Below are 144,179 nucleotides of genomic sequence, written 5' to 3'. Positions count from 1 at the left end.
CTGCTGCAAAACTCGATCGCCAGCTAAATGATGATGATGCGTTACAATATTACAGAAAGCTTATAAAGTGTCTCTACAGTTTCTATTCTCAGGTGTGAGGTACCTACCCTGAGTGTCTGACTACGGCTTGCCATTATTTCCAGCCCATAAATTGAGTATAAGTCTGCAATTATTAGCGGGAACATTCTCTATAGTTCCACTAGCAGGGACCTTAGTAGATCCTGCTCATCACAAACATTGCTGCTACATGTCAAAGACTAGTGACCTGGATCCACTCCTCTCACTGAAAATGAATTCATCCTCCTAGACATGACGGTGCCCCTGCCACTGCTTCAAAGCCTGCGCCTGTTCTTGAAGAATCTCTTGCCACTGCTTCTCCTGCAGCCTCTTTACCTGTTGGTGGGTTGAATCTTTGTGCCCACCTATTCTGCCCGCTCCACTACTCCATGATGATGCATCAACAACCTCTCATTGTTACTGCAAAAGACACACAAATGATGGATGGAATGTGGAACATATCAAACATTCACCCCAGTCGAGAGATCAGGGTTAAATCCATTGTTCTTTTGCTCACCATGCCATCCCAGTTTAGACTGAGCCAGATACCCTGAAACCGGTGCCAAAATGCTTGTTTTCGGTTCAGGGAGGACCTGGCTTGGAAGTTCAGGCTGGATTGTTCCAATGGGGAGCAGGGTCAAAACTGATTTCCATGTGGATGCGTTTAAACTGTAATGGCACGGAAAGCAAAAAAATAATGGATTTAGGCCTCGATCTCTGTACTGGATTGAATGTTTAACATTGTTCAGCTTTCTTTCCATCAATTGTTCTTTTTAGGTCTCGCCTGAGACAGCGCTTTAGCGCTGCACTGGCGAGACTTATAGTAAGCGAGTTTTGGAAGTGCAAACAGTGGCTTTTCAGGCCTCCAAATACAGTGCATGTGCCCCAGGCGCGCGCACCATTTGGCAGCCTGAAAAGCACTGCCTGATCACTTGCTTTGATGTCCCCAGTGAGCAGCGCGGCCACTGAGTACATCAAAGTGCACACCATTTGCCACCCCCTTGTTTTTTCCTTTGATCCCTATCTTTCCCTTCCTCAATCTCACCCTCTCCCTGCCTTTTACAACTGCGGCCCGCCCCCACTCCCCCCTCCCACTCCCTCCTCGTTTAATGTCGCTGTCATTGTCATCGTATTTTGGAGTGAATTCACAGTTTGAGTCCGCTCGCGCTACGGTGGTTCAGCACATTAGATAGAGGCGAGCAGTTCTGGGCTGCCGGTAAATTGCGTTTGGCTCTAACTAACCAAAACCTTTAAAGTAAACATGTTGTTCCTGACTAGATTTCACATGCTTTACTTAATCTTGCATTACCTATGTGTTTGTTTTTTCAAGGATTTTGTTACTTATTTTTCACGCACCTATCACTCTTGTCTCCCCTCCCTTATAACCTATTTCCAGGTTCTCCAGCGCCACAACGTCATATAAATGGCAATAGCGCTATGCAAATATAATCACTCCTCTGCAAATGAACAGACTAAAGTAAAAAAACATTAGATTTCAATGCTAAAAACTCTAACTTTCACAAATGCGAGACTGCTGCACGCCGCACACTGCTGCACGCCGCACACTGCTGCACGCCACTGCACGCCACACACTGCTGCACGCCACACACTGCTGCACGCCGCACACTGCTGCATGCCACACACTGCTGCACGCCACTGCACGCCACACACTGCTGCACGCCACACACTGCTGCACGCCACACACTGCTGCACGCCGCACACTGCTAAACGCCTCACACTGCTGCACGCCTCACACTGCTGCACGCCGCACACTGCTGCACGCCGCACACTGCTGCACGCCGCACACTGCTGCACACCACACACTGCTGCACGCCACTGCACGCCACACACTGCTGCACGCCACACACTGCTGCACGCCACACACTGCTGCACGCCACACACTGCTGCACGCCACACACTGCTGCATGCCACACACTGCTGCACGCCGCACACTGCTGCACGCCTCACACTGCTGCACGCCTCACACTGCTGCACGCCGCACACTGCTGCACGCCGCACACTGCTGCATGCCGCACACTGCTGCACGCCACACACTGCTGCATGCCGCACACTGCTGCACGCCACTGCACGCCACACACTGCTGCACGCCTCACACTGCTGCACGCCGCACACTGCTGCACGCCGCACACTGCTGCACGCCGCACACTGCTGCACGCCACACACTGCTGCACGCCTCACACTGCTGCACGCCTCACACTGCTGCACGCCGCACACTGCTGCACGCCTCACACTGCTGCACGCCTCACACTGCTGCACGCCGCACACTGCTGCACGCCGCACACTGCTGCACGCCGCACACTGCTGCACGCCACTGCACGCCACACACTGCTGCACGTCACACACTGCTGCACGCCACACACTGCTGCACGCCGCACACTGCTGCACGCCACACACTGCTGCACGCCACACACTGCTGCACGCCGCAGACTGCTGCACGCCGCAGACTGCTGCACGCCTCACACTGCTGCACGCCGCACACTGCTGCACGCCTCACACTGCTGCACGCCGCACACTGCTGCACGCCGCACACTGCTGCACGCCACACACTGCTGCATGCCGCACACTGCTGCACGCCACTGCACGCCACACACTGCTGCACGCCACACACTGCTGCACGCCTCACACTGCTGCACGCCGCACACTGCTGCACGCCGCACACTGCTGCATGCCGCACACTGCTGCACGCCGCACACTGCTGCACGCCGCACACTGCTGCATGCCGCACACTGCTGCACGCTACACACTGCTGCACGCCACACACTGCTGCACGCCACACACTGCTGCACGCCTCACACTGCTGCACGCCTCACACTGCTGCACGCCGCACACTGCTGCACGCCACACACTGCTGCACGCCACACACTGCTGCACGCCACACACTGCTGCACGCCACTGCACGCCACACACTGCTGCACGCCACACACTGCTGCACGCCGCACACTGCTGCACGCCGCACACTGCTGCACGCCGCACACTGCTGCACGCCACACACTGCTGCACGCCACACACTGCTGCACGCCACACACTGCTGCACGCCTCACACTGCTGCACGCCGCACACTGCTGCACGCCGCACACCGCACACTGCTGCACGCCACACACTGCTGCACGCCACACACTGCTGCACGCCACACACTGCTGCATGCCGCACACTGCTGCACGCCACTGCACGCCACACACTGCTGCACGCCACACACTGCTGCACGCCGCACACTGCTGCCCGCCTCACACTGCTGCACGCCGCACACTGCTGCACGCCGCACACTGCTGCACGCAGCACACTGCTGCACGCCACACACTGCCGCACGCCACACACTGCTGCACGCCGCACACTGCTGCACGCCACACACTGCTGCACGCCACACACTGCTGCACGCCGCACACTGCTGCACGCCACACACTGCTGCACGCCGCACACTGCTGCATGCCGCACACTGCTGCACGCCACTGCACGCCACACACTGCTGCACGCCACACACTGCTGCACGCCTCACACTGCTGCACGCCGCACACTGCTGCACGCCACACACTGCTGCACGCCACACACTGCTGCACGCCACACACTGCTGCACGCCACTGCACGCCACACACTGCTGCACGCCACACACTGCTGCACGCCACACACTGCTGAACGCCGCACACTGCTGCACGCCACACACTGCTGCACGCCACACACTGCTGCACGCCGCACACTGCTGCACGCCACACACTGCTGCACGCCACACACTGCTGCACGCCGCACACTGCTGCACGCCACACACTGCTGCACGCCTCACACTGCTGCACGCCGCACACTGCTGCACGCCACACACTGCTGCACACCGCACACTGCTGCACGCCGCACACTGCTGCACGCCGCACACTGCTGCATGCCGCACACTGCTGCATGCCGCACACTGCTGCACGCCACTGCACGCCACACACTGCTGCACGCCACACACTGCTGCACGCCGCACACTGCTGCACGCCGCACACTGCTGCACGCCGCTGCACGCCACACACTGCTGCACGCCACACACTGCTGCACGCCACACACTGCTGCACGCCACACTGCTGCACGCCTCACACTGCTGCACGCCTCACACTGCTGCACGCCGCACACTGCTGCACGCCGCACACTGCTGCATGCCGCTGCATGCCGCACACTGCTGCACGCCACACACTGCTGCACACCACACACTGCTGCACGCCACACACTGCTGCATGCCGCTGCACGCCGCACACTGCTGCACGCCGCACACTGCTGCACGCCACACACTGCTGCACACCACACACTGCTGCACGCCACACACTGCTGAACGGCGCACATTGCTGCACGCCACACACTGCTGCATGCCGCACACTGTTGCATGCCGCACACTGCTGCATGCTGCTGCACGCCACACGCTGCTGCACGCCACACACTGCTGCACGCCACACACTGCTGCATGCCACACACTGCTGCACGCCGCACAGTGCTGCACGCCGCACACTGCTGCACGCCGCACACTGCTGCACGCCGCTGCATGCCACACACTGCTGCACGCCACACACTGCTGCACGCCACACACTGCTGCACGCCGCACACTGCTGCACGCCGCACACTGCTGCACGCCGCACACTGCTGAACGCCGCACACTGCTGCACGCCACACACTGCTGCACGCCACACACTGCTGCATGCCGCACACTGCTGCACGCCGCTGCACGCCACACACTGCTGCACGCCACACACTGCTGCACGCCACACACTGCTGCACGCCTAACACTGCTGCACGCCGCACACTGCTGCACGCCGCACACTGCTGCATGCCGCTGCACGCCGCACACTGCTGCACGCCGCACACTGCTGCATGCCACACACTGCTGCACGCCACACAGTGCTGCACGCCACACACTGCTGCATGCCGCTGCACGCCGCACACTGCTGCACGCCGCACACTGCTGCACGCCACACACTGCTGCACACCACACACTGCTGCACGCCACACACTGCTGAACGGCGCACAATGCTACATGAAACACTGCTGCACGCCACACACTGCTGCACTCCACACACTGCTGCACCCCGCACACTACCGCACGCCGCACAATGCTGCGCACACTGCTGCATTACACACTGCTGCTCGCCGCACACTGCTGCATGCCGCACACTGCTACACGAAACACTGCTGCATGCCACACACTGCTGCACGCCGCACACTGCTGCACGCCGCACACTGCTGCACGCCACACACTGCTACATGCCGCACACTGCTGCATGCCGCACACTGCTGCACGCCACACACTGCTGCATGCCTCACACTGCTGCATGCCTCACACTGCTGCATGCCACACACTGCTGCACGCCGCACACTGCTGCACGCCACACACTGCTGCATGCCGCTGCACGCCGCACACTGCTGCACGCCGCACACTGCTGCACGCCGCACACTGCTGCACGCCGCACACTGCTGCACGCCGCACAATGCTGCACGCCGCACAATGCTGCACGCCACACAATGCCGCACACTGCTGCACGCCACTCACTGCTGCACACTGCTGCATTACTCACTGCTGCATGCTGCACGACACTGCTGCACGCAGCACACTGCTGCATGCCGTACACTGCTGCATGCCGCACACCGCTGCAAGCCGCTGCACGCCACACGCTGCTGCACGCCACACGCTGCTGCACGCCACACGCTGCTGCACGCCACACGCTGCTGCACGCCGCACACTGCTGCACGCCGCACACTGCTGCACTCCACACACTGCTTTTATGCGAGTTTATGCTACTGACATTGTAAATGACAATGCCTTTTATTTGTTTTAAAACCAAAGCATAAATAAAATGCATTGTAATTTTACAATGCCAATAGCTCAAAATCTTATAAATGCGAGACCTATTGCATTGCAAATGCTTGTTTCTCGTTGTTACTGGCTCTGTCCACAGTAGGTCGCCTCCTCCTTCCAAATACTGTGGGTCTGGCCTGTTATCTTCCTCGCCGCTTTGAACATCTGGCTGATAGTGGAGTAGATCCTTGCTGCAGAATGGGGAATTATTTCAAGACCGAGTTGAGCTGAAATTTCCATGATAGGAAACTACCACTCAGTCTACAAGGGTAACTCCTATAAGTTATTGATGGAAAAGTACAGGCAGACCATTAACTCTTCCTTTTGCTGGATTTGCAACCACATGCCCCTCGGTGTAGGAGACAGTATCCCCTTGATCAGAGAGCCAAGCAGTTTTAAAAACACTTGCCTTAGCTTTTCTACTTCGGACATAGACAACTGGAATGAATTCCCATCTCCACTACTTCTTTTCCAGGCTTTGAAAAGTTCAACAATCCCTTTAACCGTAACATGCCAAATGTGACTCAACTCGCAATTATTGAGCAAGGAGTTATTTGCGAGCACTGGGGAGCACATGTCTCCAATATTATTGTTTGAGAAAACAAAAGCGATTTCCCTTTGAGTACCACCGGCCCCATAGACTGTTGTTTTTCAGATATCTAGAAGGTCATGCATATTTAAATTGCAGATCACAAACTTACCATTGGCTGCCTTCAGATAGGACTGAGACTTGCAACCCAGGGTGTATTGTTCTTGCTATAAGACACTATGATGAGCATCCTTTAGAACTAAAGAGGGGCAAGCGGGATGTTTCAACTACCTCTAGATTTTTTCTCTGCTCTAATTCCCATATATGGAAGGACTGTTACTTTATGGTTTAAATCTTTTATTATTTTTTAATAAGAAAAGTAACAAGACCCCCAGCTCCGTGGAGACAATGCAATATAGACAACAAGTGTCCCAAATAATGGGATTACCAAGGTAATATAAGCGGAGCAGGTCCACGGGAATACACAATAAATGGGAAGGACAAATCAAAACAAACTAGAACCCAAAAAATACCACCCCCCACCCCCACCCTTCCCCTCGTCCACCAGAAAAAAGGGAAGAAGAATTATCGGAAAGTCAACGTGGTCGTTTACGACGCCGGGAAGGATCAACTTGTGGGAGCGGTGTGTCCGATAGTCGGAGAAGTCTAAGATATCGAGGGCATGACGATTCTCGGAACTCAGATACTAGTAAAGCCAGGAAGGGCCGCCACATCTCCGGGAATTCAGACCCTCTGCCGGCCAGTATGACGGTTAGTTTCTCCATACCCAACACCATCCATAGTCGCTGCAGCCACCCGGATAGCGTTGGAAGCTGGGCGGTACGCCAGTGTATCAGGATGTTCTGCGTGGCCGCGCCTAATGCGATAGCAATCATGCGGCCCCTCCGGGATTTTAACGGATATGTTATGGGATTGGGTAAGCACAGGAGGATGTAAGCGGGAAATCTCAGGAGCTGCGTCTCAAAGTGGACATCTATTTCATCGATCACTTGGGACCAGTATGGTTCCCACCTCCCCACAACCCCGCCAACAAAGGGCACTCTGTCATGGGTCAAAGTGGTTTAATCTGTCCGGTGTGTAGTACCAACGTGTGGCTATCTTGGTCAATGTCTCCGTGAGTCCCGAATGGTATGCTGAATGCCAGGCCCTATAATATATGCCTTCCCATTCCTTGTGGCTAAGCGTCCTACCTAGGTCTCGTTCCCAGCGGGCCCGGCCAGTGTTGTACATAATGCTAGAGGATGTTAATAGCATTTTATATAGCTCAGAAATGATTTTTTTATCGGACGTGCGGGTGATGAGCCATTTCTCGTAAGGAGTCAGGAAACGCTGGGCCCCAGGTTTGATATGTGAATGAAGGGCCCAGTGTCGGAGCTGCAAATAGGGCAGGCGCTCCGACTCAGGGAGGCCATGATGTGACCTGAGCTGTGGGAATGGGAGGATCCCATCCAAGTCAAAGAGGTGACCCAGAGATCGACATGAAGAAGAGCGGCAAACAGAAAAGGCCTTAGTGTCCATGCTCGGTTGAAAGTCTGGGTTATCAAACAATGGCTTGAGAGGGATAGGTAGTTAGATTGTGGGTAGTATTGGTGCGATACCACGACTCCATTATCGTACCTGTGATATATGATGCATATAAATTGGGTGGTCTATGTGATTTGCGAAGAAAGGGGATGCCCTGTAAAGGCATGGCTGCCACTGCCTGGTCCTGGTACAGCCAGTTTTTCTCCGATTCCAGGCGGTGCCATTCCACCAAATATCAAAGTTGTGAAGCATGAAAATAAAGCTGAAGGTCAGGAACCCCTACACCTCCCTTCTCATGCAGAAAAATGGCGATCGCGTTTATGAACTGGGATTTGCGACCTTGCCATATGAAATGTGCGAGGTCCGATTGGGTCTGTTGAATCCAGCCCGGGAGAGGGCAAAGAGGGAGGGTCTGGAAAAGATTTAAGATCTGTGGGAGGATGGTCATCTTGATGGCAGCTATTCTGCCAAGCCAGGATAAGGTGTGGTGCTTCCACTGATTTAATTCCTTACGTATAAGTGCCCAGGGTATGGAGTAGTTGGTGTCGGCCGTAGCCTGTAAGGAGGAGGCTAGTTGTATTCCCAGATACGGGATCGAGGAAGCGGACCATTGTATGGGATGTTCGTCTTGTAGATGAGCCAAAGTGTGTGCGGAGAGGGAGATGTTAAGTGCTATGGACTTATCAAACAGTGGCTTGAGAGGGATAGGTAGTTAGATTGTGGGTAGTATTGGTGCGATACCACGACTCCATTATCGTACCTGTGATATATGATGCATATAAATTGGGTGGTCTATGTGATTTGCGAAGAAAGGGGATGCCCTGTAAAGGCATGGCTGCCACTGCCTGGTCCTGGTACAACCAGTTTTTCTCCGATTCCAGGCGGTGCCATTCCACCAAATATCAAAGTTGTGAAGCATGAAAATAAAGCTGAAGGTCAGGAACCCCTACACCTCCCTTCTCATGCAGAAAAATGGCGATCGCGTGTTTGAACTGGGATTTGCGACCTTGCCATATGAAATGTGCGAGGTCCGATTGGGTCTGTTGAATCCAGCCCGGGAGAGGGCAAAGAGGGAGGGTCTGGAAAAGATTTAAGATCTGTGGGAGGATGGTCATCTTGATGGCCGCTATTCTGCCAAGCCAGGATAAGGTGTGGTGCTTCCACTGATTTAATTCCTTAGGTATAAGCGCCAGTGCTTAATTTGTAAAATATGAAGTGCAGGGGCTCAAATTTTGGTAGGAGGCCACACCCACTTCCCTCGGCTCCACCCACTTGCACAAGTGGCTCCACCCACTTACTCTAGTTGTTCCAACCACTTCCTCAATTGACACTGCTGACTACTTGGGAGGTAATTTTCTTCTCTGGATTATTGCCTGGGAGGCCCAGGCTACTCACTGCACCTTTAATCTCCTGGTGACATTTGAAAGTGGGGAGGTGTAAATCAATCATCGTACTGCACTGTGGCGAGCGAGCAAGCCTGAACAATCTTCGGGGTGTTCGGGTTGGTGCACCCCCATGAAAATTTTGAAAAAAGAGTGGACAAATGGTGCATTTTCAAGCAAACGTTCTTGTTTTATTGGTTGGAGACCAGGGGTATCATGTGTAGTCCATACTATGGGATCAGTGCCTGCTGTGCTCAATTTGTGCCAGTGGTATATAACAATAACAACATAACTATCAAATGCGATTCCAAATACGAACTCGCAAGTGCCTTGAATACTAGTGTCAAGAGGCAATGTGAGTGCTACATAAAAACAATAATACGTAAATGACTACCAGAGGCAATTACAATGATTTTTAAATTCTGTCAGTATTTGGCGACCTCAACCACCTGTGATGCAAGCCCTATTCCGCAGACATATGTTAATGATCTAGAGTGCATGTGGAAATATCAAAAGACAGCCCATTGGAGGCAGTAAACAATCAGTGAAAGAAAGCACACGTTCCTCATGAAACTGACGCTGCCAATTTTGGCGATGCTTTCCCTTACTACTACCTATACCCAATTTATGTTAAGGGGAAGATACTATCTAGATGCTGCATTTTCTCTGCCAATCAAATTGAAAATGATCTCATAATCTGAGCACTGTAGACTTTATTGTTCTGAAGATTACCCGTAAGAGTGCACTAGCGACCAGAAACAATTGGAATTGAGCACCAAAAAAAGCTCATCTTCAAACACATAATGGTCATTTGAACTAAAGCGTGTGTTTTGACTCCAAATAATGTATAGCATCTTGTACATTCGTACTTAATGCACCACAGGAAGCACAACACACACAAGAATGTACATCCGTTCCAAAGTCCAAATAACAGAGACAAATGTACATTGTTCTCATAGCAGCACATTCACATAAGTCAACACAACATGTAATAAGTGAACAGACCGCAAAGGGCAACTTTCATTCTGCAGGGAGGCATATCAGACATGCAAAGTACTAAACAAACCGATGTGAAAGCAGCACAAGTCAAGAGCGACAACTGTGGGATGTATTACATAACCCTGCCTGCGAATTCACTGGCAATTAGTCTGCCCTGGGCACCTCTGCGCAGCCACTGCAGGTACTGGAGAGGGAGTGCGATGGAGGGTACGGGGGACGAGGGTGGACTCTTGGACGGGACAAAAAAGAAGGGCTGTGGGGCAGAGCTTGGCGGGCAGAAAGAAAGGGGATTAATCAGAGAGATGAAGCTAGCGGTTAAAGCAAGTTATAAGGTGCATTACCGAAGAGACTTGTGACTTTAGCCCGTAGCTCCAGACAGTGCCGTGGGAGGGAGGAGGGTGGGGAAGTAAAGGGGTCCTGTGTCATAGTTGGAAAGCAAGAGCTGTGGAGAGGAGCAGAGTGTCTGTCAAGCGCCTGCAATGCAATGAGAGTGTCTGTGGGTGTAGGGAAGGGCCGGGTCACACGGGCTAGGAGTTCATGTGATATATACCATGGGCAAATATGTGATATACTTAGCACTGGTGTCTTATTCATGGACAGAACAAGTAATCCGGCAAGCACTACAAAGGGTCAGAGCCTGCAGGTGCTAAAGTGTACACAAATTCATACTTGGTATATGACTCTGAGAATATTGGCGCTACCTTACTGTTGGAACAGTGCGTGTAAATTAAAATTTAAGTGACCGGTCGGTTGAACTCGGTTCGAGCCGGGGCTCGCGCACACACACACACACACTGACTCACTGCAGTGTAGTGCACAGCCTGCAGCCTTACTTAGGCTGCTGAGCAGTTTTATTTTAACTGATTAGGCCTGCTGCCAGGCCCTCCCTCACGAGGTGGCTGGAGCGGTTACTGGCGGCACTCACTGGCCAAAGCAGAGTCAGTAGTACTCACTGCTGGCATCGGCTACGCCAACAAGTCACCAAATGCATGGTCACACCGCATAACGTCGTCCGGCCTGGCCGTTCACGCTTGCTGCTGGGCTGGCTGACTTTAACTTAGACTTTTTCACTTTAGACTCTTCTTTGTGAACTGACGCTGCTGAACGGTACACCCCTGACCATGAATGGCCACGATGACTCGTCTCGGAGTCGGACGGTGCCGTGCTGGTGGAGAGCCTGAGGCAGAGCAGCGAATGCGCGTTCATTGCAATGCAAAAAAAATTAATATGCGCGCGCTGCTTACCGCGCACAGCCTCAAACCCCGCAGATTTGTTGAATCGTCCAAACCTGAACCCAGGCAGCCCGGCCGACAAACTAAGGGCCGTGGGCCCGCAGCCGCCAGCCACGCCATCATCATCAGACAGTTGAGTGGGACTGTAGGAGTCTGGGACATGACTGACTCACTTGGGGCTCTGACTGTCACTATTAGGCTGCTGGCCGCGCAGCTTCATGACATAAGGCCGCGGCGCAACTTAATTTTTTTAACTCATGATGATTAGGCCTTCCAGGCCATGCCTTACCTGGTGGGTGCTTAACTCGATCTACTGTCCAGTCCAGACCAGTCTACTTCACCGAGTCCACCTCAAATGCGGCCAACCACGTCGTCCAGGTCGCGCTACTTTGAACGATATTAGGTGCCGGTATGGTGGCGAGGTGCACCGTGCGGCTGTGCGGGTATGCTAGGGCGTGGCAAAAAAGCAGCTAAAGCGCGCGCATAGCAAGGCAATCTAAAAAAGTCTGCGCATGCTGCCTGCTGTTGCGCACAGCCCCAACCCGCGCAGAAGCCCTGCCCAACTCAGTGTCCCGCCCACTGGGCCGGCAAAACTGATCTGCGCTGCCGCGCCACAACTTAAACGTGAAGAAGACAGAATCGGAGTATCACAAAAGTAAAACAAGTTCTTCCAAGACTTCCGTCAGTCATCAAAAACAACCAAACACACTACCAGTACGTAACACTTAACTAGTAACACAGCAGCACTTACGGAAGAGCCACACATACTCTGTACCACTAATTATAAATCAATTACTGATGTGCACTAAATGCGTGTAGACCCGGCCCTGATAATTAAGTGCCGGTGCTCAGCACCGGCAAGCACCGGCACAAATTAAGCACTGATAAGCGCCCAGGGTATGGAGTAGTTGGTGTCGGCCGTAGCCTGTAAGGAGGAGGCTAGTTGTATTCCCAGATACGGGATCGAGGAAGCGGACCATTGTATGGGATGTTCGTCTTGTAGATGAGCCAAAGTGTGTGGGGAGAGGGAGATGTTAAGTGCTATGGACTTATCCACGTTAATCTTAAATCCCGAGGCTTGCGTAAAGCTGTGCATTTCAATGAAGAGGGCTCGCATCGCTGGGATCGGGTTGGAGAGGGAGAGTAAGGTGTAGTCTGCGTATAGGCTTATAGAGTGCACATCCCCTTCAAACTTGACCCCAGAGATAAATGTATTTATTCATTATTATTATTTTATTTTATTTATTTATTTATTTTAGGGATTTGTAAAGCGCAACTGTCACCATTGCAGGCATCCTGGTGCTGACAGAATCAGAGGAAGAGCGAGAAGTGGACCAGAGGGGAATAGGCTAACCAGGGAAAAGCCAAGTTTTAACCTTTTTTCTGAACGACAGGAGTTCATTGATGTGCCTAATCTCGATGGGGAGGGTGTTCCAAAGTCTGGCGGCTGCCACCTCGAAGGATCTGCCACCGGCTCTGACCTTCCTAAATTTGGGGATGACTACCAGTTTGGCATCAGAGGAGCGAAGATGTCTGGTAGGAACATACCACGCAAACTTAGATTGAAGAGGGGCTGGACCGGTACCATGGAGGGCTTTGAAAACAATACAGAGGGCCTTAAACTGGATCCTCTGTCTAAGAGGGAGCCAGTGCAATTTTGCCAAGCCAGATGATCCATGAGATCTTCTCGACAGCCCCAAGGCCAATTTTGCAGCCGCAGATTGGACCCTTTGGAGCCTATCCAGCAGAAACTTAGGGGACCCGAGCAGGAGGGCATTGCAATAGTCCAGCCTGCTCAGGATGGTACATCTAACCACTTGGGCACGGGCCAGGGTGGGTAGGAGGGGTAAGACTTTTCTTAGAGAGCGGAGGATGGCAAAGCAGCAGGCCGATGTTTTTTGAACATGGGTCTCCATGCTAAGCCTGTGGTTGAGCATGACCCCTAGGTTGCGGACAGAGTCCGCAGGCTGTACATTGGAGCCTGTTTCCGGGGGCCAGAAGTTGTTAGGGAACGGTCGGGGGATCCTCGAACCAGCGCTAAAGAGCACCTCAGTCTTCCCTGCATTGAACTGAAGTGAGTTATCCTTCAGCCACCTTGATGTATCCCGTAGACAATTATGTAGGACCTCCACAGAGATAGAATCCTCTCCTTCCAAGGAGAGGATCATCTGCGTGTCATCGGCGTAATTGACGGTTTTAATGCCGAAACTTTTGATAAGTAGAATTAACGGCCTGAGGTATACATTAAAAAGTATTGGGCTGATAGCAGAGCCCTGGGGGACTCCGTGCGTTACCGGGGAAAAGGCTGATTGGAAAGGTGGCAAAGATACTGCCTGCTGCCTGTCCTGCAAAAAAGAGTGAAACCATTGCAGCGCCGTGTCCGTCCCTCCTGCCTCCAACAGTCGCCTCAATAAGATCTTGTGATTCACCGTGTCAAAGGCGGCAGACATATCGAGCAGTATCAAGAACGATGCCTGTCTTCTGTCTGCCCGCCTTTGAAGTTCGTCCATAGCGGTGATGAGGGCTGTTTCGGTTCCATGGGCAGGCCGGAAACCAAATTGGTCCCCGTCAAGTAGTAGATGATGTTCCAGGTGGTTGGAGAGAGTATTACTGACCACCCGCTCCACTATCTTGGCAGGGAACGGCAGCAGTGAGATGGGCCTGTAATTTTTAGAGCAGTCAGGTTTTTTTAGCAAGGGGGAGACTAACGCTCGTTTCCAGTGGGCAGGGACTGTGCCAGTCATTAGAGATTGCTTACAGATTAGGTGGAGAGGGGGGAAAAAGTTCATCTTCAAATTCCTTCCAAACTTTGGGAGGCACCGGGTCCAGAGGAGACCCGGAAACAATCCCTCTTGCTATCTTAGAAAAAATATCGTATGTAAGCGGTGGAAACCTGAGAAGTGATTCGTCTGGAGTCCTAGCTGAGTCAGGTGATCGAACTTCCAGAGTGACAGGATTCAAGACTAGAGGAGCTTCAATACCAGGAGGGATGTCCAGGTCTTTAAGGATAAGTTCTATTTTCTCCTTGAAGAAAGTGGCCAGATTGTCGCAGAGGTCTTGGGACGGGACGATCAAATTTTTGCAAGATTCCGGGTTAGTGACGCTGTTAAGGATGTTAAAAATGCTCCTAGAATTGTTGGTGGTGTTACAGATCAGAGAGGAGTAGTGATCGGCTTTGGATATTTTAATGAGAGTTTTATAAGCATGGACCTTAGTTTTCCACGTTTCTTTAGACGTTTCCTTGTAGTCGCGTCTCCACCTTCTCTCTGCTTGTTTACATTCAAGTTTTAACAGTTTTAGATCTTCGTTGAACCATGGGGCAGAGTCTTTACCTCTGCAAGTCCGACTTTTAAGAGGGGCATGGATGTCGACAACCGTTGAGATACTGGTGATAAGAGAGTTATAATTTTCGCCTGTACTTTTGTTCACATCAAAGAGCTGTTGCAAATGGAACACTTCACCAGAAGGGTGTAAGCGTGAGAGAGCTCTCCAATCTCTGCATTTAATTTCCTTGGTCAGCACAGGGGCCTTATAAGGACCAGTCTTCTTGTGAAGAAAGAATTTAACCTAGGAGTGATCAGTCCAGTCCATCGGAAGGGTTTCCCCCATTACCACCAGATCTGGAGCCGCAAAGACCAGATCAAGTAGATGACCTGCTTTGTGGGAGGCCTTGGTGGCCAATTGAGAGAGACCAAAACTATCACAGGTAAGAAGTAGGTTCCTGAGAGCTGAGTCAAGGGTGCCATTATGCCAGAGATTGAAATCACCAAGTATAAATATCTTCTGGTGCGATAGAGCGATGTTAGTCAGGGTGGTGGTTAGCGCTTGTTGCTGCTGAAGGCTAAACGCCCCTGGTGGGCGATAGCAAACTATCCCTGTAACAGTAGTCCCAGCGTGGGTCTGGATTGAAAGCCCTAACATCTCGATGCCCAAAGTAAGGTCAAGAGTAAGGACCTTAAGGACCTTAATGCTGCAAGAGGCTCTGAAAATAGCTCCCACACTCCCGCCTCTACCAGTAGGCCTAGGGGAGTGGAGAAATTTAAACCCGGGTGGACAAGCAAATCCAGGGTTGACCAAGCAGTCTGGACACGTCCAAGATTCTGTCATGAACAGAATGTCTAGTTCGTGAGTGTCAATCAGAAGTTGGATCTCAGTGCAATGTTTAGGCAGGGACCTAACATTTAATAGCCTGCAATTCAAAACGTCTTCACATAGTACGTCGGCCCGGGGATGTGATGTAGGTACTAGAGTAAGTATTCCTTTATCTGCATGTTGCTTACCTATTTGGATGAGCTCCTCTCTAGAGTAGGGTGGCCCGGAAGGAAGCTGATCCTGATGTACAGGGTCTAAACCGGCAGCGTAAGTGGCCCATGGCACTACCTTGGCGCGGACGGGCGCAGACGGGCTTGCCTTAGGCGCGCCTCCGGCGCGCATTCGTCGCGCCGGAGGCGCTTCCGGGGGAAGCACATTTTTTATAAGACTGTAGTCAGCGTTCGGGGGGGGCGTGGCTGGCGAGCAGGCGGGGAAGTGGCGGCAAGATTTGATTAGGTGTTTTCCCGCGGCAGCGTTAATATCGGCTGCGCGGCGTGTCCAAGAGCAGGCTAGTGCCCTGAAGTGGTGAAGGAGGGGGAGAGGGTAAGTGGTTTAAAAACACCAAGTGATTCTGATAACAAATTAAAATATCAGCAGGTAGCGCTCCCGGCTTCCGCCTCAGGAGGTTTGTCTAGGATAATTACGGCGCTAGTAGTCAGCGCTTTAAATACTGGTTCGCGGTGGGCGTGGCCTCAGAAGGGGGCGTGGCCTCAGTGAACGAGCAGGAAATGGCGGCAAGATTCGATTAGGTGTTTTCCCGCGGCAGCGTTAATATAGGCTGCGCGGCGTGTCCAAGAGCAGGCTAGTGCCCTGAAGTGGTAAAGGAGGGGGAGAGGGTAAGTGGTTTAAAAACACCAAGTGATTCTGATAACAAATTAAAATATCAGCAGGTAGCGCTCCCGGCTTCCGCCTCAGGAGGTCTGTCTAGGATAATTACGGCGCTAGTAGTCAGCGCTTTAAATACTGGTTCGCGGTGGGCGTGGCCTCAGAAGGGGGCGTGGACTCAGTGAACGAGCAGGAAATGGCAGCAAGATTCGATTAGGTGTTTTCCCACGGCAGCGTTAATATCGGCTGCGCGGCGTGTCCAAGAGCAGGCTAGTGCCCTGAAGTGGTGAAGGAGGGGGAGAAGGTAAGTGGTTTAAAAACACCAAGTGATTCTGATAACAAATTAAAATATCAGCAGGTAGCGCTCCCGGCTTCCGCCTCAGGAGGTCTGTCTAGGATAATTACGGCGCTAGTAGTCAGCGCTTTAAATACTGGTTCGTGGTGGGCGTGGCCTCAGAAGGGGGCGTGGCCTCAGTGAACGAGCAGGAAATGGCGGCAAGATTCGATTAGGTGTTTTCCCGCGGCAGCGTTAATATCGGCTGCGCGGGGTGTCCAAGAGCAGGCTAGTGCCCTGAAGTGGTGAAGGAGGGGGAGAGGGTAAGTGGTTTAAAAACACCAAGTGATTCTGATAACAAATTAAAATATCAGCAGGTAGCGCACCCGGCTTCCGCCTCAGGAGGTCTGTCTAGGATAATTACGGCGCTAGTAGTCAGCGCTTTAAATACTGGTTCGCGGTGGGCGTGGTCTCAGAAGGGGGTGTGGCCTCAGTGAACGAGCAGGAAATGGCGGCAAGATTCGATTAGGTGTTTTCCCGCGGCAGCGTTAATATCGGCTGCGCGGTGTGTCCAAGAGCAGGCTAGTGCCCTGAAGTGGTGAAGGAGGGGGAGAGGGTAAGTGGTTTAAAACACCAAGTGATTATGATAACAAATTAAAATATCAGCAGGTAGCGCTCCCGGCTTCCGCCTCAGGAGGTCTGTCTAGGATAAAGGGGTGTCGCCTGATCCGTAATGCCAGGGGCTCCATATAGAGTGCGAATAGTAGGGGTGAGAGAGGATACCCCTGTCTGGTGCCTCTTTCTATGGGGAAGCGAGAGGATGTATGACCATTGACTCGGATAGTCGCCTTGGGCGAGCGGTAGCAATTAAGGATCCGAGTGGGTAGCTTCTAACCAAAGCCGACATGCGTCAAGACCTGCTCAAAGTAGGGCCAGTGCACCCTATCGAAGGCCTTCTCCGCGTCAATGGCCAGGAACATGTATTCTCCCTTTGAGATGCTTTTTCAAGAAGGTGCAAGACCCGTTTGGTATTATCACTCGTTTGTCTCTGCAGGATGAAGCCTGCCTGATCTGGCTCAACTAACTGGGACATGTAGGGCGCAAGACGGTTCCAGAATGATTTCCGTGTCGTGGGAGGCGCCCAGTATATGGCGAAATAGAGCCTTGGCAAATTCAAACAAGTCTCTAGTGTCTTCCGTTGTTTTCACCCCCCGGATCCGGATGTTATGCCTGCGGGATCTATTTTCTAAATCCTCCAAGTGGGTTTGCATGTCGACGTGCTGATCCTGCAATCGGATGACCTCCTGCTGGAGCATAGTGGACTCGGCCATTGCGGTGTCATTCTTCCCCTTAAGGGCGGCCACCTGATCCTCAACGTCATCCACATCACGGCGGATCTCCTTGATTTCAGCCGTGAGGTAATTTTTCACAGATTGTAAGTCCTCCCTGAGAGTCAGGAACAGCGACTCCAGGAATGCCTTTGTGATAGGCTCCGCACCAGTGCTAGCAGGTTGCTGTGAGGCCGCTGCCTTGGGGGCTGTGGACGCCATGTTAGGGATGGATTGCGGGCGGCCAAAAATGTCTTTCAGAGGTTTCGTCGCCTTCGCCCTGGTGGGGGACATGCTCACCGGGCCCCCTGCGGTATGCTATGAAGGGAGACGCGTGAGGTGGAAGGACCACAACTGTGAAGGGCGGTGCGGATGCAACCCGAGGTGGGTGCCACGTGAGTTGCTTGTTCTGCTGTGTCTCGTCACGCAGCTCCGCTGCGAATCACTAGGAAGGCACCCCAGAGGTGAAGGTAGGGAAGCACAAAAAGTCCAAGTAGTCCAGCTGGGTCTAGGCGCCAGGTGGGACCACAGCATCCACAGAGTACCCCTGTGCGATGGGTGGGATGAGGCCCAGGGCACTACTGCAAAGCCCCTAGAACACAGCGCCCCCAGGTCAGGATAATCCAAGGAGGCCCCAACTCTCCCTCAGCACCCTCGCAGCAGGAGGAACACGACGCCGAACCCAGCATGGTCTCCCGTCCAGCACAGCTGCAGGAAATGTGAACTTATCGGACCTTGGTGGGTGGAGGGATCGTCCGGCGGAAGGGTCCACCGCCATGTGTGGTGCAAGGCGCCGGAGTCGACGTGGCCCAGTCGGCAAAGTCACGATCAGCCACTGACCCCGGAGTCGAAGGCAAGGTGCAGAGTGATGCGGCCTCCCTCCGGGATCTCCAGGAGCACGCCGGGCCCGTCACCCCGGACCCCAGCTGTCCAGGCGGGCGAGTCTCAAAATCGAGGCCGGGGATCCCCACGGCCCTGTGCAGCACTGGACCTCCTCGATGCAGCGACCAGCAGCACCGCCGTACACCAGAGCGCCTCAACTCAGCGGGAGAAGGTAGGCTGCCTCCTCAGAGTCCAGTCCACCCCGCGGGCAGACCAAGGGCACGGTCGAGGAGAGATCCGCAGCTCTGAACCCAGCGCCCCCCGGAGCAGGCCGAGGGCGGGGATCACAGGCAGCCAGGCGGAGAGCTGGGCAACCCGCGGGTCATCCGGGTGCCGGTAGTGCGGCCGGGCTCGAAGCAGCTGGCCTCGGTGGTCCGGACCACTGTGTTGTCGAAGCTGCCTCCAGGCGGTAGCGAGAAGAAGGCTAGGCCGGTTCCCTCGCTCACATCGTCTGCAATGGGGTCCCTGGGCAACCGTGGGCAGCGTCTCGCCAGGAGGGCACTCCGGAAGCCCACCGGGCCGATTTCGTGCCCGGTTGTGAGTGCTAATTCGGCGGACGGTGGGCAGGAGCTCCGGACAATGCATCCTACCACACCGCCATCTTGGCCACGCCCCCAGGACTGTTACTTTAGACAAAATAAGAAGGAATGCAGAAATTATGGAAGAAATCACACATTCCACCACAATAGCTTCAGTATTAGGAACAGAAAAGCTAAATACCCATGATCAAATTCTGTATATATATGTTCATAAATTCATATTCAATCAATCAATCAGGGTTTTGAGAGCAGCACTACTCACCCGTGAGGGTCTCAAAGCGCTGAGGGGTGGGGGGGGGCACGCAGCTCAGTTGGGGTCCTTCGAAGAGTCATGTCTTGAGGTCCTTTCTGAATTGGTGCAGTGTCGGGCTTGGTCGGAGGTGATGGGATAGTTCGTTCCAGATCCCAGGTATTATGTGCCAGGTTAACAACCGCATATGTAGTCATGAATGTATTACCTAACAAACAAAATGGATGTTGCCTGATGTTTGCATGAAGCTACCTGTAACATTGAATTGTTTGCAAGATTTTATACGGCTTTAGCAGGCACGGAAGCCATATTTTCCAAGACTGTACCCTCATTTTCAAACCTGGCAAGGGAAGTGGGATTTGGTGAGCAGAATAGGGCTAGTTGTATACATGAATGAGATCTTCCCCTTAAGGCTATTCTGTTCTTTCTTGTGTGTAAGATCCTGACCTGGACATTAGCAAAGCTTTTGCTGTTAGTAACAAGTTACTGTTGCATGGTCATACTAAATTGATTCCTATTGATAGAAATTGCATATCTACTAGGTGTATTTTACATGAATGTTAAGGCTTAACTCCAACTGACCTTTTTCTAGTATGTGCCTTTGTCAGTTAAAATGGCAATTGTCTTTGACCTTTTGCTTTGCTACATGCTATTTTGCAATTAACAATAGTTGGACTTTAGCCTTCCCAATCTGTTGTTTTTTTATTTTTAACACTACTTACTTGGAGGTTGGTGGAGCAAAGTTCCTACTGGGAGACTGAGGGCTTTTGGGGGTCAGAGACTCTTGCAGTTAGGGAAAACATGGTGGGTGTTTCACTGAAGATCCGGAGTGTATTTGGCCTTGTCTTCATTCATGAGTTGGCCATACTGGATGTTTTGAAACTATCATCTTCAATAGATAAAACAGACACGTTCCCCATCAACTACAGTTGCCATCTACATTCAGTTTGTCTTCCTGGACATGGTTTTTATAGCGGTATAATGCTTCTATTCAGTCTGTCACTGGCAACTTTGCATATTGGTGGGCTTACCTCGCTCTCGTTCATTTTGCAACCATCCGTCCCATACATTCTCCAGTATTTGTGCTTTTGTATTTCTTCATTGTTGTCCCTCTCATCTGAATTTTCCTAGTGACTTACTGCAGTCAGAGTGGAGACTTTGTCTGCTTCTTTTCCTTTTGACAGAACAGGAGAGGAAAGTGCACTTCTTCATTGTGAATAAAATTGCATTCTCCAAGATGTTATGTCACCACTGGCTACATTTTTAATCCTTTTATATCTCATCTCCTCTCCAGGGGGTGGAACCAAATTTGCGAGTGCAAATCTACAACTTGTAACTTTTCACATGTAGACCGAGATTTCCGATACTATGATGCAGATTTCCACCACCATGATGGAGAACTGCTGTGGATACCTCTGTAAAAAATTAGTGAAAACGATTAAAGATTAATCATTTAAAAAAAATGTTTTATTTATTTAATTGTGAAATATAAACATAAAATAGATTTAAATATTTATTTGCACCCTGGAATGAATAAAATAAAATTATAGAGCACATTACCACTTCAAAATAAATGTTCACCAAATAATACATTTAAATGTATTTCATTTATTTTACAAATATTCGTTTTTAAACAAAATAAAACATAAGAACCCTACTTAGCAATATTATTTTGATTAAACATTGTTTGATTAAGGTAAATTAATTTAAATTTATATATATATATATATATATATATATATATATATATATATATATATATATATATATCCACACACACACATACACACAAGTAGCTATAGTAACTTTAACTCACACCTCCACCATTAACTGTATTGTCATCAATGATGTCTTTCAGAATTTGCAGTGATGTTATCAATGATGTCAAAGAACAAATCATGAGTGATGGAATGTGGGAGGTAATTAGCAGTGCATGGCACGGGTAGGAGTTATAGTTACTTTAGGGAATGAGCTATAGTTTTTTTTATTTTTTTTTATTATAAACCATTTTATTAAGCAAATATGGTCGGTGTACAGCTCGGCATCTCGCCTAAATCCCTTCAGGGCCGGCAATGCCACGATCACGTTGTGCTCATATCCAAGCAGCTGGGGGTAGGGGAGTACACAGCAAGCCGCCTACAACCCGTCCGGGCCAGCCGCGTTTAGAGGTCAGTCGGCTGTACCATTCATAACATTATCTGGCGCATACAGTGCTTAGCAATAGTAACCATCAAACAACGAAGTAACCTTCAGCTCTACATGTGACCATACAAGTCTGGAGTGGATCTCTCTGTTAAAAGTCCGTATTCCACCCTGTGCGGCAGTGTCTCCCAACACCGCACGCCCTCCAATGCGCTACGTGTGCGGGCCCAGATCAAGAGCAATGGGCGAGGACGTCGCCGGAGGTCCCGATGCAGGCTCATCGCGACCCGTGCCGGCAGCATGTTCCAACAAATAAGTCTGCAGGGGCCCCCATATATCTCGTGGCCGAGATGAGGGGGGTTGGAGATCCGCATATACCTGCAATTGCTCTTGACAGTAAGTGAGATCCCGGAGCCAATCTTTGAACTTCGGCGCCCTCCCCCTCCCCCACCGGCAAGCTATTCTTCGTTTAGCTAAGAGTAGCGCTAACGAGATGTATCTGCACATTTTGGCAGCCAGGGGTTCAGTATATCCTAGCAGGGCAGTTAGTGGTTCCGCAGGGATATGGAGGCCTGTCATCAGGTCCAGCGCAGCAAAGACCTCAGCCCAGTAGCGCTGTATGGAATGACAGTCCCAGGCCAGGTGTCGAAAGTCTGCCCCTTCCTCTCCACATCTGTCACACCGATCGTTATCCCGGATCCCCAATCTATACAGCCGCGCCGGTGTGTAGTAGAACCTGTGAAGGAATTTATAGTGTATAATTCTAAGTCGACTGCTGGCAGAGATCTCACCCGTCTGTTTACAGCAGTAGAGCCACTGTTTGTCTGTAATAGGTTGGGTTAATTCAGTTTCCCAGCGACTGCGGGCTGTTGGCGGGGTGTATTCCCTGTTAAGCTGGACCATGCAGTATAGGAGTGAGAGTACGTGTGCTGGGGCATCCTGTTGAAGTAGAGCGTGTAGCGCGGGCATCATCGGCGGTTCTTGAGGAAAGGCAGGCGTGGCAGTCTTCACGCACTGACGAAGCCTTATATAATAGAAGCGGTCTAAGGGGGTAGGGTTTACCTCTCCAAAATATTGCTCACAAGTACGGAACTTCCCGCTGCTGTACAGCTGCCCGCAAGTGTGAACCCCGAGCTTACGTAGAAGCTGTCTACAGCCACCCTCTTGTGTGACCGGAAGGTCCTGCTGGCCAGAAAGGGGCAGGAGCGGGGAGTATAGGGTCGCGCAACGAGTTGCCTTAGCTAGGTCCCACCACGCACCAACAGTGCACTGGACAGTAGTGTTCGAATGGTGCCGGGGCACTCTGGGAACGCTAAGATATGTGGTGCTAGGGGTAGGCCTCATGTAGCCGTCTTCGATGGCCAAGTGAGGCATGAAAGGGGGGGTTTCATCCAGTAGGCAGCGTAGTGGGCCTGGGCGCAACTATAATACAGCTCAATGTCCGGCACAGAGAATCCCCCGGCCCAGAAGGGTCGCGTAATGGTGTCCCATTTCAGCCGCGCTTGCTTCCCACCCCAGAGAAGGCGGATAAGTTGGGTCTTCAGAGCGAAGAAGAAGTGACAGCTGGGGGCGTACGGAATGTTAATGAACAAATAAAGGAGTTTTGGTAGAATAACCATTTTGATGATCACTGCCCTACCAGCCATGGAGAGGAGCAGCGCAATCCATCACGCGACCCTATCTGTAATGGAGTCCAGAAGTCTTCCATAATTGTCTCGCGTGAGCTCCGTGCGGTCCCGGGAAACACTAATACCAAGGTAGGTGATGGTGCCTTCACACCACCGAAGGGGATAATCAGGGACGAACCGCTGCGTGGATTCAGTGAGGGGGAATATATGCGATTTATTCCAATTTAACGTGATTCCAGACAATCGCCCAAACAGTATGAAGAGCTGCAGTATTGGGTTCTGACTGACACCAGGGTGGCGCAAGTACAGAGTGAGGTCATCAGCATACAGCGAGATGAGGACCTGCCTCTCCGGGTATACAATGGCGTGTTCTCTATGATGCTGTCGTATTTTTGCGGCAAGGGGTTCTATGGCCAGGGAAAAGAGCACAGGGGAAAGCGGACACCCCTGTCGAGTGCCCCTTGCCAGCGGAAAAGAAGACGAGCGCAGCTCGTTGACCGACACAGTCGCGCGGAGTCCCGTATAGAGCAAGTTTATCCATGCCAAAAAAGGGGGAGGGAAGCCCATGCGCACCAAAACAAAGGATAAGTAATCCCATTCTAGGGAGTCAAATGACTTGGTGGCATCAAGGAAAATGGCAACCACATCCTCCCCCGGATCCACGTCATGAAGCAGCGCAAACAAAGTGCGCAGATTGTGAGCCGTGCTTCTGTGTGGGATGAACCCGGATTGGTCCGGAAGGACAAGCACCGGCATCAGAGGCCTGATGCGGTTGGCTACAAGCTTCGCAAGAATCTTGGCATCGACATTGATAAGGGAGAGGGGCCGGTAGGAATCCAAGTGCTTAGGGTCTTTGCCAGGCTTTGGGATGGAAATGATGAGTGCCTCCCGCATGGTACGAGGTAAAATGCCGGTTTCTCGGGCTTACTCAAACACGTGCCGCAATATGGGAATGAGCAGGTGTCGGTATAGTTTGTAAAACTCAGCCGGGAGGCCGTCGGGCCCCGGGGCTTTGCCAGAGGTTAATTGCATTATAGCGGATATAATCTCCTCATCTTCGTGGTGCGAAAGGAGAAACTCTCTCTGGCCATCACCCAGCCAGGCTATGGCAGTGTCATCGAAGAACGACTCAAAATCTGCTGGGGTCTGCCGCTGGGAGGTGTAGAGTTTTTTATAGAACCGCTTAAATGCAGCCAGTATCTCTGCGGAGCCGCTATGCACTAGGCCATCCTTATCCTCTACCTCCAGGACAGTATTGGCGAATCGCGGGGGCCTGGTGGTAGACGCCAGCGCTCGCCCCGGTCTCTCACCCTCCCCATACTGCCGGGCCACGTGATATTTCCCCCTAAACTTGCACTCCCGTTCTGCAGTGGCCTGATAGTCATCGAGCAATTTGCGCAGCTGCGCCTGCACAGCTGGGGAGGGCGTGGTCCGGAGCTCAGATTCGGTACGCTTTATGTCCATTTCCAACCGCTTAAGCGTAGTTCGGATATCTTTTAACACCCCTCCGCCCTTCGCTATGCATATGCCCCTTACGGTCACTTTAAAAGCTTCCCATAGGGTCGAGTACTGGGACACAGAGCCGGTATTACGATGGAAGAAATCCGATATTTCTTGCTCAAGTTCAGCCGTAAAGGCCGAATCCAGGAGCGAGTGTGGGTTTAGGCGCCAGGAAAGATATGGGGAGTCTGCTTGAGGTGGGGCAAGAACTAAGACCACCGGGGAGTGGTCTGAATATGTGCAAGGTAAATACGACACATGTGAGGTCCATGTCGCAAGGCCCCTGTCCACCAGCCAATAATCTATACGCGACCAAGAAGCATGCGCTGAGGAGTTGCAGGACCCTTGGCGCGCCTGCGGGTGTCGAGTTCTCCAGGGGTCCACAAGGGCATTATCTGCTACCAAGGTTTGAAGGGTTAGCTGCGCGGCAGTGTAGTGGTGCGGTTGTGGGTGTGATCTGTCGAGCCCTGGGTTAACAGTAACATTAAAGTCCCCTCCCCAGATTAAGTGTGTAGTATCAATGTCCTGTATCTTCCCCCAAAGCACCCGAAAAAACTCTGGATCGTCTAAATTGGGTCCATAGCACGACACCATAGTAATGGACTGCTCACATAGTCTCCCCCACATCATGTTATATCTACCCTGCGGATCAGCATAAGCGCCAATCGGGGTGTATGGGAGCGTGCGCTTCACTAGAATTGAGGTGCCCCGGGAGTAGGAGGAGTAACACAAAAAAAACCTAGAACTAGCCCAGCGTGCTGCAAACCCCGGAGGTGCACTGGGGGGCAAGTGCGTTTCCTGTAGCATTGCGCAGTGGACATTATGTCTGTCTAAGTAAGCGAGGATGTGGCGTCTCTTCCGGGGATTGCCCAGGCCGCGCACATTCCAGGTCAAAAAAGTATAATGGGGTGCTCTAGGACCAGGTCCCGCCATCTAGGAACCAGGGAATTTCAGTGGAGGTCAGAGTGTGTATGGTCCAACAGCGTAGCATGCCAAGTAGAGCCTGAACAAACTGGCAACGAAACCTAACAAAGTACTCAACTAAGAGTCCCTCCCCGTCCCACACCAGCAAACCCCAATTTGCCGTGTCGCTACCCACCCCCCTCCCGAACCATCCCAGAATTCCCAGCCCCAACACGGGGTAAGAAGAGAACATCGATATCAAAGTGCTCAAACTCTAACAGTAGGGTTCACCTGATGGGTCGCAGCCAGAGGGCAACCAGGTGCTCCTCGCATCAAGCGAAGGTGTTCGGGTATAGCATGTGAGGTCCATGATGGCACATAAATTAAATGTGGGCACAGGGCCTGGTAGGCCGATGCGTCATGAGGAGGCATCAAGCTCAGTGCGACGCAACTTCACAGGGACAGCGCCAGGATCCCCCCAAGCTGGCCCAGGGATACATTTCCAAGGTAGAGTCTGCAGTGCATTCTCCCGCAGGATTTCGCTGAGGGTCTCTAGTAAAGACGCCACCCCTCGACGGAGGAGGTCAGCCGTCAGTTCCCGGAATAAAAGGATTCGCAGCTGGCTGGAGAAAGAAAGTAGGGGAATCACTCAGCAAGTTCAGCGGGATAGTTTATAAGTGGTGGAAGTTCAAGACCATGGGGACCCTCATTCAATATCAGATAAACTTTGCCCCGTCTCGTCCTGAGGCGCCGGGGAGCGACGTTTCGCCGAGGACCTGGGTAAATTGTTAATGAAGTCTTGAGCGTGTTGGGGGTTGGTGAAGAAGTGTTGTTTCCCCAGAGACGACACCTTCAAGCGGGCCGGGTACATCATGGCATAAGGAATATTAAGCTGTTGCAGCCTCTTTTTTACCTGAAGAAATTTACGGCGCTGCTCCTGCACCGCAATGGTGAAGTCCGGATAGATGGAGATCTCCGATCCTGCATGCGTGAAACGTCCCTTCTCCCGCGACAGCCGCAACGCAGCGTCCCGGTCTCGGTAATTCAGGATTCTGGCTATAAAGGGCCGCGGAGGGGCTCCAGGTGGAGGCCGGCCTGCCAGAGCGCGATGCGCCCTCTCCACCACAAATACCCCCGAGAACGCCTCTCTGCCGAAGAGCGCCGTCAACAATCGCTCCACATATTCCTCCATCCAGCCAGTCGCTGTTGATTCCGGTACCCCCAAAATTCGTAGATTATTCCGCCTGGACCGCGATTGTAGCTCCTCGTTTTTTGGCAGCGATCACTTTCAGAACTTTATCCATCTCGAGGGTGCGGGCAGAGGCTGCGGCGGAGGTATCCTCCAGGTCAGATATGCGCCGCTCCGCCTCAGTTAGGCGGTCATCGTGTTTGTCCACTTTGCATTTCAGCCCGTCCATCCTAGCTGACATAGAGTCCATCCTAGCCCGTCCATCCTAGCCGACATAGAGTCCATCTTGGAGGCAATCGAAGTCAGGCTCGTCTGCATGGTAAGCAGGAGATCCTTCAATTCCGCCGTGGTCGGGGCTGGGGGCTCCGCCGAATCTTCCTCCGGGCCCGCCTGGGACCGCGGAGTCCTTCGGGAGTCAAAGGTGAGCTTCGACTGCCTGCCATCCGGTTTCCCCATGGCGGCCCAGAGGGGTGAGCAACCGGGTAGCCTGAAGTGAAGGGTCTCGGACTGTCTCCCAAGCTACGCCGCCTCGTGGGTGCTCAAAGGGGGAAGGAGCCTGCAGCGGGAACCAGCAAAAAGCAGAGATCGGACGCCGCCAAGGTGTCCCCAGGGTCCGGCGTCAAAGCAGCAGGCTTCTCAGGCCAGGCGCGCCTTCATACGGGTAGCTCAAGGTAGCCCACCATCCAGCCATGGCTCAGCAAACAGCAGACAAGATCCCCAGCCTCCAGGGCAGCTCGTCGGTGCCAGCCAGGGTCCAAGACCTCACGCGGCCTGGATAGCCGTCCCCGGGCCCCGGCGGCAGCCGATCTGGCCGGCCCTCCTCAGGGGCCCCCAAGCAGGCTGTATCAGGAGGTCATGATCGGCTCCTCGTGCCCAGGCCAGCGCCGCGCCTCAAACCTTCCAGGGGGCAGACAACAACCCAAGCAACAGGCAGCTCCCGAAGAGGGGGGGGCCCTAGGCCAGGCCCGACTCTCCAGCGCGGGAAAACCTAGACCGCGACCTCCCCAGCAAGGGGCCCGCAGTAGTAACAGCGCGTGAGCAGGCCTCCGCTCTGGGCCGCGCGTCCAGGTCCCCCTCTGCCGCAACAGCCGGCCACCCTCCCCGTCCCCCCCTCCGGGCAGCCTAGTCGCCCCGGAGGCGACAAAGTGGAGGCCCCAGTGAGAGAGGCAAACCAGCAAAGCGGACTCAGCAGGGGCAGAGCTCTGTTAAGCCCCCCACGTCGCCATCGGCCGCCTCCCCCGCCCGGCTCCCACAACACCAGCGCCCCCGCACAGCTCCCCTACCTGGAGTGTCTTCGGCGCGGCAGGCCCCTCCAGGCACAAGCGGGCACCCCGCTGCAGTCGTCGATAGCGAGAGCGTGAAGGGCAGCATCCGCGCTATCAGCTCCGAAGTAAGTGATTTTGCCGTTTTCCCAACTCCGGGTCGGCGCCAGGCAGTATTTAGGCAGGGGGGTCCCCGCCAGGTGAATAAGTGCCAGGATGGCCAGGATATAGAGCGGATTGCCTCCCGAACAGCAAGAGCCTCACAGCGGTGCGGCCATCTTGCTTGGCGCCCTCTAGCGTCCCGGAATAAGCTATAGTGACTTGAGATAACAATAACTGGTGAATTTCAGTGGTTTTTTAGTTTAAAATTGTAGATTTTAATTGACATTTTCACCTAATTATAACAACCCTTTAATCTTTGGTTCTTTGGTTTTTCAGTGAATTTCAAAGATTTTTTTAATGAGTAGTAAGATATTATTACAATTCCTAACTATAACGTGACTTTATCCTTTGTTTTTTTAGTGAATTCTATGTTTTTTAACATAAAGTAAGATGTCCACAGTGGTGTGTGGCGTGGGGCTGGGAGCAGGGCCCTGAGTCCAACACCCCGCATGCACCCATACCCCGACAGGCCTCCAACCCCTAGCCAAGCACTGCCTTCGGCCTGATCTTGCCCCAACCCTCCATGGGTGCCCACCCCCAAGTCACGCATATTACAGAGCGGTGGTCACCACTGTAGGTATAGTTAGGATTAAATTACCATAGGAAGATAATTTTTAAGTTTGCTAATAACTTTGGCGCTGTTTGATGAATCTTTACAAAACTTTTTAAAAAGAAAATTCATCCACCTCAGTTCCTACCATGCAGAAGATGAGAAAAAGGGATGCACCAAAACACACTTTGGCCATTCATTTTTCCAGCTGAATGATTATACTAAATTTAGTAGAAAGTTAGACCTTGGTCTAGAAAGTGTGCTTTTAGTAATTCGTTGTAAATCCATTCAGTACTTTTTCAGAAATTAAGGTTAAAAACATTGCATATCTGGATTGTTGGGTTTGTGTCCTGTGATCACGCAACTTTAAAAAAATCGAGGGATCTGATTAACCAAAGGGACTATTTTCCCTTTGACCACCTCACTCCTGCAGGGGCCACAAATGCTCTGATTGGTTGGCTGTACCATGAAAAGAAACGTTGCAGTGGCCATCAAAGGAATAGCGGTTAGTCGCCATCCTGAAAAAGTTTTAAAAAACAATATAAGGGAGCAGGGTGGAGATACCCTTCCCTCTCAGCCCGTGTGGGGCTAAAAGTAAAAAACATATATTAATTTGCTGCAATTCCACTGTTCTCCCACAGGGTAGCAGCCAAAAAACAAAATAGCAGTTATTAGAAATGGGGGTCTCTAGTTGGAGAGGTAGGTACCTTTGACCAAATAGGGACCCTTGCTTCTAGTCAGGGTAAGGGGGAAACACACTGTAGATAACCCCTGCTCATCCCCTTGGTAGCTTGGCACGAGCAGACAGGCTTATCCCCAAGGAAATGTATTAAGTATTTGTACCAACACTCACAGTAACACAGTGAAACACCACAAATGGACACCACACACGTCTAGAAAAATAAAGTTACCTTTATCTAAATTGACAAGATCAAAACGACAAAAGTCCAACATACACAATTAAAAGCTTTTGTTAGAAATGTTATTTGGAATGTTATCAAAAAGTAAACTGGCAGAGTGTATTTCGCAGATGTTACAAAAAAAACCTGAATTTGTACTCCTTCAAGCATATATAATGGGATCAAAAGAACAGTCTCTGGATTAAAACGAGCCACTTGCAGGGACTGTATCTTCCATTCCTTAGTAATCGTTTTGTTATTAGCACCCGTCTCTCATCACCGATGCGTGGTGCCCTCCTTGTTATGACAAAATCACTCTGCTACTCCGATGCTGACTCCGTGGTAAAGGGGCTATGAAAACCTGCCCCCGGATGCCCCCTGAGCAAGAGAGAATGTGTGCAACCGGACCCCGGTATTGCAGGTTTCACCCGACAGCTCCCTGCAGGCACACAACCTACCCCAGGCAGCGACACATGTGGTGGCTCGGAACTGCAGCCCGAGAGTTACCTGGGGGGGTTGCTCTCTCTCCCACGTTGTTGGCTTCCCGCTGGCGATTCCTTCGGTAGCGGCGGGGCGTTGTCAGGAGAGCTCTGGTTCCCAGGCGACGCTTCCTCAGGTCACAGCGCGGCTCCCTTCTCTTCACTGGTGATCTTGGGTGGTCGACTCAGGCCGCTGGCGGTGACGGCACCCACAAGATTATGGCTCACGTCGGCGGCGTGAACACACGTAGCACTGTGGGGTGCTTGCTGCCGGTCCCACGAAGGTCTCAGGCTGTGCGCTGACACATGCACACAGCACAGTAGAGGCGATCCTTGGGGCAAAACACTTTCAGGCAATGCAGGTCTGCTGAAGGGCACCAGCTGTGAGCAGAGACACACACACAGCGCTCCAGAAATCTTTGGAAACTTTGGTGTCCCTGAGTTTCCACAACAGGAGGCCAGCTCTCCTCAGGCCCTTGGAGATTTCCTTTTCAGTAGAAGACACAGCACACAGCAAAGGTCCTTCTTTCTCCCTTGGCAGAATAGCACTTGCAAGTCAGTCCCAGAACACACAACAAGAGCGGTCCTTCTCAGTTTCTCGCGCTCTTCTCCTTGGCAAAGGCTCGTCTTACTTCCAGGATGATCTAAAGTGCAGGGGTTTCAGCTCTCATATTTATAACCCAAAAGTCTTTGTTCTCTATGTGTAAGGGGCCCTGGACCCAGTCAAAACCAGTTCTGGGTGCACTCAGCCTGCTAGTGTCCTAGAAGGGGCATCACTGAGCATTTTCTAATGCTCTGGAGGCTGCAGGGAGTGCAGCAGCCCCCAAGCAACATACAAGAAAAAAACACAGTAAGTCTCCTCGATCATTAAAACCAAGACCCCAGTGCAGCTTGGCATATTTTTTTTAAGCACTCCGAGCTGGAGCTGTATACTCATCAGCAGGAGAGCAAGGCCTTCTTGTGGTGAGTTCTATGGCTGCACTTTACAGCCGGAATAAAGCTAAAGGAAGACTCAAAGACATGTTGATTTCTTTTATTTTTTATATTAGGCTTTCCTAGCAAAAAATGATGACAATCCCTTTTTTTTAATTACACATTGGAAAGTGTGAATTTATATAATGTACATTTGATTACAATTATTGGTGATTTATACCCAATTTTTATATGTTGCTGTTCTGACCCTTTGACAAAATCGATATGTCTGCTTTACTTAGAATCCCACCCTTTTTACAGTAAAATCACAAAGTCAGTCATGCACGTCTGCGCCCAACCCCATGCCACGGAATGTTTTGCGGGGGATCAAAAGTAGAGCTTGGTCACAACAAAATATTTTTTTATGTAAAAAATAAAATAGAACTTCACTGAAAAAAACAAAGGTTATTGTTAGGTATGGTAATAATATCTTACTTTGCATTAAAAGAACTTCGAAATTTACTGAAATAAATTAAAATAAAAGTTAAAGCAAGGTTATAGTTAGGTCACTTAAAACATACCATTTTAGGGGGCGTGGCTTCGGAGTCGTGGGACATGGCGGCGTGCTGAAAGAGCTCCGTCCCTCTGGTGCCTAAAACTCGATAAATCCGCTCATTCCAGCCTGCAGAAAGCAACAATTGCAGTGGAACTGACAGGCGGAAGGCTGCAGGGGCACGAGCACGAAAGGAAAACAGCGGCACCGGTGCCTAGGGAGTCGTTGATCGGAGTGACGCAGCAGCGTTCGCTGTACTATCGTGGCCTCTGGGCCTGAGCAGCGCCTGCGATCAACACGGCAAGACGAACTCCGGCGTACACAGCAGTGGGGTGAGTCATAGTGAAGCAGATGAGTGCTGTGGGAAACGGAGCAGCAGATCGGGGGTGGCCCTGGAGAGCTTGGGCCCGATTCACAGAGCTAACTTAAGACAAAATCCTAAACTTACTACCATTTTGGTATTCACAGAAGGCACTTACTCATTTTGGTATTCACAGAAGGCACTTACTCATTTCGGTATTCACAGAAGTTAGGAGTCCTAACTTTAGGACTCCTAAATGCCTTCTGTGAATACCGAAAGTCTTAAAATTAGGATTTTTCGCAGTTTAGTAGTAGTATAGTTAGGACTCCTAACTTTAGGACTCCTAAATGCCTTCTGTGAATACCGAAAGCCTTAAAATTAGGATTTTTCTCAGTTTAGTAGTAGTATAGTTAGGACTCCTAACTTTAGGACTCCTAAATGCCTTCTGTGAATACCGAAAGTCTTAAAATTAGGATTTTTCGCAATTTAGTAGTAGTAAAGTTAGGACTCCTAACTTTAGGACTCCTAAATGCCTTCTGTGAATACCGAAAGCCTTAAAATTTGGATTTTTCTCAGTTTAGTAGTAGTAAAGTTAGGAGTCCTAACTTTAGGACTCCTAAACTGAGAAAAATCCTAATTTTAAGACTTTCGGTATTCACAGAAGGCATTTAGGAGTCCTAAAGTTAGGACTACTAACTTCTGTGAATACCGACGTGAGTAAGTGTCTTCTGTGAATACCAAAATGAGTAAGTGCCTTCTGTGAATACGAAAATGGTAGTAAGTTTAGGATTTTGGCTTAAATTAGTTCTGTGAATCGGGCCCCTTGTGTGGAGCAGTGGTGGCCGACGGTGACTGAGGAGGCATTGACCAGCCCTTGGGCCCTCCGATTATTATCGGCAGCGAGAAGTGTAGTCTGACGGTCTCGAGGCCCCTGAATGTGCAAACTGAAGAGGTGAGGTGCTTCGATTAAATAACAGCCCAATTCGATCGGGGGTCTCTGGGTGCGGCCTGACGGCGTGTGGATCGAGGCCCCAGGACTCCTAAACTGAAGAGGTGAGGCGCTTTGCTGCACTAAGTGCCGGATAAGGCCCGGGGACTCTTAGGAGGGGCCCAACTGATTGTGGACACCTACCACCCAGCAGGTCACAAAGGGGTGGATAATAGGCCCTGCGCCTGGTGGGGTGCCGAGCCCGGGGCAGAGAACGGCAATCCCTGTAGTAGAGGAAGACGCAAATAGGCGCTGCCGTGCAGGAAGTGAAAGCCTACGAGGCCCGGGGAGTGGTGGTCACGGTGGTGAGAGGGACTGGGAGTGCGCGTGATATGGACTGCCACCAGAGGGTGCGGAACTCCCCGGTATAGTGTGCTTAAAGAAGGGCAGGACAGTGCAGAGTGCAATGGGGATTAGCACTTGGACGGTGAAAAGAGTGTGCGCACACCCACCTGTAGGAAGTGCGGTCCGGGGGGCTGGCTCCTAACTTACCGGCAGTGGAGGAAGCAGTGAATTAATCACTGTATGCCAGTTGTACGCACTTTCAGTGACCCCAATCGGACCTGCAGAGTTTGGGGTGAACAAGGCTCAATAGACACCCTATAGTGGGCGCGAGTACTACAGTTTCCCTCCTGTGTAATCGCTATGGTGCCCGCGTGCTTACCCGCATGAAGCCCAAGGGTCAAGCAGGGGCACAAATTAATAAGATGGACAAATATGAGGTGCCGCTCTCAGCGGCAACGCCACAGACCAATCCACCTGAAGAGCAGACAAAACCCTCACTGAGTGCCATCATGGCAGCAATTGCGGAACTTAAGGGGATGATAGACCCTAAAATTGACGCTGTAACGCTCGATGTTAATCTCCTGTACGCAGACTTCAGGAAAATGTCAGACAAAGTCGCCGCCACTGAAAGCCAGGTGACGCAACTGCAAACTAATACAAGGAGTCTAGAAGAGAGGGTCCAGGCTCTCACGAAGCAGCAAGAACTTATGGCGGCTAAGCTGGAGGACCAGGAAGGGCGGGCAAGAAGAAATAATATCCGTGTGGTAGGGGTGCCGAAGGGCATGGAGGGGCCTATTATGGACCTCTTCCTAGAAGATTTGATTCTGAAGCACCTCAAACCAAAATGTCTCTCCGTCCACTTCACTATCGAAGGAGCACACAGAGCTCCCATCCATAAACCCAAACCAGGAGCTTTACCGCAGACAATCATTGCTTGGATTCCTAATTATCACGATAGGGACGCCATCTTGCAAACGGCGCGTCAACATGATGACCTGATGCAGGAGAATGCAGTGATTAGATTTTTTCCGGACTTTACACTCAACGTGCAGTGTCAGAGGCGTGCTTTTGAAGCTGTGAAAAAAGAGTTGAGGGCCAAAGAACTCAAGTATTCCATGATGTGCCGTGCCAAACTAAGAGCCGAGGCTGATGGGAAAGCGTGGTTCTTCGCAACTCCAGAAGATGCCATGGATTGGCTGGAAGGATGGTGTACTGTTGGCCCCAAAACCGCAAAGAGGGAAATGGCGAGAAAGACGCAAGACGGCAGGAGAAGAATCGGACTGATCGGTATACTGGAGTTGGCACGGATGGAGGGTCCGAAACCTGAGGCAGCTACGCCAGGACTGCCCACAAACTGTAATGTTTGGGTCATAAGGGTGTGAACACTGAATGGGGGTGGTAAGAAAGTATGTGCATATGGTCACACGGCCGGAGCGGCCTACTATTATGGAAACTGTCATTGTGGTCCCTGACGGATCTAAACACTTTGTTGCTAAGGGTAGGGGGGTGGGTACTCGGGGTGGGAGCCTTAGGAGCTCGGCGCCCACCAACCCCACTGTTGATGGTTTTGTTTACGGTGACAGGCACTCTGCGAGTTGGGGTGGTGGGAGTTGTTGTACCCGCCAGCAGGGTAGTAGGGAGGGGGGTTGGAACAGGGTGGGGACTGTTTTGTTTAGTAGGGTTTTTTGGTTGTAAAGTCAGCTCCTCTAGAGTATGGGGGCATGATAATGGGTTGATACGATTGGAGAGTTACATGATGAGACAATGAATATAGGGATGGCTACACAGGAGCGGGTAGTTGGGCAGGGACCAACTCGGACACCTCAGGGAGGGCAGTGGGTGGGCACACATGGAACTACTAGCCTATGTATTTTATCCTGGACTGTAAATGGACTGGGGAACCATATCAGGCGTAGTATTGTGCTTCAATATTTTCATCGACACTCCCCGTTTATTGTGTTGATTCAGGAGACACATCTTAAGGGTCAGAAGTATTGTGCGCTAGATAGATATGGCTATAAATTGATAGCGTACGCGGGTTATACGTCAAGCTCCCGTGGAGTGGGGATATAGGTGAAGATCGGTATCCCGCTAGTGGTAGATAAGGTGAGGCACGACCCCCTGGGTAGATTTGTGGCTCTTGCAGGGAGTTGGGAGGGACAGACTTTTAATTTGGTTTCCGGTTACATCCCGCCAGTGGCGCGCTCCGAGGCGTTCACGTCATTGGGAACCTTGTGGTGGGCCTTCCTCCGGGCTTGTTGGTACTGGGGTTGGGGCATGAACTCTACTATGGATTCGGGGCAAGACAGGGACACTGGGGCTATAAGAGTCAGAGGGGTGGAGCCGCTTCCGGAATTTACTGAGGCGTTTGGGCTAATTGATCTTTGGAGGTTGCATAACCCGGGTATCCATCAGTACACCCTTTACTCGGCTGCCCATGCCAGTTACTCACGATTAGATCATATACTGACATTTCGAGGAGGGGAGGGGTGGTTCTCTAAGGCGAGGATTGGGCTTCGGGGTATATCAGATCACTTCCAGGTGGAAATAACGGTGAGAGGCCCGGCCCGCCAATATATTCTGCCACCCAGATTGAACGTCTGTTTTTTTTCAGAATAAAGAGAATGCTCAAAAGGTTAAGGAACAAGTGCAACTTTAGTTTCAGGAGAATGAAGGGTCAGTGGAGGAGGCTGGTACTCTCTGGGAATCGTTTAAGCCGGTAATGAGGGGACACGTCCAAGCCTGTATAGGTGCAGAACACAAGGAAAAGAAAATGCGTTGGGACAGGATAGATACGACAATAGTCAAGATGGAAGCAACCTATTTGGAGGGTGGGAGAAAGGATAAGGAACTGGATCATCAATTGGATCTTCGGAGACGCGAATTGCAGGACATAGCAACTAACACTGCCAGGTCGGCTGTCCTGGAAACACAGAAAAGAGTATACGATTTAGGGGATAAAGCCAATAAGATGATTGCATGGTTAGAAAAGCGCGATCGAGAGAGAAATTGGGTGGCGGAAATAAGGGACAGAGACGGGAACACTCATTCAGTGGGAGAGGCCATAGCACGAGTATTCGCTGACTACTATGAGGAGCTCTATGAATCGACAACAGTTAGAACAGCCCAAGACTGCTGTGAACTATTGGCGGAAATGCGCCTACAAGCACTGACAGAGGAGGACAGGGACTCTATTGACAGGGAGATAACGGAGGAGGAAATAGTGGGTGCCAAACAAGATCTGCAAGCAGGGAAGGCGCCTGGGCCCAATGGGTTACCCATGGAACTTTTCAAATGTACAGCTAGCATGGTGGCCCTGTATCTTTTAGCTATGTTCAATGAGGCGAGAGACCGAGGTTCTCTGCCGATTGACCAGCGAACGGCGACAATAGTAGTAATTCCCAAAGCCGGTAAACCGGCAGACCAGTGTGGTTCGTATCGGCCGATCTCCCTGTTAAAGTTAGAAGTTAAAATACTGTCTAAGTTCTTGGTGAATAGACGTCTGGTGCCCATTATGACTTTGCTACACCAGGATCAGTCGTGCTTCATGCCCCACCAAAGTACCAGACTCAACCTACGTCGACTATATGGGGTACTGCATCTGGTAAAGACCAACCCGGGGGTGGAGGCGGCACTTTTGTCACTAGACCCCCGCATGGCGTTTGATAGTATTGAGTGGAACTATCTGTTTGAGGTCTTGAAGAGGTTTGGCTTCGGCCCCCAGTTCCTTTCATGGATCAAGTTGTTATATACACAGCAAGAGTCCGTTTAAATGGTTCGGTGTCCCGCTCCTTCACGCTGCAGAAGGGCACAAGGCAGGGGTGTCCTCTATCGCCGATCTTATTTGCACTGGCACTCGAACCACTGGCAGCATGGGTCAGAGGGGATCCGATAATATTGGGTATCCACGGGGGTGATCAGTGGGAGTAAAGGATATCGTTGTACGCCAACTTTGTCCTCTTGTGTGCAACAAGACCAAGGTTTACAATCAACCGGTTGCTCCAGATTTTCAAGCTTTTTGAGGAGTACTCCGGCTACCAAATCAACTAGGAAAAAGTCCCTATTGTTTATGTTGTCAGATGGGCCGCCACCACAGCTGAGTGCCGACTCCAAGCTCCAGATTAAAGATAGTTTTAAATACCTGGGCATACAGATAGAAAAAACAGACACAGCGTTTCTGGGGGGAATCTAAAGCCGCAGTTAGATCGCTTGAGGAGTGATGTCGCCCACTGGAGGAAACTACCAATCTCCCTGATGGGAAGAGCGGTCCTCTCCAAGACGATGTCTTTACCCCGACTACTGTATGTCATACAGAACACTCCCTGTCAGATACCAGATAAATTCTTCAGGGACGTTGATAGTGAGTTAAGAACGTTGCTGTGGGATGTCGGGGTACACGGTTTGCACTGGCCAAATTGCAGAAGGGGGTATATGAGGGAGGTTTAGCCATCCCAGACCTCCAAAAGTATTACTGGGCGCGCACCTGATGGTCATTAATGACTGGGCTTTTGCAGATAGGAATGATCCGGCGTACAGGGTTGATCATTGGGCGATGGGGGCCGATGGATACTTAAGGGCACTATATGGCCGGAAGAGACAGGGCGGAATGCCCCCACATACCCAAATAGTGCTGATGGCATGGGTTAAGGCTAATCGCTTTCTGGGCTGGGCTGGCCGGCAGATGGACCAGACTCCTCTGTGGACTAGTGACATGCTCCGGGAGGTGGGTCGACTACAGGGCTTCTCGAAATGAAAACTAATAGATATTGTACGCTTAAGAGATGTGAGGTGGAGGCAGGCAGTGATGTTGTTTTCAGAATTGCAGACAGATTTTCAATTGGCACCCATGAGCATTATGAATATTTATAATTAAAGCATGCGTTGGCCAGCCACCTTAAAGATGGGGGATCAGATCCCTGAGTATAGTCCACTAGAAGACAGGTTATTGCTGGACCCAATCCCGGAGAAAGCACTATCCTGTACATACAAGAAAATGTTAAACAACTCCCCAGATTTACTAACCAAGTTGCAGGAGGCGTGGGAATCCGAGGTGGGACTGCTAGAGGATGATGATTGGGCAGAGGCTGTGCAGAGGCCTAGAGAGGTAGCAATCCAGGCATGATTCAGACTAGTCCAGCTGCGGATACTGCATAGGTCCTATTACACCAGAACACTCATGTTTAAATTAGGGCGCATTTTAACCGCGGAATGTCAGAGGGGGTGTACTCAGAAGGGATAATTTTTCCATATCTTGTGGGACTGCCCGATCATACAGAAATATTGGAAGAAGGTAACTCAGACTATGTCGGAAGTGTTGGAGCAGGAAGTCTCCATGGACGCTAGGTGGCATATATTGTGTGTTTCTAGGTAACAGACTTGGCCCAAATATCAGAGAATCTGGCTACAGGTGGCTGCAGTGGTTGCTAAGATGAACATTGCGGGGGCATGAGGGGCAATTTAGCCGCCAAACGCCACCCAGTGGAAAGAAGACATGGATTGGTGCTATGTGGTGGAAAAGACAATCTATGAGAGTAGGGGATGCCCTAAGAAATTGGAGAAAGTTTGGCAGCGGTGAGAAGACTACAGGGGGTTCGTGGGCATTGAATAATTAGGTGGGGAGGGCATGGGGACTGGGCGAATTTGGCAGGTGGACTCTACAGGTATCATTGTTACTGTCTACGAGTCGCAGAATGTGTATGCCACTAAGAATACATGTAACCCAATCTATGATTATGTACATATTGATAAATGCTGACAACTGTTAAATAAAAAGATGTTTTAAAAGAAAACATACCGTTTTAAACTAACCAAACCACTGAAATTCACCTGTTATAGTTATCTCAAGTAACTATAACTCATGCCCTCAACGTGCCCTGCTAATTACCTCACATATTACATCACTCATAAAATGTTCCATGACATCATTGATAATGTGACTGCAACACGTGAAAGGACATCATTGATGACAACATTGTGCATGGTGGAGGTGCAAGTATATGTATACAGCTTAAACGTTGAAATAATTTAATTATTTTAAATTTGTTTCCAATTGAATTATATTAAGTTCCTGCCTCCATTATTGTCTATGGGGGTGTGTTGTGGTACTGTGAGTGGCCTTGTGTGGTGCTAGACTTACTTCAAGTATGGGCTGGAGTACATTTACTACTGTTTTGTCACCATTAGGGCACACGTAAGTTTGTGAATAGCTCTTGTGTGGGTGGGTGTTTGTATTAGCATGCCTCTCCCTACACTCTTCCTTGCCCCTCCCTAAACCCTCCTTATTCCTCCCAAACCCACTCCAATTAAGTAGTAGAGATTCCCCAATTTTCCACCACTCCCTTAGTCCCTTCCATATTTACTATTAAGTAGTAAACTTACATGTGCAGAGGTGGAGGTAGAAGTCTACACCTGTAGATTTGTGAATTGCATGTTATGGTAAGTAAGCAGAATTACTGTAGTACGATTTTACATACCACAAAATGCAGTTTGTGAATCAAGCCTGTTGGAACGGAAAAATCCCTTGCGTCGTGATGGACATGTACCCCTGCCTTGAATGCCCCAACCGTAATGATATCTGGACCCCTAATGCTAATTTTTTTTGTCATGAGCAAACGAGGATCATGCGTGTGTTCCATGACATAGGCCTGTCTCGTGGACTGTGGTCTTTTTGGACCGGGAGGGGTGCCCAAAGCACTACCCTCATAGTAATGAAAGGCTACTGCCTTTACCATGAGTTAAGCAGCATGAGCGCCGTGGTGGCACTATACTGTGTAGTGATCAGTAGGAGTAAACAGGTCTTTTTTACCTCTGTCACTGGAGAAAGCCTGTAGGTTCACGCATTACAAGTTCCACTGCTGTTTGCTTAACTCACCTTCGGCCTACATCAGGATGGTGTGTAGTGCTGAGCAGTGCAAGTGTGGTACACATGTGCTGGGTGTATGTGTACTGGTGAGTGGTACAATACAGGGAAAATGCATTGTTGTGAAATGTATATATTATATACATGTGCAGGGTGCATGTGTGCCTGGTAAAATACATGACGGATGTAGTGTTGTACAGTGCCTGTATGATATTGCATGTGCTGGGTATATGTGTGCCTGTGAATGGTACAACACATGGAAGACTCTTGGTTTCATTTTGGGAGACCAAGGCCTGACTGGAGGAACATGACAGGAGGTAGAGGAATCCCCCCAGACAGATTTGTGGATTGCTGCATTCCTGTAACCTGGGTGGGAGACACTGGAGGAAGGGAGAGCCAGGCTCTTCAGTACATTGCAGGGGATGTTCTTTGATTCAGACAGAGGTCACTGGGAAGGGGCCTGGTCATGTCTCAGGAAGGAGATGGGGCTGATAAGAGAATCATACAGAATGGGGCTGAGCCCTGGCATAACATTTTGATACACATATCACTATGGCTGACATCCCGGCACGAACCTCTGGTCACTCCCTAGGCCTATGTTGTGGGCTATCAGATTTGGAGTCGCTCCTGCTGTGACAGGCTGCTTTTTTAGGAAGAGCAGGACAGAGGAGAGGGTACTTCAAAAGGAAGCAGACTCCTGACATAAGCTTCAAAGACTCAGACTCAGTCACATTTGGTGTGTGGAAATGAACTATAAGTAGAGGAGCTCAAGATCCCCAAAATTGTCAACTGTCAAGCAGCCAGCCTGGCGGTGAGAGGAGGAATAGTAGCTCTGCAAGACTTCTGCCTTTGTGCATGTTGCCGGAACAGGGGGCCAAGGCCTGCCAGTGTCCCAGCTAGGTGGGGGAACATTCCCCAGTGACTTCAAAACCAGCTGCCCCTGGAGCCTGGTGCTCCACCGTCTGCATACTTGCCTAGACCAGTTTGCCCTGTGAGGAAGAGGAGAGTGTTGAAGGGAGTGCGGTCCGGTGGGGTACCCCCCGACAACTGGATCCCGCTAGCGAGGTGTGAGGAGATGGCGGCTGCACCAATCGTGTCATTGCCCACGTTCAGGGGAAAGTTTGGGACCCCCGTATGCCAGAGGTGGGCTGCCATGAAATGAGTTGTGAACGTTGCTGCACTGACAAGGTCCTCTCCCATGTGCAGGTTTCCGTCAGTGACCCCGGATGCCAGGTGGTGCCTCTGTGAAGAATACTGCTGTGCTGATCGGGCTGTAGCCTGTGTATGGAATTAAGTTGATTACCCTGCATGCCATGTGAGGCTGCAGTTAAGATTGCTGCTCTGCCGGTTGGGCCATAGCCTATGTACAGAGGAGGATCTGTGACCCCTGCATGCCAAGGAAGGACACCAGGAAAAGGCAAGGAGTCTGCTATGGTTAAGATGAGGAAGGAGGCCACCGTGGTGACTCAAGCAGGCCAAAGTCTCAACTGAGGACCAGCACCAGGAGCGCCCCCATCACCTGTGGGGAGGATCCCAGGGAACTTACTAGCATCAGAGGAGCATCAAGAATTCCCTGGCTGCTGCCACTGCAGAACCGCATGTGAGGAGCTCAAGAACACATGACTGCAGCCTTCTCAGGTTGTGTGTGAAAGACTTACCAGTGGAAGCCACTGCACGTACAGCGCCAGAGAAGAATGCGAGCTCAGAGACTCCAGTCACTCATATCCTGCCAGTGCAGATAAGGCTGATTACAGGCCAGGTGGTGTCGGTAAACTTACCTGCCAGATTGTGCTTCAGCACTGGAACATTTTTTACTTTAATATAGAGTCAGAACTACTGAGACCCGGGCTACTAGTGGGGCTTCACCCGATTGTCGCCTATAGTGAATGGAGAATAATGACTACTGCTGGAGAGAGAGAGAGAGGAGTCAGACTCAGGGACCCTCCTATGAAACACTAGAGCCCTGTCCTCAGGGAATGTCGGATTTTACTTTGTGTTCAAATATAAATGCTCCTTTTTCCATAAAAGCAAGTATTTGCCTGGACAATCATTTATTTCTGCTGCTCAGCGTACTGTGAGCCTGTGTTCACCCCCCTGTGCCTACCAAATCACCCCTCCCAATCCCCACACCAAGAAGCCTTGGACTGCTCGACCTGCGCCACCAATTAGAGTCGAGTGCTGAAGGGGTACTTGGCTCAGTTGCTCAGGATCAATTGTAGATCACGACCTGGGATATCAGGAGTAATAGGGCTCAGCCTCCAAAGCTGGGTCCAGCAGCCGCTACTTGCCCCATGGCCCTCTAAACTGGGTTCTAACAAGGGCCATCCAATTTATCAAGAAAGAATTGATTGAGCAGCTGACAGAGCTCCTGTGAGGGGGGAGATATTTAAAGAGACGTTAGATGCATCCGTTAAAACGCTTTGCACCTGGAAAACCCTTTAAAGCTAATGCTATAAAACATATATGATCTTGTTGTAATAGCAAGTTTTTGGGGCAGAAGATCATAACGTTTATTACTGTTCTGCTCTTCCTTATAGTCATTTATGTCTGCTGGAGAATGAGATTGCCATTAGCGAAGTTCTAGACATCTCAATTTACTTTTAACTAACAAGACCTCTGGGAAAAACCAAGGTGCAGAACCCCTCTGCCTATTGATTCTATGTGGCAAGCTTTTTGTTATGGAATCTTTCATCTGAGTTGCACACTGTAATGTTTGTGGGTGAAGTTGACCTGTGTTCTGATGTCAGGATGCTTCTGGTAAGTTGGTGGGCTATTGGATGAAGCACTTTTCCCTAGAATAAACTATGACCTGGCATAACCACTCTTCCGCTTGGTGTGTCACTTCGGACTTTAATCTGCTTCTGAATAGTGGGACATATTGGACAATGGCCCTAGTAATATGCTTCTTATAGAAAAGCCCAGGTGCGTCCACTAAAATAGAAGCTTCATTTAGGACATCCAAAGCTATTTCCAATTAATCATAACACATTCCGGTTTGGGTATGCTATGATTGGCCCACTGGCAGCATCCACAGCTATGATTGACCACTGGCAAAAATGGTCAGACCTAGCAAAAGCAGCAATTAAAAGATCCGTAATGCAACGATCCAAGGACCAGAGTTGGTCCAATGTGTGCTCTTTGACATAGGTGGGGACTTCCGGGACTGGTATGTAGACCTGGGCAGAATTTCAATTATAGTAATCGCAGTAATTTTCAGTAATTCTGTGTTACTCTTTGATGTGGAATTGCCAAAAAACACATGATTACTCCTACTCTTAGTAGGTGCGAGCTGGCGTGAGCGGGTGCGAGATGGTGTGAGCAGGTGCGAGAGCTTGCTAATCATGTTCTGCTGCATTTAGCACTATTTCTTAGCGCAAAAATGAATCCTTGCATCCATTTTGGACGCAAGGGTGCCTTTTGTGCTAAGAAAAGAGCGCTAAATGCAGGGAGTTAGGATGGGGAAAATCCCAACCCAAGAGCACATTTAGTGAGTGCGTGCAACTGCTATCTAATCATGTTCTGCTGCATTTAGCGCTATTTCTTAGCACAAAAATGCACCCTCAAGTCCATTTTTGATGTGGGCGGCATTTTTGCACGAAGAAATGGGGCTAAATGCAGAATTACTCTTGTTTCATAATTCCACGTAATCTTGTGATTTTGCTACACGAAATTAAGCAAGTTATGTCAATTTTTTGTTGATAGTTTAATATTTTGCTCCATTTATCAATTTGTGAACATACTCTAATGAACATACTGGAAAGCCTCCATGGCCAGTATTTATGCACAGATAGCATGCTCTGTTGCTATGCGTCCTTCTTTACTGTGTATTGTTTTAGCCTGCCATCATCTATTAACTTTTTGGGGATTTAATTCCCTACCTTGCATATTTTGCCTTCACTGTGTCTACATTTTTCTCAGCTGACACAACTCTTTTTTCAGTCGCCATTCTATTAATATCGACCCAATTTCTCATTCACTTCATCCTGTTCCTTTCCTCTGCAGTGCTTGTTTTGTATGGATGCCAGGAGCTGAGGGGGTCATTAAATACTTGTTTTACATAACTGCTCTGCACTTTACAGTGGTCTGCATCATTTCCTTAGCGACCAACTACTTCTGTATGTATGTATATGGTTGTTCTATATACTACTTGTATCTTTAAGTAATTAGGCTCTCGGTACTCCCGAATCGGGCATAAACAGGAGCTTGAGTTGAACAGGGGATTAGATATACTGTGTAAAAGATCTCACTTTCCCCCCACACAGTTATTTCACCAGATAATACCTGGAAGAGTGTGTGAGTGGAAAACCGCACTATTGCCACTTTTGCATGTTGGCATGGATGCACACTTGCCACCACTGGGTCACCCCTCATTCAATGGTGGGGAACGCAGGATCCCTCTACATAAACATCTATTATTGCCGTCAAAACCACCTCTGCAGTGGCTACAGCACAACCCCAATGGTAGCAGAGTAGTAAGAAAGGAGAGGTTTACTCGCGGAGCGGTAGAATAGGCATCTTCATCAAAAGACAGAAGAAACAGGACCATTCATGGGAATGGTCCCTCTTTAGATCCCACAGGAAGTGGCCAGATTGAAATTTGCAGGGCTTTTTTTTTCTTTCGCTTTTTGGGAGAGGCAAATCCTGACCACTGGATGAGGCAAACTTCTTGTAATGGATTTGGGTGAGACAGACATACGTGAAGGTAGTAGGCTATGTGGCAGAGGACAGTTTTTGAAAGCTCGTCTGAGCTTCAGTGGTAGGTAGCTCCAGTCAATGGAATACGAAATACACACTTCGGGTGAATAATGCAGGCACTCAGTGTCAATAGATTTTGCTCCCTTCATTTACAGCATGAGGGTATCTGCCTGGTCACTCTAAGAGTTATTCATCAGGAATTAATACCTTAGGACAGTTTTGCCTGACTTAAGTGAGCACCACTGCTAAAACATTCCTGGATGGCTTTCTGCTTTTTTTAACCTGCAACCAGTGGTTTGCTATAGTGCAAAAGGGAATTTACCCATAAAACTCAGAGGGGCATATTTACAATAACTGGCGCATCCCTGCATATCAGCAGGGATGCGCCAGTTATTGTGCGCCACAGCTCCGCCACCATGGATGCGCCGCATTTACAATGCGGCACATCATGGGGCAAAAACGGCACAGATGCGTGACGCATCTGTGCCGTAAAAGTGGCGCCTTGCTGGAGTTGCGTCGCAAGCGCGACGCAGCTCCAGCAATGCTCTGGGGGCCCTATCTTGTTAATGCTGCGTCAATCCTTACGCCTGCTTCAGGCAGGCGCAGGGTTTTGACGCAGCATGGGCCTAAAAGTGACTGAGTGAAATCTTGTAGATTTCACTCAGCCACTTTTAGGGGGCGTTCCTGTGCCGGAACGCCCCCCCTGCGCAGGAATGCCTACATGTGGCGCAGAGCTTTACAACGTGACGCATCTCCCAGATGCGTCACGTTGTAAGTACCCCGTACCATGACGCAGGATTTGCGCCGCCGTTGCATAAATGAAGCGCAAGGGGCTTGTGAATCTGCCCCAGAGTGTTTTGCATGGAGCAATTGGACACAAGCCCATGGCTCCAGTACGTTCATGCAGGCGCCGGCCAGTGGAAATTTGGCACTCTTGCTGTCTTTTAAACCCAAGCCATCATAAACTACACAAAACGGCAATTCTGAAATAGAAGTCTGTGTTACAGACACTATAATAAGAACTGTGCAAGTAATTCAAGATCCATTTTTAGTACATTTTCTGGAACAAAGATGAGGATAGCAGAATATGAAAAGCTCTCGAGGGAAAAAGTAGGTGAATGGAGACACCCAGCCTTTGCAACAATATTATTAAGGATAGTGGAACCTCTAGTCTCTGAAGTAAACCTAAGGCCTTTGATATCTGTCCATATGAAAAGCTATGTATATAAGTTTGACAACCCTGATTTTATTTTATTTTTTAAAATTACAAAAAGAGTACGTTGAAATTGAATTATTCATTTCTGGGCAGACATAGCAAAAGGTAATTCCCAGAATATTTGCGAATATGCTCCAATGTTGGATAATCTGAGGTTTCAGGTTATTAAGGACTAGAAGAGTTGAAATAACCTTGGAGAAGTTAGCATCCTAAAAAACCACCACCGCTGGTTAGACCTACATGTATTACCTTCCAGTCCCTCCAGTCCTCGTCCCATTCCTTACAAAGTGGAGATAACCATCTCCATGACAGAAAAAAAGAACACGAGAATGCTGGGAGCCTAACCCCACCCCCTCCCACTGGCAGTACATAAGCTGTACCAACCCAACATTCAGCCTGTTCTTTTTTTCTGTCTTCAACAGAATGGGATGAGGATTTTGCTGGGTGCACTTACCTGTTGCACTTTGGAAGGCGCGTCTTCCTTTGGCTGGGCCGGTCTGGAAGATGTGCTGCTGCAGTGGAATGACTCGAGCCAGTCTTGGAGATGCCCGTGGAGTTCCTGGATGCTGGTTGGAATCCTGCATTTCGGCCTTTTTCTCCCTGGAGCTCTATGGCCGCCTGGGAGTGCCGGTTGCTGCTGGTTTTTTCTCTTGGCCAGACGCTAGTCTGGTGGAGGGCGTCTGGGCTGGATGATGAGGACAGTCAGTGTGTGGTGGTGTCTGACTGTCCCAGTGGTGAGTTTCGCATAGCGGTTTCTTTTCCAATCTGTGCATACATGCATAAAATCTGAACATTTTGCTCTCTGGTTGGGCCTGATAGGTTGCCTTCCCTAGGGGGGCGGCTCTTCCTTCGCCCATGCATCCCTGTTTTCCCTTGCTCTTGTCTGTTCTCAGGCATTGGGGGTGTCTGACCTGGTTGGTTCCTGGTGGGGAGTCCGCCTGGTGGCATGCAATGAGTCACTGTGGCCAGGGGGTTAGGGTCTCTGGCCCTTTCTCTGAAGGTTATGTGTTCTCATCTTGGTGTTTCACTGGTTGTGGTTTTTAAGGAGGGGGTTGGTACCTCGGTCCTCCTGTAGGTCTGGTGTTTCCGAGCCAGGGGGAAATGGGGCCCAAACCCGCCTGCCGGGTCCGCCTGGGGCTCAGGTATGCACCTGCCTCCCAGCCCTTCCCGCAGGGCCATTCCACCGAGCCTGCCTGCCCCGGATATCCCCCAATAGTACACTTATGAGAGTTTCCAGTTGGCCTTCTGCCCGGCTCTGCGCTGTTTGTCGGTTCCTGGGCTGGCTGGTGGAGGTGGGCGGTGTGTTGTGCTCTCTGCCTTCCCCGGAGGTGAGTGCTGCTTTGCGGTTTCTCTCCTGTTCTGGATCTCTGGCCCTGTCCTTTGGGGTCCCTGGCCTCCCGGTTGCTGGGGTATGTGTTCTGTCTGTTGCCCGGTGCTGTGTTGGTGGTCTGTGCTTGGGCTGGTTGGTGGGGGTTGGCATCTGCCTCTCCAGCGTTTTTTTTCGCTTGGTTTCCTTGCTCCTCTGTGGGTATGTTGCTTCTTGCGTCTGGCCCTTGGGGTTCCCGTCCTTCCTGGTTCTTGGGTTCCGTTCTGGGGGTGGGGGTGGGGTTGTGCCCTCTCTCTGGCCTGACGTGTCCCTTGGTGCGAGGGCTCACTGGTGCACCTTTTCTTGGTCTTCCGCGGCTGTCTGTGGTTGGCTGTTGGCTCCGGGGCTGTGCTGGTGGTGCCCCTAGTGTGCATTGTTCCTGGCGTTGGTGTTTGCCTGTTGCTGGGTTGTGGTTGCGCTTGGCTGGCTGGTGGGGGTTATGTTTCCTGTTGAAGTCTCCTCCCCTCTTCGGTTACTTTTTGTGGTCTTGGGCCGCTTTTTGGGGGTCCTCTGTCTCTCTGCCTGCCGGTTCCTTTGCCACTGGTGGGGGCTGGGTGTTGTGGGTCTTCCTTCGCTTCTGCCTTTGCGGCTCCTTTGCTTCTCCCCTGTTGTTTTTACCTGGCCTGCAGCCATTCCGTCCAGTCGGAACATGTTCTCCGCTGATCTCTGTGGTTGTGCAGGGCCTTGCCTGGTTGGTGCCGGTATGGGTGTCCTCCTCGCCCTGAACATGAATGATCAGGTAGACAATTACCTGAGTGAATTGGGTGCATAGCTGATTTAATACTTGTGAAATTTAAACACTTTTACACCGTATATGTAGCAAAATGAATCAATCACATATTCAAAAAAACATTTCATCAGTGTTTTCATTGAGACAAAACAAATGAATCACATCAATACAAATCTTCTGTGATGGTTACAATTCCATCTGTACATATGTAAGAATATACAAGTTTAAACTTATAACTGAATACATATTCCAAACAATGCATTCTTCTTGAATGAGGTTCCACTTATTCGTGCAATGCCTGATGCATTTCGGGACGGACTGTCCTTTCTTCAGGGGCCTCTAGACAACCACTTTCTTGAAGACAACTTACGATTGCTACTAAGTGCTTTCTATACCCAGCTGGGTCAATTAGCGAGAACAAAAGTAACCTACATGCATAGTGAGGTTCCAAAGTTACCTGAAGTAACCACTCCTTCATGTCACTAATATTGAAAAGTTATAGAGAATGAACGTTCCCCAAAGTGCTAAACAGCTAAAAAGGTCGTCCACACCGACTCATGTGCAACCTAAAAAACTGCAAAGAACGAAGTTGAAGAGCCCGCAACACTGCCCATAGTGTTGCTAAAAGATTACTGTAACCGAAACGTTGAAACGTGATCATGCTGATTAAGTGATGATGCGATTGTTTACTCGATTGGTTCTTACTGCTACACGCGGTGTACAGTGAACAACAATCCAAACGGACTACGCAAGTAGTGGAACACAGTAATCTTAAGGACACAACATAATGCAAATCAAAAATGCTGTCACTCGTTATTGTTGTATAAGTGAAATATAAGGTAAAAAGTGAGCATCTATAAAAGATACCTTTCGCTGAGCCGAAAACAGCTAAACTTGACGGCACCTGTGTGAAACAAACCGACGCTGCTTGTCAAAAAATCCATTCAAGCACTGCCATAATCCCATACTGCTTCTCAAATGCAATCCTGGCTGTTACTGCCGATGAGCGCTTACCCAGTGGAAGACCAATTGGAAAACCACATTAAAAGTCCAACACAATGTGCTCCCTGTCTGATAAGAACGGCTACAGAGTTCCTTCTACATCAAGCCAAACGTTCCCGGGTAACGGTCGTGGTGAACACCTGATCGTGACTCCGCCCTTTGCTAATTCCTACTCGAATCTCCTGATTCTACGGCGGCCATGATGGAGGGGAGACGCTATTCGTATCTAACCTAAACAATCAGCCGAATCTAAATACACTGTGTACCTCAAATGCTGTGAAACTCAATTATAAAAAACAACTCCAATACACAATACGCTGATCGCCCCCTATGTTAAATGTGGTTAATGTGATGAATATACTGTGTCATCTCAATCTACTAGCGAAGCAACAATCTTACCATAATAAAGGACCCACGAAACACTGTTACGGGTATTGCTAAGAAATACTATTCCTGCTAATGAAGGCATCAGAATTCGGTATGAAACTGTACAGTTAGACAAGTTTAACAAAGAGTACAGTGATCCTAAGTATATCCATACAGTTACTGAGACTCACACAAAAAGTGCAGCATGCACTGTCCCTATACTTGGCTCCATGATTTATGACTTCAATAATTGACTTCAATAATTATGTGACAGAACAAATGGACAAACAATAATAAACAGTGATATTTTTAAGACATATGAGTCCAATAGGTGTTGCTATGCTTCACCGTGATATTGATGTTATTCACATAATGAATGGACATTAAGGTTATGATCACATAGTAACAGTAACAATTAACATAAACATAGAACGACAAATCTTTAAAAAATAAACAACATTGTGAGGGGTTTACATCAATGTACCAAAATGGCTTAATACAGTGACAATATATACATGTGATAATAAAAACATGTGATGACAACAAGTTGATGTGTATGTTTTTTTTTTGCACTAGTGTATCTAAAGCATGTGTTCATAGATGAATGTACTCTGGGGAAACCAAAGTCTTCTCTAATCTGACTGGCACATTATATAAAACAGCTTAAATTGATTTTATCATTTAAGCCGAAAGGCATCATTGTGTTGAATTTTTTTATCCAATGAACTTCTTTTTGAGATAATATCTTGCTGGGATCTGAACCTTCTTTTGGCTTCACTGTTTCCAGAACAAGAAATCGTAATTGAGCTATATTATGTCACTGTTCTAACCAGTGAACAACCAGGTTCGAATTAGTGTTCTTCATCCAAATCATTCTTTTGTGTTCTCCGATCCTTATTTTAACTTTTCTTTCCGTTTTCCCTATGTAGAGTAGTCCACAGGGATATTTCACACAATAAATCACGTTGATGGTATTGCAGTCCAATGTGTGTTGCAATGTGATGTTTTCTCCCATTCAATGATGTGTAATAGCATTATGCTGAATCTTGCATTTTCTCATTCCTAGAAAGTTTGAAGAGGATTTGTCAGTTTTTGCAGATAATAGCTCTTTCAGGTTTTTACTCCTTGTGTATGCAAATAGGGGTGACTCAATAAATGAATTCCCAAAATCTGATTCATTTTTTTGTAATTCCCACCGTTTGTTGATCACCTTTTTGATGCTTCTTGATCTGGTTGAAAATGTAGATACGAATACCATCCGATTAGTTGCAGGCTTTTGTTTTCTGTTTAACAAATCTTTGCGATCTATGTCCTGAATTTGTTTTTCTGCTTTCTCAACGATGTCGAGAGGGTATCCTCTTTGTAGGAATCTTGATTTAATTTGAGCGACATCAGCTTCACTTTTGTCCCTCTGAGAGGCAATCCTCTTTATGCGCATCATCTGTGAGTATAGTAAGTTTTTAATCAAATGAGGAGAATGGAAGCTTTGAAACAACAAAGTATTATTCTGATCGGTGGGATTAAGGAATACACTGGTGTTTAACCCTGTTTCATTTATGCCCACCAAGACGTCAAGAAATGGTAATTGCGTGTTACTGATTGAATATGTAAATTGAATCCTGTTGTTTTTGGTGTTTAAAGTCCTGATATTTTGCTTCAATGATTCTTCTGTGTAAGACCAAATCAAAAATATGACGTCAATATTACGACAATACACCACCAAATGTTCACTCCATGTTGTATTTTCAAAAATGTGTTTATGTTCAAAGGAAGCCATAAAGATGTTTGGATACGTCGGAGCCCCCCTGAACCCAATGTAGATCCCACTTATTTGCAAATATAATTCTTCACCCCAGCAGAAGTAGCTGTGGTGCAAACAAAATTGTAATAGTTCCTCGCCCTGCCTGGTGGTTGTGTGGGTGGGGGCAGCCGGTGTGGTCTGGTGTCTGCCTACCCTGGTGAGTGTGCCACGATGCGGCTTTCCGTTTCGCTCCTGCTTGTCAGCCCTGTTGTTTCCCTTTTTGGGCTGAGTCTTTTCTATCCCCTGGATTTGCCTTGGCTCTGAGCGGTGGCTGCCAGGCGTTTTTTTACGGGTTCTCCGTGGTGTGCCTGGTTGCCGTCGGCCCGGTTAGTGGGTTGTGCCTGCTGGGTTGGCTCAATATTGTTGCTTTCCCCTTGGGACCTGTCGTTTAGGCTTGGTCCTTTGGCGCTCCGATGCGGGGGCTGGTTTGGGGCCTGTGGTGTCTCTGGTCCTTGTTCTTTTGGTGGCTCTGTGGTTGCGGGGTCTGCTGGGGTTCGGTTTCTCTCTTTTTTTCAGTTCCTCTTGCCTCAGTGGGTTGTGCGCCTTTGGGTTCTTCGGGCGCATCCTTCCTTTGGTTGTAGTGTGGCCTCGTGGCCTTGGGTCTTCCGGTCTTTTGGTGGGGCCTGGGCTTTGCCTCTGTTGGGTTTGGCCTTGCTGTCCCTGTGTTTGGCCCTCGTTTGCCTCTGCGGGAGTGTTGCTGGTGCCTTCTCTGTTTGGTTGTGTCTGGCTCTGGCCATGGGGGCCTTGGTCACTTGGGGGTCACCTTTGGGTGTCTCCCTGTGTCCTTTTCCAGATGTCCTTTCTCTGGTGCCTAAGCGCCTTGTTTGGGTGTGGGTCTTTGCAGCACTTGGTGGTTGGTGATCCTGTGCCTGGTGTTGCTGGGGCTCGGGCCGGTCTTCTGTCCTTTCCTGTGGCCCCTCCTTTGCGCCTTGCTGTTGCAGCCTGGGCCTTTGCGTTGGCTGACTGGTGCGGGCTGCTTGGCTACCTCCCGGTCTTCCTGCTGCTTTGTCATCCATGGGTGGCCTTACTGTGGCTGACTCCTGGGCCTTTCCCTGTGCACTTCTTGGTTGGGGGTTTTGGGTTTTGGGATTGGGGCGGTTGGCTCTGTGCCTCTCCTTCTGGCCCTTGGGGGTGCTATATTGGTGGCCTCCTGTCTGGCTGGCGTGTCTGTGGTTCGGTCTGCTGGCTTCTTGGGTGTTTGTGAGGCATCTACAGGGTTGGGCTACGGGCCTCCCTGTCTTTCTTTCCTGTTTTTGCCCTTCTGCGTCTGCTCTTGGGTCTCACCTGGGGTGGTTCCTTGGTGTCCCACCTTGTCGTCCTCGTCGGTTGTTCGGCTCTTGGTTCAATTGGGGGCTTTCCTCCTTTCTGGTTCCCGGGCCTGGTCTTCCCCAGTCCCGTGTTTAGCCCCTGTTGTTATCTCCTGGTTGCCGGCTGGGAGTGTCGTTCTTGGTGGGAGTTGTTTGCGGCTGATTTTTCCCTTTTGACCCTGTTGGGGCTTTGGGGTCCCCTGGTCATGGTGACCTTGGGAGTTTTGCCTATCTCAGCTCTTGGGGTTGTGCTCTGATCTTGTACGGGGTCTGCTGGGGTCCTTCCCTTGCCTTTCTGTGGGTGGGGTACTGTTGTTGACTTCGTTTAGCTGGGGAGGTTAGGCTTTTGGTCTCTCCCTGGCCTTTGTTGGACGGGGGCTGGGGATTGGGTCCCGGTGTCCCCTGCTTTTGGGGTGTTTGCCTTGGTCCTGGCCTGTTGGCCTGCCCTGTGCCCCGGGTCGTTCTCCAGGTGTGGGGGTTGTTGGGACTATTGTCCGGTATCGGCTTTGGTGTCTGCTGCTAGGAATTCCTGCCCCATGGCCTGGTCCGCCTCTGGGGGTTTCTGTGGATTGGTCCTCTGGGCTCTCTGCTGGTGGTGCTGTCGGGTTGGAGGGGGGGGGCTTGCTCTTGGTTGCTACTCCCGCTCTTCCTGGTTTGCTCTGTTTGTGCCTGCCCTTGGTTGTCCCTCTGGGTCAGTGCCTTGCCACTTTCGGCAGGCCCCTTCCTTTTTTTTGTCTGCGCTGCTCAGCTGGAGGCCTCCCCTGGTGTGATGTGGTTGGTCCTGTGGTTGGTTGTGTCCTTCCTGGGTCTCTTGCTTTGCGTGGGGCCTATTGGACTCTCCTTTCTTCCCATCAGATTGCTGATGTGGTTGTTGTGGGTTCTTTGGGCAGTGTGTGGCGTTCTTCCCTTGTTTGGGGGCGGGTCACTCTCTGTCTTTCTGCTGCTGGGTTCTGGATGATGGGTGTTGTTCCTATCGCTGGCGGCCTTCTCGCTGGTCACGTGCCCTTCCGCTTCTTCCGGGCCCCCTTCTCCTGGTTGTTCTGGGGGGTGGGGGTGCTGATTGCTTTGGCCCCTCTGGAGGTTACCTTGGGACTTGGCTCCCGGTGCTCAGCCTCCGTTCTGGCATTGTCTGGGGTTCTTGTGTCCTTCTTGGTGTGGCCCTAGCTTCTTGCGGATCGGGTTGCTCTGTTTTTTTTTCTGTGGGTGGCCTCCTTGCTGTCCTTCTGGTGGGGCCTGTCTCTAGATCTTTCTGGTGTGGGTTGTCTGCCCTTTGGGTGGTGGCTCCTTGTTTTGCTCTTTTGTGTAGTCCCCTGCTTGTTTTGGGGGGTTTGGCCCTGTTGTTTGGTTAGAGGCATTGTGAGTTGTGTGCTCTTGCCTGTGTTATTTTCTTGTAGATCTCCCATTTGCTTCCTTTGTGGTGCTGCTTTCGGTGTGGTGTCCCTGGTGTTTCTTGGTGTTCGGAAGGCCGGGTTTTTCTGCTTTGGTAGTCTCCACTTTGTAAAGACTGGGATGAGGACTGGAGGGACCGGGAGTTAATGCCCTATTTCTTACCGGTAATCTTCATTACTCCTGGTCCTGTTGTCCTCGTCCTATTCCTTACGCACCTCCCTCCCTCCTGGACGGTCGACCTTCCGGTTGATGGCTTGGTATTTCAGCCTGAAAGCTGGGTTTGTACAGCTTATGTACTCCCAGTGGGAGGGGTTGGGGATAGGTGTCCCAGCATTCTCCTGTTCTTTTTTTCTGTCATGGAGATGGACATCTCCACTTTGTAAAGAATGGGACGAGGACAATGGGACCAGGGGTAATGAAGATTACCTGTAAGTAATAGGGCATTAACCTTTAGAAGACGCATAAGAAAATATATAGTTTACCAGTAGCTAGATATCTCATTGTTGTGTGCTTTTTTAACAAAGTAAGAAAGTGCTCTTGAACAAGTGCTGGAACTTGGAAGTGTTGGAGTAGATGCAGAGTGTGGAAGTATATGCAAGAAGAGTTTAAATCCTCGACAACGGAGATCAATCAAAATTTTACTTTGTTTAATCTATATTTAAAATAAGGAACCAGGCAGACTGGTGAACGTGTAAAATGTGTAATAGGGGCGGGGGAAATCAGGCAGCTGTTAGTTGACTCTCTTGAATTGCCGGTCTAAGATTAATGAGCAGGTTAATTAAGTGGGCTCATTTTATCATGCAGTTTCGATGAGGAAAATTTGCATCTCTCACAGACAGAAGAGAAAGTAGTTTTCTGTTTGATTACTATCACCCGCCTAGAGTTAATGAAGTCATTGATTAGTGATGAGCTGCCTGGCTTTGAGAACTGATGGGTCAGGGTTAGACAAGGGATGGGCTTGAAGTGGTGATTGCGTGGAGGCAACTCCTGGCGAAGTCAGGAAGGCTGCCCAATATTCAAGTGTTAAAACATTCAATGTGGAGCCCCCTTGGTTAAATAGTATTTTAAACTGAAGCTGAGCAGTGGAACTCAGGTAAAATAAACAAAAACATAAAACAAATTATTCTACAAGAGAGGGCATAATTCATAAAGATGGAAGGGGAAATACATTTTAAGATTAAAACACACAGGCCCTGATTACGAGTTCAGGTGCTATTTTTCGCTCCTGATAAATGACGATACCACGGGGTACGTTATTTATCGGGAGTGATAAATAGCACCTATTACGAGATGGTGGAGAATAGCATGCAGGTTTTGGTGTCAAGGCACCAAAATCCACATGATACAGTAAATTTCGTACGCCCACTCCCCCCTGTTAAATTTCGGCAAGTTTGGCTTGCTGAAAATTAACGATGGTTGAGGTATTTAATGCATCTGATAATTATCAATTGTGTTCAATAACTTAATTAAACTTGTAATTCTGACATCTGAGCAAACAGGGGTTTACCAGGGGTCGGAAATTCACAACCCACTTGTAATCAGTCCCATAAAAAGGTAGATCCTGTGTTTTCGAGCTCCTGATGGATATCGTTTAGAGGTCGGCAGGGGTCGCAGCCATAACCCCTGGCTTCCCCACTGCGACCCATGGCTCTGTCTTTCCAACCCCTGGCCTCAGAGGTGGCAAAATGAGCGCCAGGAACACAATGGCAGCACGTTCTTATGCACATCGGTGGGGTTCCTTTCTCTTTGTTTTCTTTAAAAAAAAATATTACTCTAATAGTGAATAATCTTAAAATATTTAGTATAAGCATAATAAAAAAATGGAGTACAATTAGCTGAACTATGGCCCTCGCAAGCAGCTGAGGTTAGTAAAACAAATACTTTTAAATGTATATTGTTTGCATGCTTGAGGGTGTGTGCTTATGTGAGAGCGTGCAAGTGTGAATGTGTGTATGTGTAAGCATGTGTGTGACTGAAATTGAAGGTCATAGTGTGTGTGATGTCACTTCCGCTACCCCTGGCCTTTTGGTGAATTGAAGTTCATGAGCACCCTATGTCTGAAGCTGTCTGAGATATGACAAAATAGAGGTCCCACAAATCACTGTGGTCTCATGTACTGGTTCGAGTATACCAGCATTTTTACAGAAGTAAAATAAACAAATGGAAAAATTAAACCATTTCCTTTAACAGGCACAACACGTGCAATACACAGCACTCCCACATACCCTTGGTTATGTGTTTCTATTTTGTGCATAGATCACGCCACGCGCTAGGAAGGCGCACACTGCACAGCTCCCCAGAACATCCATTGTTCTCCGTACGGGTGTCTATTAAGTGAAAATTGATGGCATTTTTTAATTATTTAATGAGGCTAATGGCCTCGTTTCCCGCCACCTTGCCTTGCGCGAGAGCTCTGACTGCAGTCGGCCAGATGGCTCCTGGCTCACAACGAAAATAGTGGGGAGCGAAACATGAATAATTAGAGACACTTGTGCCGTGTGTTGTTTTCTCCCAAATCTCCACCTGCGGCTAATGCTGCAGCCTTAAATGCGTCTCGTAGTCAATCTTCCTAAACTCTCCATTAATTATTGATCGGCCCCCGAGACGCCTTATATTTGCTTAGCATAGATATGTTAAACTCGCGCATAAACTGTTTTGCCTTAAAGCTAATGCCGATCCAATCAAAAATGAAGGTAATCGCGGCAGACAAAAAGACATTTTCCATGAGCCTTCGTCTCTTTCCTGGTGCTAAACACTGCTAAAAATACATCTGCTTTAAACAAGTTCGGGGAGCGCTCGTGCTGCAGTTACTTACGGTTTTATGTTTACAGATCTGCACGTTTCAGGCACAGACTAAGCCTTCTTGTTACCTTTTGCGCCACCTGTCGGTGAGAGCGTATTTCTGCTCACTGTCCACCAGGTTTGTACAAGCTCCTGTTTCTTATAGGTTTCAAGGTCATCTTCAGAACACGAACTAATAGTCTTATATTTCTGTAAGCTTTGGGCCTTGAGTCTCGGGTCCATGCCCTTGTATTAACAGGTCTCAACAACTGCAAACCCTAATGGGAGAACTGCAGTTATAGCAGAACACGGCAGCTTAGACAAGACTTCTGCTACGAGTTCACCCCTCCCAGTTTGCGCAGTCTGCATCTTCCTCTCGAGATTCAAGTTGCCCCTGATGGCCCCTTAGCCTTCCACAGTACGGGGCATCTTATCTGCAACTCAATTGGTGCCCCATTGGTCCAATGTCTACAGCTTTTGATGGTATAATCAAAAGGGGGGCAAAAGAGCTGATTATTTACAGAGGTCCTGTTCCTGTGCTCCTAAGTGTGTACCTGATTTATCAGAAGGAGACAGTTCCTCTCTTTTGGCCGAGGTGATAAAAATCATTATCTGCCTGCTGTTTTTTGGTCTGGGGGGGGGGGATCTGTAGTTCCGATCTTAATGCCCTCACACACCTGTTAGGGTGTCATGCTTCATCATTGGGCGCTCCTCGTCAGACCGGCGCTGCAATGTCCAACGGGCCTGGTGGCATCTTTAGCGGAGATCTTGTGATCTGAGAACGCCGTATGTGAAGGGTGTGTGTGAGTGAAAAGTCAGTGACTCCTAGTTTGTGTAATAATTCAAAAGGTGATTAAAATAGGCCCTGGCCCTATGAATTCTTTAATTTGGGTGTCAGGGCTGGGACTAGGTAAAACCAGTGGGGCTACTGCAATGATTCAAGGTATCTGGGTAGCTTTTAGTTGACTGGGGTCAACATGTTTCGTGTCTTCACTGCTCCAAGATTTAGCGACACTTTTTCAGGACCAAGGGTAGATCTATACGTGTATTAACCTAGGTTGGGAGGGGGGAAAGGGATCTACCCCAAATGTAAACAAATCCCTAATTCAGGATCTTGTAGAAAGTCTCCGCCTCAGAAGAGTAGGACAGGAGGCTTCATAGGTGAAGGAAAAGGGGCCCGACCTCTGGAACGGGCCCACCTAGTGTGGGTGCGGGCTTGCCAAAGTTCCAAGATTTCTCCTCCTCACCTGAATATTACCGCATCTGCCCCTTAGCCTTCCACAGTACGGGGCATCTTATCTGCAACTCAACTGGTGCCCCATTGGTCCAATGTCTACAGCTTTTGATGCTCAGACGGCCTAACCTACACAGACCAAGAGTGCCATACACCACACTAGGTGACTGAAACATCCGCAGTGCAGTGCATGAGTTGTTGAAAGTGTTCTAGCCTTTGATTGTGAGGCTGCCTACACCTACCCAGTCTGAAAGTGCCATGCACCAACTAGGCGACTGAAAAATCCTGAGTGCAGCTCTAGAGTTGTTGAAAGTATTCTGGCCTTTGATGTTGAGGCTGCCAACTGCTACCTAGACCAAAAGTGCCAAGCACCACACTAGGCAACTGAAAATTCCTGAGTGCAGCGCATGAGTTGTTGAAAGTATTCTGGCCTTTGATCCTCAGATGACCTACGCCTATCCAGACCAAGAGTGTCATACACCCCACTAGGGGACTGAAACTTCAGCAGTGCATGAGTTGTTGAAAGTATTCTGGCCTTTGATCCTCAGATGACCTACGCCTATCCAGACCAAGAGTGTCATACACCACACTAGGTGACTGAAACTTCAGCAGTGCAGCGCAGCGCATGAGTTGTTGAAAGTATTCTGGCCTTTGATCCTCAGATGACCTACGCCTTTCCAGACCAAGAGTGTCATACACCACACTAGGCGACTGAAATTTCCTGAGTGCAGCGCATGAGTTGTTGAAAGTATTCTGGCCTTTGATCCTCAGATGACCTACGCCTATCCAGACCAAGAGTGTCATACACCACACTAGGTGGCTGAAACTTCAGCAGTGCAGCGCATGAGTTGTTGAAAGTATTCTGGCCTTTGATCCTCAGATGACCTACGCCTATCCAGACCAAGAGTGTCATACACCACACTAGGGGACTGAAAAATTCTGAGTGCAACGCTAGAGATGTTGGAACTATTTTAAGGTGAACGAAGATTACATAGATTCTGGCATTTTCCAAGTATTGCTGCAGGACCTCTTTTTTCCATTTGAAGTTTTCCTCCTGTTTGCTTTTATACCTTTTTTAATCCTAAAGAAAAATGACCAGTGCTTCATTATATAAGAATGAGTGCCAGCGCCCATAGCTCTGCTCAGAGGCCCGCGGCAAGTGCAATTAAATGTCGGCACGCAAAATAACAACGCTGCATAGACTTGAATACGCCCTAAGTCACCTAACCCAAAAACCAGACACTCCCTGCCCCTTTATCTCACTCCTGCTGGTTCCTGCTTTCTCCCTTTGTGACAGTTCTGCCGTCTTTTTCTTCCTCTGTCTTTCTGATCTGTGTTTTTCCCCCACTCTTGGAACCCCACCATCAACCACAACTGAAATTAAGCAATGAAAATTACATTATTTCCCACAGCTTTGCAATGGTTAATAATTATATTTCCATGCAACTCAGCAATGTGTTGCGTAAAACACAATAGCGGCACTGGTGGAAGAAGCTCATGGTGAGCTGGAAGAAGTGGACACTGAGGACATTGATGGAGTAAGCTCACACTGAGGGCACTGCTGGAAGATGCTCATGTTGAGGTAACTGCTGGAAAAAGCTCACATTGAGACAATTTATGGACTAAGTTCACACAGAGTGCACTGCCGAAAGAAGCTCACATTGAGAGAACTGCTGGAAGAAACTCTTGTTGAGGTCATTGCTGGAAAAAGCTCGAATTGAAAGAACTTCTACAGAAAGTTCACACTGAGCCACTGCCAGGAGAAGTTCCAGTCGAGAGAACTGTTGAAAGAAGCTCATATTGAGGGCACCGCTGAAGTAAACTCCCCGCCTGAGTCCTGCATCCGTATACTCTATCTCAATACACGCTCCCTCCCTCAACATCACTCCGATATATTCCTTCTCCTGACAGCTGAGAACCCTGATGTCCTGCTGCTCACCGAGACCTGGCTGTCTGACTCCTCCCTCCCTGATATTCTGGCAGCCTTGCCCCCTAGCTATTATATGTTGAATGCTAACCGGTCTACAGCCCACCGTGGCGGAGGAGTGGCAGCAATTATACGCAAAGATCTCAAATTTATTGCGTCTTCCTCGTTTTGCCTCCCTGAGGTTGAGAATCTCGTCATCAGCCTCGCTTCTGAGGCTGGAGCCCTGACTCTCATTGTTCTGTACCGCCCCCCTACACCCATGCCTCTGTTTCCCGCAGCTCTCAGTGAACAGCTTGCTGCTCTGCTGACTGCTTCTTCCCGCATCGCCATGTTTGGCGATTTTAATTACTGGTATGACCAGGCTAACGCCGGCCCCCATGCTTCTGAATTGTTCGAGACACTCCTCAGCTTAAATCTGACCCAGCATGTTACCACTCCCACTCATATTGGGGGTCACATTTTGGATCACATCTGGATGTTGGGGGTATCACTCTCTTGACCGATTGTTTCTCCATGTGTCTGGTCAAATCACTCGTTGATCGAGTCCTCCATCTTGGTGAAGGGCTTGGCTAGACTCCCGCCTTTAGAGGGCGGGGCTGCTAGGAAATGGAATGCGCTTGACTTCCCTGCTTTTCTTTCATTTCTTGCTGAGACTCAACCCCCTTCCAGTGACAGCTTAGACATTAATGCTCTGGATGCCAATATTACCAACTGGCTCACAATGGCTAGCGACCAATTTGCCCCCCTCTCTCGGTTTCCCCGCTCCCGACACAGTAATTCTCATAAATGGTTCAATTCAGCTCTGAAATCTCAACATCTCGAGCTACGTCAAGCGGAGCGTAGGTGGAGACGCAATTATCTGAGCGTCGACAGGGAGGTGTACGTCCTTGCACGTAAGGAATATAAAAACGCCATTGCCACCACTAAGGCTGCTTTTGTCTCTAAGAGAATACTAACTGCCCCTAATAAATCTAAAGAGATATTCAAGGTTCTGGCTGAATTGACATCTGATGCCAGGACATTCCCCAATCAGGCCCCCTCTGCTGAGTCATGCAATGCCTTGAACTCTTTCTTTATCGATAAGATCTCGGCAATCAAAAACTCTATTCCTTATTCTCCCTCTACGGCTATTGTCGCAGCCCCCTCCATTAATACTTCTACCTTGACTTGTTTTCCGACCCTTGATCCCGACTCTTTAGCCAAATTGGCCACGCGCGTGAAATCCGGCTCCCCTAAGGATTGCTGCCCCCCTACTGTGTTCCGCGAGATCTGTCGCACCTTCCCGCATAGTGTCTTATCCCTACTTAATGCTTCCCTTAGCTCCGGAATAGTTCCTAGGTCGTTCAAGGAGGCTATTCTAGTGCCTCTGTTGAAAAAGCCTGGCGCGGACCCTGGGGTCCTCGCAAATTATCGGCCTATTTCCCTCCTGCCCTACCTGTCTAAGATCTTGGAGGCACATGTCACCGTCTGCCTCTCGCAATTCATTGAGGAATCTAACTTTCTAGAATCAAATCAAGCCGGCTTTAGACCCATCCACTCCACCGAGACTGTCATCCTTGCCGTGATGGATAACCTCAGAAGCAATGCTGACAGAGGCTCCCCCCAGGCACTGGTCCTTCTGGATTTGTCGGCAGCATTCGACACGGTGGATCATGCCATCTTACTCCACCGTGTCGAGTCAGCTGGAATCCGTGGTCTCGCTCTGACCTGGGTCAGGTCTTTCCTAGAGGGAAGATCTCAAGCTGTCAAACTGGGCCCCTTCAGAGCCACTAGTGTTCCGTCACCTTGCGGCGTCCCCCAAGGTTCATCTCTGTCTCCTCTCCTTTTTAATCTGTATCTCCAACCCCTTATCCACTCCCTGGGTAAGTGGGACGTCACCGTGTTCAACTACGCGGATGACTTACAAATTGTTTTTCCCCTTACTTCCCCTGATGCTATTATCAACTTCCAGGCAGTCATGATACACATCCAGCATTGGATGAATCAAAACCAACTAAAGCTTAATCCTGGGAAAACTGAGCTCCTCCTTCCTGGGAGGAGCGCCTCCCTCTGGGGCCCTCAGTTCTGGCCCTCTGAGCTCGGCCCTTCGCCTCTCCCAGCTGACCGTGTAAAGAGTCTTGGGGTCATTATCGACTCTGAGCTCAGTCTCAAGGCCCAGGTGAGTGCCGTAACTTCCACTTGTATGTTTCAGCTCTACAGAATACGGAAAGTTGCCCACCTTTTGACCCCGGAAGCCTTACTACAGGTCATAATAGCACTGGTGATGTCCCGTCTGGATTTCTCCAATTCCCTTTACCTCGGCCTCCCAAAATCCCTGTTGTCCAGGCTACAGCTTATTCAAAACCAGGCCGCTAGACTCGCCTTCAAGATTCCAAGATGGCAGTCGGCTAGACCTTTGCTCCATCAATTACACTGACTGCCTATCAGTGAAAGAATAGCCTTCTAGGTCTGCTGCCTGGTTTTCAAAGCACAGACTGGTTCCTCTCCGGCTTTTGTGAAGTCCTTGGTTACTCCTTACTGTCCCTCTCGTACCCTGAGGTCTACTAATCTCCAGCTTTTGGTTATCCCTCGCGTCAAATTTTCTAGGTTAGGCGGACGCAGCTTCTTCCACCTGGCACCTAAGTTGTGGAATTCTCTCCCACTTTCCCTTAAGACTGAGTCTTGTCTTCTGCCTTTTAGGAAATCTCTGAAAACTCTGCTCTTTTCACATCCCCGTTAAGTTTCTCCTGCCCTATCTTGGTAGTCTATCAGCGCCAGGAAACCTATGGTGACAGTGCGCTCAATAAATTCCCCTTAACATAACATAACATACTGAGTGCACTGCTGAAGTAAGGTCACACTGAGGGCAGTGCTGGCGCAAAGCTCAATGCTGGAGCAAGCAGATAGTGAAACTATTAATCTGACCTGAAGTAAGCTCACACTGTACAAAGACACATACAGGGCAACACAGAAACACTCACAAACGCACACACACAAAAACTGTGACTCTCCCTGTGACCACTCGCCCTGGGATTGAACACTGCTGAAATATGGTTGTATTGTATTGCAGCATTTGCATAGCGCTAACAACCCCTGTGTGGGACACTGAAGATCTTACCTACATGCATAGCAAGATACACTGTGTGAGGTGTGTTAGGGAGTGGTTTTTGATGTGAGCCAATATGGGGAGTGATTCACTTTGTGTGTGATGACTGCCAAGGTGTGATTATCGTGTTATTAGAAACAGTGCCTGGTGGTGTGACGGGTGAGGTTATGTGAGAGACAGATACGCAGGTTAAAATTACTGTAAGGACTAACCAGCTTAAACACAAGGTCAAAGGGATGCTGTGTGCCCGTACACTAAAAGGTGGGAGGGAGGGAAGTTTAATAAAAGAAGGCCTCGTAATCCATACAGAGACATGCGCCAGACATAGATGCTGTTGGAATAAGAAAAAAGGATACTAAAAAAGCAAGAGTGGAAATTGCTGACATTTGAAGTAGCCATGAACCATTGTTTTTAATATATTTTTAGAAGGCAGTAACACTGTCTACTACTGAACAGTCCAGCCCAAACTGCCAAGCCAGGGTCCTTTGCTCACTTTGCCACTGGATTCAAGCTAGCCTGGCTGATGTGGGGTGTTACCCTGAAACCGGTCCCAGGATGCTTGTTTAAGGTTCAGGGAAGATTTGGCTTGGCAGTTCGGGCTGTACTGTTCCCATGAGGCACAGGGTCAAGACTGATTTGCATATAGCTGGGTCTGAACTGAGGTGGTGAAGTGAGCTAAAGAACAATGATGAATTCAACCCAGATCTGTGACTGGGGGTGAGTGTCTGAAAGGTTTCAGCGCTCCGTCCATCGTCTCCTTGTGTTTGCTTACTACTGAACAAATACATTCTATGAAGACGTGGAAGAGAAATCAAGCCGTAATACATCGGCTAGGCTAAATAAAGCCAACATTTTGACTAGAGGTGCATACCCAAGCCCCTCTCAGGCTCTCTAAAAAGCGGATGAGTTCCAGGCTACACCTCTACAAGTTTACTTCTCTTTTGAGATCATTTTTCTGGTCCATTTCTATTCTACCCCTTTTCCCGCCTCCTACACATTAACTCTGCTCTCACCTCTAGCCAGAGGCATTTGTCCTAAACAATCATAGCCAAGAGGTGTCATTCCTTGTCCTGCACAACTCCTAATTCAACTCCTCTGCATGCTGTTTGAGTCTACTAAATACCACAGCTTTTGTCTGCTCTGGGAGAGCAGAGCATTTGCCTGTCTTGTCCATTCAAGATTTCTAGTCTTGAGCATGCAAGCTCATTGCAGAGAAAATTAAACGACACCTTACTACTTTAAGGCAGGCAGCTATGTCTTGGGCTAGCCTCACTAATTCCAGGGCGCTTAGCAACATCCTGCTGACCCTTTGCATTGCAAAGTTCTGACCGCAATCTGCCGTTGTGAGCATTAGAAGATGCAAGTATGCTGAGCCCTGCCTGCCAGGAAAAAGTCAATATAACGTCTACCACATTAATAGGTGCCTCAATGTCTTGGGCTAACCTTGATGATTCCTGGGCACATGGCTCCATCCTACTGACCCTTGATGGCGGTGATATACCCTGCAAACTGCCTAAATAGGAATTAGAAGTTGTAAGTACACTGAGCCTTGCCTGCACCGCCTACCACATTGAGGATGGTCACAATGTCTTGGCCTAAGCTTGCAAAATTCTAAATGGTGCCTAGAGGTTGGCGAGGCACTGAAGGCTCAAGCCAGCTGCATGACTCTGCCCCAGCTCAAGGTCATCTTGGACCCTCAAACCCAAAATGAGCCAAGCCTTCATGTCGTTTCAGGCTTCTGCCTGCCACCCACGCTCGAACCTCCTACACCAAGAATTTAAAGGCAAAGTATTTAACTCTGATGTCAAACGGCAGAAAAGGATACGCATCTAGTGGCTGAAGTGATTTGATGTGTTGTCCAACTGCACTTCCAGATACGCACAGTGGCACAGCATGGGTGTCATGGGTTTTTATAGAAGCAAGGAACGTGGGCTCCCCATCAGGTAGAACAGCATCACCATAATTGGGGTTCAGCTGGACCCTCTGTCTCCTTGACCAGATACCAAAGCACCGGATCCTCTAATAAAAAATATGCTCTGTGCAACTGTACACACATGCAAGCAAACTGATAAACAAATTCAAAGACAGGCTCGCTATATTCACTTAGAGAAACACATACTTTGTTGTTTTATAAACAAAATACAACACAAAACAATGAAGCTCTAAAACCCACAGAGACAATACAAATTCATCAGGGTGATCTTCGAATTTGTTTCATAATACCAAGTATAATAGCAAAGCATCATAGAGGAGGCTAGCGATGTATTCAAGACAATCAATATAGCCAACATGATCATTCCCCGTCACCCACCTCCATCCAGTGCTGCCATTCTAGTACTGTGCATCGGTGTCTGCGGAGTCATCCTCAGAGGTATCTCCCCCTGACAACGAATCTTTGGGACAATATGCTGCAGGCTTCCAAATCAGATGGGAGTTTAGCATTTGTGCAGGTGCATCACATTTGAGATTCCTCTACTGCCAACCATTCAGCGACATCCCTGACCCAAAGACCCTGAGCAGGGACCCTAACCTCCGTCCAAGTGATGGCCACCCACCTCTTCACCAGCACCAGGGCCACCTGCAGGAACCTGTATGCCAATTTGCATCTATTGGGGCACACCAATATGTCCAGGCGGCCGAGCTGCCATGTGAGATCACAAGTCAGAGCGGTGGTCTAGGACACCCTCTCTATCGATCTCACCCAGAAGTCTCTCACCAAGTGCATGAAGTTGTACCGCTCCGCACCGGGGACACTTATCAGCCCACTCTGGATTGATTCTATGCTTGCCTACGGGGGTCATGTAAGTGTGGTGCACAAAATTAAAGTGTATCAATTGGAACCGGGCGTTACTGGAAACAGACTTAATTAACGCGCAAATTCGAGCCCAGTTCACATCTGAGAGTGGGTACCCAAGATCTGCATTTCAAACATATAAAACTCTCAAAGGGCCACTGATCGCATTAGCCTGCAGCATCTTGTAAATTAACGAAATAAGGTGTTGCCGCCAGACCCCAGCGTCAACAGTGTGCCAAGTGTGGCTGATGCAGGTGGTGCCTCCGGGTAAGATTTCTACACCACCCTAACTGTATCCAATACACCGCATAGTGTAAAAATTGGCCTGGTCCTAGCACAAACCTAGTCCACGCCTTGTCAAAGGATATCCGGACATTGTTATGGTATAAGTCTCCAGTCAACTCACAACCCCCCTTGCACCGTGGCTGAAATGAAATAATTTCCCCATCTGGCAGAACAAAACTAAAACCCACAGCAGAAACTTCCTATGATAGGAGGCTCTCCTGATCACCACCTTTACCAAGCTCTGCCACACCGCTGCCGTCTGGTGCACCAAGGAGGGCAATATGGAGGTTACACCCGTTCCCACCATCAGCAACCCCGGCCCTGGCCCCTCCACCATGTCCACCAGGAGATCCTTCTCCTAGTCATTTCCTACGTCCATCCATTTCGTGGCGTGTTGCATATGGGATGTGTAATAGTAATATTTAAGGTGCGGGAAACTGAGTACTCCTTCTACCTGTACCCTCATTAAAGTCCGACGAGCCACTCTGCTCCTCCTTCCCAACCAAACAAGGGAGGTAAGTAGATTATTCAACTGCAGAAAGACACGGGCCCGCACTGCACTCAAGGAATTCTGGATCACATACAGGTAGTGGGTAAGAAACACCATCTTAGATACTGCTTTTCTTCCCATGAATGATAGTGGTAAGGTGTTCCAGAACCATACAAATGCTCTCAAGGAGCCAATCAACTACTCAATATTGTACTTTAGTTGTTTTTTGTGGAGCCACCATCATACCCAAATATCAGAAGGGGCCTGTCTCCTACCGCAGTCCAAAGTCTTGCAATTGCTCCCTAGGTACCCCAGCCATTGCCACCAAAGGGAACAATAACAACTTTTGCTTATTGATGCTGAGTTCAGAAACCTACCCAAGCTCGCTCAATAACTCCAATAGCACCGCCATAGATGTCCTAGTCGCCCTGAAATAAAAGAGCACATCATCAGTGTTCAGTGAAATAATATGCCTGGTGCCCCCCAACTCTATCCCCTATTTATGCTTGATCCCACGTACCTGTACTGACAGCGGCTCTACTGCCAGAGCAAACAAGAGGGGGTGACAGCGGGCATCCCTATCGCGTGCCGCGTTCTATTTCCCACTGCTCTGATCTATATTCTCCTATCTTCACTTACATAACAATGTATCCAGACTCTAAATAGTGGTCCTGTCCCCATGGCTTTTATCACCTCAAACAAGTACCCCCACTCCACTGTGTCAAGTGCCTTTCCAATATCAATTGAGGCCAACACCATCTCCTCCTGACTGTCTTCCCCCTCGTGAAGCACATGTGTATGGCGCCTCAAGGTCAAGTTTGTACTGTGGCCAGGAATAAAGCCACACTGGTCTACATGGACCAGATTCGTCATCGCCGGGTTCAGACGCTGTGCTAAGAGTTTACTTAATATTTTAATCATCGTGAGGGGCCAGTACAAACAGGACCCGATGCCACATGCTTGTTAGCAATATCAGATTAACGAGTAACAATAAGGATTTTGTTGTGAATAATGAGAATTAAAAATGTTTCAAATATGATAATATTACACTATAAATTAATTAGTAATGTCTGTTTGAGGGATAGGGCTGTTCAGTATCAGTGTCTCAGTCACTTCCATTTTCCCTTCACACCCCTGAAATCCTCCATCTGCTTATATCACATCATCTCCTGTGATTTCATCACTGTCTTTTCACTCTTCTTTCTACATGAACTTCCCTGTACCGCCTTCTTTTCACCAGACCCTCCTCAGTCCAATCCAGCCTTCCACAAATTTGCGAATCGCAAATTTTATGCAACATCAGCCAGCACGTGCATAGCCCGCAACTTCAAGTACAACTGGTATGAAAATAAGAGTCCTCGTGCCACTATGCTTTTCTTCTGTGCTTTGTAATGCCGTATGACAACTGACTCTGCCATGGCGCGTCACAACGTGACTGTACGTGCCCTCAGTCCTTGGGGCACAGACAGGGTTTTAAGTGGGATAAAAAAAACAAGGGGTCTCAAGGGGCTTGTCCAGTGTAATTAAGGGCGTGGCTTAAAAACATATAAGCTAAAAATCTGTGCTTAGCATAGTGTGCCACCCGACTTGTATTTTGCAGTCTCTGTCATTGCATCCAGATATATGACACAACAAGTAACATCATACCTACAACAAGTCAAGACTATTGGCTTTGTCAGTGGTTGTTAGTTGCATAAGATAAATAAGCAGCAACTATGGCTTGTATTTAATATTGAAAAAGATTCCACTTAAAGCCCTGGTGACACCACAACAATGTTGTTGCTCCTGAGTTTCAAAAAGAGAAGGGAAATCCAGAGAGAAAATGACTCTCTTGAATCTTGAATCTTGACTCTCTTTAAAGGATTTCCGCCCTTCTCTAAAACTCTCGCCTCGCATGACGTCATGCTGTAACTTCTCCACTAGTGATAAGTACGGAGTGTGAGCACACGCACATCCACGGGCTGCTGTCACTGCAGTCTGTAAAAAAACGGACCACCTGTGCCAGATCACAAAACAGAGCCCGATAGAGACCCGTTTCGAGGCCTCCTTTAAAAAACTGCCGGTGCTCAGCACCAGTGAGACCCGGCCCACTTAAAGCCCTGGGCACAGAAGAGAGTAGTGTTCAGGGCTTTAAGTGGGTTGAAAAAACTGTGTGTTGTGTGTGTGTGTGTGTGTGGGGGGGGTCGAAGGGACGTGGCAGATCTAATTAAGGGCATGGTTTGAAAACACTTAAGCTAAAAATCTGTGCTTAGCGTGTGGCGCCCAACTGGTATATTGCTGTTTCTGTCATTGCATCCAGATATATAATACAACAAGTGACATTACACCTACAACAAGCCAGGACTATTGGCTTTGTTGGTGGTTAGTTGCATAAGATAAATAAGCAACAACTACGGCTTTGTTGAATATACTATTCAAAATGCTTCAGTTCTGAAATGAGGAGACAGAAAGAACTATGACGAGCCTTTTAGAAGTTACATCACAGGCAGTGAAGGATGGTACTGTTGCAGAGTTAAGATTTTTTTTTCGAGGGTGATGGCGAAAATGTGAGCCCGATAGGGACCCGTTTCAGCACCTGCTTTTTAGAACTGCCGGTGCTAAGCACCGTCGAGACCCCGCCCACTTAAAGCCCTGGTACTGTTAATGCTTTCTCTGAGCTAACATACTTCACTGTTGTCCCCCTGATGAGGGGCTTGGATCAAAGCAGGTATTTTGGCGTTTAGGTGGTGTATCTCAGCGATAAGCCGGGCTAGGCTGTGCAGTTGGACTTGTGTTCTTTATCTGTGAACCATATTTTGTGCTCAGATAAAAGACATTGCACCCACATTTTTCTAAATAAGTCATCAACATTTGTGCATATGATAGTTAGAAAAAGTGCCAGAGTGTGTAGTGGTCTTTTCTGGGAGGGCTGAAACTTAACTGCATCAATGCCAAAGTTGCGTCTTTGGTTTATATTTTTTGTAGTGTAACACCCTTGAAAATGCTATTTATTGCTTCGAGCTCACAACTTTTAAGCCTGGGTACATCGAACAGTTTTCAGTCAGCCATGCCATGTTTCACATAGAAAGTTCAATTTTTGTTTTTTGTAGGCAAGAACAAATGGAGTTCGCGGCTGCACAAATGCTGCATTCTGCGATATGTATTTATAGTTTTAAAATTGAAACTAAGTGATGTAAAATCCCAAGATGGACAAAGGCTTTTGTTATGAAAAGCCAGATATGTGGGGAGGACATATTCATCACATGGGTGCACTTGTTAGACATATTGACAATGCACTATAAAGGCGTATGCTAACATATGGTTAATGTTTTAAACTTGAATCACCACCTAAAAGTATGCATACCTATAGAAGGTCCGGGCAAGACAATGATGCAAAAATGTCCTGATCCATGCTGCAATTTTGTGGGTACCTGTCTATCTCAAATACACACACGCGCGAACGCACACTCGCTCTCGCTCTCCAGCATATACAGATTTTTTTCTTCCTTTGGTGCTGTAAATGTTTTAACTTTTGTGTATCTACTTTTACATAAAATGTTAATTACATTTGGCACATAGATAAGCAGTACTGTACACAGAGGCCAAGGACTGTATGGAGATGAAAACTGAACACCTTTATAACCCAAAAGTTAAAGTCCCAATTTAGAGTTGGGCGGACAGGATTCTTTGTTGCAAACGCGACAGAGTACCCTGCCTATCAAACCTTCGGTCGCCCTGCTCGTTTAGGGACAGGTGGACCCTAAGCAATCTGTTGACAGAGCCCTTCTTGTCTCCATAAACTAAATATGTCCTGTGACGGGCCAACAGAGCCTTGGACATCTAAGGACGGACATTACACTAGCCTCACTAAGTAGGGTGGATGTTGTGATGTTCGTTTTTGTCTTGGCCGTAACCACCAGGGTTTACTTGGTTGTGAGGGACAGGATAAAACAATAATGACCCCTGCACCCTGGTAGAATGGTCTCAGGGTGTGTAGGCCATTAGGTTTTTGTTTTTTTCAGAAACAAACTTCCATGTAGGAGTTTGTTTCTGAAAAACAAAATAACTGTAAAAGTTTGATGAACTAAATCAGGCCCCAAGTCTGAGAAGTCATAAAATGAATGAAACACATTGGACGGAGCGTTGAAACTTTTCAGACACTCACCCCCAGTCACAGATCTGGGATGAATACATCATCTTTCTTTAGCTCGCATTGCCACCCCAGTTCAGACCCAGCTATATGCAAATCAGTCTTGACCCTGTGCCTCATGGGAACAGTCCAGCCCGAACTGCCTTAGCCAGGTCTTCCCTGGACTGGAAACAAGCATCCTGGGTAACACCCCTCATCAGCCAGGCTAGCTTGAATCCAGCGGCAAAGTGAGCAAGGGACCCACATCTGGGCATCCCTGCCAACTTAGGGCGAACAAAGCAAACACAAGAAGACAATGGACGGAGCGTTGAAACTTTTCGGACACTCATCCCCAGTCACAGATATGGGTTGAATCCATCATCTAATAAAATGCACACAGTAAGCTGACAGGCTATTAAAGGGGAAGCTACACTATGGGTCCGAATCATAGACAGCTGCACTGGCTCAGCGCTAACTCTGTCTAAAGCACAGCATTGTTTCCAACACAGCAGAACTTTGAAACATTGACTAGTGGTTTCTTCTCTTAGTTTCCGAGCTGTGTTGCCTGCAGTTCATGTATTAATTTAGAGATTATCCTAGATAAGCGATTACACTTTAGAAAGTGAAAATGCTCAAATATACCAAATCCTCAGCTCTGTGCTGAGGCTGAACATTTGTTCATGATAAGGCCCCCTGTTTATTACACTGTTTTATCTGAAGCAGTATTTGAATAGAAAAACATACATGCATTCAGTCCAAGACTAATTACTCAGGTTTGGCCTAACTTCAATCAAATATCTATTTGAAAGTGACTCGGTTGACACAATCCAGCAGCATAGGAGGTAGACCACCCTCTACGCAATCTAGAACTCTACCAAGACCAGTTTGATTTCATGCACTCTGTGCATGACACTAATTGCCATTTTATAATTTTATTTTATTTACTACTTTTCTAAAGTGCAAACAGGCTACTTCGAAGTGCTAGAAGAAAGAGGAGTGAAGAGGAGAGTAAGCAAAACCATCCACTGTTAAAACATATGCAATCAAGGCTGGTTGGCAGGGTGACCATATGCGGCTTTAGAGCAGTTAATAAATAACTAGTGTAGGAAATTGGGCTAATGGTTGCGGGTGGGGGTCAGAAACCCTACTCAAGTAGCAACCATTATTCTTATCAGGGTGAAATACAAGCAAACCACAAATTAACCTGTGCTCAGTCTTGTGGTAGCTTGGAACAAAAGCTGTCAGGCTTAACTTAGAGGCAATGTGAAAGTATGCATCACTTCAAACAGTAATAAAGTGAAAACACAACATAAAGAAAATCCCACACCAATTTAGAAACATAGAGTAAAATGTAATACATTATTGGAGACCAAGCTGACACAAATCCAATCAGTGGAACCGGAGATATGCAATTTTAAAGATTTAAGTAGAAATAGTGCATAAAACGCCAACTGTGGTTATTTGGTCGCACTGGACCGAAACAAAGTCACAAGTTCAGGCTGACCAAGCTGGAACACAGGCTGTGTTCAAGGACCAAGTTAGACCCACTAAACTAAGTACCTTAAATTCCAAGTTGCAGAGCGTTGTGAGAGCCCTCGCTCAGGATCCGTCATGCAGCAGCAGTTCCAATGATCTGCAGGCTGCATTGCGAAGTTCTGCATTGAGGATGCACCACACAAGCAGCAGTTCCAAGAAGTTGTGGGCTGCAATGCGAGGTCCTAAATCAGGGATGCATTGTGCAGGGGTGGTTCCGAGGATGAAGGGCTGTGATGCAAAGTCCTGCGTCGGAGATACTTTGCGCAGCAGTGAATCCGATGCAGAGCTACGAGGAGATGCGTCATGCCGTGTTGGTGGTGCCCAAAAAACCACAGTTGGGTGGGCAGAGGATCTTCAGGCCTGCTTCCAAGGGTCTAGGACTGAAGTGGCACCACTTGGAGGACAAGACTTACAGCAGACAGAGATCAGGTGCAGCTTCAAGGTAATAGGAGCCTGTTCTGTCCCTGAGGCTCTGATCAGGAGGCCAGACGGCTAGCCCTTGGAGTCACTCTGGTGGTCCTGAGTTCAAGATGCTGGTCCAGTTCTTCTCACTCAGGCAGCAGAGTAGCACAGCAGTTCTTCCGAGTCTTCCAGAGATGTACTGAAGAGTAGGGTCTGAGGGTCCAATATTTATACGCGGTGCCAGCTTTGAAGCACCCCCAAAGATGTTTTGAATTTCCTGCCTCCCTGCCCTGGCCCTAGCTTGTCTGGGGGAGGGGGTACAAAGGACCAGTGTGAAACCCTTTGTGAGTATGCTGAGGCAGAGCCTCTGTGATGTGCAAGTGTGGTAGGTGAAAGTTCCTCCCCACTATCAAGTCAGAGATAGCCTAATCTGTCAACACCTATTACCCCTTTGCCTCACTGTCTGGGAGCAATACACAAAGACCAACATCCAGCTATGCCTAGTCATGTGACGTAGGATACAAGCTGCAGGCACCAAATGGTTGGGACAAGAAACTGACAAATTTCTTAAAGTGCACTTTTCACACTTGTGACTTAAAATCTGACTTTAACATTAAAGAGGGTTTTAAATTAAATTTCTTTAGAGAATAATCTACACAGTCCTACCTCCTCCGAACGGAAAGTTATCACTTATTAAATGCAATAATGTACCCAATATTATCATATGAGAGAGGCAGGCCTTACAGTAGTGAAAACCGAGTTTAAGATATTTTCAGTACCAGGACATGTAAAAGTTAAAAGTACATGTCAAATCATTTAAATACACCGGGCCCTGCCCTATGAGCTGTTTAGGGCCTACCTTAAGCGTGACTTATATACAATAAGAGGGAAGGTTTAGGCCTTGCAAAAGTTTTATTTTACCAGGTCAAAATGGCAGTTTAAACCACACAAAAGCTGCAGTGGCAGGCCTCAGACATGTTTAAAGGGCTACTTTAGCGGGTGGCGCAATCAGTGCTGCAGCCCTACTAGCAACATTTAATACACAGGCCCTGGGGACAGGTTGTACCACTTTACTAGGGACTTGCAAGTAAATTAAATGTGCTAATTGGCTGTAAGCTAATTTAACCATGTGTAGGGAGTTTGCACAAGCACTTTAGAACTGGTTAGCAGTAGTAAAGTGTGCAGAGTCTTCAGGCTAATAAAAACAATTTCAGCAAAAACAGGAGTAAGGCAAAAGTTAGGGGGAAGACCAACCTAAGGCTGACAGGTCTAACAACTATTTTTTCTATAAAAATGCCGGCTTGTTTTTTTAAATAGTGGTGTTGTTTTTAACTCTGTAAGCCCTCTAATAATAGTTTGTTACCCAATGTAATGGTGCTCAGTTTTAGACCCTCAGAGGGATGGAAAGTTGAGACAGCCTTTAGGATTCAAATTCATGATCTGCTTAACACACTCTATATCAGCCATCGTGTCACCCAAGATGGTGTCTGACGGTCTGACTGAAGAGCTGGGGTTTCATTCGGTAAAGCTGCAATTTCGTCATTTAGATTTTTGGTGCACCACTGGATAGCGACTTGTGCCTGCCTTGCACACACGGGTACTTGCTTGTGCATCCTGGTGAAACACATTAATTAATGGCATTAGTCAAATGGCAAAACTGGGGGCCACTGGACGACGTTCTCTGAACTCCTGGGCAAGCTTTCGTTTCGGTTTGTTCGCATTACATCCAGGCTCTCTCTGCAATGAAGCATCACTTCATGGGCCTGTTGGGAACCAGGCAGCCGAGAATTGTCTTTATTGCATCTACAGCTAAACCTCGATTTCTTTTTATTTGTTGTCAGAAGAGGCCCCTGGGCGTCAGTCCAGCCGCCAGGGCTGACACCGAGAACCTCCCGATGACCTGCCGTCTGCTCATTTTGCCCTGAACCCTGGTTCAATGGAGGCTGCAACCTTACTCTCCCGAGTCCCCTGAGCCTGGTAACAGCACGCCCAAGTTATTAAGGCATAAAGCAGCGCCTTCGGGGTCAGGTTAGATCAGCGGACTGCAGAACAGACTGCACTAATTTGATTTTAACCCTAAAGCAAGGAAAATGAACGGAGTTATCTTAGCATACAACGCCGTTGCTGTAAGAAATAATTGAGGTCAGGGTTGGTGCAACAGCATATCATATTTTCGCACAGTATTCAGAATCAGATATATTCATTTTATTGTTCTTTTATTTTAACTGTAATGTGTGAATGCTGCCTTATAAAATGGGACAGAGAATCTGGTTGAAATAACAAAGTTTCCATACTTTAAACAAGCATTTTCAATGCAATAGGTCTCGCATTTGCAAGAGTTTAAGCTATCAGCATTGTAAATGACAATGCCTTTTATTTATGTTTTTAAAAGCAACACATATATAAAAGGCATTTTTAATTTCCAATGCTAATAGCTCAAACTCTCGCAAATGCGAGACCACTTTAATGGTGTTCACGCCCCTATCTTTAGACGCTGCTCGCCGTATTCAGGTTACAGTGAACAGCGTCTAAAGAAAGGGACGCGACCAACATTAAGATGAAAGCGCGGTATGCGTAAATTAAATAAATAAATAAGCACGCCGCTATTGTTGAAGCGGACTGCGCTGTAAATTAAATAAATACATTACTAATAACAATATAAAAGCGGGCGGCGTGATGCAACGTCGCGGGTGGAATAGGGGAAGATTATTAAAGAAAATAGTGCTCACCAACTACATAAAGCAGACTGTGTAACACCACAAGTAAAAAAGTCTAGTGCTTATGGGAGGTTACAGATGCAGACAAGGCGGTACCCAGGAGGGACTACTAAGCCTATACATGAATGAAAAGCAATGATTTTGAAAGGACAGTAACAGGAGCCAATTGAAAAGATGAGCTGGAAATGGCTGGGTATTCTATTCCATACCGCAATACAGAATGACTTGCATAAGCAGGCAGGGGTGATGGCGGCTAGGTGCTGAGAGCCAGTACACTGACGGAAACTCCAGTTGAGGTGCGAGTTACCTCATGCGCTAGCCTATGGAGCAACTCTCCTCATATCTTTAGGGTTCCTCAGGAGCGGCACAAACTATTTAGTTTTAGCCTATCTGTAGTTATCCACAGACGTGACCCGCCCTGAGTTAGTAGGATTTCTCGACCCCTTCACTCACTTTCACTGTCACATCACGGTTTTATGGTCCTGATGAAGCGCCACAGATCTTTCTGACCAGTGAGGAGCGAAACATGTTGACCTTTTAGTTACTTGGGCCCATTGCGCCTGTTGGAGTAACGCATGACCTTCGGGGTCTTTTATTCTGACATAGGGTAGCTTCACATTAAATGTATCTACCCCTGGTATCCCTTAGCCAGTTTTAATTTTTCACACACCATCTCATTTTCCACATAGGACTTTACCCCCACACACCTGCACTCATCTGACGGCTGTTCAATCAAAAGATCTCAGCCAAAGTGACCCTTCAGGGGACCCCTAGGGCATTGCAGCGCCAGCCCAACGAGGAGCAAAAGCCCGATGATGAAGCAGGACATCCTTCGGGGTGTGTGAGGGCAACAAGAGACAAGACATGTGCTTGCCTCTTACTAGTGGGCTCTAGTCCTAGGTCTCTCCTCTTACTGTTTCTTTTCTTCCCCTCCCTGTCTGTAGGTGACTTGCAGCACCTCCACCTTTGGAACAGTTACCCCTGATTTGGTATTGTGATTAGCATTAGGAGCACGGGTACAGGACCATAATCTGCTCCTAGTCCCCCCCCTTATTTGTTGAGACAGTACCAACATGACACCTGAACTGTACCTGGTTCCGGTGCTGAAAATGAAGTGCCAGTGCAGAGCACTGGCAACCACATGCACAATCCACCAATCCAAATATATATATTTTTACTTTCAGGGCAGGATCTGCTTTTCTGTGATCCTCCACTACCTTTGATAAGGGGATGCTCCTCCAGTCCCACTATAACCTTGTCCTATTGTGCAAAGGTGGACATTCACATCCACAGACCCCTCTGAAATGTACTGATCCCTAAACAGCTCACAAGAAAACATGCTTTATTCTTCCAATTCGTTTTTAACTTTTTAAAAACATTGTAATCTTTAGATTCATCACAGGTTTTTTAGTTTGTGCCATACCACACACATTTTGCATTCTAATCAAAATTGTCTTTATTCTTATTCAAAAGTATCCTTCTATTTATATAGATATATTAATAGAATGTGGCTCTAGACAGAAATTTCGCAAAGAACATCGCAGACTCTATATGTCAGCATTTATATCGACCGAGTCTTCAAGGGAGCTGTTAAAAGGCAACTGGAGGCGATATTAGAAAAGTGTTTCGTCAATTGAACCGCTTTGTAGCTCGCGTTGTACCCTCCGGGCCAAACAACTCGCAGATCGTGGCCGGCTTCTATTGCTTCTTAAATGTGCACCAGGTGTTCCCCTTGACACCACTGCTGTTCAAGATGGCCAACAATTTCATAAACGGCCTGTCCCCGCCAGGGTCCAGAGGCCCATAACCGCGCGCGCGCTGCGCAGGCGTAACGTACCTCTGCGGCTTCCGTTTGAAGGGAGGGGGAAGAAGAAAGAGAGCGAGAGGAAATAGAGGGACAATTCTTTCCTCGTGATTAATTATCAGAGATATGGAACCCCTAGGCACAGGCACTAAAAATACTTGCATAATTTGGAAGGTGTTGCAGCTGTTCTGTGTTCTGCAGCACCAGGACTTTTCCCGACGTCGTTTGTCATAATTTGACACTGATAAAGAGTTCCAACGCTGTTGTGTCTTTAGAAAGGCCGTTCTACATATCAGCATCAAAGACGGCCGAGGTGTTCGCTCATAAACACGCAGCTGCCCTACTTTCACCGCGCAGGCCGCGCCATCCGCGTTTTTAGCACTATTTTCATGAAATATAGTGCGGCTCGCTTTTTATGAAATATAGTGCGGCTCGCTTTTCCCGTTGCCTCTCTACCTGCTGTTCTAGATCAACCCTCTCCCGCGTGAGGCTAATTATAAATCATTTCTTGAGAAACTGGTCGGGGTCAGCGGGACTCTTCTTCTTGCACAGCGCTGCGGCACTGGCGCAGTGATTAATGTGGGGGATCATACCGCGGACATAACCTGCCAGGCTTCTAAGGCTTTTTAGTTAAAATAAAGCAAATGTTTGCATTGGGTTTTAGTCGTCGAGAGATGTGATAGGAGCTGCTGCCTCTGTGAACACCTTTGTCAACACGTGCCTAGAGCGATTCTTTTCATCGTTTCACAGGTAACTTCTTGACACAGATTGGAAGAAACTGGGCCACTCAACCAGAGCCTGAGCGAGGAGAGAATGATCTGTCTGGTAACTATGAAAAATATTCCCGTGGATAGTCTGTTTGACGCACACTGCGTGTGACGTCAGCGGACTTCCGGCGGCGGCCATTTTCGGCATTAGGCGCGCCGATTCTGAAGAGAACGGAGCACCGCTCCGGCGCTCCCATGTGTCACGTAAGAAATAAAGATAACGTGCAAATAACAAAAGGTGTGAGGGTATCCTTCGCCACAGCTGTTTCCCACATTGCCACCAACATTACAATGGCGACGAGGTGGTGAGGAGGCGACCTGCACTCCAGTTGCAGCCCACGTGGGAGGTCGTGATCCCGGCAGTACACACACCAGGAGCACGTCGACGGGAGCGTGGCAGAGCAGCGGTAAGAGCGCCACGGCTCCGGCGCGCGCCACAGCAAAGCAAGCCCAGGGACACAGCGCAGTTACAACCCCAGGAGCCAGCCAACCTGCAAGTAAGGGCCCCTGGTTAATGTCCCCAAGTCGCCCACGGGTAAGAGAGAGCCCATCAGCCTGTAGTCCCCAGCAGGGGTGTCCTGCAACCTGGAGGAGATAAGCGGAAGCCACCCGGAGAGTGGAGAATCCAGCCAGAAAGACGACGCGAGTGGCAGAGACGCCCAGGTGGCAGAGCTCCCAAACAAATCTGCCCCTATAAAGAAACGTGCCATCCACGGGGAGAAACTGAGCGCTCAGACATTCTCGCTGGCGAACCCAGTGCCATTCCTGGCAAAAGCAGGGGTACCCGAGTTGCCGTGGGAGGACTGGGAACAGTACTTCCTGACCTACCTCTCAGCGCTAGAAGAGGAGGGGGAAGCAGAGTTCACGAGTACACGGCGGAAGAAAATTCTCCTTCATCATTTGGGCCCGGCGGGACAAAGAGTATACCAAGACCTGGTGAAAGAGGAAAGACCAGCAACGGATGATGATGTGTTCCGACACACACTAGAAGACCTTGACGCCCACTACCGCCCCGTGGTATGCACAGTGATAGATCGGTATAATTTCTACCACAGGAAGCAAAACAAAGGGGAATCGGTCGACGAATACGTGGCGGCATTACAGAAATTGGCCCTAACGTGCAAATTTGGAACCTTGCAGGAAGAATTGATAAGAGATCAAATTATCATGCACACGGTGAATTCCTCCATTCAAGAGAAGCTGTGGACCAATGGCGATGCTCCTTTGAAGGTAGTTGTGGCCTTAGTAAAAAAGGCGGAGTTGACCAAGAGGTGCGCAGAAGCTGCCAAACGTGAAGGCAATCAAGAGCAAGCGGTGCACAAAGTTGAGGACCGGAAGACACATGACAGTAAGCAACCACCAGGACAGCAAGGAGCGCGGAACTACAAAAAGTACAATCCAAGAACCGCAAGACCACAAGGACAACGGAATTGGAGTAAGAATGCCTGCTATAGATGCGGCAGCGGCACTCATACCGCCAACGACAAAGGCTGTCCTGCATTCGGCGCCAAGTGCGCATATTGTGGACTATTGGGACACTACGAGAAAGTGTGCAGGAGGAAGTCCCCTAGAAACGAAGTAAAGTATGTGGCACAAGGGCCGCGCAAGGAGGAAGAAGAAGAGAATGAGGAGGATGAAGACGAGATCTTGATAGTGGAAGAGCAAGTTCTAGGCATAGAGTGCACCGCTGACAAGAAGCCAAAGTGTGAGATGACGATTGGTGGGGTACGAGTGACCATGGTAGCTGATTCGGGGTCACCCTACACGATTATCCAGAGGAAAATATGGGAGAAGGAGTTTGTAACGAGAACAAGCTATCACCTAAGGCCCACAGACATCCACCCAGTGACATTCACCGGAGAGCCCATTCCCATGGTGGGATTTTGCCCTTTATCCTTTGAGTTCAAGAGCAGAACATATAAAGGGAAACCATACGTGGCCGAAAAAGGACCGTCGGTACTGGGCTGGAAAGACCAGGGAGCCTTGGGAATGAAGTTGAACCCAGGAGGACACACGCAAGTCCTCATGACTGAAGAGGGACCAGAATACGAAGCACAGCGATGGAAGGAAGAATTTCCGGAAGTCTTCAGAGACTCCATAGGCCGCATGGCGAAGTTCACGCATAGAATTCATCTGAGGGAGTAGGCCCAACCGGTGTCCCACAAAACACGCAACATTCCATTCCGGACCAGGACAGCGGTACAGGAAGAGTTGCAAAGACTGGAGGACGACGGAGTGATATAGGCGATCGACAATGCGGAATGGTTGGCGCCCTTCGTTGTAGCGCAGAAACCCAATGGGAAGGTGAGGTTGTGTGTTGACCTAAGAGAACTTAACAAAAACATTGTGGTAGACAAGTTCCCGCTTCCCAGGATCAACGAAATGTTAGCCAGAACCCAGGGAGCAAAATGGTTCTCCACCATAGATTTGACATCCGCTTACCATCAGGTTGCCTTACATCGATCCTGTAACCATTTGACATCGTTTATCACACCGTTTGGATGCTACAAGTTCTTAAGGATGGCATTCGGACTTGCCTTAGCGGCCGCTGTATTTCAAAAACTGATGCACAAGTTGTTCCACAAGAAAGAAGGCATCCAATATTTCCAGGACGACATATTGGTAATGGGAGCATCCAAAGCAGACCACAACATGAAGTTGAAGGAAGTACTAACCATATTAATGCAAAACGGACTCACCGCCCAATGGGACAAATGCAAGTTCGGAGTGAACAAGGTCACGTATTTAGGGCACGAGATAAGTCAACACGGCATCGAACCGAAGGCGTCCAACGTCGCAGCAATAAGGGATGCCCCTACACCCAAAAACAGGGAGGACGTCCGAACCTTCCTGGGTATGGCAGAGTTTTATAGTAAATTCGTTCCACACTTTGCATCCAAGACCCATAATATGCGGTCACTCCTGAAGGACAAATCTACGTTCCAATGGACGGAAGAGCAACAACAAGAGTTTGAGGACATGAAAAGAAATATCAGTGAGGCAGTACCCATACATGGGTTCGACCCAGATGCGCAGACCATGTTAACCACTGACGCTAGCGACCAAGGACTAGGGGCAGTGCTCACGCAAAGGTCCACAGAAGGAGTAATCACCACGATAAGTTTTGCGTCCAGAGCATTAGCCCCCAACAAGAGAAAATTTAGTGTCATTGAGAAGGAGATGCTCGCTGCAGTGTGGGCAATGGAGAGATTGCAGCAGTTCCTGTGGGGCGGAAGGTTCCTGTTGCGCACCGACCATAAACCATTAGTGAAGGTCCTCACATCCTGCGGGCATGAGCATGCCACCCCGCGGATTGCCAAGATGACACTAAGGCTACTAGATTATGTATATGATGTGGAGTATCTACCAGGACACAAGAACAAGGTGGCGGACTTCTTGAGTAGGGCAACATCCAAAGAGACCGCGGAGGTCCAAGAAGAAGGAGGATGGGAGGACTACGCGGTTGCGTTTACAGGAGATTCAGAAAGAGCCATAAGCGCCTAGGAATGGGAAACCGAATACGACAAGGACGAGAAAATAAGTGCAGTAAAGGCGTATGTGACTAACGGATGGCCGGACAAGAGGTTGTTGGAGGAAGAATTGAAACAGTATTGGGAAGTCCGAGAAGAATTGTCCGTAGGGGACAAACCATGGTTCTTGTTAAGGGGCACTAAAGTCGTCCCTCCGAACACCTTGAGACACCGTATTGTATCCATCACACATGAAGGCCACTTAGGGATCGTAAAAACAAAATGGAGAGCAAAAGAAGACTACTGGTGGCCAGGGATGGACATGATGGTAGAAAGACATGTAAGGGCGTGTGAACAATGCAGCAATGCGTACAAGATCCAGAAATTATTACGCCCGCCCCTAGGGAGATACGACTGTCCGGAAAACCCATGGGAAGAGATTTCCATTGACATCCTGGGACCTGTACAAGACACGAACGGCACCCAGAAATACATCACATTTGTGATAGATCGTTACTCCAAGTGGCCGGAGATCCAAGTGGCTGATAACACCGAAACGGAAACAATACTGGAATTCCTAACAGACATCTTTATAAGAGAAGGGATCCCCAAAGGGATTCTGAGTGACAATGGACGCAATTCACATCAAGTAAATGGGAAGACTTCATGGACAGGAACGGCATCGCTATACGACACACACCAATATACCACCCGGCAGGAAATGGATCAGCGGAGAGATTTAACCGGGTGATCATGGGGTCGGTGCAGGCAGCGATCAGCCAAGGCATCAACTGGGAGAAGGAGCTGAAACGGCTGATGTGGGCCTATCGGATAACACCTACCACCACGGGGTACAGTCCGTTCCGAGTCTTGAGAGGAAGGGAGCCATTCACTAAGGACAATGTGGCATGGAAACGCCTCACGGTGCAAAGCCACTGGTCCCCAGCGGTGGTACGTAAGAACTTAGAGAAAGCCCAGACAGTGTACACAGAGCACTACGATGCGAAGCACAACACCAAGGAGGTCACACTCGAGAAGGGCGAATGGGTGAGAATCAAACTACCTACACAAAGGAAGAAGGGAGATAGTAAGTTCACACCTCCGCTTCAAGTGATGGAACCATACTCCAGGTCAGCTCTCCTCAGCGACGGGAAGATATGGTCGCAAGATCGCATGGTGAGATGTATATCAACAGACTCAAGTAATGATGTAGTGGAGTCAGATAACACCTTAGCAGCTAGCGCCCAGTGGAGCAAGGAAGTAAACCCGGAGAGTTCCAAGGAAGTAGGGAGCAGTTCACCACCGGGAACAGGGCAAGGAGCGAGAGAGGAGACGAGAGAACAGGCATCCAGCACCCAGGAGGGAATAGATCTGGAAGGGTGGAGAGAAGCAGAATGCAGGGACGGTGGAGATGCACCCAGCCCGGGGAATGATGCTTCCACTCCGAGTACTGGCGATCGCAGTAGGTGGACACGGTGCAGCAGGAGAATCAATCTGCCCAGGAGATTTGGGGAGCTCATTATGGACAGCAAGTAAGACTGTACAAGTTCTAAGGGGTGTTGTTGTTGTGTTGTTGTTTTGGTTATAAAGGGGGAGATGTGGTATAGCGGTCTAGTCTGTTTGACGCACACTGCGTGTGACGTCAGCGGACTTCCGGCGGCGGACATTTTCGGCATTAGGCGTGCCGATTCTGAAGAGAACGGAGCACCGCTCCGGTGCTCCCGTGTGTTACATAAGAAATATAGATAACGTGCAAATAACAAAAGGTGTGGGGGTATCCTTCGCCACAGCTGTTTCCCACATTGCCACCAACATTACAATACAGGTTAAATGCTGGATGCACTTTTGATTCCTCGTGTTGGGGTAAGTTCTTTTAAAATCAACAGGATGAATTTCATAGGATCTAGGCAACAGTGAGACAGCCCATCTTACTTTTTACAGGAGTATGGACATGTATGGATGTCAATATGGAGCACCGATTACTTTCTCTTTTTCATTCTCTGCTCTAATCCCCAGCCCATCAGGAATAAATAGGAGGCTGGTGTGAGCTAAGGGTGAGACTAGGGGTAGACCCTGAGATGTTATTGTGGGTCAATAGGTGTGTCCTTTCACTTTCGCTTACACTAGCATTTTGGTGAATCAACGCTCAAAGTGAATATGAGTGTGTTCATTTGCATTAAGTACGGTGTAAAGTAAACTGCCTGTTGCTAACACAAGATCCGGACCTGGAGAAAACCGATCTGGTAGTATATCCTATGGCTGTAGGTTTACCATATTTTGGAGGCCAAAACCCCAAAATCTGTATACAGGTTAAAAAAATTGTGCACATCACCCTTTTATACCTAAATGTTTACATTTCTGTGGAAAGATGAATCGGAGTTCTTGTTTGCATTTCTTGTCCTGAAATTCGAATATTCTGTTGAGATTCTGAAGACATTTTAAGGTAAACGTTATGCATCCTTATGGAGAGTCACTGGAATTTGCATGATTCATAAGTGGAAATAAATCCTATGGAAGACACATTCTAACAAGGTGAAGATATGTCCCTTTGCATTGGGCTCAACTTATATTTGTATATCTGTCAGACCAATACACCCTAGGCGAGAGGTTGGCAGAGACACAGGTTGGATTTAGCCCATGCTTGAAATTGAAAAATAAAAGTGCAGGTATTCTGTACCAGAGTACCTGCTTGCTTCTGAGAAGTGCCGGTACTCTCCAATTAAAAGTATTGCATTTCTCTTGAGATGTGACGGTACTCTTCCTCTCAAAATAAAAAAGTGCTGTTACTCAGTACCAGGCCATTTAAAGCATTGGATTTACCACTTACTTGATGCAAAGCCTTTTTCAGCTCGAACAACAATTTTTTGTCACTTTATCCTTTTAAGGAGGTTTTCAGGTGAACTGTAATTAACAATAAAGTGCTTAATTTAATGCAAACTTATTGTAGTCTATACTTACTTTAAATGGCTTTGGATCAGTCTTCTTCTGACAATGACTTCTATTTCTCCATAACCTCCAGCTATTGGCTTGAGACATTGTCAGTCACTTGTTGTTTCAGTCCACAGAAATACTTCACTCTCACTGTTTTTCTTTTGCCCCTTTGGGTATGTCTTTCTGCCTCTATTGGAAGGCACGAGGGAGTATTTTACAAGAGGCCTGGTAGTACTAGGGGCGAGCTCTGACAAGACTGTGTGAAGAAGTGATGCTACAGAAAAGAAAACAACACTTTTATCCATTGCAGTCCATAAAAATGTGGCCATGAAGTATTTATATACAATACTTATCACAAGAGAGAAAAAAATAGCATTAAAGATATGAAAAAACATTCTGACATAGTTAACCTGCAAGAGTGAGATAAAATATTCTCCCCAATATCCACCCCAAGTGTCCACACCCCATTATTAAAGGATTCGGCCCGGTGGAACTCTGTCACGTTATGTAAAGGGTTGTGACAGTGCAGTTGTCAGAGTCCTATTGCTAACAATATAAATAAAGTGAGCTTTGGTAATGTTCATTTCAACAAATGGCTTTCTTCGACCAGCCTTTTTTTAGTCATAGGTTTGAGACTTTATCAATCACGTCTTGGCTCAGCTCAGTGGAGTATTCATCTCTCACCTAATTCTTTTCACTGTGTGGATGTTTCCTTTCACCTTCACTCGAGTGCTTGCATTGGCCTGCATGATTACTGCTTTGCAACTATAGCCCTTTCTGTCTGCTTCTGTGGGTTTCCTCTTTAGAGTCTCGCTTTAATGTGGTAATGCTGCATGCATGAGTACTTTAAAAAAAGACCCATTAGCTATGCCAATTCTTGTCTATTTAGGTGTTTTGTGAAGTATTACTTGATATTAGTAGAATAACTTCAGAATGATGGTCATAGATGTGCCCAGTAAGCCTTGGTGAAGTTGGCGGAGTTTCAAGTGATAAAAAAACTCCGCCGCGCTAGACGGAGCTCCGTAAGTGGTGAAGTGCATTAGGTCATGCCGTTTATGCTAATTTTTAGCACCGGGTGTTTGTCCCATGCTGGAAAATCAGCACGAACTGCACCATGCCTGGTGCAAGAGGCCGCTGCTTCTTTCTGCCATTCGAATAGATGTTCTACTCGAGTTGCATCTTCCTCAACGCGAACGGAAGGTTTCTCAATGCGAGCGGTAGCTGGCATCTGGACCGCCCGTGTTGAGAAATCCCACCTGAACGTGGTCTGGCATAAGATTTTCTTCGCCTACGCTCGCCAAATTATTGTTCACAACTGATGAAGCAAGGTTTTGAGGGAAAAACCCCGCTCTGCTACGCAGGAACCCCATGCACTACGTGGAGTGGGAAACACTCCGCGAGCGGACCTGAATTTCACGCCCAGGCCTAGTGCCCAGCACTAGTGATGTTGTATTTACTGTGGTCCCAGTGACGCAGAGTTGAACTCAAACAAAACTAAGACTGTGAGCGTAGGGGTTGCATCATACTGCACTGTCCCCAGTTCAATGTTTCACAAACACTTTTCTTCACTGAGGCCAGTACAATTGTGAACCAGCATTTGTACCAACTGCTTGCATTTTCCATATGCTAGAAATGTCATTTTTTGCATTTGTAATTTGTTGAGCACGTGCTTTTCCCCATTCATGAATGTAAACAAATGCCAGCACAAATCTGCAAGGGTACCATACAAATCCAACGTAATCTGGAAATGGCAGCGTAAAATTACACGTAAGCATTTGTTTGTAATCTTGAAATATTGGTGTAAAAGTCCTCCGACGCTTACACAGTCCTATATAATTTATGCATGATGTCATGAATGGCAGAGCACAATTTGAGGCAATGCATTTCCAAAAGTGGAAGAAAGTATTTTCTTTTTCCAATCCAATGAAGTTTGTGAAACATGAAATGGGACAGCACCATGCAGCCTCCTGGTCACCTTTCTCACAGCTTTTCACTCGACTAGCCACCCTGCAAACCAGTGCTTAACTTGTAAAAACGTAAGTGCAGCACCCTTCTCACGGGGGTACTGCAGCTTATACCACCCATTGCCTTTGTCAGTGCTGACAATGCCAGTACCAGCACAACTGCTGACCCTTGCACTCCTACAGTTGTTACAATTCAGACTATTGTGGGCCACCCAAACCTATATGAATGGTGCAGGTATGTTTTATTGTTTATTGAATTATTAAACACTTGTTTTACTCACCCCAAAATTAAACAGGCAGCGCCACCATGTGTTGGAGTGTCATTAGTGCCGGTGTTGGAAATTAAGTGCCGGTGCCGAGCACTGGAAACTGCCGGCCCAAATTAAGGACCCTGTTGTTAGGAGGTTTTGTTGGTTTCTTCACATATTGGCAGGCACAATTTGGAAAGCTCCTGTGCAACCTCCCAAGCTGGGAGGGGCAGGGAGTTCCCAGACTTCCAGGATTGAGGTGCTGTGACCATCCTCCCCCAAGTGAGTACTGGAGCGAGTGCTGGCACCACAGCTCGACAAGCACGACAATCGTGCATGATATGTGCCCTATTAGCATGGTGACATACAGCATAACCCCAGGGCAGCCCAGTCCATTATCCTGGCACATAAATGGTTTTTGTTAACATCAGTAAAAGAAACTCTAATAAACAAAATGTGTATATATAAAAAAAAGACTGCACAGAACTTTTCTTATCAGCGCTATTTCATGTCCTTGGGGATAAATGAAGGCAGTGCATATTGCTATCACCATTTACAACAGTATTAGGAAAGCAGAATTCTGGCGGTGGCAATGTGTGACTAAAATATTTGTTGCTTGGCATTTTTTCATGCTGGTAATGTGTTGGGGTATTTTTTGTGCTGTTGTACATTTGTGCTGAATTATTGCAATGTATTGTTGTTGAACTGGGTTAATGTTTAACTGTTTTGTTGTACCTTTTTATGTTTAAATTGTGTTGCTATGTCGCTTTGTGTGTCATTTTGTAGCAGTAGCGGCTTGCGGAGGGAGTGCCGCAACGGGAGGGGCAGGGTTGGGGGTAGTAAACTCCGGCTCACAGCCGACCGGAGTAATGTAAACAAATAAATATTACGAATTTCATTGCGCCCGCTAAAACGCATTTGGCGTTTCAGAGCGCGCAATGAAATTTGTTTTATTTCTTTATTTACATTACTCCGGTCTGCCGCTACCCACCACCCTGCCCCTCCCCTCCCCCACCCCGCCCCACTGACCCGCGGCACTCCCTGCACGAGCCGCTACTGTTGTGTAGAGTTCTTTTATTTACTTTAGAGATGTCAACAAATGCTACTACATATCCAGCCAAATATAGGATGGCACTTGCTTTTAAAGTTCCCATGACAAGCAATCATTTACCACTATCTAAGGTGGTAAAACAGCACTGCTCCAGCTCTGAACCTATTTAAGACAAGCCACCCAGAAACTGTGGCAGAGCTCTGTCTTAAATTAGCACTTCCTTTTGTCCACAGTCTCAGTTGGCACGGGCAAACAATTTATTAAAGAAGCTTCCCAGTCCTATTAACTGCTGTTTGTTCGCCGACAAACTGTATTTTTTACTGTCCCGTTGTATTGTTCTGTGAGCTGGACGCTTTGCGGACGGAGCAGTGGCACCTCGCCTGCCACAAATAAGTCACTGTTTCGCACAAGAAAGATGGTCTCAAAGAGCCAGGCCGAGTTTAGGGAAGCGTGGCAGGTTAGTCACTCTGTGTCTCCTCTGGCAGGCTGTTCATCAGGTTCGCCCCTCGTGACAAGCACCATTAAACACTATGGATGCGGCCTAGACTCTCTCTGAAGGGCAGGCTGCAGTCTCGGTGGCTGCCTGACATAGAGTGTAATAAGAACAGATCTCCCTTACTCTGACACTGAAGGTGAAACGCTGCAGGGAGCCCATCAGCCTCAGTGTGGATAAATGTGGCCCAAGTGGACAATGAACTGTAGAGAGGATAAGTCCTGTACAACAAGTCCTTTGCTTCTGTAGAGGTGACCTTTGTATTGGGATATTATGTAATGCAGACCAGAGGATGGAGAGGCTCGAATCTACGTAAGACAACAACACTTCATCTGAAAGATGTAGTCACTGTGGTTGCTTGCCTCAGGCCACCACTGCAAGTCAAATGTTTAAAGGTGCATTCCTTGAGCGCTTCACAGGCAGCACAGCGCTTTTATTGACGGATTAGCTTTTGGTTTCGATGGCACTAGGTGCACTAACCGGATATTCTATTTGTGACAGCTAAAACCTAGCAATTAATGAAAGCACTGCCACCAACCTATGTGAGAGGGAACTCGCGATGTTATAAAGGAACCACTCCTTCCTCCTTTCTTGAGGCTCAGATTGGATTGTTAACTAGTTGTAAATTCATTGTGTCTATATATGGCTAATTTCTAAACTACTTAGTCCTAAACTGTTAACTGGGTCTCCACCATATGCTTCAGAAGGGACATTAGGGAAACCCATAGAACCAAGTGAACCAAGATAAGGGGATGAACTAAAAGAGTTAATCCAGAACTATGGACTGATTTTAAGAATGTACTCATGAATGGCTCCTGTCCATTAAGATGATGTCTTGGTGATGAGGAACTCCTTATGAACCTTCTCGTTTTTCAAGTCCTGTCAGGAATATCAGATGCAGTGGAGTCATGATTTGGCCTCATCAGAGCATCACAAGACAACCTGCAGCGAGGCTCCAGTCTGAGAGGCAGGGGAAAGAAGAGGCTGCCACTCCCAAGGGATTCATTCAAGAAACAAAGCACACATCCGTCGTCCAGCGCGGTGCAAAGTGCAGAGACGTGGAACCAAATCCACTGATCTTTCTGGAGCGGGAATCAGCCTAGGTCAGAGCTGAAGCTCAAGAGAAGAACTGAGGCTTGAATCTCACGCAGACTTATTCAGCCGACTTTCCGTGGGGGTGGTCTAGGAAGCAAAACACAATTTGAAGAGAAAGAAGGAGACATCATTGCAGGTAGAGTAGTGTGAGAGTCCTAATTGGAGGTGAGAGAGGAGGTGGTGGGCAGGAGGATCTGTGCTTCTTTTTGGAGGCTTCTCCAACATGTTCTGCCACTAATGGCCTCTCATGATGAGCCCCCCAACAGCAGCGTCTTGAAACTGAACTGATTCCTCTTGGTTTTTTTTAGAAGTCCCCACACTGGCCTGTTGACTTTGGACTAGTTCCCATGACCTTGAAACTGAACCTTCACTTCATCCCAACTACAAGAGTATACAAACCCAAAGTAGCTGCTCAACAGCAGTATATGTCTGCTGTCCCGATGAGTTTGACAGCCGCAATTGTCTAATGTTCCTTGGTAAGACAGACATGTCTTAAGGTTTTAATCCTCCAACCTTAAATTAGATCCAGTCCCACTGGATACATTAAAAGGAGACCTGTAGAGGGGCTGAAGTTGATAATTGCCACAGGTCTGATATTTTGCCTATGTCTGCCACTACCTGACTTTGTATATCGAAAGCTCTTGGACTCCAGAGGATCTTCAGTGTGCCAGCATCTCATCCATGGGCCTCAAAACCCTTCAGGTAAGAGTGACAATTAAGCAGTTTCTTTCTAGAAGAATATTCTGATGCTAATATTTACCCTGGACGAGTTTTTTATTATTAACTATCTTGGCACTCTACGTTATCCGGGACCCTGCAAGCAGCGCCAGCACAAGTCGTGCAGCACCGCGGAAGAGCAGGTACCGCGCTGCCAGCGGCCCCGTTTGAAGCCCGATTTGGGACTTCTCAAAGGTACTCTCGACCTTTACTTCAGGGTATTTACTCTGACTACCTAAATTGGAAAATATTCAATTTCTACACAGTTCTTAGGTCCTGAAGAAAGCCCAACGATCCCTTGTGGGCAAATTACGGGCTGAAACATGTCGACCATAGTGCGGTGGACTCATAATTAGCCCATCGCTGCACGGTCATCAAAACCTTTTTTATACAGTCTTCCCATACACCAGTAAGAATAAAATGTTATTTTTGAGTAGTATGAGGATCACTTTTTAAAAAGCACCACACCTCACTTTTCACTCACTATTGATTTCTGATCACTACTGTAAAACCAGTGGTTCCCTCCAGGTGGAGGAAGCATGAAAAGAGAACCTATGATGAGGCTATCACGCACCTAACAGAGGCCGAGAATCAAGATATACCGCTGTACGACCTACCTGCGTGAATGAGGGTTTTTAAGTACTTTTCAGAAGTACTGACGGATAGAACATAACAGACCCTGGTGGCAGGTAAAAGTGATCCATTCCCCTTTGATTTTTGACTGTATAATAGGAAGCTGAATGGATCAAAGCTGCTTCTCACTCCCCCCAATCCTTGATTTAAATATACTCTACTGTATAGGAAATGTTTTTTCTGGTTGTCTTTTGCAAGGTGTCAGCTCTTAGTACACTTTTCTGTTGAAAATTCTGCTCTTTCCAGTATTTTAGTGGCTTATGGTTGTGCCAGAATATTATAATGCTAGGGTTCTTTTGAAACAGTATTCCAGGCAAAATCTTGGAATTGTTGCAGTGGTGAAACCCTTATTGTGCTCGTCTCTCTTGAGTGGCAATGCTAAACCATGATTATCAGTGTAGCAGTATAACGGGACTATCGCAATGCTGCAATTTTAGGAAATCTGTTTATATCACAGTACAACAGGGCATTATTTCTGTGACAAAGTATTTTTCTGAAGACATTACTGTCAGTTTTTAAGACCGAAAAGTATACATGGCCAATATTTTTATGCACCAGCATTTCACAGGCTTTGTTTTCACGTCACAGTATTTTGGGCGTGTTTTGCTTACAGCCTATTTATGCTGTCATGTTTAAATGGCTAAGAAGTTATTTATTCATGATGGATGTTATTATCCATGTTCACATTTTTTGTTGCACTTTATGAAATATCCAGTGAGACAAGAATTCACTCAGAAAACTATGTTAGGACAAAGAATAGCATAGTGTAAAGTGCTTTGACGCCTCGTCATGGGTAGTAAGCGCTGGGAAACATCCTTTAGATCGCATGCTTTACATCGCATGCCATTACAACGCGGTCGTTACAATGACCGCGTTGTTAAAACACATACCATTACATTGCAAGTCGTTACAATGACTTGCTGTAGGGGGCGGAAGGTGTTGGATTTCCAATCCAACACCTTCCCTGCTGTTGCACAAACTGGAGTAGGAATAGTAAATGATACTATTCCTAAGTACAGCTCGCCCCCTACAGCAAGTTGTTGAAATGACTTGCGATGTAATGGTTTGCATTGTAACAACGCAGTCATTGTAGCGACTGCGTTGTAATGGCATGCAATGTAAAGCATGCGTAGTAAAGGTATATACCCGTAAGCGCTATATAAATGCAATTACAATACAATAACAACAAATTGCTTCATGACATGACATAATATTTCATAAAACAGCGCAGAGCAATACAACACCACACAATACAAAATAGCTGGATGACAGAACATTATATTAAGGAATCAATGTACATCCAGGTGTGTGCCCTCATACACCATCTGACTTCTGTTTCAAAAGAAAGAGTGATTTTAGGTGATGGGATGCGTGTTATTGTTACTATAAAAATCAAATGAGGCAGCTCATACTCAACCAGCTGCTGCAATTGAGCTTTCTGGCTGCTGTCCTAGATTGTTTCCTGCACTGTATAATTTGTTGGGCCAGATCTGCACTTTCTTAAAATGCACCTTATTCAATACTGAACCAAAATGCACCTTGATGTCTGTAACTGCATCTCAGAGGTCAGTCAGACAAGTACATGCAGCTGGCGCAATTGCGTTCTCCCTGCTTAGGTAGGGTTCAGATCTTGGACTTCTAGGAATTCCTTGTAAGTCTTTTGCTACCACAGGTGTCCAGGAGCACATGTCTTATCATCTGCCAGGGTTGAGTGAAGGCCTTTGGCTCACACAACAAAGACAAGAGGCGAATGGACTGCTTGCTCAGCCTAAAGACACACAGACAACAAGAGGAAAAGTTGTGGACTTTCATCAGTGTTCCCTCATGCAGGGCAGCTGGGAAGAAGGATCAAGAGGACTCTTGATGTGAAAACTTCCAAAAAAGAATCTTGGAAGCAAAGGGAAGGCACAAAGGACAGCCCTGGCACCGGAATCAGGCTGGCACGGTAAGCTTGATGGAAACAAAGCGAGCAACGAGCCAAAAAGATTTCAGATCTAGAGTGAGCCTTGGCGGGCAGAAGTTGGGAGCAGCTGCAGGAGAATTGAATACAAAGAAGTTGTTTGAGGTCGACTGCATAACAAACGGGCACAGTTTGGGACTTGGGTTTAGTGACGTGAGGCGCGCTGATAGAATGATGGATCATGGCTGAAGAGCGGAATAAAGGACCTTGTGGTTTAACCTCCAGCAGCACGCGGCGCGTTGGACTCATTAGGAGGGAAGCCATTAAGGGTCGGTAAGTAAGACCCTCTCAATCTAAGCATTGCGCTGCAGCCGGGGAGCTTCGGCGAAGCCCCGGGAGACCATGCTGAAGGATAAGAGTAATTATAAGGATTTAGGTCACTCATCCAACAAGAAAACCAGTGACAAGAAGTGATAGGGAGGGATCCTGTTTGAGTACAGAAAGCAAGGAAAGCGGCAGGAGCCAAAGGGCAATATTTTATTTTTATATATAATGGTGTTTTATTATAAACAGGGGGCATTCATTTCTAATTGCTCTACACAGCCTATTACTCCACTAACACTGCTAAGAAGAAATTAATTATTTTATTAGTCGGGAGGTGTAAATATTGCATCCGTGGTTAAGACTGAGATGATCAGACAGATATGAAAGATACTAAAGAGTTAAGTGCAAAGAAATTGTTTCTACCACTTTGCAAGGGGATAATGCAAACCTCGGCACTGCGGATATCGTGCATAAGTGGCATAGAGGAATCTATACAGAGCCTGGTGTGGAGGAATGGAAAAACGGCTGCACATAAAGGAATCTGTGCAGAGCAGGACATGGATGAACCCACGCACAGCTGGTCTTTGGGGAATTTTTAAATACCTTGAGTTCACACAGTAAGGAAGGGCGTGGAGGGATCTGCACATTTGCATGGGTGTAATACTTCCTGTAATGAGCAAAATGGAAAGTGTGCACAGAGAGAGCTGTGCACACCTGGACATGGAGAAAACTATACCATTGAAAATGAGGGACTCTTCATAGTTGAGCATGGAGTGATCTGAATGTAACTTTGTATGGACGACACTGAGTGTTGCTGCAAATGGAGGCTTCCGTGAAAATTTGTGTATTGTGGGGCACTAAGAAGTCCGTGCACACTTTGACTTGAAGGAATCCATATGAAGTTGAACAAGGAGAAACCTCTGCCTACTTCAGTATTAAATTCCGCTCTTCTGGTGGAGTTCTGCCCACTCCACACTATGGAGTTTTTTCTCATGCGTGGCTCACCAACGGTAAGGTGGCAAGCGAGAGTTGGCATCCATTAGTGCAATTTTTGGGCACTAGGATGGCACCTGGTGAGATTTTCTCAACACAGGCGGTCCCGGGTGGTCACGATTGTTCGCAGTGAATGAATGAATGAAACAGCACTTATAGAGCGCGTAGCTACCCGGAGGCATCCCAGCGCGGAAGCGGTTAGACTGAAGAGGGAGGAAGTTCCATTGTTGGGCGGCATTGTAAGAGAATAACCGACCGCCGCTTCTGGCCCTCCTAATTCTAAGAACGACAGCCAAGTGTAACTCATCTGACCGCAGCCGCCTCTTCGCTCGATAGGGCTGAACCATGGTTGAGTTGATTGCTGGTCCATTTCCTCCTAACATCTTGTGGGTGATGCACAGAGCCTTGAAGTTAACTCTCTCCTGAACAGGGAGCCAGTGCAGGGATTTCAAGGCAGGTTTTGCAGACTGCCGGTTCGGAATCCCCACGAGAATCCTTGCAGCGCAATTCTGCACTGTTTTGAGATTAGCGAGGACAGAACTCGGCGCACCAAGGTATAGGGCATTCCCATAGTCCAGACGTGGTAGAATGAGAGCCTGGACCATTAGCTTTCTTGCCTCGAAGGGGAGCAGTGGGAGCACTTTGCGGAGCATCCTTATGATGCCGAAGGAGGAGGCCACAACCTTTCTAACCAGGACTTTGAAGCTAAGGTCTTGGTCCAGCCAAATGCCCAAGTTCTTTATCTCTGACTTAGGGGCAGGTGCAGGACCAATACAGGCTGGCCACATAGTGTCCACTTTAAAAAGAGAAGGATTGCCAAGGAGCATAAGCTCAGTCTTGTCACCATTCAGTTTTAAATGAGAGGAGATGAGTTGGCCTAACGGCTAGGGCGCTCGACCTCGGACCTGGGGAACTGGGTTCGAGTCTCGGTAATGACGCTGAAAATCCTGTGATTCTGGGCAAATCACTTAATCTCCCCGTGCCTAACAAAAAATGAATGTGTGTCCTCATGTAACATAACTGGTGCTATGTAAAGCGCTCTGATGCCCGATTGGATTCGGGTCAAGTTCGCGCTATATAAAACTCTGCAAAAAAAAAAAAGAATGCAAGTGTTTCATCCATTTGGCAGTGAGAAAGCTGCTGTTCGTGTAGAAAATCTACTTGAGCGGCAGCAAAGAAGCAGCGTCCTATGGCACACCGCGCAGTGCCAATTGTGCTGATTTTGCAGTGCAGAACAAGCTCCCAGTGCTAAAAATCAGCACGATGTGTCTATTCCACCTACTTGCGGAACTCTGCGGAATCTCACAGAGCTTTCATGTAACCCCGTGGAATTCTGCAAGTTCCCCCCACCAGCCGCGGCCGCTGCAGTGGGGCCGGCTGTGGGGAATTTCGAGAGACGACCATAAGGGAAAAATGATTCTCAAAACCCCCCCTCACCTAGGCAGCCTCACCGCTCCTACCTTCAGCGGCCATGGCTGCTGCCCACCCCAATTCAGCATATGGAATTTGAGAATAGCTAGAACTGAAAGAAGGGGGAAGTTGGGCACAGCAGGGTTTGGAGCAGGAGCATACTTTAAACTTAACTAAAAAAAGCCTTGCAAAAACGTTGAAACCAGCTCACAGTGCAGGAGGCCGCAATTACATTCGGGCAATGAGGGCATGGATGAATGATGCCAACACATCCAGCTCTTAAAGCAGCCCCTTTCCCTGCAGCTCAACAGTGACAGAATGGCCAGTCCACTCTGGCTTGGAGAAAAATGCATAGTGGACCCTGAAGAAACTATATAGCTAAGCATGAAATACATGGCAGAGTTGGGCATAGAGAAATGTTTGCCCTGCTGGCATGGAGGGTTCTAAGCCCATCTAGAAAAAGAGTGACCTCTGCAAAGGTGGATATAGAGGGAACGGTGCATAGTTAAACCTGGAGAACCGTGTGAACAGCTAGATATGGTTATATTAATGTGTAACTGGTCATGGAGGAATCTTTGCTTAAATTGATAATATCAAACTCGGCTCAACTGGACATTCATAAACCAGCAGACATGTAGAAAACTGCACAGCTGGACATGAAAGAAACACTGAATAAGTGGACATGCTTGAATATGTGTAGAGCTGGATAAGAAGGGCTTTTTAGGTCTCGCTGAGCCCAGCGCATGCGCTGGCTCGGAGAGACATTTTGGAGGTGAGTTTTCAAAGTGCTGCTGGCTGGCCTAGCGCTTGCATTCACGCGTGCGTGCACGGGCGAACCGCTAGCCTTCAGCAACACTTTGAAAACTCATGCTTTAGCGCGTCATCGCGATCACTTTCGCTTTCAGAGCGATCGCACTGACTTTCGCTTTTACGGCCGCGCTGCGTTACTTTTACTGCCGCGTGGCCAATGCTTGTTTTCTTTTTCTTTCTAATGAGCTTTCATGTGCGCGCTTCATTACATTCAGCAGCGTGCATCATCGCTCCTGGTTTAGTTTCTTTAGATGTGCTCTGGGCCGGCATCTTTTCGTAGGCAGACCCGCCTAATTGCACTTCTGCTCCGGCGCTGGCCGGTCTCTGCAGCAAGCAGTCAGCCTCTCCCGTTGGTGTGTCGCTAGATTGTGCCCATGGGCTCTCACTGCGTAGGCTTCTGCTTGTTTCTCTTTCTATTCTTTTTACATCTTTCTCCCATTCGGTTTCTCTATGTCCCTGTTGTTTTTCCGTCTCTTTAATCTTATTTCTCTCTCCCTTACCCTCTCTGAAACGTCCTTCTTTTACTAAAATAGGCAAACGTTCTTGAGCAGCAATGTGAGGCCTGGTGCGAGGAGCTGGCCCTGCCCTCTGCAGTATATGCCGTCACACACTCCAAAGAGAACCAGGCGTCTGAGGAGGGCCGGCCCCCCTGTCCTGTGGCTCCACGCGCAGAGTACAGGTGGGCCCAAGGCTCGCAGGGACAGTCCTCTTCTTACACTCCCTCCGACCCCCCCACCCTCCCCGTGCCAGGATCGCAGCTTTAATATTCCTCAATTTTTCAGAGTCTCCTGTTCCTTCTGCGGTTGTGTCCCGGAGGGCTTGGCGGGACCCTTGCCTTTCTCTCCTCAGCACTTCTCACGCTCATCCATTTCTCCATCTTCCCCCTCTCCTTTTTGGCTCCCATTTCTTTCTTCCGCTATTATCATCCTCCTTAGCACCGCTTGCTCCCTCCCTCCTCTGCACTTCGTGCTCGCCCTCGTTTCCTCTGTCTCTCCTAAGTATTCCTTGCTTGGTGTACCCCTTAGCCCATCCCCGTATTTTCTTTCTTTCAGAGTCTCTTCATTCCTTCGCTTCCCTGTGTGTCGTCTTTTTGTCACACTCACTTATCATCCTACCCCTCTCACTCCTCTCTCCTCTCCTTCTCTTTTCTTTCTCTTTTTTACTCTCCCCCCCCTCAGCCCCCCCGGCGGTCTCTGTCTCCCCCTGTGTCTTAATACCCTGCGGTAAGAGGGGCCAGTCACGAGTTTTCAGGCTCCGCTTTCATCCTCGTCTCAGGTAATTATTCGGTGGTCACTGATAAAAATCCAATACTTTTTAGCGCTATATGCGCACACTAAAACACTGTTACCCAGCACAAAACTAAATCAAATGCCCTCAGCCGCTTGGTCTGATATTTTTACTCCTCCATCATTCTCAGAAACATCTGGAAATAGATTCCAGCGCTCCCTCCCACTCCCCGCCCCCCCAGCTCAGCTGGATGTCAGTTCACAAGGGTTCACTATTGGAAGCCGAGGCGGGGACAGAAAGCTGCTGTTGCCTGGCCAGGTCTGTGTGCCTGGTCAGCCGCCAACTGTGCCCGGCAGCTGGCAGGAATTAGTTCCAGCCAGAAGCCTTTCTTTGTCGAACTTTACCATCAAAGTTATGGCTACTTCTAAACCTTGGAAACCTCTGCCTCCTTGGCTAATTTTGTTATTTTCTGGACTCAAATTACCATACAGTGATTTTTTTGTTCACTGATGTCTCAAGAAGGGCCTCTACTGGTGACTTAACACCTCTCCCTGAAGAGTGGTCTCTAGCCCTCATCTAATGTTAACGGATGGCTTCATGTGACCAGGGGCAGCATGTTAAGATAAACCAGAACTACCATTCCCACAATGCTTCCCACAATGCTTTGGATGTTGAATAGAAGACAATGGCTGGTAAATAATACTCAACATTTGTGGCATAGCTAGGATACCCTGGGCCCTAGTGCAAGCAAGGACAACGGACCTTCTGACTGCTGGTTGGGTAGTAAAATAAAGCAATTGGTTGCCCCCTCGTACATCTGGGTCCCTGGAGCCACTGCACCTGCTTCGCCATTAATAGCTATGCCACTAGTTACCATCCCTGCTCACAGAGGTTTTCCTGATTGTATGTGACTTCATTGAAATCAATTTAATGGAATACCATTACCTCGCTATTTTGTCATTTGTATAAATGTTAACACTATCTTGACAAATGTTGTACCTCATTAGTACCAGTTTGACATCCAAACACACCAATCAGCAACAGATAAGTACCAAAACTTGTTGCTGTGTTTTAGTAACTTTTGATCCATTTGAGCAAGAAGATTTTTTTTGTTTAAATGTGTAGTTTATGCATCAGTTGATAGTTATGTGGCAAGTGTGACAGATTTCATAAGCTTTACAGGCCATTTATATGGGCCGGCCTGTGATTTGTGAGTGTCATCCAGTCCACAATTGCTTAATATATTAGGGTTCCCACAACAATTGTGTTCCCTATAAATAATGCAGCCCTGGTTTTCTCTCAATGTCTTGACCGTGTGCCATTACATCTTGTGTGGAAAAAGTCAGCCCTGCTCACTAGTTTGGGAGTATTTTGTTTCTACACAGAACTCTGTTTCTGCACATAGCACTTTATATCATCCACTTTCATTTGAAACAAGCATTGGCATAGCCAATAGGTCTCGCTTTTGGGACCTTATAAGTATTTAGTTATGCAGCACAATATCCTTGGTGCAACAATATCAACCGTTGCATGGCTAAACACTTATAAGGTCCCAAAGGCGTAGAGACCTATTGGCTATGCCAATGCTTGTATTACTAGCAGACACCCGAGCAGGCATGAAAGCATATATTGACAAGCACTCAATTCATTCTGATGAATTCTAAAGATCTTAATCATACAGGGTTAGGAGAATCGGAAAGAAAATGTGGGCCTGAAAAGTGTATGGGGGACTAAATTTTGGCAAATACATGGAAAAGAAGGCATGTTCAGAGCATGCATGATACTCTGGGAAATTATATTTCTAAATATAACAGTTCACAAACTACATGTTTAGGGTTTGGTAGCATGAAATATATTCGAAATCCTTCCTCAATAAATGGCATGATTAAAATAGTACATTCAATTAATCTATGTTCCATCCAGAAGTTTGGGTCTTATGGTCGACAGACACAAATGAATGCATGAATAGTTTCCTCCTGGTTTCAAAGCTAGCCGTCCTGCTCCACGCTATGATACTAATAGTTACCACTTATGGCGTAGGCAAATGATGTCAACATTGCTTACAACACTTCAGCTTTAAGGCTGTTAAACAACATTTATTATAAAACTGAGAAAACATGGCTATTCCTGACTTTATTTTGGGACCACATGCTCCTAAAGTAAAACGCATTATATATGTTGTTGATAATAAGTTTTGGAAAGTTGCTCAGCAAGAAGCAGCTGAAAGGATTAGACAACTTGATAGAGCGAGTTTAGAAAAGGCTTTACAGGTAGTAGATATTGGTAAGAATCCGCTAGCCAGATGTGTGTGTATTCCATGAATAATATAATGCCATTTGTATAATAAAAGATGACTTAAGTATGTCATAACATGGCCAAGCTCAGTTAAGAACAATAATTCAATTGCACTGGGCACTCCAAACATTCAGTCCTTGGGACAGAATGAAACAAATCATGATCAGTTACCATACCAGAGGTGGAAACTTCCATTTGAGTACAGATGTCTCAATGAAGACAAATATTTCTTTAAATGTGCGCACAGCTGCAAAATCTGCTCAGGTATTCGCTTCCTTGTGACTCCATATCACTTTTAGGACTCTCTAATGGATCCAGGCTAAGCGTAGCATTTTTTTAAATCAGGGGCTCTTACACTGACTGTTGAAACACAACAAGCATTGTTAACGAATGGGAGTTATCGGCTCTTAGGAAATTCCACTTTTTGTGGGTTGAATTATGGAATACTGTATTTGTTAATGTGTCAAATCAAAAAAACCTTTATTTAGTCTTGAGAGCCATTGGTCATAAAAGTACATAAAAATATTGCACATAACTGTAAACACACATAGAAATTTAAAATGATTATATAGTAAGGAATATTTAAAGTACTAAAAGAGACTTTTGAAGTACAAGACAAATAACGATAGCTAATACATGAAATAACCAGGCTGGCTGAGCAACATAACCATAAAATTGCATAGAAATATTGCACATAGCTAAGAGCGCTCCAACAGAGTTAAAAATAAGCAAAGGTTAAAAAGGTGTTTAGCAAAGTGCACGGGTGGCATTCAGGATTCGAAAGTGATAGGGAAAAAAATACAACAGACATCAGAAATTTAACAAGCATTGGCATAGCCAATAGGTCTCGCCTTTGGGACCTTATAAGTATTTAGTTATGCAGCACAATATCCTTGGTGCAACAACATCAACTGTTGCATGGCTAAACACTTATAAGGTCCCAAAGGCGAGACCTATTGGCTATGCCAATGCTTGTTTCCATTTCTATTGATGAACTTGACATCGTTTCTGGAATACTGCCCACTATGTGAAACAGCCTATAAATATCCGCGGAGGTACTCGCGTACAATACAAATGCATTTTTGTCTGGATGAACCTGGATGGGTCGAATTGTGTCCGATATCATGGCTAGCAGAGCACCCAATATTTTGCTGTCTATATTCAGCAGTGATAGCGGCTGGTATAGTTTCATACGCAACACGTCTCACGCGGGGATTAGGCCTTCACTTGCAGCATGAGGTTCTACACCCCTGTCTTTTGCCGAATTATACATTACTCGCATCTTGGGTGGCAGTAACTTTTCTATTGTTGCATAAAATTCAGTGGGTAATACAGCCCTGCCTGACGTCTTACCATATAGCAACTGTTTAATGGCGCACTTTATTTCTTGGAGAAAAAGGCATTTCCAGAGCATCTGTCATATAGGGTCTAGCCATTAAGCTGAGATCTTTTGATGTAATCGTTTAATAAGGTTCATACTGCTTCATCTGCTCTGGAATAGCGAATATAATAATATTCAGTTTATCTTATTTATACCTAATTGAGAATGCACCATTGAGCCATTGCTGCTAAAGAGGAGTTGTGGATGTTTTAGCAAGATAATCTGACCTACAGATGTCCCTTCTTATTCCATTCCATATGTTATTTACTTATATATTCCTTCTTCATAGTCAATTGTCTTTAGTCTATCTAGGGGTGATGTACTGCACTCTTATGGCTAAGCTCTATGAGTATCCCGTATAGATCTAAGTGGCAATTGATAAGATTTTACCAGTTTTAGGCCTGATAAAGCCCACCATCTGAGGCCGGATATGGTAAAGTAAAGCCTACTGGGACCAGAGGGGTTTGAAGGGCTGCGATTTGCATCAGAGACTGTGGAACATAAATCTAGGTCTTAATTTATCAGTGTATTTCACCCAGCTCCCTGGCAAATTTTTTTTTTTTTTTTAAATTCAAGTGAAACCACCCCCTCCCCCCAAAAGATTGCGTCTGATGATTCGGTGGTTGCAGCTGCGGCTTCCAGATGTACCTGCCGTGAAAGGAGGGAGTCAGGGTGCACCTAGCCTCCACCTGGAAGCAGTGGTATATGCAGAATCCAGTTCCTGAGGGGTGGCCTAAGGCGTACCATATTTGCAGGGATTATCCCCTAAAACGTAACAGGCTTGGCTGAAGGAGTGCTGAGGTTGTCAAACCGAAGATGATCCATGATGGCGCTGCTTGGCTAAATGATTGCAGGAGCTCTAGATTAATGACTGCGATTGTTGCGGAAATGTTTGGAGAGGAAGCACTGTAGAGCAACTGAAGGCTTGTGTCGCGATTTTATTCCATCCCAAGGACTGTACTGTGATACTCCATTATGCACCGTGCTGCTATAGAAATATAAAACCAAAACATTGAAGGGCATGCAGATATTTGCACAAGGCAATTCATAAAGCCACAGCGATCTAAAGCACCGGGAGGTGCCGGAGGCATACATAACCCAGAAAGAAGCCTTATGGATGTACCTATTAAAGGATTTGACACAGATGAGGGTAGCTGTAGACCACAGATTATCTACAATAGAAAACTGGCTTGAGGACCTGGTTATGAAATCCGCAACGTTGGAGTCTCTGATCCATGCTCCTGAGAAGAGGGTGTCTGTGTTGAAGGTCACTGGCAAAAATTTAGTGAAGAAGCACGTAACTCTGAGTCTTTTATAGAATGCAAAGGCTGCCATGATACGCCTAGGGTACACACCCACTACATTGAGTCAACAACATCAGAAGTCACTACAACACTGGCACAATAATATCTAGATTCCCTTCATTACAACAGATACTTTTTAGGTCTCGATACATTTTGTATTCCAAATATGGGCTTTAATCTCCACCCATTTTCAAGGACTGCCCCTGTTACATGTGTCATTACTCAGTTTGTGAGCACCATTTCTTTCTTTAAGCTGGAGCACTCAAGACCAGTGCTCATGGTTTACTGAGCTCTGGTGTAAACTGGGCTGTAAATCTTGCTCTTATTTTGCCACATTTGCTGTGCATTTAAAGACAGAGGTCTGGCTTTTTTTCCCCCTTGTTTTGTTTTGGCAGGAATGCTATGGACTACACCACCCGCATACAGCAACAGACTTTACCGAATGCATTTTCACAAGCAATTAAAATGGAATTTTTATTTTCTTTAGACATGTTCCTGTCTTGCACCTTTTACATTTTTTTTTTAAATCGCAGATAAAAATAAAATATTAGGCAAAAAGTCCCCACGTTACTTGTCATTAGCCACACCTGTGCAACAGAGTTTAAGTATTCTATAAACACAAACACACTCGTTTTTTACAGTCGACAGTGTCGTGGCGCCCAGACTTCACCAAGCGGCTGCTTCACAATGGTAGAGAATGTGTGTGTATAGTAAGCGTGCACAGCTGTCATTTCACGCCTCCTGCAGCGTTACGTTTAGTGCGTTTGTGAGGGTTCTAGTGTGGCGCAGTCCGTGTTACTGAGTGAGACAAAGAGAGAAGCAACGAGCACCTGTGGAAATTTAGCGTGCAAACTGAACATTATCTGCGCCATCTTGCCTCTCCCCAGCGCCACGCACAGCGAATGCACGGCCGCCATTTTAGGCACCCCACTCTCTCCCCGCTCATTCTCGATCACCAGCGCTTCCCCCTGGCGCTGCGAACATCCCCCCGCGCGCCGGCCACCCCCGCTCTCTCATACACGGGTCATAAACCCTCTCCTTCTGCGCGACCCTGCTACGGAACCACATCCGACCGACATCCCATACATGGTCATGCCTCTCCTTTGATAACCCCCTTCCTCTGCGCCCCATTGTCTGAACTGGTCCCAGGCCATCACCTAGCCCTGCGGATGCAGCTTATTGCCCCTACTGTAAGGGAAACACCCCACATCAAAGGGATTACAGTAGATCAAAGCCCCTACTCCCTGAGACCCGACCGGTCACACACACCCCCAGGAATTGGCGGAATACCCTGCTGCGCAATAGCCATCTCCTACTGTGGGTGGGGTGGGAACTTCTACTGTATCTATGTGTGGGATCGGATCTGAACCAGGGCTTCAGGGGATATTCCCCCATACTTCAAGGGAATCTCAAGAATGTACTATGTGTAATAAAGCAATAAACCAGTGTATAAGAGACCAGGTCTCAGAGATGCAGTTAGAGCACCTCGTGACGATACCTTGCTGTCTGATCTGATGTGTTCTGCTCCGACGGAATAAAACTTTGTTTCCTGCCTTCCAGTCTCCGGCGCCTGCCTCTTTTATTGGTAAATTATCGAGTGGTATGAGAGGCGATTACCGCCGGGCAAATACTTGAAAGGTTATCGACTGAAACTGCCGCTACCATTTAACAATTGGCGTCCCAAACGTGGGGCCCATCAGCGACACGTGGATCCAGTGGGAGAGGTCCCGACGACAGAGTGAACGACTGCAACGATCGGGAGAGCTCCTGCCAAATAGACCCTCGTCTGGCAGCCGATCATCCGAACTTCACTGGTTCCGAGCAGACCTCTCTCGAGTGATCTACGGTCCTGACTGGGAACCATCAGGAGTGCCGCGGCAAATACGGAGAGTAGAGGACGATCGGGCGCTGGAGGCGGAAGACGAGAAACTGTCCACGCGGTCCGGGTAAGGTCGTGATACACGACAAATGGCGAAATAATTGATTGATTGTCCGAAACATTTTGAATACTAGTATTGCTCATTGATTGTGCTCATTGATTGTTCTCTTTGAGATATTCGCTGTCTACAAACGGGGAGGAGTAGAAATACTCTCTCTCTCTCCCTTTGCAGATAGTGAAGGGTAGGTAACGCAGACTTTTGTCCCCGTTGAAACCCGTCGTGCCTATCTTTATCTCCCCACTGATTGATTGTCCGAACATTGATTGTTTTGAAGAATAGTGCTCTTTGAGATATTCTCTGTTTGCAAATAATGTAGAATAGAAATATTCTGTCTAGTCTTTGCAAATAGTGAAGGGTAGGTAATGCTGACTTTTGTCCCCGTTGAAACCCGTCATGCCTATCTTTATCTCCCATTGATTGATTGATTGATTGATTGTCCGAACACTAGTTGTTCGATATTGGTTCTTTGGAGGTATTCTCTGCTTACAAATAACGAAGAATAGAGATATTCTGTCTAGTCTTTGCAAGCAGTGAAAAGATAGGTAGTGCTGACTTTTGTCCCCGTTGAAACCCGTCATGCCTATCTTCTCCCCACTGATTGGTAGTTGGTTCTGCCCGGACCGCTTATTAGAGGTGAACCATCCGGCTCCACTGGAGGGCACCCCTAATAAGGACATGATCACTAAATATGGACTAGTCGCCGTAGCTTATACCAAGCTATGGCATAAATATACAAAGAAGGACCCCGAGAGTCAGTGGCCACTGATGGGATCCTTCGACGACCATAAGATAGAAACGCTAGAAATAGCTCTGCGTAGCAATAAGACGACGCCTACTATGCTTGACAGTATCGGCATGTGGCACAAAGAAGCAACGCAACGGAAAAAGAGGGAAGAAGTAAAAGCAGAAAAGGAATTACGAAAGGCAGCTCACCTTGCCGCTAGAAAGTTAGAAGAAAACATAAAGGAGAGAAGGGAAACTAAACTAAGACAGGAGCCCGAAACCTCAGGCCAGTACGCTGTTAGGACCCCTTCTTTGCTCTACCCTGAGTTGTCCTCCAAGCAGCGAACGAATGACGAATTACTGTTAGGTCCCCCGATCATTTACATGCCCCTTCCGTATGCACCCTCCCAGTCAGTAGTGCAACACCCACAACCCCCGAACACGAGCGAAAGCAGTACAGGGGCCTCGGTCCTCACGGCCTCCGCGCCGGCCGAGCCTCCTGCGCTGAACACAACGTCGGCTATAACGTTAGACGACCCAGAGATGAGAAAGAAAGAGTCCACCAGAATGAATCGGCTAGCGAAGGATGAACGAACAGGAATCGACAAGATAGTAAAGGCACTGGTAGGATCCTTTTTGACCTTACAAAAACTAAAGTAACGCTAGGAGTTAGCCCTTTGTGGGACATATGGAACCAAGGGAAGGAGTCAAGCTCACGGTCGAGACGACCACGAGGTAGCCCGACTCCATTACTCTCGCTACCTAAACATGTCTGCCCTACTGCCCACCCCGCCCAATAAGCATGACAAAATCCCGCACAAACGGAAGCCTGCTGACACCCACCATCGACGTCACCAAACTAGGGCTAGATCGCGCACAATTGGGCTATGTTATTTTTCCGATTGCACAGTAACCTCCTTGTGCTCGTCATCAGATTGCAAATATGTACAAACACTCCAACGAAGTAGTATAGTTATAACATTTTAATAACTTATAGGATATAACAAACACACCAACAGGGTAAACAGGTTAAAACACGTTTTAAAACAACTATTTACATGACAGTCTGCTGCAACCTCCATCCCAAAGCCTTAACGTCCACGTGACACCGTCCTCGCCTCTCCTTCCTCGAAATTGCAACATTGGCCTGTTTTGGGCGGTTCTTTTAGTCGGCTTTGGGCTATAAAAGCCATGCAAAAATCCATTGACCTCAGTGGCGGACGACTGTGCGAATAGGCCGGAGGCTATACGAAGCGCCGAAGTTCTGGCAACCCCAAGGCGGAGCCCGCCACGCTGTGCGGGCCTTTCCGCTTTCTCTTCTTCTTTCTTTAATGAGGGCTGATGCCCTGGCGGGGGGAGGCGACGCAGACGGGCCTCCCCCACCTCCCCAGGTGGAGGCTCGCCAGGCACCCCAACCATCTTTTTCATCGGCCTGCTGAATTTCACCCTGGCACGCTGTGCGGATCTTCCCATTCTCTTCTTCCTCCAATAACTGAGGGGTGCCCTGGCGGGGGGAAGCGACGCGGACGGACCTCCCCCACCTCCCCAGGTGGAGGCTCGCCAGCAGATGAGGGCACCCCAACCGTCTTTTGACTCGCCGGCCAGCTAAGCTGCACCCAACCGTCTTTGACTCGCCGGCCAGCTAAGCTGCACCCAACCATCTTTTTCATCGGTCTGCTGAATTGCACCCTGGCACGCTGTGCGGACCTTCCCATTCTCCTCTTCTTTTAAGGGCTGACGCCCTGGCGGAGGGAGGCGACGCGGATGGGCCTCCCCCGCCTCCCCAGGTGGAGGCTCGCCAGCAGACGAGGGCACCCCAACCGCATCTTTCACACGTCAGCCAGCTGAGTTGCACCCTGCCACTTCATTCGCCGTTCGGCTGAGCCGGCGCCCCTGCACGCGGCCGCCAGGCAACCACCCAAGCACCGGGTTCACCAGGACTGCCGCTAGCACCCGACGTGAGGAGTGGGCCCCCGCAGCAAGGTAATCGGGGACCCACCCCGGTGGTGATACCATCCAAACTGCTGTCGTCACTGCTACTGGAATCACCCCGGTGGCAGTACCATCCGAACTGCCGCTGTTACTGCTGCTGGCTCCTCTCCGGTGACTGTACCGAAGAGCTGCTGCTACTGCTGCCCTTGAACTCCGGCGGTCGACTCCTCCGGATCCAGGCCTAAAGCCCACCGTGAGACAATTCTGGACTCGAAAGCTTGTCTGCTTGGGCATGGGCCCCACCCTTGACAAGATGCTCCCCTCAGCCTTGCAGAATCGGCTGGAGTCATTTGACACTCGACTCCCGCGGACTTCCGGTAAGGACAAACCGCCGCCATTGCTCTTTGCCCCGGACGGCAGCCACCTTGCCTCCGCTTGGTGCAGTGAGAAAGACTGGTTCGAAGCGTCGGCGGAAGAACCCGCCTCCTGCCCCGCCCCAAGAACGAACCATGGCATTTCTACGGGGTCGCAGTGACGCCATGCTGACGCAAAATTGACGCTAACGAAAGTTCTCGAACTGCTGAAAGGGATTCTGGTCCAACAGCTAATTCATGGAAAGACTTAGACTGTACTCTGGCCCGACCTCGCCCCAAGATGGCGCCGATGTAGGAGAGGCCTACACACCCTTGTGGCGTCCCAGTCACGTGACATTTGTGTTAAACAGATATATATATATATATATATATATGCGATGCTTCCACACATGATGGTCGGGGAGGGGCGGCAAGGGAACCGATTTTATGCCGTAGTAGCGTTGCTCATGACACTCGACGCCTACCCACCACGTGGCCGGCCTGAACGGTTGTAGGCCCGTATCTTGTATGCTGACATTGTTTTAAATAAAGGGTCTCTTGAAAGAATTACGGAATCAGTGCCATGACTAATCACATAGGTTGATAGAGATTTCTTCATTTGAATAAATGATTGTTACCCCCAAGCAATAGAAAACAGATAATGCAGTCCCCATTTGCCTGAATCTTTTTGATTAACGGAATTTGTACCCATCACACCTATCTTTTCCAAGAGTTGTTAAACCATGGTCAACCATAGCTCAGGGTATATGCCGAACGCAAGGTATGGTATCTTGCACCCTAATACACGACCGATTGAGAAATGCATATATGACAAGGGAACCCGAATTTAGGAAATGAAATAAATTAGAGCATCTTTGTCTCGGACAAAGAGAATAATAGGTCTGTGGTATCACCCATTCCTGCGACTAGCTTGGTACATGGTAAGCAGAACTTTTTCGTGTCTGCGCGCGCTGGGGTACTTTGAATACTGCACATCCCCTCCCCTCCCCTCTTTTTTCCCCTCTATAGGTCACAACGAAGTTCCGACTGAAGAGTGGAGTGGACATGGACCGCACCGAGTTCAATATCAGGGAAAAACATAGACAAACGTTGTGAGATAGTGCGTAAAGTTACAGACCACCATTAGGAACATGAAAAACTGTATGATATGATTGTGCGTGTGTACTACGATTATACGGCATGAATGTGTATGCATTTTATATTTGGGTCACTTGAAGAGAGCGTCACTGTATGATTGAAGCGCTCGTCCACCGATCAAAGGGAGGAGAATAAAGGGTCCGACACCCCCTAGGATGAACTACAAAATACTGAAAGTACGCAGCATAGAAAAAGAGGACAGGAAAGGAGTGGTCCCCATACTCAACGTAGCCCTGAGTCTCCGTCTTGCATGCATGTACCGTCACACCCTACCCGGCATTTGTGTTCACGTGATCACCGAATTTATGTCTTTTCCCCGCCTGTGTTTTCTTACATGGAACAAACCCATGCTCCTCCATGTTGTGTGTGCACCAAGTGGCCTATTATCTTACCCATGTCTCTCTCTCTCTCGTTTTGTGTCGTATGTATGCCAAATAGCCTACTTGATGCACACGTCTCTCTCTCTCTCTCTCTCTCTCCCTCTCTCTCTCTCTCTCTCTCCCCCTCCCTCACAAAAAGGCTCTTTCTTGCCCTCTTTCTTCTTGAATAAATTAACGACACATACCTTTTCGGTAAGTGTATAATTCGCCTGAACACGGTGGTGTTCGAACAAATTGACAGAAACAAAACAACCATACTTTACCACGTTACTACCTCTCCTTTTTGCAAATGTTGAGCCTAATCGGCTGAGAAAGAAAGGACAGGTAAGACGACCGATGTCCCCCAATCTGACCCTCAACACGGGGACTATATGTCAGTGGTTTTTGTTTTTAAGGGACACCATCTCCACCGCCCAGAATTACCCCCGCCCAATTACCCCGAAATAGAACGTCTAAAGCACCCCGCCCTCCCAAGATAACCCCAGCCCTATATTAGCCGCCTCACTAATAATACATCGCCTAAACTGTTAAAGTGTTACCTATTGTCGCCAGCAAAAATAATGCTTAGCCTATGTTCCTCCCCGAAATGGATACTAGTGAACCCGTGACAGTAGCACCTCGCACTTTCTTTTCATAAACTTAGCAGTCCTCGGAAGGAAATATATATTAACAAAACTTGTGTTGAGACGAACGAGCCTCTGCCGGAGAAGCCGGTTCGAATTTTTAATAGACTAGAAGGTTGACAGATGTCAGGCTTCCTGCAACCAGTATCGGGCGCGGGAATCGGCACCTAGGGGGCCAGACGATGGACAGAGACACCCACAGAAACTTGCACCACAGCAATGATTAATAGATTAGTAACGCACACACTAACATCAGAGTTAAAAGACACCAATCATGCAGCAACCGATAAAAACATGTCCGCAACTACTCGGTGGTTGGGAGAGAGGATGAAGTATGTAAATGTCTTCCCTGCCAACTCTCTAAGACTTTTGTTTCTTGTACCCATTTAAAGATAACGTGCTGCCATCGGAAGGGAGGGGTCGGACGTGACGCACAGCCTGGCTGCAGACCTTGGAACATCTATGACATCAACCAAGGGGGAGGCTACGAAGCAAAAAGGGCGTGGGACGAGACACCATTTTCAGGATGATAAGCGCGAGGGGCTACATCGAGACCCCCTGCTCACCGACCAGCGTGCCTGAAGTCCCAACCCGTCGGGCCCGATTGATGGGCCCAGTGCTGGAAGATTCTGCTCCCCTTGGTCCACATTTTTGATCTGATCCCACTCCACCCCCTCTTCCCTCGGCGTCCCGAAGCACGTCACACCCTTCTCTCTCTCACCATCTTTTATATGGATTATGAATCTGACCTACCCACAGAAGAACAAAAGGCAGGTACCCTGTCTCAAAGTACCTATGGTGAACTGTGTTAAGGAACAGGGCTGTGATCGGAGAACAATGAATGATCACACCCTGCAACGTGAGAAATTGGATTTGAGCTGGACCTTAGCTCCACCGCCGGTGCTCAACAGTGCCAACGAAAGAAGAACAACAATGAGAGCTTACCAGTGATAGCTCTTTATCAAAAGGACACTGGAAAGAAGAACCCATGTCAAAGTCAAAAATCCTCTCCCAACCACCTTTTTATACTAACTATCTTCTTATCAAGTTTTTATGGTGTTGCATCAATCACTTCCGACTGTACACTGAGAAGTTAAGGAAATGTAACTTTGTATAGTAACATCCATACAACACCAGCCATGTACACGACTACACTGTAACTCTGTATGTACTACCTCCTCGCCTACTTTATCACCTGTAAATAACTATAAGCAAATGTGTCAGATTACTCCTGCATGCCCTAAAAACTCTGTATCTTTAAGGAATGTACGAAAGACATTAACGATATTATAGCTGAAGGTTAACGAAGAATAAATGACGGCCAGGCAAGCTGGCGAGACATGTTAAAAGGGAGGACTGTGGAAATTTAGCGTGCAAACTGAACATTATCTGCGCCATCTTGCCTCTCCCCAGCGCCACGCACAGCGAATGCACGGCCGCCATTTCAGGCACCCCACTCTCTCCCCGCTCATTCTCGATCACCAGCGCTTCCCCCTGGCGCTGCGAACATCCCCCCGCGCGCCGGCCACCCCTGCTCTCTCATACACGGGTCATAAACCCTCTCCTTCTGCGCGACCCTGCTACGGAACCACATCCGACCGACATCCCATACATGGTCATGCCTCTCCTTTGATAACCCCCTTCCTCTGCGCCCCATTGTCTGAACTGGTCCCAGGCCATCACCTAGCCCTGCGGATGCAGTTTATTGCCCCTACTGTAAGGGAAACACCCCACATCAAAGGGATTACAGTAGATCAAAGCCCCTACTCCCTGAGACCCGACCGGTCACACACACCCCCAGGAATTGGCGGAATACCCTGCTGCGCAATAGCCATCTCCTACTGTGGGTGGGGTGGGAACTTCTACTGTATCTATGTGTGGGATCGGATCTGAACCAGGGCTTCAGGGGATATTCCCCCATACTTCAAGGGAATCTCAAGAATGTACTATGTGTAATAAAGCAATAAACCAGTGTATAAGAGACCAGGTCTCAGAGATGCAGTTAGAGCACCTCGTGACGATACCTTGCTGTCTGATCTGATGTGTTCTGCTCCGACGGAATAAAACTTTGTTTCCTGCCTTCCAGTCTCCGGCGCCTGCCTCTTTTATTGGTAAATTATCGAGTGGTATGAGAGGCGATTACCGCCGGGCAAATACTTGAAAGGTTATCGACTGAAACTGCCGCTACCATTTAACACACCAAGCTAGTGTGGATGATCAGCTCAGGCTCCTTTGGGCACATAGCCATCAGTATCACAATTGGAGAGGTATATGTACAAAGCCAGGTGCGCTTTCCTGTAGGGTAAGTCAGTACCTAGCGTTCGACTGACTCTTCCCGGTAGGTCCTGACCCCTCAATGTCCTGTTTTAGGGATATCCATGATTCTCTCAGGGCTCTCACCTTTCACAGATCCCGCTCCTTATTTTTCCTACAGGAGGTCGCCATGAAGCCGAAATCCCAGAAAGCTCAACACCCGCAGTTGCTGTATGAAAGCAAACGGTGGGGTTCTCATCCCTTATATACGGTAAGAGCTCCCCCCAGTGCCTACATCTTTGTACGGCCTTGGCGTCCTTGTGTATTTCGCTCTGTGTATTTGCCCGAACACTGACATGAAAAAATATTTATGCTTAACATATAGTCTGAATCGACACAGTCCTTTGCGTTTTAATTAAAGGACGCGGCTACCATCCGGAGTTCTTGAGGTGTGTCCAAATACCCGGAACTTTTGATGATGGTGCTTTATCTTGCATACAAACCCTTTTAACCCACAGTATCTACTTTACAGAAAAGAACCTTACGACTGAATTAGAAAATGTAGAATCTTTTCATTCTCCATTGTACCATTCTGAGATTGGTGAGTGTCTTTTCTACATTGTCTGGTGGTGTCCGAGCATGCAAGAGTTTCACCCTCCATGCAGTGCCTCAAATAAAATTACAAAATCGCTCAAGTCCCAATTACGATAAAAATTCAATTAGCAAGGAGCATCTCAGCAGGGCCTCGGGGACTGCGAGTGAGCTATGCTGAGGATGCATGGAAAGAGGTGCCATCTTACAAGTTACCATGACAATTGACCGGTGCCATTAAGTATGCAGCGAATTCGTGACATTTTAAATCAATAGGAGTGCAAAGAATAGTACAACGGTGACGATTATTTGTTTGAATACTTTTGTTTGTTCCGTTCTCGCTGCTGTGAGGTATGTTCCTGTCTTCTGAATTTGCATAAGTGATTCCTTAATTTTTTGTCCTGGGCTGTCATGGGAAAAAATGCAGAAATGCAGCTGTGGGATATTCTCGACATAGCTACTACTCACATGCACCCCCAATATAAACTGTGGCAAGAACGTATACCAGTTTAAATTGCAGAACAGGAGCCCAAGGACTTTTGGGAATCTCATTTGTTGTTATTGTGGGCCCAATACAGAAACTTTTTGTGCATCAAATCTTTTTTGTGTCAGCGAAAAAGTCATTTTTAGGTCTCGCCTGAGCCAGCGCATGCGTTGCTCTAGCGATACTTTTAGAAAGGGGCCTTCAAAAAGCTCACTGCACGCTTTTGCTTGCGGCCTAAAGCTTGCGGTTACGTGCACAGGCGCCATCCGGCTTTCCTCTCTCGTCATGGCTCATTAAGCGCATCGCTCGCGGGCACCCTTACAGCACGTGCACATCGCACACCACTCACCAGACGTGCCTCTTTGTTTTAAACTTTTAGCGCGAGGCGCCATGGCTTTCCTCTCTTGTTTTGGTTTGGCTTGCAGACTCATAATCCCCGCCTCTTCACTCCACTTGTGACCCAACACAGCCTCGGAGCGTGCGTTTGCGGCATGTATTTCCAATGCTTTTATTTATTTTTTTGTTGATTCTGGTTATTATTTTTTCTCGCGTTTTTTCAGCATTTGTTTAAATCTGTCATTTATCCTATCCTTCGTCCTATCCTTCGTTCTCGTGTTACTCTTTCCCTTTGTTGCTTTCTTCCTTGTTTTGTTAATTTTGCACTTTTGTCTCATAATCCCCGCCTCTTAACTCCACTCCTAAGCCAACACAGCCTCGGAGTGTGCGTTTGCGGTAGGTATTTTCAATGCTTTTTTTTTGTTGAAAATTCAGGTTTTTATATTTTCTCGCATTTCTTAGGCATTTGTTTAAATCTGCCATTTATCCTATCCTTCGTCCCATCCTTTGTTCTTGTGTTACTCTTTCCCTTTGTTGTTTGTTGCTTTCTTCCTTGTTTTGTTAATTTTGCGATTTTGTAATGTTATGTTTTCCTGTTGGGCGACATTGGTAATAACGTTACACTTTTGTGTCTGCTACAGGGTTTCCCACAGCAGAGCTACCCCTCGATTAACACAGAGCCCAGTGTATTGTGCAGTAGATAGCAGAGCCAGACCTCTACCTACTCAGAACAGATGTTTAGGCCTCAGATAGCTGAACTAGCCCTCAGGGAACAGAGAGCATACACGCTCAGGCCTCAGTCACTAGAGCTGTCTCAGAGGTTACCCCGCAGATGTCACTGTTGTGACAGCCTTGGACTCTATAGTTTCACTGCACTTACATGGCCGAATAAACATAAGGTGGATCAATCAAAATAATTGTCGAGGGTCACACGTGCCAGCAAGGAACAGTGAAAAGCAAAGCTCACCTCTGCGCTGCCTGTCTGCTTTCCGCCCTGCAGAGCCCCTTCCTTCCTTGGGCAGTAGGATGAATGTTCTGTATTCAGAGTTCATTTCGATTGTTTTGATTTCGCGTTTTGTTTTCATTTATGAAGCCACTGTCGCCACCATTCCCTTCAGTACCAACTGTCACACTTATAGCCTCTCGTTGATATTTCCTCTGTCCCTTCATCTTCCTTTGCTTCTCACTGTTTGCATCTCTCTCACTGACTGTCGTTAATCCCAAAGGTATTCGGAAGGGGGTGCGGCCTATCTATATGGCATTAATAACCTCCGTTGCTCGTCCTTGCCAATCCCGGAGAGCTCATATTTCAGTATGACATCTTCACTTTGAGTTAAGAAGGTGAAAGCTCACTTGGTTAATGTACCTAAAGTTAGAATTTCGTTAAGTTATCACTAGGAATGTTTATAACACTTGGGTGACATAAAAAACAAGCACTGGCATAGCCAATAGGTCTCACCTTTGGGACCTTATAAGTGTTTAGTTATCCAACACAATATCCTTGGTGCAACAACATCAAGTGTTGCATGGCTAAACACGTATAAGGTCCCAAAGGCGAGACCTATTGGCTATGCCAATGCTTGTTATCTATTGATAATTGTTATGCCCCAGGCACCATGAGCAGATGTAGTATAGATATGGTTAACTGTTAGATGGGAAGTGGTTGAATTGCCCATGCATAGGAATGGAATGCAAGGGGTAACGTGAATACTGGACCACTGTAAAGATTGACTTTTTGTATATCTCCATGGGGCACAAACATGTTGAGGGCCAATTGCCCGAACTGACAGTTTTTTGATCTACTATAATTGTCAATTATTGCATCTTGCAGTTCTCCACGTGAATGTTCCTTTATATTCTTATAAATGCCAATAAAAATATATATTGTTTTTAAAACCATTCTGTTGTTGACATCACAGGAGCTCAGTACTCTCTGATTCCAGATTCTTCTACACAACAGAAGTCATACAAATATCTGCTAAACCCGTAACACAAGAATACAGGGAAACCCTAATATTTATTACACCAATCCAATAGTACATAAACACTGCATTGACTGAAAAACAATCATAAAATTTGGGAGACAGCATAAATTCTGCTGTGGAAGTTACTCTCCTGTGTTAAACTCACATGATTGCTTTTCCACATCCTTCCTCCTTCCTGTAGTGTATTTGTTCAGCAATCAACACTATAAAATAAATAAATAAATAAATAAAAAGGTGCATGGCTACTGCTTATGTCACTAATTACAATTCTACCCTTTTTGGGATCCTTTTACTCATTCAATGGATTACTAGGCTTTTTTCGTGTACAGGCACACAGCATCACACTGCCCCTAAGGGTAAGCTGATTGGAGGCGGAGTTTCATTTGACCCAATTAAATCTCAGAATCCAATGCCGTTCTATTTCTTTATTAGGTTTTGATTCTAATTGATTTTTTGATTGGACAGCACAAAAGTCCGAAAAGTCCAAGGAGGAACTTGTTATTCTTTACTTTGTCCTACTTTTAGTGTGCAGGGATTGTGGGTTATTCTTTTTTATGGGAACTTATTCTCCCCTTCTCCTTCTTTCTTCTAGGCTGTTGGCTTCCCATCTGGAGTCCCACTCTGGATCCAGCTGAGTTAAAGAATTACCGTCCCATTTCCCTATTACCTGTCCCAGCAAATCTTTTGGAGAAACATCTGAATTTCCATCTCAGTTCATATTTGGAGGAACATCAGCTGCTCGATGGCTCGCAGCCTGGGTTCAGAAGTGAGCACAGCACTGAGACGGCAATAACCTCTGTACTTAACAACATCCGAAGTCAGGCTGATGCCGGTCACATGACATTACTGATCCTTCTGGACCTTACGGCGGCCTTCGATACTATTTCTCCCTTAAGATTGGTTGACGGGTTTAGGGAAATAGGGATCAAGGGCTCTGCCCTGAATTTGCTCACCTAATTTTTTATGGACCAGTCGCAAAGAGTTAAGATGGGCCAATTCTACTCAGCTTTCAATCGGTTGTTCTGCGGAGTCCCTCAGGGATCCTCATTGAGTCCTACCTTTTTTAATATTTATGTAGCCCCTTTCGCCAGGGTTGTAAGATCTTTTGGTCTAGAAGTATTATCCTACGCTGATAACACTCAAATTATGGTCTTTATCACGGACAGCGTAGAAGCATCGGTGGCAAATTTTAAAAACTTCATGCAAGCAGTGGCTTCCTGGATGGTAGAGAACTATCTAAGACTCAATGGGGATAAAACTGAGGTTTTAATTTTTGGAAACCATCAGGATATCTGGTCAGAGGCTTGGTGGCCGGATACGCTTGGTCGTTGCCCCCACCCTGGCCCCTGCGCTAAAAATGTAGGCATCATAATTGACAACTCCCTCTCCCTGGGCCCCCAAATCAATAGAACAGTTTCCACCTGCTTTGGGATTATAAGGATTCTTAGAAAGATCTCCCAATTTTTTCTCCTTTTCCTCCTGAAAACAGGCAGTTGTGGCCCTTATGTTGTCTAGATTAGACTACTGTAATGCCCTCTATTTGGGTATTAATAAGGGGCTTGTGCATCAACTTCAGCTAGTGCAGAACGCTGCTGTCAGGCTGGTGATGGGTTTTCCCAAATATCACTCAGTCTCAGCCACTATCAGTAATCTGCATTGGCTTCCACATGGTCGAAGAATTGTATTCAAAGCTCTGCTTTGTTCATAAGGCTTTCTACAATACGGGGTCAGAAGGCATTAAAAAACTCTTTCGGAGATATGTCCCCGCCAAGCAGTTTAGATCGGCTAGCAAGAACTTGCTGATAGTTCCAAGTTTTAGGAAAGCTAGATGGGGGGTAGAGCTTTCTCTTTGGCTGCGGATAAACTTTGGAACTCACCTTCCTCTCTCAATCTCGGCTTTGGAAACTCATTCTCTCTTCCGTAAAGCCTTGAAGACCTGGCTTTTCGCTCTTTCAGCTCTAAGCCTTGTACATATGTGCACCTCTGTCTCCTGGCCCCTTTCCGCAGCGCCTTGACGCTCCTGGGCTAAGTTTGCGCCTTACAAAGCTTACATTCATTCATTCATTCATGTGAGTATGTTGCTGTATTTTCCACCCTTATCTTTTCTTTTCTTCCCTGCTTCTAGCTCTGCGGTGTTCCCCTTTTCTGAGGAGATGTTTTCTTAGCTCTTTTCTTTCTTCTCAACATATCCCCCAATGTATTAGCTGGGATTATCCTTATGGTCTTTTGTGAATTTCACTCTTCCTTTAATTAAGCAAGGAAAAAAATCCCCCACTTCGGGTTTAGTCCAAAGGACCCTGTTAACACAAAAAACCAGCAAGATTAACACCCTCGTGGGTGTAGCCGTCTCTCTATCTATATGTCAGAGTAGCCCTGTTTCTTTTAACTTTATCTCATACAGGCCTTTCGGTTCCTTCACTCTTCCTTATATGTCACTTTCCTTCCGTAATCTTTTACACATTGCCCGCTCTAGGCCTGAAGGGGCAAAATGATATCACTTTCCCCATAGTTTGGTTTATTGCCCGGCACACTCCAACCCTGTATCTGCTCACTTACCTGGGAAAGCCATGCTCCTCCTGGAGTGTGGCTGGACCGAGGGCCTCTCTGTAGAGTTTCTTCTACAGGAGGATCTTCAGTGTGCGCATTTGCTTCCTGTGTCCACAAAATTGGTGGGGGCCTCAGCGAGTATCTCCTGATGGCGTTGAGTAGGTTTCCTTCTTCTCCCTTGGCCCCTTTCCATGCTCTCTCTGCATCTTCCCCAGCACCTGCTTGCTTGTCCTACGTTCCTCTGTCTGTGTTCTTTAGCCCTCATCTTTGCCACACCTCCTCCTTCGTCTGTCCTTCCTCTACTTCAATTCCTGTCAACGTGTCTTGTGGGGAGAATAGAAGTATTTTTTCTATATCTTTTCCTTCTCCTTGTCCTGTTCCTCTTTTAATTATTGATTTTCCTATTTTAGGTTCTGGTGGGACGACGTTCCAGAGAGGGATTTCAGGTAAGCCATCCTCCTCTTTCTTAAGTTGTTTCAACTCTGTGTCACACAGGTTATTCTTTATTATAATTATCATTCTCTTACATACCCTCAGCCATCACACCACGTGGCACTGCGTCTCATAACACGCTAACCGTCCCTCTGTATGACATGACAACACTTCCTATGTAGGCTCAAAAAACAAAAACAACGCTCACCATGCACCCTATGTGGTGCAGCTTTCTATACGTGTGGGTAAGGGCTTCAGCACCCTGCAATGGGGTAGTAAGTACTATACAAATGATGCAACAATATAATATATTGAATTCACGTTGTTATCCCTTCGCCCCCTGAAGAAAACGTTTCTGCTTCAGGCCTGTTATCAGTTTATGAGAAGGGGGGATAAGTATGGGGAGAGAGTGTGGCATAAACAGCTAGAGCGGTCGACCTCAGAGCTGGGGAACCGGTTTCGAGTCTCTAAAGGGACTCTCAACATCCTGTGATTGTGGGCAAATTACTTAATCTCTCCATGCCTAACAAAAATGAATGAGGCGGTCTGTAATGCAGCTGGTGCTCATGTAAAGCGCTCTAATACCTTCAGGTCTAGTTTGCGCTCCATAAAACTCCAAAAAGGGGGATTTACAGGGGATGATGAACAGAAATCTAACATTCTTTCTCTCTCTCTTTCTGGCTCCATTCTTTGTGTGTATATTTAAGGCAGTAAACCAGCATCACTGGTTATTGGCATAAAGTTCTCTTGGATTTTTTTTTATCTTTTAAACGGCATTTACTATTACCAAACTGTAATATCAAAGATAAGAAACATTTGCAACGAATAATGATTTTCACGAGGTAGGCAAGTTTGTAATGCATGTCACGTGATGGCTGAACAACAGTGTTGATGACTAGGCGACAATAATGTTGGAGTCCAGGAATAATTTGTAAAGTGCATATTCAGCCCTCAAAGGAGGTCTCTTGGTACTTTTTTTTTTTAATTAAATATTTTTATTTGCATTTTCAACCAAACAACCAACGTGTTACAGATGGTCATTCTCGCACCCAAATCCCCTCTCCCTCCCCCACCCGCCTTCCATAGCATCTTTTCCATGACATAAACCCACCAAAGAATCAGCTTTTGAACCGGTGACATATTTGGGAGTCTACCCCCCTCTCCGCCTGTCCTCCCTCATAGTCTGTTACACATGTCCCATAGCACTCCGTCCCCAACCACAGGTTCGAAGATGCCCACCCTTCGCTATTCAAGGTCCAACCCCCCATCCAGGCCATGATATCTCCTCCATTTCCACCATACCTTACGGAACTTCCGGGGACACCCTCTCGCTGTATATGTAACCCTTTCTGCCGCCATGTAGAGGTCCATTCCCCGTCTCCATTCATCCAGCTGTGGGGGTAGCGCTGCCCCCCAGGCGCGAGCCACATCCCTTTTCGCCACCACTAACGCCAATAATGCAAAAATAAGTTGTGGGCGGCTCAAGTCAACATCGTGGGATATTCCCAGCAGTACAAATTTAGGTTCTAGGGGAAGTGTACTCTCAAGCACCTTACTCAACTCTCCCACTTTATATGTGACCCGTATGTGTGGATGACGGGGAAGTCCCAGATGGTATTGTAAAAGTCCCCCTGTGGAAGGTCGCATCGCAGACAATTGGGATCACTTGCCCGGCCTATTCGGTGAAGTCGAGCCCTGTCGAAGTATACCCTGTGTAGTATTCACTATTTTGTATTGGATGAGTCGGAGGCGTGATTTGATCGCAGCCTCCCTATGATGCATCAGGGCAGCCTCCCAATCCACCGTGTCCATCTCGCCCACGTTATGTTCCCATGTTTCTCGTAATTTTCCTAGTAGGTCTGGCATATTATTGTTCAGGGTTCTATATGTCAAAGATACTGTCTTGTTGGGTATCCGTTCTTGTAGTAAGCGACCCCCCAGCGGGGCATATTCCGGCAGGGGGTCAGAGAGCACAGACTCTGCCCTCCACGCATGCCGTAGTTGGGTATACTTGAAAATTTGGGTGGGGTGTAGCCCGAACTCCCGCGCCAGAGCCCCGAAGGCTTTAAGTTTCCCCCTTTGCCACAACATCCCTCAGAGTGGAGATTCCAATGTCATCCCAGCCCCTAAAGCCCTTAAGTTTGTGAAGTTCCCTCAACCAGGTACAATTCCATATCGGTGTTTGTTTAGTCGGTTTACGCGTCCATCCTATGGCCTTAGTCGCCCTGTCCCAAATCTCAACGGTTATTTGCGTGGCCAGCATTAGGCGTCTCCTACCCGGACCCCCATATAAGTAAAACAGGCAGGAAAAACGTGCCATGGTGTCCCTTTCTAATCTGTAGGTGGGGTGATTCGCCGGGGCATGGAGCCAATCATTCACCGGCGCTAGATGTTCCGCCCAATAGTAGGGCTTGATGTCCGGTAGGGATATCCCCCCATTATACTGGTTTCGCTGCAGTGTACTTAACGCAATCCTCGGTTGTTACCCTAGCCATAGCAGCGAACGAAGTTCTGCTGCTATCGTCTGAAACGTCTGTCGAGGGAGAGGGAAATACTCATTTTGGAGGGCATACAGGAAGCGAGGCAGCATTATCATTTTAAACATGGCGGCTCGGCCAAGTATCGTAAGGGGGAGTGTTTTCCAACGTAGAGCATCTATTGTAAAATTCGTTATGACTCGCTGAATGTTTTTTTGGTAGGAGAGATTTCTGTCTGTGGTTATATAGATCCCCAGGTACGTGAACCCCGTCTGCGTAACCAGGAGAGCCCCTGGGACGGGGGGCCATATTACCTCAGGTCGCGGGCAATAGAGAACCGACTTGTGCCAATTAATCGTATACCGTCTCTTGGCACTTTTGATACATAACAAATGTTGTGTCATTTTAAGAATGCCGCACGGTAAAACATTGTTTTTTTATACAGCGATTAATAATGGAGTTTGAGGCTGAGGAATATCCTTTTTAGTATACATTGACTTTCACTCACCAACGTGTCAAGCTTCGTCATCGGGTCGAGCTCGACGTTGGGTGCAATACCCAGTGAGCTCCATGACCGAGCCCTTTATGGTGATCTTTTTGTTATCAAGGTCAAAGAACTTCAATGTTGAGGTACCTTCAGTCCTTTTGTATTTAGATAGGGCTATTATATTGTGGTGGGTTAAGGTCAGTGTATCTGAAAAAGAATACTCCTAGGACCTGGGAGTTGGGAACTTAAAGGCAAACTTTCCTTAAATATCATTCGCAGAACGTCACGCTTTGTGAATTAATTGTCCAGTTTTGGGAGGATATGTGATCGCGCCCTCTTTTGTACAGTTAAAACTCTCACTGCCCGGTGCAAAACATTATGCTAATTGTATTTTCTTAAAGTAATTTTTCTGTACTTAGACTCATATTGTACATACACGTAAGTACGAAAAAGGGTAATAAGCATGTTGCTCGGGTTCAGTTTACCATAAAAAACAGAAGACAAGAGGCGTTCGGCAAAACAGGAACAGTTAATTTAATTAAACAGTGTGCCCGGGAGAACAGTTGCAGGATCAAGGTCTGAGGACTGTTTCAATTTACATTGCGTTCGCATACATCTTTTATAAAATTCTACAACAAGCAATAAGCGTTTCTGTCATACCATATATGGTGAGGAATGCTAGTTACTGCCTTAGTCTCATAAATTAATGGTCAAATAGTTACTACATGTGAGTCTCGACCTTCGTGGACACAGTGTGGCCAGTGGTGTATGTATCCAGATGTCTGGCATGGGGAGCCCGTGATCACTAGGTGTGTTAGGTCCTGATTGGCTATGTGTTCCTAACTCATGTGGCATCTGACTCTATGGTGTTTTCAGAAGTGCGCGTACCTCCCTTGAGCCCTGTGTGCTTTATTGGGGGCAATTTCCTATGACCATTGTATGAATCTGTGCCTATCTGTGTGATCGATCAAGAGTTTCCTGCCAGCGTGTTTGCTTGCCAGCTATGCACTCTTCCACCTATGGCCCAACAATCAGTATTCCAGGGCCTAGTTCGCAGAGCGTGCCTGACTACATACTTGCGTGTCGAGATTGATGTGGAGTTCGGGATGGGTGATTCTATTAATAAGGACGATAGTACATTTTTTATCGATAAACGCATCGATATTCATGTTAACAACTATGTGACTGTCAATCACTCAAAATGTATCACTGTTTACAAATGAAAAGATAAGTCTGTGGCTAGGATTATCTTAATTTATAGTTATGGAAAACGATTTATTTGGAGTGCTATTGAACAAAAACATGATGTTTGCATTTTTATATAAATGACATTGTTGTGCCACAGGATTGGTGGCCACGTTGCTTTGTACATGAATGGAATAGTTACAAATAAATAAAATACTATTCTGCTGACCCCATAATATTGGTGTGATCGAGTGATATACGTGTATATATTGCACACGCCTTGCATTAGCCAAAGGTTAATTTGTTATTCCTAGAAGCAAAGTGCAGTGTCTTGTATGTAAACTAGTATCCCTGATAATTAGCCCCCTCCCCCCATTATTATGAATGGACAGACACTTGCGCCGAATCTCCACGGGGTATAAAGAACGACACATAATGCCTCTTGCTTCCGAAGCAGAGGAGAGACCTTAATGGGGAAGGAATCTATTGAAAAGGCTGATGCTATTATACAAAATTAAACTAACCACTCCACGCGCATAATCAGGCTCCAGATGACACTCTGAATCCGGGTGACATTTCACAGAGCACGAGACGGCACCACCGGAAGCCCCGGTGTCCCCGGCAGCCTGATTATCTACCGGAGCAGGCAGTTAATTCTATATATTATTATTATTGCTAGCAAATGGATTGCCTCGGAGGGGAATCTTCAATTTCAATGGACTCTGATTGAAAAAAAAAAGTGTTTAATATGTCACTAAATCTCGGCTCGGTAACAAATAATTTCTAATAATGCTTCTGTCAGTTCAAAGCTTAGGGGCAGAATCTTGTTAAAAACATGGCGTATATGTGCGCGCTCATCCAGTGGACTCGCATTCGATGACTGGAAACATATCTGAACTCATAAATATAAAAAAAATAGTATGCAGACATACAGATATGAGGAAAAACGAAAAATTGGAAATTACGGTGGATCTGCAACCTAAAAACAAATAAAACCCAAATCTATTTACTTCACCCCAAAGCATATCTCACAGTGTCCTTCTTGGTGACAATTTTTTAGATTCTGAGTTCCCGCCACAGGCGACCAGATTCTGCATATTCATTGTCTGATGCCACTTTTAGAGCCGAAAAGTGGGGCTTCTGTGGAGAGAAGGCTGCGCCCTGGTGGTCAAAGCTCAAGATCTAGAACATTAGCGTTGTAGTTAGGGTCACTGGCTGAAATTAAGCGACAGGTGAGAACCAAATTATGTGGCAGGGTTGGCAAAATTATGCAGCAAGAGAAGACAAACTTTGCAGCATAATGTGGCATATTTTGTGATAGTATTGCTTTATTATGTTGTCATTTCTACACATGCTACCACTGTCTGGGCAAAGATTTCACTTCATCAGTACCAGTTTAATTCCCGAACACAGCAATAAGCAATGGAAAGTTGACCAGTGAAGGGCCTTTTTCTTCACAGCAACACGATTAGCCTTGTTTTTAGTAACTTTTGATCCGTTTGACCTAGAAACGAAGGGGCAGATTTATGAAGCCCTTGCGCCTCATTTACGCCGCCGTTGCGTCACTTTTGTGACGCAGCAGCGGCGCAAATCCTGCGCCATGGTGCGGGGTATTTATAACGTGACGCATTTGGGAGATGCGTCACGTTGTAAAGCCCTGCGCCACATGTAGGCGTTCCAGGGCAGGTAGGGGCGTTCCGGCGCAGGAACGCCTCCTAAAAGTGGCTGAGTGAAATCTACAAGATTTCACTCAGTCACTTTTGAGCCCATGCTGCGTCAAAACCCTGCGCCTGCTTGAAGCAGGCGTAAGGATTAACGCAGCATTGTGCAGATAGGGCACCCTCCATCCTTGCTGGAGCTGCGTCGCGCTTGCGACGCAACTCCAGCAATGCGCCACTTTTACGGCACAGATGCGTGACGCATCTGTGCCGTTTTTGCCCCATGGTGCGCCGCATTATAAATGCGGCGCATCCATGATGGCGGAGCTGGGGCGCAAAATAACTGGCGCATCCCTGCTGATATGCAGGGATGCGTCAGTTATTATAAATATGCCCCGAAGTTCTTTTTTGGTACAATCTGCAGATATTGTTGCAGTTGATGCTTTATGTAAGAAATTTGGCAAGCCCATAATTTTATTAAAAACACTACAGATCACGTATTCTAAAGTCATATATCCATGGTCATAATATTGGTTTTGATACAGGGAATGATGTTGGGCACATATTCAACATTTCTCAGGGACTGTGAACCCGCACCTGGAGAGGATGGATGCGTGAGCCTGCTCTAATCTTCTCACAGACCATGGACCTACAGGTGGCGAAGATGCAGTGAATGCCGATGGGGCTGGTTATTACTTCCCAGGAACCATCGACCTGGTACTGCAGATGATACAGGGGCGTTGACTAAACATGCCGTGGCCAGGAGCCTACTGCTAAAGAAGGTTTGTGGCCTAATGCGGCCTGCATAGTCTGTCCTTCCTAGTACTCATGAACCTGCTTCTGAAGCTGATGTTGGAACAATGTTGGGAGTATAAATGGATCTTCCGAGAGGCCATAGGCCCACTGCTGCAGATGACAGAGTCTCGATGCTTGTAAGATAGCTAACGTTCCCAGGGCTCATAGACCTGCAGCTGGAGATGATACAGGAAATGGAGATCGGGGCATAATAGAAACTCCCCTTCGATATATATTACTGCAGATGATGCTGAGCTGTTTTGGGACATTGGCCTACAGCTCCATATGATGCAGGAAGAGTCTTGGGGCACTCGTTAAACTAAGCCTAGGATGCGAGCCAACTACGGCCGGTGGTAGGCGGCTGCCTGAGTAGTCTAATCTTCAAGGATAACTACAGCCTTCATATTAGGAGGGCTGTGCCTGCCTGGGAGAGATAGAGGTGCCTTCAGAGAAGCTTCTGTCATGGCAGCTCCTTTGGAGGTACAGAAGCTGCGCTGTGCAAGTGCCATGACATGTACGTCTGCCCCGCAGCAAAGCTTTTCCTTTTTTATGAACAAAATGCCAAAGCTGGAGTTTGCTTTTGAAAAACAAAATAAGTCTTTTGTGTGCATGGAGTTTTCTTCCAACGTGTGAAAGGCATTTATTTGCTTTCCTGCTTGGGACCGCCCGAATTTCTATGACTGCCCCAGTCAGGAAAGGAAAAGGTTATGGCAGAACGCCTGTCCTAAATATGGCGGACGGTCTGGGGTACTTTGACCGACGGCCTGATGTCTGTCAAGCACTGGCGTAACGAACCTTGAGGGAGCCGCCCTGCAAAGCACCTGGGGGGCCCCCCTCCGGGGTCAATCAGGAGCTCTGCAGCCAGAGTGCTGTGCTGAGGGGGCCCGTGGAGCTTGGGGCCCCCCGCACCGCTGGGGCTGCGGGGGGCCTGTGTTATGCCCCTGCTGTCAAGCTGTCAGTCAGAGGTTTCCACGAGCAGAGCCAGAGGAGCTTCCACTGGCAGAAACATGATGGTTCACCCGACTCTAAGTAGAATGGGCAAAGAGGGAGTTTGGAGAACTGGGCACTACGCTAAATTTCTGTTGGTGCTCCCGGCTTGCAAAACCTAGATCAAGGCCCACAGTCTACCCTAGCACCCTTGTACCTGCTGCTGGAACTAGTGATGAGACTACCCCAGGCAGCATCCCAGTGATTGTGCTCTGCTGGATACTGGGCATGGTCTCATAAGGGGCACAGGCCACACATTTCGTGACTGTTAGGCAACTTTGGGAAAAGATTGGTATCTTCAAATATTTATGCAAAGAGACCAGAGGCCCACTGCATCCCTGCGATGCGTTTCAGAATGTCAGGCAGACATGAGGAGGAAATCACGGTAAAGAACTGGCTCAGTAAATGTGTGAAACAAGGCTTAATCAACACATGGAGCGCGCCACAGATTAATAATAGGATTTTCCTGGTGGAGAAGAACAGGCCTGGACTTGTAAATATTTCTCTATTTCCCCTTCCCTTGACTATGAAATCTGTTAATGTGCCAACTCTCTGACTCTGTGTTTTTATGAAGGTCACATCCTAATTTAACGAAAAAGTAGCAATGATCCACAGTTGTCTTTTTCGCCTGCTGTTTCACAAGCAATTACAAATAGAATAAAACAAGCATTGAGATAGCAAATGGTTTTGACTGTTGTGTAGTTAAAAAGTGTTGAGCTTTGCGCAAGCACCATCTTAGATTGCGTCTATAGACGCTTTACATCCTGCTTCAAGGTTGTTGAGAGCATAAGCTCTCAACCCGTCAAAGGTGTGAGGGTTCTCCTAGCATGAAATGTAGGTTCATCCCAAGCGCTCCTCTAAAATGGACGGAGCTGGCTGAATCAACATTTAATAATGAAGCGGCTATTTGCCTGTGTAGAGATGTGAGTAAAGGAAACATTATGAAAGCCAATAGGTCTCGCCTATGCAATAGCTTTGTCAATATGTTTTAACCATTTTGTACACCAGTGTGGCTGCTGTTAGGCATGGTTAAAAGTTAGTGAGGTAAAGGAGAAAGGTGTGTTGGAAAGTGGAGTAGAGCAGAGTGTTACAGAGTGGTGTAGAGAGTCATGAAGTTTCGTAGAGTAGAGTGGCTTGAGTGGAGTGTAGTGGAGTGTCATGGAGTGGAGTGGTGTAGAGTGTTGTGGAGTGTTATGGAGGGAGTAGAATGTCATAGAGTGGAAAGACCTAGAGTGGATTAGAGTTGAGTGGCATAGAGAGGTGTACAGTGTCAGAGTGAAGTAGAGTGTCGTAGAGTGGAGTGGCATAGAGAGTCGACGTGTGGTGTACAAATCAGTGGAGTGGCATAAAGGGTGATGCGTAGAGTGGAGTAGAGTGACGTAGAGTAGAGTGGCGTAGAGTGGAGTGGCGTAGAGTGTTGAGGTGTGGTGTACAACACAGTGAAGTGGCATAGAGGGTGTTGCGTAAAGTGGAGTGGCATAGAGTATCATAGAGCGGAGTAATGGAGTGGAGCGGAATGGAGTAGTGGGGCATAGAATAGAGTGGAGTAAGTGGCATGGAGTGGCATAGAGGGAGTTGCGTACAGCATCATAGAGTGGAGTAGTGTCATAGATTGGCAGAGAGTGGAGTAGAGTAGAGGTTAATTGAGTAGAGCATCATAGAGTGTAGTATTGTTGAGTGGTGTGTTGTAGAGAGAAGTAGAGTGGCCTAAATAACAGTTGTGCAAAGTAGACTTGCGCAGAGTACAGTGGTTTTGAGTAAAGTGGTGTAGAAAGCATGTGTGGAAAGTGCAGTGAAGTACAGTTTAAATGCGTAGATTAGAGTGGAGTAGAATAGATTGCAAGGGTGTAGAGTTCAATGGCATAGAGTGGAGTGGCGCAGAGTGGACTAGAAAGCCTTAGAGCGCAGTGGTGTAGAATGCAGTGGCACAGAGTAGATTGTTTCAGAGTGGAGTAAGGTGGGGTAAAGTGCAGTGGTTCAGGGTAGAGTGCAGAGCTGTAGAGTAGCATAAAGTGCAGTGGCGTACAGTAGAGTGAAGTGGCGTAGAGTGCAGTGGTGTGCAGTGGTGCAGAATAGATGAGAGTGGAGAGATGCAGTGTGGTCGCATAGAGTGCATTGACATTGAAAGCTGTAGAGTGCGTACTGTTGAGTGGTGCAGAGTGGATTGCAGTGGCATACAGCGGTATAGGGTGCAGTGTTGCAGAGTAGAGTGTTGTGGAGTGCAGTGGTGTAGAGTGCATTGGCGTACAGTGGTGCAGAGTGGTGCAGAGAGCAGTGGTGCAGAGTAGATTGGCGTAGAGTATAGTGACATAGAGTGCAATGGTGCAGAGTGCTGTATCATGCAATGGTAGAGTATTGCAGAGTAGAGTGGTGCTGAGTGGAGTGGTGCACAGTAGAGTGCAGTGACGTAGAGCGCAATTGCGCAGAGTGGCATAACATACAGTGGCATAGCGCACAGTGGCGTAGAGTGTTGCAGAGTAGAGTATAGTGGCTTAGAATGCAGTGGGGCAGAGTAGTTGACATAGAGAGGAGTGGCGAAGAGGGCACTGGCTTTGAGTAACGTAGTGTAGAGTGTATTGTTGTAGAGGACAGTGGTGTATAGTAAAGGGGTGCAGAGTAGAGTGGTGCAGTGTAGAGTGCAGTGGCAGAGAGTGCATATAGCAGAGTGCAGAGTGGAGTATAGTGGCGTAGAGTGCAATGCCATAGAGTGCGCTAGCAAAGAGTAGATTGTTTCAGAGTAGAGTGGAGTGGTGCAGGGTAGATTGCACTGGCATGGAGTGGCGTTGAGGGGAATAGCCCAGATTGGACGGGAGTGGTGTAGAGTGGAGTGGCATAGAGTAGAGTGTTATAGAGTGCAGTGGTGCAGAGTAGGTAGAGTAGCATAGAGTAAATTGATGTAGAGGGCAGTTGCATAGAAAGGAGTGATGTAGAGTGGAGCGGTGTGCAGCGCATTGGGGTAGAGTACAGTAGAGTGGCTGTAGATTGCAGTGGCACAGAGTGCAGTGGTGCAAAGTAGAGTAGCGGAGAGTTCAGTGGTGAAGAGCGCAGTGTTGCAGAGTGTTGTAGAGTGAAGTGGTATATAGTTGAGTGGTGCATAGTAGAGCGGAGTGGTGCAGAGTAGAGTGCAGTGGTGTTGAGTGAGGTGATGCAGAATAGAGTGAAATACAGTGCACTGGCATAGAGTGGCGTAGAATAGAGTGGGGCAGAGCAGAGTGCAGTGGCAGAGAGTACAGTGTTGTAGAGCAGACTGTCGTAGAGTGCAGTGCTGTATAGTAGAGTGGCGCAGAGTGCATTAGTATGGAGTGCAGTGGGGTAGAGTTTTGCAGAGTAGATTATAGTGGCATACACTAGAGTGTCTTGGCACCGAATGCAGTAGCACTGAGCGCTGTGGCATCGAGCGCAGTGGCACAGAGCACAGTGACGTAGAGGAGATTGTTTCAGAGTAGAGTGTAGTAGTGCATGGTAGAGTTCAGTGGCATAGAGTGCAGTGGTGCAGAACAGAATAGAGTGGCATGGAGTGGATTGGCATAGAGTGCACTGGGGTAAAGTGGAATGGTACTGAGTAGAGTGCATTGGCGTTCAGTGCAGTGTTGCAGAGTAGAGTGGAGGGGTGTAGACTGCAGTACCGAAGAGTACAGTATAGTAGAGTAGTGTGGGGTAGAGGGCATTGGCATACGGTAGAGTGGTGTAGAGTAGAGAGGCATAGAGAGGAGTGGTGCAGAGTAGAGTACAGTGACGCAGTGTGTAGTGGCGTAGTGTGGAGTGGTGCAAAATAGAGTGCAGTGGAGTGGTGCAGAGTAGAGTGGATTAAGGTAAAGTGGAGTATGCATGGTGTGGTAGCGTACTGGCATTACAGACAACACATCTTCAATTGAATGACCATTACATTTGCAAAGACATACTGTTTTACTAATGAAAGTATACAGCGCACAAATGATAATGTGTGGAAATGTCATCACCTAGTGTTTTGATTTGTTTTGATCAAATTAAAATATTTGTTTCCACCACACTTCAGAATTTACCAAAAATCGTGCCTCAATTGTGTTGTCCTAATTCTGAAATATCTGCACAGTTCATTTACAAACATTTAAATTATTTTGTGTGCTAGAAATAAAATAACTTTGTACAGCTTTCCGACCAGCACACCCTCAGTAGCCAGCATTATTGTCACATAAATTCTCTCACTTTGAAGTCACAGAAAGAAATGTAAACACCAAGCTCCCTGGAAGACAAAGGCTGACATTTGATATCTGTCTTGGACTGCACAGCAAATGTGACAAGATACAAACAAGATATAAAGGCCTGTTTACAGAAATCCAGTTCTCGTGGAAGAAGACAGTAAATAAGAAGACAAACCAAAAACTAGACAGCCTAACACAAATAAAGCCAGCAAATAAAAAGAAAGAAATGTGAGTTACAAACCAAAAAGCCAATGGTAAGCAATGGGCAGGATGCATTCCCTGGGAACCTGGCCGAATGTCCCCAAGATGTCGTTAGCAAACCAGACAGCTGCGCTGCCTGGTAGGCTTCGACTTAATGAGGGTTACTTGACAGCTATGAATGAAGGGCATGCCAACCAGAGCGGCTTAGTTGTCTGAAGAGAGTCTCTACTGCATATGTGCATGGACGAGCGGCATACCCAAGCAAGCCCCGGTGTGACTGGAGGGAAGTGAGAACGAGGCAAAGGTGGGATAAGCCTAGGAAAGAAATACACATAAGATATGGAGAACAAGAGATGCAGGAAGAAACTGGATGTAAGGAAAATATTGATTGAGGGATGGAGGAAAGAATGGGAAGATAGAGGATGCAAATACAATGGTAAATGGGAGGCTAGCAGGAGAGGGCAGTAACAATGAGATGACAGAAAGAGAGGAGAGAGGAAAATAGGCAGAGCCAGCAGGGTAGCGTGAGTAGTATAATGCTATAGGAAAGAGAGACAGAGGGAAGAAAGAGAAACAAAGAATACAGCCTCCTCAACAGAAAGGCTAACTAACCACTGGCTGGTTGTGGAGTCCATGGCATGTTTGGCGCACAAATGCCAGTTGTGTGCAGAGGAGGGCCTACCATTGTGCAGCGGGGAGAAATAGCAATGGTAGGCAGCAAGAAAACTGGCACTGATCAGGAATATGAGGAACAGTCATTGGTGGACAGTGGGAAGAGTTGGTGTTATGACAGCCTTAGAGCAGAGTGTAAAGCAGGCACTGGTCAGCGTTGTGAGAAGGTGATGCTGGTGGCCAATGGATGGGCCTGACATTGATGGGCAGTTTGAGGAGCTGACATTGGATCATTGGATAGGAGCCTAAAGATTAGCTATCCTTTTTAGGCAGCATGGAGATCTGGTAGTGCAGAGCATGCACTGAAGCTGGCTTTGGTCTTTAGAGAGCAACTGGCACTAAGATGCACATTTTGGCATGGACGAGCCAACCTTGCAAGCGGTGCACGGAGTTGTCTGCATTAAGGTCGTGCAAACAACAGCAGGACGCTTTGCTCCACTGATTTAGTATAAACGACTTTTAATCATTTTTAGGTCAAGCCTACCAGACAGCGCAAGTTGTCAAGTTGCAAAAGACTCATTGCCAGCTTCTCAGTATCTTACAGTGGGCTTACCATTTGTCGGTTTTATTGTCACTCTCATTTGCTTGCTTCTTATTGTCTGGCTGGCCTTGTTCATCGTGTTTGTCACGTCCCTGGTCACTTAACTGTGTCCTTCCATTACTCAAATTTAGGGAACTACTTTATCCTTGTGATTAAGTACTCCACAAGAGTGCATGTGTTTTCCAGCTGTCTCCCTCAAGTGCTCCTCTCCCCTCCCGTTTATATCAATCTTGGTCTCCTTTGTCTGTGTGCTTCTCTCCGTGTGCAGCCCTTTTTTGTGTGTGCTTCTCGCGCCCATCCCATGCTCCATGTTGTTCTCTCTCTCGCCTGCGTGTTTCTGTGGTATTCTCTCCCTCTAGCTTGTGCTTTCACCCACCCTCTTGGTGGTGCTTTTTCCTTTTCTTCCCCACCTTCTCCTTTGTTACTCCTACCCTTCTAACACCCATGGTTCTTCTTTGACACTTTACACTACAAAATTGTCTTCTTTTTGTATTTATCCGATCCAAGTTGTGGCCACCACCTTGGACGGGTAAATAAAAAATTTAAGCAAATGGCACCCAAATCATTTTTTTGTCAGTGGAATGACAACTGCCATCACACCGAGACCCATTGGCTTTGGCAATGCTTGTTATTAATATATGCCACATGCAGCCTTGTAAACACCCTATCAACTCCTTTCCTTCCCCTCCTCTGCCACGCTCCATCAAGCCCTTCGTCCCCACCAGCAAGTTGGCACAGGTATGAGGGAGCTCAGCTGTGGATGATTCAGGTGAACTGGAAAAGAAGGGAGATATCTGTCTTCGGATGCCTGTCCCTGCTCAGCTGGGGACTGGCTGGTGAACACAAAAGGGGCTCGCTGCTGCCTCCTTTCATTCATCTATAACAGCGAGGGCGCAAATGTTCTTTCTGCCCATCACGCTATCCAGGCAAAGCCCGGTTCTACTGGCGATAGTATGTGGACTGAGGAGTTGGCACTGATGGGCAATGGTAAGAGCTGGTTAGCACTGTGAGGAACTGGCACAGGTTGGCACTGCAAGGAGCTATCACAGGGCAGTGTGGAGCTGGCATTGATAGTAGCGGGGAGCTGGATTTAGAGGGCCTTGGGAGGAGCGCGTGCTGGTAAACAGGGTGCACTGGCAGGCATGGTGATGAACTGGTGTGGTGAAAAGTGTGATTACAGGCTGACTTGGACCTATGGGAAGCACGGAATTAATTCCTCCCAATGTTAACGCAAATGTTTACAAGAAGAGTGTAAAAGATCAAAGAACTCAAATTAGATGTCATTAGACCCAAGCACTCCTCTCCTGGTGGCAGCACAGCCACATCTTGCCAGAGATGCAGAAGCCACGTCGAGTCTGGCATTGATGGAGAGGTGAGCTGACGCCGGCTTTAGCCTCTGACACTGGCCATATTAAACTCGCTCCCTCCATCTTTCACCTGCCTCAGTGGATTCATTGCTAAAAAAAGAGGTGGCACGTTCTTCTGCTTTTATCCGGATGTTTTTACATTCACAAATTAGATTTAGTTTGTCCCTTGCGTGTATACAGTGGAATGCCCAGCGCATGGTGGCATTTTTTAAAAAAATAAAAGCTATTCATTCCAGAAGACCACTGGGAAAGGCTTTTCTATTTTTTGATACGCTTCAATTTACAAAAAAAACAGGGTCAGCGCTTGGTGTGTATGATGGTCTATTAATTATCACGAGTTTACAGTGATCCGGTGTCTAAACTGACTGTAACCCAAGCTGATTGCTTCGGTGAATTGTGTGTTGCTTGGCTGACCCAGCGCCTCTCTCCCGGCATCTGACAAATCAGAACCGCATGAAATCCGGCGAGTGCCCGCATGCAAAGAAACTGGACCGTTGTGTTTTTTTTTTTATACTTGAAGAATATGTTTATTTTATATTCTCTATAATGGTGAAAGCAGTGACTAACAGTACAAGATGTTGAAAGATATATTCACAGATTTAAAGCCGCATTGCCACATTCGCGCCATACAACCCTGCATACACAATTAGATAAATAAATAGACACTGCGCCTGGCGCCGCCTCGCCGAACCCTGGCAGCCTCTTGCAAGGACCGTGTCGTCATGGCTGACCCATCGGTGTCTTTCAAGCCCTTGTAGGATTCAAAAGATCGCCTCCACCCCGCTGCTTTTATCCCTTCTCAAAGACAGCGTGACAGCGCCAATGACCACGGCGCACATCTGCAAATGGCATTAGGGGCCATAAATATACGTTAAATGACCTCGGCGCGGTCTCTCGATGGCGGATTCTTAAAAGAACGATTTCTCACTATTAACACAATTATGCATGCTGCCTCGCGGCATTGTGGGGGCCCATATGTCACATTTACTTAGCAAAATGAGAAAACCGATTCCTTCTCCTTTTATATCCTCTGCACGGATTTTATTGTTTCATTTTCCAATTTTGTGTGGTTTTTTGTAGCCTGTCTTAATTGTCTTGGTATCTCAGAGACCTCCCTGAGTGATTTCAATTGAGTGCAACGGCACCTACTGATGAGAGCAGAATTCATTAGTAGCTGCAGGGATCCCAGCTGCTGCTGAGTGCAGTCAGCGCGAGCTGCTTCAGTCTCCGCTAGATATTATTTCTGCCTTTTAGGTCAACCGAATCTACCCTTTCGGAGAAGCAGTGTAGCAGACAGGAGGAATGACATGCTTGGCGAGGCCGCTGGTTGCAGGTGTAGGACGCGCGTCCGGCTACAGTGTAGCAGACAGGAGGAATGACATGCTTGGCGAGGCCGCTGGTTGCAGGCGTAGGACGCGCACCCGGCTACAGTGTAGCAGGCAGGAGGAGTGACATGCTTGGCGAGGCCGCTGGTTGCAGGCGTAGGACGCGCACCCGGCTACAGTGTAGCAGACAGGAGGAGTGACATGCTTGGCGAGGCCGCTGGTTGCAGGCGTAGGACGCGCACCCGGCTACAGTGTAGCAGGCAGGAGGAGTGACATGCTTGGCGAGGCCGCTGGTTGCAGGCGTAGGACGCGCATCCGGCTACGTACGCCACGGCAGCGGCTTTTTTGATTGAGCGACTGAGTGATTCATTCCTTTGTCGAAGATTGAATGCTATTTGTTTTTCCTCTTTCGTGCTGGTCAATGAAATGCCTAAAAAAAGGAGCAAACGGGCAACGAGAAGCAAAAAAAGCATTGGCAAAGCTAATGCTTCTTGCCTATGTGACCTATTGGCTTTGCCAATCCCTTCTAATCATGCTGTAAAAAAAAAACAACAACATTAAGGTGTGATGATGCAACTGCACAAGTCATGACCTTTTAGAAGCGCCCATTTGAGTCATTACACATCTCTCCCTACAAAAAGACTTGAGTGCCATTTTTAGGTCACGCCTAACAGACATCGCAAGCATGTGGGCTTACTAGAACATGCAGGTGCGTGCAGTCTGCCCATTGCTTATCATTGGTTGGCTTTTCTGTCACTCTTATTTGCCTGCTTTCTATTCGATGACTTTTCTTGGTTCAGCCTGTCTGTTTTGTGTTTATCCATCCCATGGAGCATAGCCTCTTTACCATCTCTTTGATTGGATTGCTTTTATGCTTGCTCGTCTTGCTTTTTGGAAGCTACTTTCTTCTTTTCGTTAAAGCACTCCATGACCACCATGTCTGTGGATGCATTCGATTAAAGAATCTTTTGTTTTTTAATGCAGCCCGTTTTCTTAAAGGAGACTGAGTGCATTTAAAAATAAAAATTTATTCGTTTTTTAAAGTTTGTTTGAGAGTTGGAAGTGGTCACCTCAATCCCAGTTAACTGGACGGGGAATGGTACTCCCACTCCCTACCTAGTTTGTATGTCAAGGTTTTAAATACCTTGACCTACAAATATGATTTTATCTTGTTGAAAGGCCATAACAGCATAGGCAATTCACAGATCCATAAGTTTGTGAGGAGAGGTGCACATGCCACAATCGATCACTTTTTAATTAGTTACACTGTTAAATCATTTAGTTTCTAATATTAGGATCAAACGAACTGTAGTAAGGGACCATAATCTGATAATGTTACTTATTACTCTTCGTGCCTATTGCCATATAGCCTCTAACTGCGTTTCAAATATTGTTCCAGTCTGGCCGAATAGTGTACATATTAGATGATCGGGAGTTGACCCTACATGCGTACTGCGGAGTTTGTTAACCTTGATGGCAAATGAGTTTGACCTTTGTTTACCCCCTGATGTGGATAATGATGGCTTGGTCTCTGCTTCTGAGTTAATCAATGGAGCTCTTAATTCCCTCTTGTGCCCTGCTAACACAGGGTCGTCTGATAGACATGGCTGGTTTAATCACATGTGTAAGCAGGCCTCAAAAAAGTTGAGGGCCACCCTCCACTGCGTCCCATGAGACTATTCTGTCATTAAGCCTCTAAGGAAGCATTACAAGGAGGTATTAGCCTCTAAGAAAAAGGAGCTAAGGGAAAAGCCTGGTGTAATCTGACGCAAGCAGCTGAGACTAATGACATCATCTTGTTTTGGGATGCTGTAACTGCCCTATATTTGAAAAGTGATTCTATTCTCGAATTAACATCAAAAGTTTCTTTACAATCTTGGGTAGACCACTTTGAAAGGATCTTTGATCCTTTGCTTAAGAATGAGTCAAGGCTCCAGAGGAAACAGAAATGAGTCCCACCTTTAACAGCTGCTTGCCCCTGGACTTCACTTGGGAAGAGGTTGTTGATGCTTTGAAAGGCTGTGCTAAGGGTAGAGCCCCAGAACCCGATGAGTCCCGGTTGATGCTTTCATTGGTCTGGGTGAGCAATGGGGCCAAATTTTGACTTAAATCTTACAGGCAGCGGCAGTAGTTTCAGCATCCTCTACATGGTCCCATTTTCAACAAGGGGTGGTGTGACTGACCTGAAGTGCTACTGCCCCATTTCCCGCCTAGATTTATCTGCAAAACTCCTGGGCAGGGTCCTCTTGCAGAGATTAGAGGATTGGGCTACCAATAATTCCATTCTGTTGGATGTCCAGTATGAATTCATGAAGGGACTGGGAACGGTGAAACAATGTGTAAATCTCGAACTCTTCATTGGAAATTACACAAAGGGGAAGCTAGGATCATTCTATTTGTGTTTCGCTGAACTTAGAATGACTTTGATTTAGTCGACCATTCAATTCTGTGGCATACTTTGCTCTCATATGGGGCTCCGGAAAATATTCTCCGTCTCCGTTCTCGGCTGTATGAGAATCTTTCAGCCAAAGTACAATATGGTCCTAACGGAGAACATTCCCCTTCTTTTAGAATTAGGCGGGCATGAGACAGATTTGTGTGTTGGCTCCACTTTTATTTTCACTAAATGGTGTAGATGATACCCTTTTGTCTTTGGAGGCCGATACACCGACAGTTGCTGGTCTCCCGTTCCCCATTCTCCTGTATGCAGACGATGCAGCCCTATTGTCTAGGACCTCTGTCGGGCTGCAGCGACTGATGGATACTAATGCTGGATTCACGAATCTAAGAAACTAAAGATCAATAAATCTAAGACATTTATAATGTCTTGTGGGAAAACCCCATAGAAGGTTAGATTTTTTTGGTGGATACACCTACACCTACACATTGGTTGTATATTTCACGGTTTTATTCAGTTTTATGATATGTTGTATTTTAACAATTGTTCTTTTATGGCCTATGCTGATAGTGCTGAAATAAAAATGTTGAATCAAATCACCTAAGACTCAAAAAGTTGTAGAGCTACAGCTTACAGGCAAGGCATCCACCATGTCTCCTCACCACAAGCCAAATAAATGCTTCCACCACTACGTCAGTCTGAGGGTCACGCCATATGTTTATAGCCACAAACTTCTCCAGCTGCTCAATCTAACCTCGTGGCCACATAGGCAAGGCTGGTGTGCTCACCTGCTATTTCACTGTGCGCAGGACAGTGGAGAAGTGTGGCTCAATGGTTAGAGCGGCAGACCCTGATGCAGAGGTCTGGCCCGGACCAGGGTTCAATTCCTGCCTTGGCGGGTCTTGGGCTCAATTTCCCTGGACCCGATAGTTCTCGCCTCGGTGCCTATTCTAATCATGGGTGCAACTCTGGGCAATAGCTTGCTTAATCTCCACAACGGCCCCAAAAGCGCTAGGATGCCTGGCTTCACCTTGGGGGTGCCCAGGAGTGGGCACTTCACAGGGAAAGGCCAGGAAGGGTTCCACAGCGGTATGTGCACAGCCCCTGAGAGACCCTTTCGGGGGGGTGCGGAGCGCTATATAAATGCACTACATTTACATTTTACACCACCCGCACCGCTGCTGACTAGTCCGGGTACCTCACCATTATGAACTCCATGCATAATTTGCTTATTGAGTCGTTAGAAGTAGAGAATCTCTGCTCTCCTCTTGTGCTCCATACTCTACTCAAGTACATCTTGCCCGTATTCTATATATCCATGTTGTTGCACTCAATACAATGGGTTTCTCGGTCTGTTCTAGGAATGTTTGCAGGCTTGAGTTTCCTCTCTTACAGCAGCAGGAGAGCCTCGGCTCCAGGTAAAGATAAAAAAATCCAACTCATGTTGCTTGAATAAGAATGGAGAGACGGGATAATTCAGTCCTGATCATAACTCCTAACTGAACTACTCAAAGCCTCACCCCTCCTAGAAACTGACAACTCCCCCCTTTAAGCAGACTTCGGTATTTTAAAGCCGATGTATGGGCAAAATGGTACCCTACATAGGTTGTATGACTTTAGCACACATGCATTTACAACACATGCCTTTACCAATCATCAATTACAAATCAATGCCTTTACCACACAAACCTTTACAACGCATATACCATTACCACGCATGCTTATACAATGCAAGGTAAGTATAAGTAAGGTAAGTGAAACCCACATATATTTGTGTGTGTGTGTGTGTGTAAATATATATATGTATATATATTATACGCATATATTACTTAGTTTGTTCCTTACCCACCCCTTAACCCTAAATGGTGGATGGGAGTTTGGACTAGAGGGGATTTCTAGGCACTCAGTAAAAGTTGCCTTTGCCTCTAAATTTCCTTTTAATGAAGAGCCCCAGCCCTAAAGTTTTTTTAGCGATAGAAGAAACGTTGAAATCTTCAGTTACTCAACAGACTAGAGACCTTAACCATGGTTGAAACCACCACTCGCAGTATGTGCACTTACACAGCCCAAACAACACACACTTGAGGCTACTGACATTGATGTAGAAAGAAGTGAACCAAAGAAAAAGAAACCACTGCCTGCAATTCAAAGGAATACAACTTACACACCGGAGTTGAGAAAGTCTGGAACTGGAAGCACAGGGGAACAGATGTGCCCATTCGGGAATTTTTCCCCTTCAATCGACGGCTAGTAAGCTGTGCAGAGCACAGTTCTGGACACTGAGAGTAACAGTAGAAAAAAATACAAACTAAATATATGTAACATACTCGGTTTGCAACGCCCGCTTAGCAATGCAAACATTCGTGGTTTGTGTATTTAGAGTTCTGATGGGCAGTAATGTTTCAGGGGAAGGGATTACAATGTGAACTACAGCTCTCTAATGTGTCATTGTAAATCAGGCGCGGATTCGCACTTATAGATGATTGACAGTGCAGGGCCCAGTGACCTCCTGCATTGTCAATCATGCTGCCTCTGTGACCCGGAACTGCCAAGTCATGGAAAATACAGCTGGTTAACTAGTGCGCAGCAGATCATGAAGACCAAGTGAAAAGAGAAGCAACTGGAGCAGGACCCTTGTAGCCAATCAGCCGGAGGTAAGTAAAAAAAGAACTGTGTTTCAAAGGTCTCTGTGTGTGTGCAGTGCTTAATTGGAACTGGTGGTTTTTGGTGGAGCCCGCCAGCACTTAGTTCTGGAGACTGGCACTTACTTTCCCTCATCAGACTTTGGTCTTGAGCAAGAGAACACATAAAAACACACAAGGAGAAAAAAGGAGGAAGTGAAAGATGGAAAAGTTGTGACAAAGAGAGAAAGCAGAAACCTGTGAGAGTGACATAAAGGGGCAAGGAGAGTTTGGTGGTGAATTAAAGGAAAAAGAGATGAAACCAAGACTACACAACTTTGGTATTCGGCACGCCCACATTCCATGGTAACGGACATAGCCTTCAAGCAAAACTTCTGTCCGACACTTATTCTTTTACAAATCAAGCAGTGTGTGTGTGAGACAGAAACATAAAAATAGTGCTGTAAGATATGGCCATATTGCATGAAGTTGCACACCCTTGTAGAAAGCTGATCCTGGAATGTGGATGGTAAATACTGGTATACTGTGGCATTAGTGGCATAATTCCCTCCACCCCAGCTCAAAAGCCGTCCTTGAGATGCTGATGGAATTTGTTGCCCTATTGGGAAAAATCATGGTATTAGGGTGCTCACCTGTGGTGAAATGATGGCCAATTACCATAGGAAGTTATGGCATATTTTAGGCATTTGTGGTATAACAATACTCACCCTTGGCCTCAAGCTGACCCTAGCATGTCAGTGTTCATTTCTAACTTCCTGTGGGCATCTATAGCATGATGATGCAAACCCTTGCCATAATGCGGGCCCTAGCATGAAAGTGGTAATTCTTGGCATTTTGGTGATATTCATAGCATGAGATGGTGATACATGTACATTTTAGTGGCAGCTTATTAATAGGGGAGTAGAGCCACTCCCCCATCTGTTAACTTCTATTTTTTTTAATTAATCCTGATTGCATTGCATGTCACCCTGACCCTCTCTTTGCACGAGGGCCAGGCAGAATTATGACATTTGCCATTTAGACATAGTCTTTAGTTTTACAGGACTCATGTCCTTCCAGCCTTGGCCTTCTGTGACCTGTAAAGCTACATAACAACTACCTTCTGTGATGCATGGCAGCCTCACTCTTGGAATGCAGCCTGGGTGCATCAGGCTATAGCCCAGTGTTCCCGAGGGCTGTGTGTCAATCGGAAAGAGTCCTGTGCACACTGCTTCATCGCATGGTGGGTGTGGGTCAGTAAAGCCTCATTTACACCATCTCTGGCTCTGATGCGTCAGAAGGGGAGAAGGCAGGAAGGAAGAAGACTAGTGCACATCTTCCATGCGTCATAAGTGATGCTAGCCACATGATGTAAACAAATACACCTGCATGCTTCAGGTTAGCTGACAGTGTACCTCAGCACCATCAACATCCTGTAGCTAAGCGCATTTCTTAATTTTTAGTCTGTTGTGAGTTAACCAGGACTAAAGTACTGGAATGAGCTTGCAACGGAACCAAAGCATTCTGGCTAGTGACTAGAGCAGAGGCATCATTCATCACCGGTGGCCCTCAGACTTGGATTGAAGCCAATTTTATGGCAAGGCACAGAGGCCAATATTATGCATATATCTTTAATTGCAACGACATGAAACAATGTAAAGAATTTAGAACATTACTTTAACATTCCAAAGTCCACAAAATCCTGTGAGAGGCAGCCATATTCCTTCTTTGTTGATGCTCACAGCTGAGATAAGTTCGCTCTCATTTGATCTAACTTAGTTGTTATATTTTGATAATTTTACATTTTAATGCATGAAAAGAAATGTTTAAAATTATCTGTTAAAATGGTATTGATTTTATTAATGTCAGGAGCATATAAATATTTAAATTTTAAAAATTCGTGAATTTAGTTATATCTTTCATATAGGATGTTAAAATTGCTAATCATTTATGTATCTAGGGACCGATGTTTATTTCCCCTCTTTTTTTGCTTTTGTTTAGATTAGGCTTAATTCCTTAAATATTTCATTCTCGAGCGCGACGGTTAAATAGTGCTCGCGCATAAATTCAATTAGTGCACTCTGACATGGTGAGCGTCCTTGCTTTAACCGTATCGTAAGGACGCTCAAACAATTTTAAGATTCATTGCCCCTTCATGCTTTTCATAAAAGCATTCATTAAAGCGTTTACGTGTCCCGATAACTGAGAGGTGCGCGAGGTTAACGGACTCGTCTCTTTCTTCCTTTCGGGATCACGCGATCATGCAGACAAGTTTGTTTATGTAGCGCCTCGTTAATTATACACGTTACTCCTCGAAAATTAAATATTAAATATTACATTTTTGGCATATGCAAGAACATCGAGATTACCTTTATAAGGCTCCCTCTTCAAAGTGTTGTTGTTTCTAATTAGTTTTTTCATGTTAAAAAAAACAAAAAACTCATAATAGTATTTTGAGCCATAGAGGCCATTGTTTTTTGCATCACATGATACTGCGGCCATTTTGAATTGGGAATTTTATTATCTTGTCTATGATAGTCTGGCAGCCATCTTTTGGACATGCAAAAGAGCCAGAAATCAGTAATGTTTTGTCACAGTAAGATTCTTCTCATACAAACTGTCATATAGAGTTCACCTGGGAGTTTCTTGAGGGAAGTGTTCGTTTTGTGTCATATTTAATGTTATATTGTGAGGTTAGTTCACCCTTATAGTGGTTTTAAGTGGTGTTCTGTGATATTTATCAGATTTTTGATTTTGAGGAGGTTTTGAACCCTGTAGAGGGACAGAGATAATATGGAAAATAATAATGAAAATGGCGACATTCTGGAAGGGAAAGTTAAGGAATGTGTTGATAAGGCTATGTCTGTACTGGTTTCGCAGCTTGGTAAGAAGTTGGATGATTGTGTGAATAAAATAGAGAGAAAAGTCTCTGAACCAATTACTTCTGAAGAACAGTTTTGGTCTGTGGAGGAGGTTTTAGATGATCACATTCCAAGTGGTTCGGGAAAAAAGGTCGCCCTCAAAGGAAACATTTGACCTCAGAGAAGGAAGGCCAAACTAAAGGGGCCTTTTTAATGAAAGGCATCAGGGACAAAACTCAAGTTGAGTCTATGAAAGAGGCTATAAAGGCCAATAAAGGAGATCGTAGAACAGTTGTCTGCGATGAGTCCTCAAGCAGTGGGGACATTGTCATTTCATGCTCATCTGAATTTGGTTCCTCTGATGAGGAAGACGCAAAAAGGTTAAGAAAGACTCGGATGTTGATTCGTTGGGACAGGTGACAGATCCCTTTGGGTAGCTAATGTTTGACCCTAATACCATCCAGCACCCACTTTCTCCACAATGGGTGCCGGCTAAACATGTTGCTCATTACGTTGAATTCTGGCTAAGGAAAGAGATGCCTAAAGAAGTGAGAACACGCCTGAGGTCAGAGGTCAGAGTGTCCTAGACCTTCCCTAGCTAACAAGGTTGCGTATACTCCAGAATTGGTTGCTAAAATGATTACCTTCCTAAATAAGATGGGCAGGGACCCAAGAAGGGGGCTTGAAAAAGGCTCAAGGGGTGCCAAGACCCACTCCTTGACGTGTTTGGCCCACTGACAAAGATTTTTGATCTTTGTGAAGAGGCATATGCTTGAGAAAGAGTTGTAAATACTGTTGAATTATGCCAATGGGTCCAAAGGGCCGTTTGCTTGTTGGGTAACGCCAACGCTTCCCTCTGTACTGAACTGTACTGTACTTTTGTTTAAAATTGATCCAAAATTGGCGGATCTCACTAGTAGAGAGTCGGGCCATTCGGCCAACGGTTTACTGTTTGGTAAGGAATTCGTAAAAGAGATGGCCAAGTATGCTGGGGCCTTTAATTCTATTCAAAAGGAACAAAAGGACAGTAGGCGAGTTTTTGGCACGGCCGGGAGATTACGGGGCCGATTCCCCAGCCGCGGAATTGGTATTTCTAGAGGCTCATTCACGAGAGGTGGTTTCCGGTTTGGAAGTTTTCAGTCAAGCTACTGTCCTGGATTCTACCCTCAGAGACAGAGAGGAGGAAGAGGCCGTTTTAGAGGCGAAAGGAGAACCAGATTTCAAGGTATGTTTGCCAAAAGGCCCTTTTTCTACTCAACCAAAGGTGGGTGGCAGACTTGCTCTGTTTTTAGACAGATGGAAGGATATCACTTCAGATCCTTGGGTCCTTCAGACAGTTGTAGGCTATCAAATAGATTTTGTAAAAAGTCCTATTCAGGAAAGGAGACCTCTTCTAAGATTCGCAAAGGAACAGGAGGATTTAGTAAGTCAGGAAGTTTTGGAGTTAGAAAGCAAAGGTGCCATAGAGAAGGCAGAGACTTCATCAGGTGGTTTTATAAGCAATCTTTTCTTGGTAGAGAAAAAAGACAAAACCATGAGACCTGTCATAAATCTGAAGGACTTGAACGAGTGGGTGGAATACAACCATTTCAAGATGGAGGGTATTCACATGTTGAGAGATGTTTTGAGGAAAGGAGATTGGTTGACTCGCCTAGACATAAAAGACGCTTACTTAACCATTCCAGTTTGTGTAAATCAAAGAGATCTTTTGAAGTTCATTTGGAAAGGGACAACGTGGAGGTTCAAGAGCCTCCCCTTTGGTTTGACTTCTGCCCCTTGGTGCTTCACGAAGGTGATGCGCCCAATAGCAGCCTGGCTTCGGTCAAGGGGAATAAGACTAATCATTTATTTGGACAACATTCTTATTATGTCAGAGAACAAGGAACAAGCTCAGGAACACACAACCTTAGCAGTCAGGGTTATAGAGGATTTGGGTTTCATAGTAAACAGGAAGAAATCTTGCCTGGTCCCCAGTCAAGAGAGTGTATTTCTGGGTTTTCAGATCTCGACCTTGGATTGTGTGTTGAAGTTACCGATGGAGAAAGTCAGGAAGATCCGCAGGGAAGTGAGGAGATTGTTAACGAACGGTTTGGTTCCTTTGAGACAAATAGCGAGAGTTATAGGGCTTCTCACAGCCTCCATTCAAGCAGTCTTCCCAGCTCCCCTTCACTACCGTGCTTTGCAGAGAATGAGAACTTTGTATTTAAACAAAGGGGTGAGTTATTCTCAGAAAGTACTGTTAGATTCAGAAGCAAAAGT

This window comes from Triturus cristatus, chromosome 3_2 (genome assembly GCF_964204655.1).
Source record: "Triturus cristatus chromosome 3_2, aTriCri1.1, whole genome shotgun sequence".
Lineage (NCBI taxonomy): Eukaryota > Metazoa > Chordata > Amphibia > Caudata > Salamandridae > Triturus > Triturus cristatus.
The sequence above is the reverse complement of the archived record's forward strand: the minus strand, read 5'-3'. Positions refer to the sequence as shown.